The sequence below is a fragment of the Carica papaya genome, chromosome 1 (assembly GCF_054855325.1).
Source record: "Carica papaya isolate Zhongbai chromosome 1, ASM5485532v1, whole genome shotgun sequence".
Classification (NCBI taxonomy): domain Eukaryota; kingdom Viridiplantae; phylum Streptophyta; class Magnoliopsida; order Brassicales; family Caricaceae; genus Carica; species Carica papaya.
The window spans coordinates 19,114,306-19,236,446 of record NC_142309.1 but is presented as its reverse complement, the minus strand read 5'-3'; the positions used below and the strand labels follow the sequence as shown (position 1 = coordinate 19,236,446).

Genomic DNA, 122,141 nt, shown 5'->3' with positions numbered 1-122,141 from the left:
GTAGCTCAAAAGGCATATTGTTTCCGATAACTGATAAAGGAATTCTATTAATCAAGTACACAGCAGTGAGGATAAAATCACTTCAATACCTGTCATTAAGGCTACTATGGAACTTTAATGTTCTACCAATGTTCAATATATGGTGGTGTTTTTGCTTTATCATTCCATTATGTTAAGGAGTTTCAACGCAACTTCACTGGTGCACTATTCCTCTGTCATCATAAAATTTTTCCATTTCGAATTTTCTTCCATTGCTAGTTCTGATTACTTTCACGTATGTTGTAATCATTCACAATAGTCAAAAAAATCTATAACCATCATAAGAAATCTTAATATAAGGTCCCTAAACATTATAATGTATTAAATCAAAATAATTTTTAGTTTTACTACAACTGTCATAAAAGGGTAATATATGTAATTTTACTAAAGGAAATGCAACACAGTTTACAATATTCTAATTTTCTTACATTTATACCAATAATTTTTTTTGAACAAGAAGGATGCTCGAGGCTGTAGTGTCAAATATCAAAAAATTGCTTTTCTTTATTGGGTCCTAAGATGGTTGATCCCACAAAAATATACTGACATGAATTTTTTATGTCGTCAAAATTCTTGAGCTAGTATAATCCATTCCTAACTTCTCCCACTCCAAAAGTCTTCCAAGACATAAGGTTCTGAATAATGCAATGCTCTTGTGAAAGTATCAGACAACATTTTACATTTTGAGCTAATCTTCTTGCAGATACAATATTGAAATTAAATGAACGAACACATAATACATTGTTGAGCACTAGTCTATCATCTAACCTCACTGTTCTTATATGTGAAACTTTTACTTTGTCCCCATTTGGTAACACTACTTCAAATGTGGTGTTTGATGTTATCTTAATATATAAATGTGATGCATGAATGATATAGTCTGAAGCTCCTGTGTCTATAATCCAGGGAGTATGTATGGTTTCGTCATCATTAATTAAGGCTTTCACTTAAATAAATACGTTTATCGATGAATCTTGTTATTTTTGGATTCTTATAAGACTCATAGGTGGACTAAACCATGTTGACAATAAGTTTATTTTGCTGCACAAAAGACATTAATTGATTGTATTGCTATTTAGTCAGCAAGTGATGCTCATTATTTTCAGGCTGCTCCATTGGTTTAGTGGTGGACACCAAATTTATATATGTTTATTTGGTTTTAGTCAACGATTTTTGCCCCTTGGGATGCCTCTTTAACTTGTAACAGGTCTCAACAGTATATCCAGGTTTACAACAATTAGAGCACACAGGTATATTTGGGTTGACCTTATAACACATTTCTAATGAGTGTCTAGTTGTGGTGTGTGCAGAAATACCTTTCCCTGTTAGAACTACCTATCTTCCCTGATTTACCAATTTCCCGGATACTAAAGGCCATGGCTTTGTTGGTCGTGAACTCTATAAAAATCTCCTTTTGTTTTTTTCTTATTAAATGATAGAGAAAAACTCATTCATGCTAGGGAAATGCCTCATCATTAATATATGTCCTATCATTCCTTTATAGGAATCATCCAACCCCATGAAGAATTTTATTAGATAATCCCTCTCCTAATACTCCACTACAGTTTCTAGTATGCCACAGGTACAATTGGGCATTTGGTTCATAGTTTGCCCATTCATTAATCAAATTATTTAATTTGGAAAAATAAACCTTAATTGGATCTTGGCTTTGTAGGAGTCTAATAATGAATTGCTTAGCTTCAAATATTCTAGGGGCATTTTGTTGAGCATACCTTTGCTTAAGGTCTAACCACAGTTGATGAGCTGTGTCAACATAAAAAATACTAGTTTTAATTTATGCTAAAAGGATATTATGTATAGAAGTGATAACAATATCATTACGCTATATCCATTATTTTTTAAGCGGATCAATAGGATCCATCAGCTCAATTAGGGTTCCATCTATGAACTCGAGCTTGTTTTGAATTCTTAGGGCTCGTTTCATAGATTGAGTCCAAGTATAGTAGTTGTTCCCCTTAAGTGACTGGGGAACCAAAATAGTGGTAGAGTTTAGACAATTTTTCATGTAATATAAGCTATCAGGATTCATAGAATCTAAGTTTGTTTTATTTGATAAACTAGGGTTTCGATTTATAATGATTTGGTTTGAGTTTTTACTTTTTATTTTTAATCTGCTATGATACCATGCAATAAAACAAAGTTTTCACTGATTAATTTTCCTATTTCACTTTTCTATCTGCTTATCATACACATATATACAATATTTATGAAAGTGTAGCAGCCCGGAATATAAAAAGGAAATAAATTATAAATTGGATGCGGAAGCGAAATAATAAAGTCAGAATTTACATTCCTTACACAATAAATTAGAATACCCAATAGGGTTACGGAAGTGACCCTTCTAAAATAACAACGAAAAATCAAAGAAATAAATGAAAAGTAAATAACTGAACATTCTATTCGCAACCCTCTTGTAGATGGGGATTTGGATCTTGATCCTCTTGATCTAAAATGGTTAATGAAAGAATGATCTACATTAAACCAGTAAGAATATCACACTACTCACAGATACAGAAATGAAGGTTGGTAAAAATCATGAAAATAACTAATAGAGCTTTTAATTTAAATAAATTTATTTATCATAAATAAAATCATTTATTGCATACTTACCGTAGCGAGATTTTCAAAAGCAACCTATAGAGGCAATAACACAAACAATATAATAATATTATATTTAGTTAACCATAATAATAACTTTCTCTTTTTATCTGACTATTAGTATCTATGGGGGTCCATAGGGATGTCCTCACTACGCGTGAACTCTTATTCAACTTTGTCAACTAACTGGCCATCCCCATATCCCTTCTGGTATGAGCGCCAAAAATACCATCCATCAATACCCTGTCCGATATGAGGGTGAAACGAGTCGTCCCCATACTCCTTTCGGTATGAGCGCCAAAATATACAATCCCTCAATACCCTATCCGGTATGAGACAACGTTCATGATAGAGTTTCCTATGTACTCGGTCTGTCCACCATCTTCTAGGATATCTAGTAAGGCTACAATCCATTCATTCACTTAATAAGCAATTCGCATTTATATTTAATTTCCAGTTCACAAATTAACTATAAATCACGCGAAATAAATAACACATGCATCAAGAAAATACAACTGAATCATCTTACCAACTCCAGCGTATTATCATGCATTTAAAACTATAAAATCAGTCAATCAATTAAAACAACATAAATAATGCTAAGTAACCGGTTCCGACTCCATTAGTAATCTGTAATTAATTACCAAAGTTTTTTAAATTACGCAAAATACCATATTATTTATATTTAGACTTCAATTCCATAACAAAGAATAGGGTGAGAGATTCTTACTCGAATCGATATCCGAAATACTAAGATTTTAGCTACGCTTATTAGTAATCTTTGGGTTTTCTAAATTTTTCTTTGGAGACTAAAACAAGCTTCAAATACTTAGAAATACCCTAAAAAACTCAAAATCGGTGTTAAAAACTTTTTGTGGTCAATTTCAAAATTCTGGCACGGCGGCACCACTGTCCGCGGTGGTAGTTTATCTCGGACTGGCCGAAAAGCCAATTTTAGCTGATTTTATACTCATCCATGTGTGAAAACACGTTCAGGGGTCTTGATTGGCCGAAAAAAATCAAAAAATAGAAGTTTATCGGTGGTGGGGTCTTTCGGTGCAGCGGCGCTGCAGGCTCACCTTCGTGGTTGTTCATTTTTCTTCGATCAACCTTTGGAAAAGGTGAAGAAATTGCATGAAACGGAAATCTGGAAGGGCCTCATCAGAGGTGATTTTGATTTTTTTTTTACGGCGGCATCGCTGGGTTTTACCTACGGTTTTCAGCTCATCTGTTGGTCTTTTTACTCAGATTTAGTCATGAGGGTGTTCAAAATCAAATTTCAAGTGAATTAAATTCTTTTTACCTTTTTTGGCGGTCGGAGGTAGCTTCAGTATGGCAGTGGGCGGCGGTCGGCTCCCTTCTCCAGCGACTGATTCTTTTTTTCCGGCAGAGAGCTGACGACTAGGGTTAGGGTTTGGTGTGAAGTGATGTATTTATATCCGTCTCCCTTTAATCTGGACCGTCCGATCGCCTTTAAAGAGAAAATGAATATGGACCATTCATTGTAATTTGATATGGACCGTACGATCGCGTTTAAAAGAAAACAAATCTGTACCGTTCATCGCATTTAATCGCGACCGTCCGATCGCGCCTGAGGAGGGAACGGATCCGGATCGTTGACGCGTGCGGGAATAAATCAGGACCGTCCGATCACAGTCACACGGATTGCCAACGTGGCCTCCCGCGTGGCACCGCGTCAACGTGCCTTGCCACGCGGTGCGCCTTGCCACGCAACGCGCTCCGGTTCGTCGGAGCTGCTGACTGGGCAGTCTTACGTGACAAATTTTTTTTAAATTACGTTTTGACCCAAAGTTTCTAATTTTTCTTTCAAAAACACTCTAAAAATCCAAAATTTCACCCGTTTTTCTAAAATTATTTTCAATTTTATCATCCACCTATTTTTTACTAATTTTTGTATTAAATAAAAATTTATAAATTTAAAAAATTATATTTTATACATTAATTTTAATTTTTTTAAAAATTAATTCCTAACATTACAGAATGAAATGAGAAAAAAGTAGATTATATTCGACGTAGAGACAAAACCCTAACAGAACAGCGAAGGAGGAAACCTTATTAGGGTTTTGACCAAGAGAATACAAAATGATATCAGAAGCTGGAAGAGATCAATATATACCTGAGCTCACCAATTACACCTGCGCTTGTGCACACAAAAACATAGCACTTCCACTAAATGAAATGCTGTTTTCTGGGTTGGGAGAGAAAACAAACATGGCCTGACAATCCATCAAGGAAAAAGCCAATCCAACAATATAAATATTAGATATTTGAATATAATTTTTTTTTCTAAAAAAAAACTAATTAGAAGACGACTTATCTATAATTTTTTTTCTCGTGAGTTATAATTAATAAAAATTTGTAATTATATGAAACATAATTTGATTACTTACTATAAATAAATTATTTTCTGAAATAATTTTTTACTTAGAAATGTATGTAAATATTCTTATAGTATTTTAAATAGAAATGTATGTAAATATTATTATATTATTTTGAATTTGATGGAGGATAATTTGTTGATAACAAAAAAAGTTTGAGCATGGTTTTTTTTTTTTTGCTACTACCAACAAAGATAGTATAATTGGTAAAAAATATATTTTTTATATTAAATACATTATGATTTATTAAAATTAATTATTACAACCATATTAATAACTTAAAATTTTACACTATACTAAATTAAATATTATAAAATAATTATTGATAATAATAATTCTTCATAAAGTGATTGGATTATATACTCTTAATAAAATGTGAACGTATAACCTCGAAATAGATGTAATGATATCAACCACTGAAGTATCGATATGTGGTTGCTAATGAAAGACAAATAAAATTAATTAATTAAAATATCAATATATTTAAAAGAACCAATAGAATTGCATTGAAAATTATTATTCCTATTCGCTGCTATTGGTGTTCTTAATTAATAATCAATTTACTCTTAATATTTATATAAGATACCCAAATTAATAGAAGTAATGAAATTAAAACTTAGTTCTTGATTACAATAATAAAAAAAACTTTTTTTGAGTGAGGAAACTATTAATATAATTATGTAAATAACATAATATAATTATATTAGTGCATATAGACCGAGAAAAGTAATTAATAAAGAATAAAAAAAAAATTGATTAGGTTTCCATTATAACTTCCATTAGGTTGTCTCCCTGGATAATAACCTTTTTTATTTTTATATTTATATTATTATTTATTTCCTTTTAAAGTTTATACTAAAAATGAAAAGCATTTAGGTTTCCTTTTGTTAGAGCAGGCTTTAATTGTAGAGCATTATGTCAACAAGATACTTGTAAATTATAATATACACACACACACACACATATCAACGGTCAAGAATTACATGCAACATGCACTGGGTACTAATTAAATAAACAAATTAAACTATTAATTAACAGGAAGCACTGTCTGATCGATTTTAAGTTGATGATATTTTTAATTATCTAATACTTAAAATTTAATAACGAAGGCAGATTAGGGAAGAGAACAAATACGAAGAGGTAATTTTAACTATTTTTAAACCCCTTTAATTTTAGCAGTTAATTTTGATGGTTGTTACAGTCAATTTAATTTTCAGATAGCGATGTTATTGTAAGATAAATCCAAAGTGTTAATAAAAATTAGTCCATTTTGCATATGTACTTTTTATAATTTGCATCAATTTTAATTCATAAGTTATATCATTAGGTAGATGAAGTCACTATATATAAACTCAGTCCTATATTTTAAAAAAAAAATTATTTTTATTAACTTATAATTTTCTATAGATTTACAATTCATAACCTATGTGTAAAAAATTTATCCATTGATTCGAGATATTCATAATTCATTTAAAAAAATAAACCAAAACAACTAGATACTTTGTCTAGTTTAATACTTTTGGTGTGACTTTCAATTTGGACATAAGAAGAGACCAAAATTTTACAAGAAAAAGAAATGTACTTATTTATTTATTTATTTGTTTTTGTCTCAGCTTGAAACAAGTTCATGACGTGGGCCGCGGTCCACATACTTTAATTTTGGGCCCCAAAATAATTTCCAACCAACAAGATCCCCATTCTTCATTTAGCCCAGACAATACATAGAGACATCCTCTCAGAGCACGCGTGGGAGCGCACAGTTTTAAAAAGCGCGTGAAAAGGGCAGGTTACTTGATGCCTGTGGATTGTGGACTGATGATCGGGGACCTAAAAGTCATTCCACATAAAGTTTGTTTTCCCCAAGTAAATAAGTAAATCAATAAATCTCCTCGACAGTGTTCTCCTTTTTCTCTCTCTCTCTCTCTCTCTTAGTTTTATTTTTTAAAAAAATTCGCTGAAATTTATCGGGGCAAACAAAACTTAAAGAAGGAAAAACAGATCTCCAAAAATCTGAAGCCGATTTTCTCCTTCCGCTTTTACAGGTTCATTTTCGTTGTGTTGATCGTTAACTCTCTATATGTGTTTTTGTGATGATCTTTTTTCTGCTAATTACTTGTTTCAGTTTCATTGTCTCGAAGATTTTGGTCGAAGAACGAGGTCGTTTCGATCTTCTCTCTTGTCGCTATGGCAGTTGCTACCGATGATACCATGAGAATATGCAGCCACTGGTATTTATACCAATCTGCTGCAATCGAACTGATTTCTGATTGTTATACCATTTAATTTGCCAAAAAATCTGCACAATGATCCGTTAAGTCGTGTTTTCCCCTTGATCTCGCATACTGACCTGTTGCAGTTCTCATCTGATTTTCTTTTTGAGCTTGCTCACCTAAAATCTAACTATGACTTTACTTGGACTCTAGATTATATTGAGCTGAATTCTTTTATTTCATAACTTCCCTAATTGCTAGCTTTATTATTAATGTAAACATTTACTTGTTTAAATTTCTGAATGTTCAACTTATTAGGATATGGTTAATTTGTGTATGTTGATATACCAAAAAGAAAGTACTAAATTGAAGTGGAAAAGATAAATTTCTATTATTATTTATTGCTATTATTATTTTCTTCCGGAGATGGGGCTGAAGTTTCGTAGATTATGTTCTGCAGTGTCCTTGCGGAGACTCATTATGTTTATACATTATGGGCTTGGTTTTTAGTTGGTTTGCGTGAGGTTATGCATTGTGCTGATCGCGTTAATGGTAAATCTATATATGAAGTGAGATGATAATTTGTTGTTGTGGGTTTTTACATTAAAATTGCACCTTGCCTTAAGACTATTGGATTTTGAAATTGAAAATAAGTTCCAAACTAAAATATTGGAAGTGTACTCGATGAACAAAATTTCATTAACCAACATTTGTGAATCCCTGTTCTAGCTCCACAATTGTAAAGCAAATACTTTTACTAGCGCTAGTGGCGTAACCTAATGTTTATTAATGACAGAGGGGAATGTTGGCACATGCTGAGTGATAAGAACCAGAGATCACAGAGGATCCCCAAACCAAACCCATGATACATGGGATAACCGCAGATCAAGGACCGGCACTTTTGCACCTTTTGCACGTGTTTCACTTCAACACATTTTGCACATGCCATCACGAACTCCAACAGAAGCGGTCGCCCAGAATCTCAGCCAAGCTGCTCTCCACTTTCATATTCTAGTATTTCTTTGATTTTGTTGATTTGCTTCAATCTTTAGTTCTTATCTTGTAAATTCTACCTATTTAAAGGCAGCACCATTGATCAATAAGGCGGCTCAAAAAATTACTCAAAACCTTCTAGTATTTTTCTCTCCAAAAGCAAAAGAACCCTTATCCGTTCTTAAGCTTTGAGTGGGACATAACATTGGTATCAGAACTCAGTCGAAATGGCGTCCAACAAAGAACGCATCGAGAATCTGGAAACCGGTCTCGGCGCTCTGTAAGATCAGGTTAGCAGAATGGAGCTCAGCACGACCAACAAGCTCCATACGATCGAGGAGACTCTCCAGCGGTTGACGAAAGCCATTGTTTCCATACAGGAAAGCATCGGTAGCACCCGAGCACCACGCGTTAACCTGCCATGCCCTGCGTACGAGGAGGCCACCATTGACGACGTCGGCCGTGCACCTTTTTTTCCCAAATTAAGCACATTGGATTTTCCTACTTTTGTGGGAGGAGACCTGATCGAATGGTTAAGTTGAGTTAGCCAGTACTTCGACTTCCAAGGGATTGCCGCACCATATCGAGTAGCTCTGGCATCCTACCACTTGGAGGGAGAGGGAAATCAGTGGTGGTAGTGGGTGAATCGCACCTACAGAGTTGAAGGAAGGGAGGTTTCCTGGACCGGGTTCGTGGAGGAGTTGTGGGCCCGATTTGGGCCAATAGATTTTGAAGACCCGGATGAGGCCCTAGCCCGCATTAGAATTGCGCGACTACTAGAGTGAATTCGAGCGTCTGGGCAACAGAGTTCACGAGTGGACTCAACGGGCCTTAGTAGGGGTCTTCATGGGACAGCTCATGCTCGAAATAGCAAACAGGATCCACATGTTCCAGCCCAGAACGTTGAAAGATGCCATCGGGTTGTCCTGCGTACGAGAAGAGCAAGTGGGTTGGCAAAATAGGCTGACCCGATTGGGGCAGACCCAAATCGTCCAACCTGTCTCGTCCCTACCCAATCAAGCCTTGCGTGCCCTAGCTCCAACTTTAGCCGCCCCGAAGCGCCTCTCCTGGGAAGAAATGCAATGCCAGCGAGCCCAAAGGCTGTGTTTCAACTGCAATGAACTTCACAGCAGGTCACCGGTGCCGCAACCCGCAACTCTTCTTGCTTGATGGCAGATAGATCGAAGATGAAGGACTCAAACCCAACAAACCTGAAATTTTGCTGCATGCTCTCACTGGGTGGACTGTCGTGCGAATCATGAGAGTCACGATCACAATTCTTCAGCAAAAAGCTATCGTCCTCATCGATAGTGGGTCCACACATAACTTCATCAATAAAAAGTTAGCCAGTTGACTTCGGCTTCCCCTGGTACCCATTGATCCGTTCTCTGTAAAAGTGGCAAACGGGAGTTCGATGAAATGCCAAAGGCGGTTCGATAATGTGCCTCTGCAGATCCAAGGTATCTCCTTCTCCCTCACTCTTTTTTCCTTACCATTCATGGGTCTCGACGTGGTTCTAGGAGTGCAGTGGTTGGAGTCACTCGGTGCCGTAATCTGTGATTGGAAACACTTCACCATAGACTTCTGATGGCTCAACCAAAGACGGCAACTACGCGGCCTAGATGCGCCACCTATCCAAGCAGCTAAACCAGGAGAACTGGATTGGGAGGCCGCAAGCAAACACTCACTCTATGCTGTCTGCTTGTTGCCAGAAATCGGGAAGGCACCACCTCACAGCAGCCGGAAATGCAACAGCTTCTATTAGAATTCTCAGAGCTCTTCCACATTCTGGATTAGTTGCTGCCCACCCGAGATGTCGACCACCAAATTTGCCTCAAGGAAGGGACCGAGCTGGTAAATGTCCGTCCCTACAGGTATGCATACTTCCAAAAAGCTAAGATTGAAAAACAGGTGACGGAGATGCTCAATTTTGGTCTCATTCGGTCGAGCACTAGCCCTTTCTCATCACCAGTGTTACTAGTCAGAAAGTAGGATGGCACCTGGTGCTTTTGTACCGACTACCGAGCCCTCAATGTAGTCACCATCAAGTACCGTTTTCCCATTCCCACTGTAGATGACATGTTGGACGAGTTATATAGGGCAACTTATTTCACCAAACTAGACTTGACCGCAGGGTGCCGCTAGATCTGGGTACATCCTCCAGGTGTCCACGAAACAGTCTTTCGGACACATAACAACCATCATGAATATCTGGTAATACCTTTTAGTCCATACAATACACCTTTTACATTCCGAGCTGTTATGAACTCAATTTTCCGTCCTTATCTACTTAAGTTTGTACTAGTGTTTTTTGATGACATATTAGTTTACAGTCCAGATTGGCACTCTCACCTAACCCATATTCGACAAGTGTTTGAAATATTAAAGCAGCACAGGTTCTTTATCAAATGCAAAAAATGTGTAATTGGGCAACAAAAATTAGAATACCTCGGTCATATTATCACACCCCCAAGGACTTAAGATGGATTAAAATAAAATTCAGGCAATGACAAATTTGCCCAAGTCCAGCACCGTTATAAAACTAAGAGGGTTCGTAGAACTGACTGGCTATTACAGAAAGTTTGTACAGAATTATGGGGTGATAGCCCAACCCCAACCCTTGGCTCAACTACTTAAAAAGGGGAAGTTTGAATGGAGCACCACTGCCAATGAAGCTTTCACTAAGTTAAAGCAAGCAATGACCTCCACACAAACTCTAGCTCTTCTTAACTTTAATGAACCATTCACAATCGAGTCGGACGCCTTAGGAGATGGAATAGGCATAGTTCTCACTCAGCAAGGCAAACTAGTAGCCTACCTCAGTCGAGTCTTGGGAGTATCCAAACAGTCATGGTCAATTTATGCAAAAGAAATGCTAGCAGTTGTGATCGCCATCAAGACTTGGCGACCCTACCTTATGGGCCAAAAGTTCTTCATCCAAATAGATCAACACAACCTCAAGCATGTACTAGAGCAATACATCACTACACCAGAACAACAAAAATGAGTTTCCAAGTTGTTTGGGTATGATTATGAGGACACTTACAGACTCGGAAAAGAGAATGCCGTTGCAGATGCTCTATCCTGTCAGGTCACTGGACCCATAGACTCAGTTATGGGATGATATTAAGCAAGAAATGCAGAAACACCCCTATATGCAGGAAATAAGTGCCCTCGCCAACAAACAACCGAGACAGCCGTACACCTTGAAGAATTGATTGATCTATTACAAGCACTTAGTGGTTATTCCTCCCAAGTCCAACTTAGTTCAACAACTCTTACAAGCTTACCACGACTTCCCCCTGGGAGGCCATTCTGGGGTACTACGAACCTACAAAAGACTTGCACAACAATTCTACTAACCCTCAATAAGAAAAACAGTCTATGAGTACGTATCAACTTATGAAACATGTCAAAGAGTTAAGTCAGAAACCCTGTCTCCAGCTACTTTGTTACAACCCCTCCCTATTTTTTGTGAGGTATGGGATGACATAACCATGGACTTCATCGAGGGATTACCATCCTCCAACGGCAGAAACACAATACTAATAGCCGTCGACCGCTCAGGTAAGTATGCCCACTTCTTGGTCTTAGCACATCTGTTTACTTTACAGCAAAAACAGTAGCTGAGAGATTTGTCGAGGGGGTGGTCAAGTTACATGGTATGCCACGATCCATAGTCAATGATAGAGATCCCGTCTTTATAAGCAACTTCTGGAGTGAATTCTTTAAGATGTCAAGGACACGGTTAAAAATGAGCCCGACATACCATCCCCAAACAGACGAATAATTTGAGATCATCAATAGATTTGTCGAACAATATCTGCGATGTCTAGCTTACCAACGGCCGAATAAGTGATATTCTATATTTCCATGGGCAGAATTCTGGTACAATACTATTTATCACCTCTCTATTGGGATGATCCCGTTTAAGGCTTTGTATGGACGACGCCCGCCTAGCATTCCATACTACCAACAAGGTATGACAGCAGTAAATGAGGTTGACCAACAACTGACAAATAGAAATGAACTACTAGCACAACTTAAAGAGAACCTACAAGTGGCCAACCATCGCATGCAGTAAACCGCCAACACAAAAATACGACATATTGAGTTCCAAGAAGGAAATTGGGTCTTCCTCAAACTACAATCCTACTGCCAACAAACATTATTCCAACGGGCCCTCTAGAAACTAGCCTACCGCTTCAATGGACCATATATGATTGAACAAAAGATAAGCCCAGTAGCATATAAACTCAAACTGCCCACTGGATCACGCATCCATCCTATCTTCCACATCTCCCTACTTAAAAAGAAGATTGGTGATTCCACTTTTCCCATCAAAGAGCTGCCAGCCACTACAGAAGAAGGCAACATCATCCTTCAACCCGAAGCCATACTTGATACTTGTTGGATGAAAGGGGGGGCCGAATCATTGAAGAGTGCTTTGTCAAGTGGAAGCATCTACTAGCTGAAGAAGCAACATGGGAGATAATTGAGCACATGACTAACCAATTTCCTAACCTTGAGGACAAGGTTGCTAAAAAAAGGGGCGATGATGATAAGAACCGGAGATCGCAGAGGATCCCCAAACCAAACCCACGATACATGGGTTAACCGCAGATCAAGGACCGACCCTTTTGCACCTTTTGCACGTGTTTCACTTCAGCACATTTTGCACGTGTTTCACTTCAGCACATTTTGCACGTGCTGGCAACGAACTCCAACAGAAACGGTTGCCTAGAATCTCGGCCAAGCTGCTCTCCACTTTCAGATTTCCAGTATTTCTTTGATTTTGTTGATTTGCTTCAATCTTTAGTTCTTATCTTAAGTTGTAAATTCTGCCTATTTAAAGGCAGCACCATTCATTAATAAAGCAGCTCAAAAAATTACTCAAATCCTCCTGGTATTATTCTCATCAAAAGCAGAAAAACCCTTACCCGTTCTTAAGCTCTGGCTGGAACCTAACATTGGGTACAAAAGTGTGCTTTCCAAAATCAAAGGTGTATAAATTTCAACCATGGCTTCCTTTTAAAAAAAATTATGAGGTTAATTGAACTTGGTTCAGTTTGATTATGTTAAGTGTAAGTGACAGATGAAGTTCTTTGCTTATGTGCTTGCTCAAGGAGCAATATGCCTAACAGGTGGTTCAAATTTATGATGGAGTTCCATGTACTAAGCTCTTCGTTTAATGCTTGATATACCGAATCATTTTCTTTCTTTCTGTTTTTTTGAGGATTGTACTACTGTATTAGAATGAAGTGTGAATATGTTGAGTTTATTTTCGGGTCTTGCTCCAAAGCCTCCTTGCCCCTTATTTAAAGTTTTACAATTAGATTTCCTTCAGCCATTCTTACATGATTACTGTAGTCTAAAGCTCATTCTTAATCCCAAATGCTTAGTGAGACTAGTATTAACAATTCAATTTTGTGAAGGCTTATTATTACATTACCTAGTGTGTCATGATTAGATTTTTCTTGGACATTATTTATGTGACCCAATTCAAGCGGAATTTATGAGTTTTTATTTTTTCTAATTTCAACAGTGACAGAGCTATCCCTTCTTCAAATATTGATTTGCATTATGCACATTGCTCGCGTAATCTAGAAAAATGTAAAATATGTGGGGAAATGGTTCCCAAAAGACATGCTGAGGAACATTTCCTAAACATCCATGCTCCGGTATGTGATTTTCTTGTCTTGTTCTGTTCAAATAAATTAGTTCTTTTTTGCACTTTTAGATGCGAGCATCTCTTTTGTCTTGTTTATAATATCCTCTCTTTCTTCTTTTTTCTGTAGTGAAAAAATAGTTTTGTTATAAGCATTTGGTTAATTAATGAGCCTGAAGGAATTATTCTGTATGGCTGGTGCTTTAGCTCTGGTAATAAAAGGTGGACATGTATTAAGTTCAGATGTATATTAAAAAGAAAAATTAAGTGGATCTCTGCAAAAGACATAGTGGTGCCCTAACTTGGCATGTGTTTGTGACAAATCATTGGATGGGTTTGCAGAATGGAGTGGCCTAGTGTAGTGATAGAGGGTCCTGTGCATACTCATTTTGGTGTTTGCAAGGATGAAAAACAGATAAAGTAGGTTCTGTCTTTTGCATCTGTTATGCTATTTAGTTTATAATACTAAAAAATGAGACATGTACCAGGGGATAATCCTAATGGATGAACATCTCCTTTTGTTGAGTTCATTGCACTGATTCACAACAAACAGCAAACTCTTTTAGAGTTCTGTTGGGCTTTTACCTACAGGCATATATATGAAATTATTTGTGATTGTCAAACTCAAAACTGTACTTTTTCTTTTTCTTTAGCTCAAACTCAAAATCATGACTATTTTCGTCCTTATGTGATTGTCATATGCTATATCAGTACATCTATTGCTGACTGAAAGGCAAGAGTTAGGGATTTGGCAGAGAGCATGTTGTAGTCTGCTTTTATGTGGAAATTATTTCATTTTCTCAAACTCAGTTAGGTAAAAATAAGAATTATCATTTAGTTGAATTGCATTAATGATTGCATATTATGGACTTGCTTTGCTGTTTCTTAAGTTTTTGCTGAAGGAAAGAGAAAACTCAGAATAGCTTTTTAGTGGTTATTAAAAATGGTTTGGTATAACTAAACAAGTTTGTACGGACAAGAGTTCTGGATTTAGCTTTGACTTGAGAACTTTAAGTGCGTAAATGTGGTTGATCTGTAACTAATTTATATTGTATTTGAGCAGGTATCTTGTTCACTGTGTAGTGAGACCATGGAACGGGAAGTTTTAGCAATCCATAGAGGTGAAAATTGCCCCCAAAGGATTGTGACATGTGAGTTCTGTGAATTCCCATTGCCTGCTATTGATCTGGCTGAGCATCAGGTAATTGTTGTCAGTGGCATGCATTGTTGTACCTTGGCCACAATAGGTTTCTAATTCTCTGTTGTTTTCTCTAATTAAAAAAAAATCTCTATCTTGCTTTCTGGTTTTAGGAAGTCTGTGGGAACAGGACAGAACTTTGTCATCTGTGTAATAGATATATAAGACTGCGAGAAAGATATAACCATGAAAATAGGTGCACTGGTATTCCAGAGAACAGTGGGGATTCTTCCAGGTAGAAATGTTAACATCTTTCTGTTGTTATCTTTCAATAATTTTTACATGTACTTCCTTACTACTTGAACATACTGTGGATAGTTTCATGTTGTTTGGTATACATGTCATTTCCGTGCTTGTGGTCTGGACTTTATGTACCACTATGGTAATGTGTAGATTTAAGTTTATCATTTTGTGGGAGCTATATTGAAAATGCTTATAAATTTAAAATTGAAGTCAATAGCCATAGCTTATGATTGCAAGTTGTCCTTGCTATTCTTTGGTATAATGGTTGTTTGGCATTGGCATTTTTGTGCTTAGTATTTATTTCTTAATGATAATTTGGGTTGATAAGCTGTTGAAAATTATATAAAAAATGACTGTAACAGAAAGGTATGTCTTTTTCTTTTCAATTTTAATACTGATGCTTTGAAACAATTTTTAAAAACCTGGATAGGTTTCGGTTTTGATATTGCATGCTATTGCATTTTATTGTGCAATGGACAGATGTTTTTACTGTGGTTATCTTTTGGAATTGGCATTATCATCTTGAGATGGATATGTCTGCAACGGACATGAAATCTTAGGCATGTGGTTTGATAACATATAACCAATCTGTTCTCATTGTGTGCATGACATAGTCATGTCATACTGTTTTATCCTTTTTCTAGCATCTAAAATTCTTGTGATATGATTGTATATCTGCAGTGATATTCAATAATTGTGATATGATTTTCCTTAAATTCCTGGTCCCTTCAACTGGACATTATACATTTTTTAGGCGTTCTTTTTTTTTTCCTGGTTTAGTTGTATAACCTTCCACTGTTAGTTTCTAGTTAGATACTTGGTACTAGAGAATATACCAGAGTGCTTTGATAACATGAAATCTTAGGCATGTGGTTTGATAACATATAACCAATCTGTTCTCATTGTGTGCATGACATAGTCATGTCATACTGTTTATCCTTTTTCTAGTATCTAAAATTCTTGTTATATGATTGTATATCTGCAGTAATATTCAATAATTGTGATATGATTGTTCCTTAAATTCCTGGTCCCATCAACTGGACATTATACATTTTTTACACATTCTTTTTTTTTTTTTTTTTCTGGTTTAGTTGTATAACCTTCCACTGTTAGTTTCTAGTTAGATAACTGGTACTAGAGAATATCCCAGAGTGCTCATGTATACTGCATTACATTCCGAGATAGCTCCTGAATTATGTTTGTGTTTCTGCCAATAAAATTTTTGAAGTTTCTATTCTTGGAGGACGTTCTGGTTAGCTTGGAACCTATTGAAACTATAGAATTGATCAAAGCTTTAAGGTTGGAGTTTGGTTCATTTCTTATTCAATTTCTAATTTTAATTTTTATATTAGTCCATATATTTAGAATAGAATATAATTTGTTGTATTTGATTCAATATTACCCCACGTTGAATTCTTTGATGATGGAAATTCATCTACTACATTGAAACTCATGTTCCACTATCAAGAAAGTTAAAGCATAAATGTGGTAACTCAAACATGATAGATTATGTTTAATAGTATATGTGAATATTAAATAAACTGTAAAACTAAAAAAAATAATTAAGAATTTAATGGGCGATGAAGCAAATGCAGTATACTATTCTTCAATTTTCCTGCAAAAGATATCCTTTGCATTTCATATTTGTGATGGATGTAACTCATCTAGAATTTGCCTATGAAGGGATGTCGGAGTCGTTGGAACAGAACACCATACTCAGAGAAGACTGCCACATGATGCTCAGAGAAGACAGCCTCGCAATTTTTCACAGAGACGGCTTCTGTTTACCATTGCGATAACAGGCATCGCGGTTCTATTAGGATCACTTCTTTTTCAAAGGAAGACAGAGAGTAGCCAAGTGCATTCGTAGGGTACAGGACGCACATTTGGCATGTGTAAATCAGCATTAGAACTATATATTCCTTTTATCTATATTGAAATTTATAAGATCATTGTGCTGATAATGTTACTGTACGGAGCTCATTGGATTGTGGTAATACCTAGACAGGCTGTGCAATTCCTATCTTTTTTAATACTTAATTCTCACCTATAAATTTTTAATTATCTTTACCTCGAGGTTCAATTCCCATTTAATCTATTTAGTTCATAGTTAATTTTTAATTCTCATTTTTATTTTGATTATGTTAAAAATAAATCTAAAAATATTACAAACTCTTTTTATCAATTCACATCCAAGATAACAAAAATTGAATTTATTTTAAATTTAATCAGTAATTGGATGGATATATTTTAAATTTTATTAAATTTAATAAAATTTTGAATGCGTTATTTAATTCATGTGTGTTCGATTATTATAATTTATATAAGAGTGTCATTACTTAGTAATTAAAATAAATGCGAATTTGCAAATAAACTTGCATAAATTTTCTACGTTATTTTTTAATTTTCTTTTTGTTCCGTTTGTTGTCGTAATTGCTATCTAATATGTATTTAATTTTTTTATTTATTTAATACATAAAAATATTTTTATATTTTAAATAAACGTATATTTCATTTGTAAAATTAGATAAATCAATTAATAATAACATGGTAGTAAAAATTGATAATGAAATAAAAATTTTAAATATTATTTTTGTATTTTTTAAATTTCTTATATTTAATTATTTTAAAAATTATTATTTTTACATATTTTTATAGATAAATGTATAAATATATGTCTATTAATTGAAAAAGCAAAAAGAAAAAGAAAAAGAAAAACTTTCTTCTTATAGTAAACATTATTAATACATACAATTTTAAAATTTGTCTTTTTAACTATTTCAAAATTAACATATTTACTTTGTAGCCGAAGAAAAATATTACAGATTATATTAATTAAAACTGCCCATGGCAAAATTAACATTTTTTTTTAAAAAAAAATAATAATTCAAAATAAAAAAGAAACAGTAGGATGTGCGAGCCTTGTTTTTTCTTTTTCCTAAAAAAAATTTTAGAGAAATAAATTTACACTTCTTCCAAAACAGTTTAGCCTTGCCGCATCTTCGAGTCCAAAATCACCACCCACACCGAGTCACCGACAATTTATAACTGCCGTTAACAGTTAACACCACCATCTCTCTCTTCGTCTCCCATTATTTTATAATAAAAATTCACACAGACGATGGGGATCAATTGGTAAGCCAATGAGGAGGTCATTGCGGAGAATCATTGATTGTTTTAGTAACAGCGATGGCAATAGAACTGCGAGGAAACAAGGTATCATTTCTCACAATTTTATTGCTTGATTCTATGCTTAATTACAATTTAATTGATTAGATTAACGATCAGAACAAGCAAATCTTTATTTGATTCTCCAATTTCTGATAGCTTCCTTTGACACGACACAAACAGCAGGTTTTTCCTCTCTTTTTTTTTTTTTTTTGCGGGGGCAAGTTCATTGTTGTGAAATAGACTGATTAAAGCTGATTGAGCCTAAATTAGTTTGGTTTTGTAAATAACTTGTTCAGGGGGGATTTGCATTTAATACTTTAGTAAAATTAGATTATGTTTTTTGGGTGAAATGTTCTTTTTTGGAGGAAAATATTTTATGAAATTTGCGGTTAATAAATCACGACTTTAATAATGATTGCTTTGGCTAAAACCCAATTAAGAGAGTTTTTCGCCAAAAAACTGAAGTTCAAGAAGTCCATACAAGAGTTAGGATTTAATTTATTTTTTTGGTCTCTCTTTTATGATTTTTTAATAATACCATTGGCATGGTAATGCTCTTCACAATTTTTTCTCAGGCATAAAGAAGGCAGATCAAGATATTCATTGTGGACAACACGCTCCAAAAAATAACAATTGCCACAAGATGGCATTTCAAGGAGTTCGATTGCATATTCATGATCGTTATGTATGACATACTTATTCAACCCACTTTTGTGTTTCTTGAATGGGATATTGTAGAAGGATTGTGGAATGAATTTTTTGGTGTATTCAGATCATATTTAATTTCAAAGTATGTGCAGGTGGTGATGGACAATGGCATACTTCAAGTAACATTATCAAGACCAGGAGGTATTGTAACTGGAATCAGGTACGGTGGGATCGACAATTTACTGGAAGTTCGTAACAAGGAAACTAATAGAGGGTATGTAGTATCGGCTGTTTTAACTTTGTTCTTGTTATTTTTAGCACCGTGCCTACCATGCTGTTATTGATTGAAAAAATGATCATAATGTTGTTGTTTTAACCAATTCATGCTGAGACTTTAAAAAAAAAATCCTGTCATTCCAGCAGGAAACTGACACTACTTTTTCAAATTGATTATCTAGGTACTGGGACCTTCACTGGAATGAACCAGGAGGCAAAGGAATATTTGATGTGTATGCATGTTCCTTATCTGTTTCTTGACTAGTGAGCAATGATAAAATTTTACACTGATAGTGGTCTCAAAATGGAAAATTTCTTCTTATGCGGCTTTAGGGATGTTTAAGAACATATCGCTTGATATATATATCGCGGTTGTGTCAGTGTTTTTAATTTATTTCCCTTTCCTTTTAGAAAGAGGGAATGTCCAAAATGGATCTTGAATCACAGATCCTGCATTTCTTTTGATGAAGGTGAGATCATATAAAATGTCCAAAATTCATATTCTTGAAGATTTTCAGTAATTGCTGCACGTATTTCAGTTTTGAGATATTCTTCTTATACTTTAAAATAAAAGCGTACTAAAGATTCAGAATAGAATTTTTTCGCATTATTTTTTACCTTTAATATCTTTTTTAAATATGTGATGCTTTGTACAACACTTTCTTGGCTACTTTTTACCTTGTGTCAGTTCCTCAATAATAATTTTTCGTTTATATGCTCAAGTCTCCAGTTTCTCTTTTAGTTTCCCTAAATTTCTGAATAACAAGTTTTCTCAACAATTACACAAGATTAATGGTAGATATCATCATGTATCCTCTTTGCTAATAGGAAAATGAGTATGTAGCAAGTAATGGAGTTATTGCACAAATGCCAATATGTGAAGCAAGAACTGTTGGCTTGCAGGATTCATGGAACAAGTTTTAGGGTTATAATTGAAAATGAAGAACAAGTCGAGCTTTCCTTCTCAAGAATGTGGGATCCCTCCCTTGAGGGAAAGTTTGTTCCCTTGAGCATAGATAAGAGGTTCTCGCTTCGACTCCAAGATGTGTACTTTAGAACACAAATTTAACTATCATACTGGTGACAAAAGTTATTTTTATTATATTTCTTGCAGATTTATAATGCTTCGGGGTTCTTCAGGCTTCTACTCTTATGCCATTTATGAGCACCTGGAGGAGTGGCCTGGGTTTGAAATTGGAGAAACAAGGATTGCTTTCAAACTTAGAAAAGACAAGTAAACATCTTCGACAGATTAATTGTCAGTATCGCAATTAGTAGAAATCACTGATTGAAAAATGACTTGTTAACTGATGGTTTAATACTTTTTTTGGTCACTAATCCAATTGCATAAGAAACTTTTAAAACTGCAAATCTGTATTGGACAAAATCAGCAAAAATGAGTATTAGTTTTTTTGAGAGAATGAAAATGAGTATGCAGTGGCTTGAAATGTGTCAACCCTGTTTAAACACCAATTGCAACTGCATAAGTTTATGCAGGTTTCAAGTGATAAAAAAGTTGCCCCTTTTATTGACACAATCATATACAAAAAATTGTATGATGGCTGAAGGTTTATACTGATAATTTCTCGATTTTCAGAACATATTTACATCCATGGATCAATGAGATCATAGTTAATTTTGAGGTGAAAGTGTAACTTTATTTTTTCTTTCTTGTTAACATCACTTTTATTATCAATTTTATGTTCATGATGATAATCAAAGACAAAAATGAAGTTGGGGTCCGGTTCTCGTTGTTATCTGAAAGCAAGAAAGTCTCTAGCTCGAGCATAGTAGCTTCTCAGTTGTCCCCCTCATGGGATTGTCTTCAGGGGATATTCCCTGTTTCAAGCTCTACAAGGGCCAGGAAAAAAAGCAAGAAAGTCTGATATCACCAAAGATACAGTTGAGAAATTTTCTTCCAATCGTTAAACATTTAAGTGATTAAGTGTCTTTGAAATGTAGATTTCGCTACATGGCTATAGCAGATAATAGGCAAAGATACATGCCTCTTCCGGATGACCTTTCAAAGGAAAGATGCCAGACACTGGACTATCCAGAAGCTGCCCTACTTGTACATCCAACTGATCCACAGCTCCAGGGAGAGGTATCTCTTCTTTATTTATTCCTGTCTCTTATTTTTATAAGGAACTGTCCTCCAGTGTCATTAATAAGACTCCTTTCTTCCAACTTTTATCCTTGCGCATATTGACTCCATTGCACCAGGTCAAACAAGCACTAGAACTTCTCTACTCTAACTTATATCAAGCTACATTAATTCATTTGTTCCATGGACAAGAATACCCTTCTTATTTTGGTCAGAGTTCATCTTAAACAAAGTCTGCTTGTGCCCTTTAGTCATACTTTCTTGAATTAATTAAGTGGAGAGCAGATTCTTTCTCTTCTATATACAAGGAATTGAGTATGCAAGAAGTCATTTTCTTTTATGGTTTCTGGATTTCCAGGTGGATGATAAATACCAATATTCTTGTGAGAACAAAGATCTCCGGGTACATGGATGGATATGCTTTGACCCGCCGATAGGGTTCTGGCAGATTACACCCAGTGATGAATTTCGATCTGGTGGACCACTCAAGCAGAACCTGTCCTCACATGTGGGACCTACCACCCTTGCTGTAAGAGACCGATGTAGGAACATTTTATTTTAAGAATACTTGGGAAGCTGGTACCATTAACCTTATAAATTGCATTTGCAAGTGACAACTTCTGACTACATTGACTTCCAGTCTTATGGTATTGGCAGATGTTTCTTAGTGCTCATTATGCTGGAAAATATATGATGCCACATTTCAAGCATGGTGAACCATGGAAGAAAGTGTTTGGCCCGGTCTTCATTTACCTAAATTCTGCAGCTAATAGGAATGATCCATTTCTGCTTTGGGAGGATGCAAAAATGCAGGTTTTATTGAAGGAAATTGCATGTACTTTTTGTGTGCAACATAGGTTGTATAATTGACTATTACATTTTCTATGACAAATGATCATATGCACTGATCTACAGATGACGATTGAAGTGGAAAGCTGGCCATACAATTTTCCAGCATCTGAGGACTACCAAAAGTCAGAACAGCGGGGTAATCTCAGTGGTAGATTCCTAGTTTATGATAGGTATGTAAGATACATGCAACATATTTCTGGAGAAACAACATTTTTACTTACAAGAAAGCAATTTGCTAAAAGCACTGAAATGAACCTAAATACATGATGAGGAATTTTTATACCTGGATATGCAAGATTTATGCAAGGACTCAGACAAAATAGTGTTTCCTATGGTATAATTTCACTTGCTTTAATCATCTTAGGTACTCCAAATTTGTGTTCAGAGAGACAAGGATAATTCAATCTCACTACCATCTGGTTTTCCATCTAACAACTACACTCATATGCAAAGATTCCTTTTCTCACCAATTTTGCTTTCAGATACTACTACCATTAGCTTTCCTGTCGCTATCTTCATCATCTCAGGGCAGGCTTTCTTTGTTTAGTCTTTCTTAAGCTCATTTTGATGCATTGGCACGTCAGGCGCTTTATTGTTATTTTTTAAATTTTCTAATGTTTCTTTTTTCAGGTATTTTATTTGTATTTGGGGATTCTGGTCCTTGTTTGGATTAAGGCATTTTTATTAGTAGTATATTACCTGATGTTCTTTTTAAAGTAAAAATAAAAAGTAATATCTGCCGTCAAAGTCTAATGTGGAGATTTTCTTTGAGTAACTGTATAATTATCTTTGATGTCTAGATATCATCATCTGCCTGTTCTGTTTCATGCACGGTATAGGTGAATTTGATAAAAGTGTCTGTGGCTTCTATATGTAGGTATATTTGCAGTGAATATATATTAGGACAGGGTGCTTATGTGGGATTGGCACCCCCAGGAGATGTTGGGTCGTGGCAAATGGAAAGCAAGGTAACTTTTATGTGGCAAGCACAGGCTTGTTGGTGAAGTGAGGAGTCACGTTTTGGTTCTATTATGACTCAATAATCTTTTGTTAGCTGTTAATTCGGTACTAATAAACGATGTCCCCATATTTTTGGTTGCAAAAATTTTATTTACTTAAGAATTCTGTTTTCTATTTTAGAGAGGTTTCCTATCATTAAGCAGGAAGTATATATAATGTAGAAGTCCTGATTACTGAAAAACTGGAATATAATTTCAATCAATTATCCATCAAATTCTTCATCTCTGTTATCTGTTCTCTCTTTTTCTGTCTCTCTTATTTACTGTTCCCTCTGCTATCACTGCTCAAAATTCTCTCTTATTCACCTAGTAACCAACTAATAATCCTCTATACAATTTCATGACAAGGGTGACATGTTAGTCAGGACTAGGAACAAAGCCTTTGATTTAGTTTCTCTCTTCTTTTTCAATCTAGTAGTTGCATGTAGAAGCATCTGTCCTCTGAAAGTACTCAAGACCTAGCAGATGCAGAAAAGATAATTGAAATGTGAAAAAACTATAACAGATGCTTACTTACACTTCGGATGCTTCCGATATTTGTTTCTGCAAAGTCTTGATAGAAGTAATTTACTAATGTCTTTCTGATGAGGGTGCTACGTTAATGTTCTTGTGCAATGGTATATTTGAAAAGAAAACACTAAAATCTACTATGGAATTGCAACTGTCTAATCTAATCAAATTGCATATGAGGAAGGTGGATGGAAATAAGTATTGTTTAAGGCTCACTAATAATGGGAGTTAGGACTGAGAATGATGACTTTATTGTAGCTTTCTCTCTTGTTTGCTGAAGTTGGTAGTTGCATATTTTTCATATAGTGTATTTTTTTTTTTCGATAACTATGCAAGCACCCAGTCCTCTGAAAGTACTCAAAATCTAGCGGACCCAGAAAAGATATTTTAAATGTGAAAAGAAAGATCTACTCTTACTCTTGGCAAGCTTCCAACAAGATTTGTTTCCTAAATCTAGATAGAAGTAATCGTTTTTTTTTTTTTTATTTCTCTCGGTTATATATAGTCAATAAGTCGGTTATTATTCCCTTGTAGAACTACCAATTCTGGTCTAGAGCAGATGAGAATGGATTTTTCTGCATAAAAAATATACGAACTGGTGACTATAACCTTTATGCATGGATCCCTGGTTTTATTGGAGATTACTGCAATAATGTTATCATTACGATTACCTCAGGTATGTTTCCTTTAACTTGGACAGAGAATTTTACTTCTTTTTTTGGTGGCAAAAGTTTGATCTCTTTATGGAAATTACATGTAATGTAGGCTGTAACATTGAAATTGGTGATATCGTGTACGAGCCTCCAAGAGATGGGCCCACATTATGGGAAATAGGCTTCCCTGATCGTACTGCCGCAAAGTTTTATATTCCCGATCCTGATCCAATGCATGTAAATAAACTTTTCATCAATCATCCTGACAGGTAACCCTCTTCCCCGTTTGAGTTACTTTGCATAGTACCAAATATTAGGATGGTAACAACCACCTATCTTTTGTTCTTAGGAGAATTTTTTGGGTTGTAACGTGAAACCTAGTCTTAATCTATTTTGAGAGAAAAATATCTTGGACAAACCCTTATTCTATGGCGGGCCTTTCTTCATGTTATATATTTTCCTAGCGTTCACTTTGATTTGAGGCCCTGTGTAAATGCTTCCTCATGATTTTGAGGTTTGATCATTAGAGGATATTGGTGTTTTCCTTCTACTGGCAGGTTTAGGCAGTATGGATTGTGGAAAAGATATGCACAATTGTATCCTCATGAAGACTTGGTTTATACAGTTGGTGTTAGTGACTACAGAAAAGATTGGTTCTTTGCTCAGGTTGTCAGGTAAAGTTTCTCAGAGGATTGTTTAGTTTGTCCAAAGTGGTAAGTAATTATCCACCGTTTGAAAATAATTTACTGAATATTCACTTGATGAAAGTAAACATGCATTACTATCAATATTGTCATTGTTTCAGATACTAAAAACAGTGCAATGAGAATTAGTAGTACTCTGTGAGGATATGATGCTATTATTGCCCTACCAATTCATGGTTACATCGTGCAGTATACTATTCATCATTTTGATCTCATGCCAAACCAACTGCATTAGGTTTTTAGACTGAGGAGAACATATTCAATTGATTGCTAGTCTTTCATTCTTAACAACAAGTCTCATCACCTTGGTTAATGATTGATCAAATTAAAAGCTTAAGCATCGAATTGAAGCACGTCTTTCACATTGAAAAGATTTTTGGCATTTCAGGAAGAAAGAAGATGGTACATATCAAGGAACTACATGGCAAATTAAGTTCAAACTGGACAATGTAGACAAGAGAGCAACATACAAATTGAGAGTGGCAATTGCATCTGCTACTCTAGCCGAATTGCAGGTAAAAGAACTTCACATTTGATCAATTCGCTGTAAGTATATGACAAGAAAGGAAAGGCCAATATGTTCCTCGATGCATTACAGTTTTTGTTTCTTCCTTTTCTCTTTCAGGTTCGAGTTAACAACCCCAAATCAAGCCGTCCTCTATTTTCAACAGGATTGATAGGGAGGGACAATGCAATTGCAAGACATGGATGTCATGGGATCTACGTGTTATATTCTGTGAGCATACCTGGTATTCAGCTTGTTGTTGGAGAGAATACCATATTCCTAAAACAGCCAAGATGCACCAGCCCGTTTCAAGGAATTATGTATGACTATATCCGTTTAGAAGAACCCCCGGCTTCTGAGTACTCGAAGGAAGCTTCATGTTCTTCAGAGTAAATACTTTTACCATGCATAATTACCAGTATTTGAAATGTTAATTGTCAATTATAGGGATGTTAGTTGCCATTTATAAGACTGAATATATAAGTAGTAGCTGTATCCTTCAAATAAAAACTATCTGCGATTGTATGTATAGAAATAGATGGTCTATATACACATATATACAAGATGGCTGTAATAAAGAGTATAAAGCACGGGTGTGTCAATTCGCCCGTCAGAAACTCCTCAAAGTACTGTGGCCAGGTGATTGTCCAAATTGTACTCTCTAGCTCATTCATATGGTTTATAGCCTCCAAAATAGGAAACTAGTTTGTCACATGTGAAATCAATTAGAATTATATTGATTTTTGATTCAAATTTTAGATTTGGCGAATACCATAATAGATGTTTTTTTAATAATTTATTTTTTGTGAGATTTATTCAATTATATTATAAATATGTGTAAAGCAGATAAAAATCAATTCTAAAAAACCAGAAAAATTTCTTGGTGAGATTTTGCAAACAAATCTTTAAAAGTACGATAGCAGAAGATCGTTTACTTGTTCTGCCGCATCGGTACGAGATTTAAGATAGAAAACATGATCAAATAATTAAAAACAAATGTATGCGGACATCAGTATGAGATTTAAGAGAACATGGTCGTGAAGATCCTTCAATGATACAAGACAGTGTATAAAGTGTTTTGCATCTGAAAATAATCCTTTCATGGCGGAGATTAAATCCGAGGAAAAAGAAAAACAGAGAGATTTACAGGAATGATAAAATTAAAATAATTAATTTTCCTTTTCCACTGGCTGCTCCACGTGGCGGCTCTTGCGTACCTTTATCTAACGACACCAAACAGTATTAGCGACCAAGTAAAGACATTGCAAATTATATCTACTGATATATATATATATATGTATGTATGTATATATGCATACATAATGAAAAAATTAAAAAAAGAAAAAAAGAAGGAGAGAATGCTTTCTCTCCAGTTCAAGTAAACTAATAAGCCAAACAGGCTCTTCTTATATATGCCATTTTCATGATTTATTGCAGATGCATACACACAAAGTAATCGTCAATACAAGTTCTGCGGTTTAGGAAACCAGAGCCTCAACATGGCACCTCTTGGAGTGCTACTCTACGTTCAGGATAGCCATGTATGTAATTATTCAATATATAATTTATATGTATATTTACTCCGTTCATTTTAAACTTATTTTAGTATTTCTTGTGGGTAAGGTGACGATGGACAACGGTATGCTCCAAGTCACGTTATCAAAGCCGGAGGGGATCGTTACCGGAATACAATACAATGGTCTGGACAACTTGCTTGAAGTTCTTAACGATGAATCTAACAGAGGGTATTGCTATCATTATTTTTATATAATAATTAGTTTGAAAATTATGAGACCTGATTATGTTTCTTCTCCTATTAATCTTTCCCTTCTGTTTTATAAGCCTGATATTTGACTCGACATGCTGCTAAATTCTAAATTAAAAACATGAAAATAGTAATCAAATTCAAATGAAATTTTTTCTTAAAAAATTATGAGAAAATTTTAAGAAACATAATATTTAGTTACCCTGCATTACTATTTCCTTTTTTTTTTTTTTTTTTTTTAAAGATTGTTGATTCAAAGTAAATTTAGACAATGTAGATACTGGGACCTTGTTTGGAGTGCACCAGGAAGCACAGGAACAACTGGAATATTTGATGTGTAAGATCTGTTTTTCTAACCAACAATTTTTTTACCCTTCTTGATTTGTGCTTAAATTTTGGATTTTGGATGGAGTAATTTTACTTCAAGAAAGACAGAAATTTTTAGGAATAGATCCTTTGAATGATGAACAAATATAGATACGTTTGTTTGCATAAAATAGGGTGTATTGCTACTTACTGTAGGAAATGTGAATTAACATGAACTGATTATACAGGATTAAGGGAACAGAATTCAAGATTATTGTGGAAGATGAGGAACAAGTTGAAATTTCCTTCACAAGAACCTGGTATCCCTCCCTTGAAGGAAAAGCTGTTCCACTAAACATAGACAAAAGGTTCTTTAACAAAATGCTGATATGCAACATTTATACGCGTATTATACATATATATATAATTAATAAAATTTCGAATCGTAACTTTTTTTATAAGTGAAAATTTGATTAATATTTCTGATTATAAGTCTTTCTTGTAGGTTTATAATGCTTCGTGGTTCCTCCGGCTTCTACTCCTACGCCATTTACGAGCACTTGCAGGACTGGCCTGCTTTCAACCTTGCTGAAACCAGAATTGCCTTCAAACTTAGAAAAGAAAAGTACAATTTCTTCCATTTCTTTCTAGGCTAAACAATGATTAATTTGAATAAAATTTTCTAGCAATTAATAAGCCATTTATAACAACCACAATGCTTTTCAGTGAAGTAAAAATTAACAGAGAAGCAAGGTTTCTCTTATATTTCATTCCCAAAATTTTAAAACTTATTTAACAATAAGAAAAAAAATACAGTAAAAATGATGATGAATTTTTTAAAAAAAAAATTAAAATATTATTATTATCAGAGTCTTTCAAAAAATTATTTTGTGGGTTATGATTATTCTATAAATATGTAATTTCTAAATATTTTTAGGTAAATAAACATATATGAATTTACTGCTGACTTGTGTTTATGGTGAAAAGCTTTCACTATATGGCTGTAGCAGACAACAGACAGAGATTCATGCCCTTGCCTGAAGATAGATTACCAGGCAGAGGTCAAGCACTGGCTTACCCAGAAGCTGTCCTTCTAGTTAATCCTGTTGAGCCTGAGTTCGAAGGAGAGGTATATAATCTTTCAATTTTGATCAGTTTTTTACAAAGACAAAAAAATCTTCTTAATCAATATTAACTAATACAAAAAATTAGTTAATGGGTATTTCAAGAACATAACCAATATTAACTAATACAAAAATTTAATTAATGGGTATTTCAAGAATATAAGTTAATTTAGAAATCTTTATGGATATAAATGATATATTTGCAAATGAACCCCAGGTAGATGACAAGTACCAATATTCTTGTGAAAATAAAGATATTCTAGTTCATGGATGGATATCTACCGACCAGCAAATGGGGTTTTGGCTAATCACACCAAGCAATGAGTTTCGATCTGGAGGGCCAGTTAAACAAAATCTAACTTCTCATGTCGGTCCAACTGCTCTTGCCGTAAGTTGATATCGAATATATACACACACATATACACATATATATAGGTATGTAAGAGTAGTAGGCATTAACAATATATGATGTATGATCAGGTGTTTCTCAGTGCTCATTATTCAGGGGAGGAACTGGTGCCAAAATTTACTACTGGTGAAATGTGGAAGAAAGTTTTTGGTCCTGTCTTTATCTATCTCAATTCCGCTATGAATGGTGATGACCCTCTTACTTTATGGGAAGATGCCAAACAGCAGGTTTAATTTGTTTTCACTTAAAAAAAGATCATGTGAATTCTCAAACACAGATTTATATAACTATATGGAACAATCCATAATATACATATATATATATATATATATTATACTTCAAAAAACATAATGTAGATTGATTTTCAGATGATTGTTGAAGTTCAAAGTTGGCCTTATACTTTCCCAGCTTCTGAAGATTTCCTAAAGTCAGATCAGAGGGGCAATGTGAATGGCAGATTCCTCGTCCGTGACAGGTTTGTACATGTGAAAAATGAACTCTGATAATTCTAATTAATTTGGTTTCAAATTTGAATTTTATCTGGTTCGTGTCATTTTCTTAATCAGATTATGCTAAACCAAAATAAAATAAAACTTTGGTAATTGCAATTTTCAGGTATGTTAAAGATGATTATATACCAGCGAGTGGTGCTTATATTGGCTTGGCTCCACCAGGAGATGCCGGATCTTGGCAAAGAGAATGCAAGGTGATCGTTGTAACTTTAGTCCTTGTAATTTAACAATCTTTCGGGCTCAAAACCACTTTGTTTTACAAAAAAAAAAAAAAAAACTTTTTTATTTCATATGAAATTTAGTAAATTGTGTATATTTTGATATGGGACTGGAGTTTCACATATGTCTATAATTATTTTATGTTATTGATAATTTTAAATTATTAATCCAGCTTGTTAGCTTTTTGTTTTTTTTTTATTTGTAATATATTTTTCAGGACTATCAATTTTGGAGTAGAGCTGACGAAGATGGCTATTTTTCCATTAATAACATACGTCTTGGTGACTATAATCTTTATGCTTGGGTTCCTGGATTTGTTGGAGATTACAAATATGATGCTATCTTCAACGTAACTCCAAGTATTACGTCTTAAAATTATCTAAACCTAGTCCATATATATTGTCTACTGTAAAAATGTTTTGTTTTGCTAATACAAATTAAAATGTATAGGTTGTGATATTGACATGGGTGATCTTGTTTACGAGCCTCCGAGAAATGGACCAACTCTATGGGAAATAGGCGTTCCTGATCGTTCTGCGGCAGAGTTCTACATTCCTGATCCAAATACGAAATATATTAATAAACTTTTTGTTAACCATCCAGATAGGTTGGTTTTTTAAATTATTATTTGAACGGAGACGATACTATTAATTAAATTTTGTATTAATGCTGTAAAAAAGTAATTGTTAACTATGTTTGATGCATGCTGTATTGAATAATATAGATTTTACAGTGTAAAAAATAATTGATTTTTGTTTCTTCTGCTTGCAGGTTCAGGCAATATGGGTTATGGGAAAGATATGCAGAAGAATATCCAGATACAGATTTGGTCTACACGGTTGGCACTAGTGACTATACTAAAGATTGGTTCTTCGTACAGGTCAACAGGTGCTAATTTTTTTTTTTGTTTGTCTTTAAATTGTATTATACATTAACTGGCTGTAAATTAATATAAGACTTTGGGTTGTGATTGCAGGAAGATGGAGAACAACACATATCAAGGAACAACATGGCAAATTAGATTTAAACTTGATGTTGTGGATGAAAGCAGTGGGTATAAATTGAGAATCGCAATAGCATCCGCCACATTAGCGGAACTTCAAGTTAAGTTTTATTTATTTTTATTTTGTTTTAAAGTAACACTTAGAATTTGAGTTTGAATTTCATCGAATGATTTAAGGTACGCGTCAACGATCAAAGTGGAAAGCCAATATTTTCAAGCGGATTGATAGGGAGAGATAATTCAATTGCAAGACATGGAGTTCATGGTCTTTATTGGTTGTTCAATGTGGATGTAGCAGGTACTTGGCTTGTTAATGGTGATAATACAGTCTTCTTAACACAACCCAGAAATACAAGTCCTTTTCAAGGCATCATGTACGACTACATTCGATTTGAAGGTCCTTCCTCTTTTTATCTGAATAATTTAAGTAGCAATAAGGAGAGTTCGGTTCACTGATTATTTAGATATAACTAGTTTTTCTTAAATTATAGATTATGTAATTAATTTTTCTAAAAAAATTATTTATGTACTAATCAATTAATATAAATTAGATTTATGATAATCAGAATTTGTGTATTATACTTAAATTTCTATGAATAAAATTTCAGATAGGTGGTCTAGATTTTAAGATGAAACAGAACAGGAAGAAGTTCGGACTTTATAATATAATATATATAATTTTGTGGAAAAAAAAAAAAAAAAAAAAAAAAAAGAGAGGACAAATTTAAATTAATTTCGGTATATAATTTTTTTATTTTTAAATAATTTTAATTTAAAAAATTACAATCAAATATATTTTTAATTTATAATATAATTTTAAAGTATAAGTAAATTAAATATAATTATTTTATATTTTTCACTGTTATAATTTTTTAAAATAAATATATTTTATAAATTAATTATATTTACAAACTATTCAGTCATAACTTATTTTATGATGCAATTGGTGGAAAGATATTATAAGAACGAGTAATGCAAGATAGTATATTATTATAATAACTAAGTTTCTCTAGTTCAGATAACTAGGAGGGGGGGGGAATTAAAAATCTGATCTATATTTTTAATATAAAAAAATAGTTTACATATCTGCATTTAGTTCCAAGATCTTACACGATTAATTTATAGTTGTTTTTCTACCCGTAATTTTTCGCTTTTAAGAACGACGATTAACTTTTCTGTTTAAATTCCAATTTACGAATTTTAGCTTTTAATTTTATTATATTATTTCCTAAAAAATAATTAAAAAGCTACATTGGTCAAGTTGAATCTCAAAGTAAATTTAATTTTGTCATATTTAGTAGTATTTATATTTGGATTTACAAATTTAGAAAGTCGCAATTATACTTAAAAACAGAATTCTACGTAGCTGAATTTAATTTATTCATTTCAGTGGGTTCGTAATTAATTGTCTCCGAGTAAAACCCTAATAAATTTCCAAAAAAATCCGAAATAAAACGCTTTCAAGCAATTGAATTAATGGAGGATTCGAAATTTGAAATTGAGTGGAAATCAAATCTCTACATTTTAGTAATGGATTGAAATTGAGAAAAGAAATTCCTATTTAAACTGTATATACTTACTAATTTTCTAAAGAAGAAAATTCATTAAAACAGAAACTAACATGTCACAATATATTAACTGTTTAATTAATATAAAAAGTTTACAAAAACTAAAATTCTATTACAATATTATAAGTGTAATGTATTAATCAAGCCTTGTACTTTCTAATTTCTTTTTTTTAAAAAAAAAAAAGCAATAAAGTTAAAATCATTCAATAAAAAATATATTAAAATTAAAATTATTTCTAAAAGAGTTGTAGTAAGATTATAACAATAAGAAAACCAAATTTAGAAAAATTAATAAAACAAAAACAAGGCTTAGTTTCTAGCCCAAGAAAGGTAGGACTGAAAAATCTCCTTCGTCGTTGAACCTTTCCTTGGTCAAGATTATAAGGTAAGAAATAAACACAAGTCCTTCCCTGTCACCTTCTACTCTTTCCACTTTTTAATTTACCCTCTATAAATTCATAACTTTTTAATTCTGATCTCTCTCTCTCTCTCTCTCTACACATTGCAGGCCTCTGTAATGGAGACAGGCCGAGCTTCCTTTCACATCTTATCTTTTCCAAGTTCACGTGTTTATACCCGTTTACCCAGATTGTCATCAGGTAAAATAAAATTTTATTTTACCTTTTATAAAAAAAAAAGAAAAAAATTTACTCTCTTTTCTCCTTTTACTAAAATTATGTTTATATATATATATATATATTTTAGTTAATTAATCAATTTAGAATAATGTCATTCCCTTGTCAGGATGTTTTGGAAGGTTGGTTAAGTTTCTCTTGGCGCTAACTTTCTCCCTGGAGATAGCAATAGCCTTGCCAGCATCAACTCTTGAGACACAACTCCGTGATCTTGATCAAAATGTATCTGAATCACTCGAGTCTATTCAGTTTTCTTCTTCTGCTAATTCTCTTATACGTCCTCATATATATACACATATATATTGGTTATACGTATATAGATATATGCATGTACATACATTTATATATATATATATTCATGGAACTGAGATTGTTCTGTTCTGTTAAATTCAAAATATGCAATGTTAATTCAACTCGGAATGTAATGAATGCAGGTGGTTATGGATAACGGAATTCTCCAGGTTACGTTGTCAAAACCAGAAGGAAGTGTCATAGGAATTCGATATAACGGAATCGAAAATTTGCTTGCAGTTCAAAATAAGGAATTCGATCGAGGGTAACTCTCTTATTCTCTGTCAATGTAAAGAAACAATATTAAATAATTCTTTGTTTGCTTGAAGAATTCACAATTCCATTCATACAGGAATCATTCAATTTTCAGTTTTAGATGTAGTCATTATATATATATATATAATTAGTTTCATATATCGTAAGAGACGCTCCTCTCTTCTGTCTTCTTCTTGTTATTTATCATTAGTTTCATGTATACATATCATTAGTTCCACAGTGATTATAATCTATCACCCAATTTCAATTACTTCATATTAACTACGTAAGATTATACTCATTTTAAAAGTAACAAAAATGCCAATGGATGTACTCAACTCATTCTTTTCCGTGCTTTCTTAATTTGTATATTTAGTTACTGGGACCTGGTGTGGAATGCGGCAGGAACGAAAGGAACAAAAGGCAAATTGGACAGGTATATAATCATAACTACATATGCACACGTATATATATATATATATAATCCCAGCTCACTACTGTCCATAATTTATAAAGATTGAAATCATGTTATCAAGTATTATATCACGTTAATTGCTGCAAAGCAGAAAGACAAGAAAAACATGGGTAATTTATATGTTATTTGACTGTAATTATGCTTGAATTTTACAAATTATTAATCGAGAATTTTATGCAGGATTGAGGCAACAGAATTCCGGGTAGTAGTAGAAAATGAGGAACAGATAGAATTATCATTCACCAGGAAGTGGGATCCCTCTTTGGAGGGTAAAATTGTGCCTTTGAATATTGACAAAAGGTAGTTTGAGGATTTTTCTGCGTTAATTTCTCTAAAGTATTTTTCGATTTTAGTGTATCGAACAAAATGATGATTAAGGAGGATCTTTTTCTAGGTTTGTAATGCTTCGTGGTTCCTCAGGGTTCTACACCTATGCCATTTTTGAGCACCTAGAAGGATGGCCTGCTTTAGATATTGACAATATCAGGGTTGCGTTCAAGCTCAATAAGGAAAGGTAAAAAAAAGAAACATCTCGTTTTAAGTCGTTAATAATTTTGTGTTTGTAAGTTATAGATTAATGTACGTGACATCCATAAGAGAGAAAAAATGATACTATATATCTTTAAAAATTTCTACAAATGAGTTCATTATTTATCAGATTTGTAGGTAATACATAATACATAATAAAATCTAATTATAATTGGCAACTTGCAGGTTCCGGTACATGGCTATAGCTGATAACAGGCAAAGATCCATGCCCTTACCCGATGATCGCTCACCCAACAGAAGTCAAGTGTTGGACTACCCAGAAGCAGTTTTACTCGTAGACCCTGTGGAGCCTGAGTTTCGAGGAGAGGTACTTATATTATTTCATAATAATCTTTACTCTAAAAGAAATTAAAAATTTTTATTTCATAATTTTTTCAGTAATAAACACATGAATTTTTATGGTTTTTTCTAGTACAATTTACGTAATTATACAGATGAATGCGTGTGAATTTTTGGAATGTAACTTAATTTTTCCATCTTGGTTCTTTTTCATTTCTAGGTGGATGACAAGTACCAATATTCAAGTGAAAGCAAGGATGTTAAGGTTCATGGCTGGATTGGCACTAAACCCTCTGTGGGATTCTGGCAAATAACTCCTAGCAACGAGTTTCGATCAGCCGGACCCGTAAAACAGTTCCTCACCTCTCATGTTGGACCTACCAATCTCGGAGTAAGCTTAGTTTCTTCCTTTTTCCGTAGCTGGAATCCTTGAATAATACCCTTCAATGGTACTAATTTCAGGCAGTTCAAAATTTTCTTAACAGATATTTCACAGTGTCCATTATTCAGGAGAAGATCTAGTCATAAGATTTGCAGAAAATGAACCATGGAAAAAAGTTTTTGGCCCAGTTTTCATTTATCTGAATTCTTTGTCCGATGAAAATGATCCGCTTTTGCTCTGGAAGGATGCCAATGATCAGGTCTTAGATATTAATTTTTGGCCTTATTTTCATTTATTTGATTTCCATAAGCATAATTGATTAACTTTAAAGTCTTTTTTCATTAAAGAAATGAAACGAATTAGATTACATTTACGATCTTTTCAATTCAGCTGGTGATTGAAGAGGAAAACTGGCCTTATACTTTCCCAGCTTCAGAAGACTTTCCAAGGTCTGATCAACGTGGCAGCGTCAATGGAAGATTACTTGTCCAAGATTGGTATTTGCTTGTTTTTTAGCTTTTTGCATTTGTACCTCTAAATAATTTCCTTCTTAAATACTCGTTATAATACTAATTCTGAATTCATCAGATTCTACGAAATGTATTTTTCTTAAATATGACAAAAATCTTAAATAGTCCCTCTACCTGTCTATGTTTGTTAGCGATAAATGCATACCTACAAATGGTGCTTACGTGGGGTTGGCTCCCCCGGGAGAGATTGGATCGTGGCAAAAAGAATGCAAGGTACTTTCTATTCGTTACGGTTTATGTTCTAAGAAGTTCTAATGTATAATAAGTTCAAAACCTTGGCATTTGAGATTATCACCCTGGGGATATATATTATCGAATCTAAATTTAGCTGAAGTTATAAAATCACACAGAATGTGTCAAATTAATATATTAATCTTGTATACAGGGTTATCAATTTTGGACAACGACGGATAATGATGGTTATTTCAATATTTCAAACATAAGAACAGGAAGTTATAATCTTTATGCTTGGGTCCCTGGTTTTATTGGCGATTACCGCTACGACATCCTCGTTAACATAACAGCAGGTCTGGTTTCTTCCCCCCTGTTCGTGAACTTTTACTTACTTGAAGAAATTGACACCATAATTGTGTGCTATTATTATACAGGTTCTAATATTCATTTGGAAGAACTTATACATGAGCCCCCTCGAGATGGCCCAACATTATGGGAAATAGGTATTCCTGATCGTTCTGCTGCAGAGTTCTATGTTCCCGATCCTAATCCGATGTACTTGAACAAATTGTATATCAATCATCCGGACAGGTTACTTTTTCTTCTGACTTTTTTTTTATAAACTCAAGATTTTTTCTTCTTTGTCGCTTTCTCGGTGAATAGGAACATCCCATTTGGTCATTTATTGACTGTCTTTGAGCTTTCGGAACCTGGACCATCTTCTCATATTGGCAGGTTTAGACAATATGGACTATGGGAAAGATACTCAGAGATTTATCGCAACGAAGATTTGATTTACGATGTTGATGTCAATGACTATAGAAAGGATTGGTTTTTTGCACAAGTCACCAGGTTATATATGTACTTGTTAAGAATTGTTTTTAAAGGGCTAATAAAATGATGTTAATAAACTTCTAAGACAATTTTCTTCTGGATAATAGGAAGAAAGAGAACAACATATATGAAGGAACAACGTGGCAAATCAAGTTTAAACTTGACAGTGTTGATGAAAGTGGAATATATAAACTAAGATTGGCTCTAGCTACTGCTCAAGCTGCTGAATTACAGGTAAGGAACTTTGTGATTTTGGATTAAATTAAGAACAAAACTTAATCTGGCTTTATTTTGTTTTTCAAAGGTTCGGGTTAATGACGATGATTTAGAAAAATCTCCTCTATTTTCGAGTGGAAAAATCGGGAAGGACAATACGATTGCAAGACATGGAATTCATGGTTTGTACTGGGTGTATAACGTGAATGTACCTGGGAGTTTGCTTTTGAATGGCAACAATACAATTTTCCTTACACAACCGCTAAGTACCAGCCGTTTTCAAGGTATCATGTATGATTACATTCGTTTTGAAGAATCTTCTAATTCCAGTTTATTAAAAAATTCTACATGCTTGAGATTTTAAGGGAAGAAGCAATTCTATAATACTTGAAAAAAAATTAAATATCTTTCATTATTATGAAATACAGAGTTTATATATATATATATATTTTCTCTTCTCTACATTGTTTCTTGACTTGCAAGTTTCTCATTACCATGTTAACATTTTGTAATCCTCCGTCATTTTGCAACACAATGCATTAGTAAATATTTAGTTTCTTAAAAAGAGATAATTACTACGTATTGAAGGTATAATTTAATTTTTTAATTTATTTTTAAAAAATACCCCAAACAAATAGATGAGGAGATAAAAATAATATATTATAGTGCTTATTTCTAATATTATTTATACCAAATAAGATTGTAGTTAGTTAAAAATTAAATTTCATTTTTATATTTAGAAATTTTAAATAAATTATTATTATATATTTAAAAATATAATGGTATCAAATCTTTAAATATTTCTTAATTCACGGTCAAGTCGGATCCAATATCCATTGACATTACCAACAGAACAGGCCCTTGGATAAATTGGAGAGCAAATCCAAGGTCCAACTCTTTCTTCCTTAATTCATGCCGTCTCTCGTATATACATATATGTACATATATATATATTTCTAACGTTGGAGTAAATTTAACTCATACAATTTGGTAGAAAATATATATATATATATGGATTGTAATCAGCTTAACTGGATGAAATTATATAAATCATGTTGAAATTTCAATCTACATTTTGTTTATCACAACATAATTGAAATTAGTAATAGTATTTCAAATACACTTTTAAGATAATAAATTACGTCAGAATGTAAATAAATAATCAGCAGGTAAAAAAATTTACTTTTTTTTTTACTTTATATGAAAACCAAAACTTACATTTCTAATATAATAATAGTTGGAATTAAAACACATTAATTCATTGAAAATCACTCTTTAGGAACATCTCATTATGCGGCATCGCAGCTTATTCATTTTAAATTACACGTTAAAATAAAAAGGATCTTTCCAAGAATGACAATATTGAAAATAATCATCCATAAGGTCTAAATCCACCACCATACTTTGACCTAATTTTTTAAATAACATAATTCTTAATCTTCAAGGAGGGTGGATAAAATTTTCCACTTATATAGTCAAATTTACTAAATGAATCTAGTAAAAGTATCCAATTATTTATGTAACACACATATATATATATGAGGGATAATATTAAAAAATTATGTTTATTAGGATACTTAAATGCAGAAGCGAAATAAAAAATTAAAGTTTACATTCCTTACACGATAACTTAAAAATACTTAACAACATTACAGAATTAATTCTTTGAAAGAAATACGAAAACTAAGGAAACAAATAAAAAATAGAAAATATCTAGCATCTACTCGCACTCTTCTTGCAGATCGGGCTCTGAAACCTGATCCTCTTGATCTGAAATAGTTAAATAAAGGATGAGCTATACTAGTTCACTAAGGATATCACACTATATCACCAGCACATAAGCAAATGTTGGTATAAAATTAAAACAATTAATGAAACACTAAATTTAGCAAATTTGTTTATCAATAATAAAATCATTTACCGTTCACTTACCATAGTGGAATTTATGAAAACAACATATAGAGACAATAATACCATACAGATCATAATTTCACGAACAATCAGCAACATAGAACATATCATAAATTCATATCCTTTAACAATAAACTAAATCATAACTGTTTCTCATTTAACCAGTCAACTAGTATTTATGGGGGTTCTTAAGAGTGTATCCGCTACACGTGAACAATTTTCTTTAACAATCTCAATTACAGGGTCGTCTCCATGCCCTATCTCGTATAAGCGTCAAGACATTAAACCTCAATACCTCGTCCGCTATGAGGGTGAAGTGGGCCGTCCTCATACCCCGTCCGGTATGAGTGTCAAATTACCAAGTCACCATACCCCATCCGGTATGAGACAACGTTCACGGTAGGGTTCCCTATGTATCCAGTCCGTCCACCATCTCCCAATATATCCAGTAAGGCTGTCGTCTCATCTATTCATTTAAATCACACAATTTTCTTACCGTTTAACATTTCTCTTTTTCCGATTCAGCGGTAAACACATCAATTAAACATACATGCGTTCAATGCCATAAAATAAATCAGATATCATCATGCATATAAACTGCAAAATCAATTAACAAACAATAGTAGATAATTTCTGATTCTGTCTCCATTAACAATCAGTAATTATTTATGCACATTTATTTAATTCGTACAAAATACCGTACTATTATTTATTTAAACTTCAATTCTATGATAGGAAATAGAGTAAGGAATCCTTACTCGATTTGACGCCGAAAAGCTAAACGGTTTACTGTGCCTACAGGCGGTTCCTAGGTTCCCTAAATTTTTCTCTGGGAACTGAAACGTGCTTATAATACCTACAAATATTTCAAATAAACCCAAAATTAGTCCCAAGGCCCACTCGCCAATATTAAAAATCTGGCACAGCAGCTCCGCCGTGCTCCGGCGACGGCGCAACCGCCCGTGACGGCGGTTTGCCTTGGGTCTGCCGTTTTCGGCTGAATTCGATCGATTTTACATCGATTCCTACGAGTACACACGCTAAATGGCCTCGGTAGGCTAAAAAATATAAAAAATCGAAACTTACCGGTGGCAGGGCTCTCTGGTGCGGCAGCTCCTCCGGCTCACGTTACGATTGGGTGTTTCGTTTCGGTCAACCTGTAGAGAAAAAACGGTGATCATAATAGTGGAAAAATTATGTGAAACGAGAATCGAAAAGGGCCTTATCGGAGGCGGTTTGTGAAATTTTATGCGGCGCCGGCGTTGGACTTCGTCGGTATTTTTCGGCCAATTGGCCGGTCCTTTCACTCCGATTTGGCCATGAGTGAGCTTAAAATTGAATTTTGTATAAAAGAAAAAGTTTTTACTTTTTTTGGCGGTCGGAAATGGTTATCTATACCTATATATTTTTTATCTGGGTCGTCCATCGCGATTAAATAGGAAGTGTTACGTATAATTTACACCTAAATTTGTATGATCCAATGTGTTTGAATTTAATAAGGTATAATTCTTTTTTTAAAAAAATATGAATTCAGATCAAATAAATAGTTCAAATTAGCTTGAATAATCAAGTCGGACTCGGATTGAATAATCAAGCCATTTAAATATGTATTATATCTTAAATTTTTTATATTATTACTAATACATTTACATTTATATTTTATATTAATAATATAATTATATTTATATTAATATAATAAAATAATTATATAATTAAATAATCTACAAATATGATGTAGGAGAAAAAATAAAAAAAAGAAAAGAAATTTAAACCCGCTCAGATTCAAGTCAAGAAGGATTTAAATTTACTCTTCATATGAACATCCTATCAGTAAATAAATATATATGATTAAGACTGACATTTACTTTAACGTTCTGTACAAGTTGGTATATATATATATATATATATATATATATATATATATATATATGTATAAATGGGCTACAGTATTTATCTGCTATCAAACAAAAAATTTTGATGGTTTTTCACGGTTCCTACCTTGCATGAACACACCAGTGTAGTGTAATTAAACAACTTAAAATAACTCTTTACTTATTTACTCAGTCTTAATCCTTTTTTTTTTTTTTTTCTTATAATTTTATTTACTGAAATCCATTTGAATGTAGAGAAGAACAGCCACCAAGGAGGCTTGCATAATATATAGAGAGAGCTAATTTGTATTTTTAATTAATTAATCAATCAATTAAGAGAGCTAATTTGTATTTTTAATTAATTAATCAATCAATTAAGAATATCCTCCCCATGTTTACATATATTTATTAAATCTTATCTTAATCTGATTAACTAAAGATAACTTGTATATGCTAAAACTTGGGAATTTGAAATATTAATTAGCGTATAAATTTTTTTTTTTTTTAAAAAAAAAAAGTAGAGCTGAAAATGTTCAACCACCCAATAAGTATATATATATATATACACATATATATATATATATTCTCCACTGAGGACGTAAAGTTGAATTGGAGAAGATGGGTGGTTGATTCTTGTAACACCATCTTTAACAACCAATAACGTCCGTCAAAATTTTACTTTTTTATCTTTAGTTTAACATTTTCTAAACTTAATCAACTATAATATTATTTATTTTGACTTCATTTACTTATATATAAATTTATATAATTCAAAACCAAAAAATAATAATAATAAAGAAGTTAGATTTTTTTTTTCTTTAGCTTATGAGATATGTAATAAAGTGTGTTTTATTTTTATACACATACATATATATATATATATATTTTTTTTAATCAAAAATTACAAAATTCTTATTTTCTATTATTCTACCCAATCACGGCAAACATATTGTAAGGTAAAATATATATACAACACATAATATTTACTCTTAAGCTATTTAAAGAATTACATAATTTAAGCTGTAAAAAAGCTAAAACCACAGAAAAAAGAAAGTGTACTTTTACATTTAATTGAATTAATTTACATGTCCAAAATCTAGTCCTAACACAAGCGAGCGCAAAAAGAAAAAATTAAAAATCTTCAACATGCAATATATTGAATGAAAAATACATACACTCTATTTACTAGTTAACAAGTAAACAATAATTATAACATAAGTTTTTAATAAAAACACACAATTTAATTTGAACTCACAAACTAAATTTACAGAAAAATAAAACTATCTAAAAGTTAATTAATTAGATAATAAATTATCAAATTAATTCTTATAATTTGACATTTATTAAAAATTAGTTCGTAAAATTTCTTTAATTACAGTTTAGTTCATGATGTTATGTATTTATTTTAAATGTTTTGTTTCTTGTTATTAATTAATTTAATTGGTTAAATTCATTATTTTAATATATTTTAAAAGGGTTAAATATAGTCTTTTTTTTTTTTTTTGTAAGAAAACAAAAGAAATTTTAACATTTAAAATAAATAGAAAATATCAAAATTGTACAAGTATCAAATTTTAGAAAATAATTTAATAATATAATATATATATATATATATGTTAATTGGAGGGAAGAAAGAGGAAAAGGCGCGCAATGAGAGAGAGAGAGAGAGAGAAGAGATTCTCTGAAAGGGGCAATTCGGTCAAGGAAAAATAATAATAATAATAATAATAAAGAAAAAAATGAAGATTGCAGTAAATGGTGCGAATTTGCATCTGCAAAGCAGTTTAATTTAGCTAAAACGACAACGTCTTCTATTAGATTTTGGCAACCAGCAATTCCCACGTCATTTTCTTCCTCCGCACAACTGGACCCTCTCTCTCCCTCCACACCTTCATCTTTTTCTCTTTTACTTTTCTCTCACACTCTTGTACTCTCTCTCTCTCTCTCTAGTAGAGTCATAGTTAGATATTTATGTATATAGGTTATATTGAATATATATATGTCAAGTTGGACAAAGACAGAAGGAGCTATAAATAGGATACAAGTGATTTCATACAAGGCAATGTTTTTATAAGGGTTTTTTTTTTCTCTTTGGGATTCGATAATCTTTCCGAAAGCTGATCATCGACTTCCCGGAGTTACTCACCCACCTCAAAACGACGCAGGTCTGTCTGTTTTTCAAACCCTTTTTTTAAGAAATTTTTTTCTCTCAGTTTCTTCTTATAATAACACACACACACACACATATATATTTATATGTATATTTGAGCATATGAGAGAGAATTAGGGCATGGTTTCTGATCATCCAGTGTTAGATCTGTTTTCAGATAAAAGGATCTCTCGTGTTTTTATTTTTTCTAATTTTTTTTCCGGTTTTAATTTCTTTTACTGCTTTAACGATTGTCAGTACCCAATGTTAGAAAAATTTCTTGCTTCTTTCAATTTTTATTTTAATCTCTTTCTACTTAACTTAATTACTTATTAATCTTCTTTTTCCCCTTATGATTTCCCTGAAAAAGCTGGTTCCTTTTTTTTATGTATAATACATATATTCTCGTTCGCATTTTTTTGGGAGGGCGGTTTGGATTTGGAGAAAGTTTATTTATAATAGGTAGTCATAATTTATCTGAGATCATGATCTAGGTCAAAGTAAGAACTCAAAGCTAAAATATATACATATACATACGTATAATACGTTGCAGTCGATATATATATATGTATCTTATGTGGTGCAATGTCCTTTAACTAAGAAAGACGAAGAGGGATGGGTAGGGAGGGTAAAAATGGTTTTCATGCAGCTATTAATGGCGATACATATTATATACAGTACCTCTGAAACCTTATTCAACATTCTACCATTTTAGAGTTGTGAGTTTGAATTTTTTTGCAGACACTAGGTTATGGGATTTATTTATACATATTTAATATCTAATATTTAATTTTTAATAATTTTCTTTTAGTTTCACCTTCCATTCTGTATATCTGCTTTGTATCCATTAAAAGGATCAGTACTCAAACCACTCCTCTCTTCATTCACCCTCTCTACATCAAAACCTTTCTTACTTTTCTCTGTCTGCAGATTTATAAAGTCATTTAATTTTTATTATAGCTTTCAAGTGTATAAATATATGTATCTGTATATGCAAACCCGTAACAGATCTGTTCTTTCTCTCTTTTTCTATCTTGAAAGATGTTTAAGAACCTTTCTCCTCCGCAGAAATTATATCTTGTTTCTGGGTTTTTTTCTCTTCTTTCAAAAAATGTCACATAAAACAGATGATTTAGTAAAATTTTGCATAAAACAACGAAGTTGAACATTAAATTTCTCAAAACTAACTTACTATCATAATTAATTAACATTCAAGCAAGAAAGATATATAATGAAAGGTGATGGGTTTTCTTTACAGGTTGGTGCAGAAATATAAAGAGGATATATATATATATATATATATATATCGGTGCTTGGACCATATAAGAGAAAAATAAGATCAAATGGGTAGAGGAAAGATAGAAATCAAGCGGATAGAAAACACGACGAATCGCCAAGTCACCTTCTGCAAGAGAAGAAATGGATTGCTGAAGAAAGCTTATGAGCTGTCTGTTCTGTGCGACGCTGAAGTTGCTCTCATCGTCTTCTCAAGTCGTGGTCGGCTCTACGAGTACTCGAATAACAAGTAAAGATTCATTTTCCATTATTCTTTTCTTAAGATTTTTTATCTCTTCTAATTTCCATTTTAATGCTCAAATACATTTTTTCGTCCTTAATAATAATATTATCATGTAGTAAATTTAAATTTGATGTTTTGTGTTCTGATTTTTTTTAATTTGAGATCATGTGTTTTTATTTTAACAACTCATTATTTTTAAACGTTAGTTAAACCCACTATCTAACAGAGTGTTAAAAGATAATTTAACATACTAGTTAATTAATTTAACTCACATTTGAATTCTGAAATTATTAAAAAAAAAAATTATAAACTCTTTAGTTACAGAACTTCAAAACATAAGAAGTAAATTTTGAATTTATTATTATTATTATCTTTATTGAGAGTTTAACTGTAAGTAAAAGTTGCTAATTAGGTTGATGAATTATCTGGGGTTTGGTATTTCTAGAGGTAGAGGGCTGCAGCTTTTTCCATTTATGACAAGATACAACCTTGAATTCTTCTCGTTAAAACTGATATAAGAGAAGATTTAACAGGAAAACGAGGTTTTGGACGTATATATATATATATACACACACACATACATATATATCATCCAAAAGAAGAAAAATTATTAACAGAAAAAAAAAAAAGTAAGACAAGTTTTCTTCTGTGTTTTTGGTTTTAAGGTTAACTAGCCCGCCTCTAGTATGATTCAGTAGGACACTAATACACATGCTCTGAGAAAAAAAAAAAAAAAAAAAAAAAAGGCATAACTATTACATATGTATATATATGCATACACCTACACATTAGTTATTGTAGTACGGAACCAGTGTTCAATGTATATTGCTAGACGGATCACACACGTGTTTCTGTGTGTGTGTGTGTGTGTGTGCATATATATAGTCGCGTGTAAATCTAAAATCAAGGAGATAATTTATTAGAAAAAGTCAAGGTGATATTTGTCATATATACTTTTACATTAACATTTAATTAAATAGAATTAATTAACGTTATAAATCATATTTGCAGAGGATGAAAATCAAATATAATAGAGTTTACATATACAAAACCTATTTGCTGATCAGGATAAAAAATATAATTATACTTTTTACGTACATGGCAATAGAAACAAACAATCAGTAATAATCAAGAACTTGAGTAGTCAGGCTATATATACATAGATATTTATAGATATATAGATAAAGAGAGAGAGAGAGGGAGAGTTTCATGAAAATAGGTAAGACAACCAGTTACCAGTTCTTTCACAATTCAAATTCATATTTAAGACTCTTAATTTGAATACCATTTTTACATCAGTTTAGTGAAAAGAAGGGGCCACTTCACTTGAGTTGTTTCAGAGTTGCTGTTTGGAAATTCCCTCATATATATAAATAGGTGTATGCATGTGTGTATATATATATATATATATATGGGTGTTTAGAGATATATATGTATAGATGTGGGGCAATTTAAAAACAATAAACTGATTTTGTTTTTGAGGACGGAGTCTCTGATTCTTTCCTCTTTCATTGTTTATAACATCCCAGGCTTCATGCTCTTTCTATTTCTATTTTCAGCTTTCAGTGCTTCTTCTTGTCTTTTTCTGGTGACAAGAATTCTAATTTGAATATTCATTGTATTCCATTTTTAATTTTCTTTTTCGTTTAGGGTTTCTTTTTAGAAAGAAGTTACTGTACAAGTATTACTGTAACTGAGTAGGTGTTTTTGCCTCTCCAACGGTCAATTTACAGACACACACAAAACCTAATAAGTAGTTAAAAGTGTTTTGAAGATAAATTAATAAATTCCAAACTCATTTCAAGTTTTTCATTAAAACAAATATAAAGTGTACTACTGGATGGTTAAAAAATTGTGACTCACCAAACCAACTCAAATTCATTAAGTCCGTCGTGGTTCTAAAACAGAAAACAATTAATTACAAATTACCATGTTAATTTAAACCACTTATTATTGTTTTGTGTGTTTGTGTAGCATAAGATCAACAATAGACCGGTATAAAAAGGCATGTTCTGATAGCTCAGCTACAACTTCTGTTACAGAAATTAATGCTCAGGTAATTTTTTTTTTCTATATATATATATATATATCTTTATTACAAATTTCTAAGTCACTTTCTTTATTCATTTTATTTTTGTAGCTGAATTTTTTTATTTTTACATTAACATTCATTTGAAAAAAGAAAACAAAGTTAAAATCTTGTTAAGCTAGAAGCTAATGTTTATAAAAGTCTGCAAGCCTCATTAAGATAGTAAAAAGCTAGTCCAAAAGAAATTGAACATCACGTAGGCAAACCATAAGAGAGGTCTCAACTTTAAACTAGAAGACATAATAGATTTCGAGTTGATATAGTGTAGAATTAATAAAAAAAAAAAAAAAAAAGCATCAACTGCAAAAGTAAAAAAGAAACGATCAAAATATCATTTATCCTAAATCCTAAATATAAACTCTGAAATATTATTATAGATACTAAAAAATTCTAAACACATGAAAAATATCATAAACCCTCCAATTTTTCTAATATGATTGTCCTTCAATTCGATTAAATAAAAAAAAAAAAAAGAGACAAATGCATATACTATTAGTAAAGCATAATAGGTAGAGTGTGGAATAGTCCTCATTATTACCTTGTACCTTTCGTTGAATATTTTGCTAGTCTTAAGAGGTAAATAGTACCAAATAGAATTTGTTTGTGATATAAAAGTATTATACTCTCGATATAGATATAACTGTAACGAAAGAATAAAAATATAATTTAGATAGATAATATGATTGCATCTAACTTTGTCCTTGGTACTTAACACACTACCCAAAAAAAAAAATTCAAAGAAACAAGTAAGTGTGTGTATAATAAGCACTAAACAACTAGATTATGCAAACAAAAAAATGTTAGATGAATTCTTGTAAACCATGGCACTAAGTCAACGACCCTTCCTCATCTTTACTAATACATTAACCATGAAACTCATATCTTTATTGAAGTTACGAGAAGAAATGGTTCTTATCTTTTCAGCTTCATTTGCTATGGAGTTAAAAATATGGTTGTATTTTCAAGAAAACTTGCCTATTACAAATCAAAAAACAACTACATTAAGTTTTTTTTTTTTTTTTTATATTTAGATTTAGAAAACACGTAGAGTTAAGAAATGCCATTATAAATACTACTTGAAGGAAAGCTAATAATTTTAGTATATGAAGATATTGACAACCATATCTTTTGAAAAGCTATACATGATACTACTATTTTGCTCCCTTAATGCCCAAGAATACTTAAAAGACCAATTTTTTTTTAAAAAAATTGAATTTGATATATCTAACTAGAGATCGGATCCAAAAAAAAACGTAGAGAATTATCAATCTAGCAAACAAGTGCCAAGTTCCAAGAGGGAGATTACTAGTTCATTGATTGAATTGAGCACATGTTATACTCCAGCATGAGTAATTTAATTCACTAGACTAATTTTAATATGGTTTAAATCTTAAATTTTATCTATAAAAGTAAAATTTGACTTAAAAATCATTTCATTTCTTACTAATCACAAACACTAAATTACCGTATAAAAAAAATCACTTTATTATAAATAGGTGGTCTATATCTATAACATATGAAAATAAAGATTTTACTTATGATGAAGAGCATCATAAAATTCACTACCAAGAAAATATTTTACCCATATAAGTTAAGAATTCTTGCAAGAGAGGCAAAAATGATTAATAGTTCTATTGACTTCCTTGTCTGGAAGAACATACATTTGGGATCTATCTCATGCATTGACCGTGATGCAAGTAATTAAAATTAGCATTTTATCCATGAAAAGGTGTCAGCAAAAGAAATCTATTTCAATTAGTACAGAAGCATTCTGTACATTTGTGCATCAATGGAGGGTTCAATGTGGTATAAATTAGAGCCAATGACTATCCCTCCTTCATATCAATTTATTACCTATAAGTATGTGCAGGATAATCACCTCGAGAGCTTCCATGAGGGGTGACTATTAATCCACATCCCAAACAAAAAGCTCTTGTTCTTCAAATCTATGCAAATTCTTGCAAGACACATAGTCCCAAGAGTCTCATCTTGGTTCGTAGATAGATTTTAGGTAAGATTTTTAACATAAAGATAAACCACCCTAATTATACGTTTAAGCTTGTAAATATATACTAATTAAAAATATGTGTGCGACTTAACTTTCTATGAAAAAATAAAGCCCACAAGTTATACGAACTAAGTATCATTAACTTAGAAAGAAAAACTAAAACAAATAAAGCATACCCAGCCGTTGTCTTGTTCGCATCATGTTTTTCTCTCTTCAAATCCAGAAAATTTAATAGTCTATTCAATTCAAGTTAATTGATCATCATCTAACTTTTCTAAATGCAGTACTATCAGCAAGAATCAGCAAAGCTGCGGCAACAAATTCAAATGCTACAGAACTCTAATAGGTAAAATAGAAATGGAACGTTACATATATACTTAACAGTATTACAGTTTTGCTCTAAATATTTAATTAAATTGAAAAATAAAATTGTAGGCATTTGATGGGGGATTCGCTGAGTGCTTTAAGCGTGAAGGAGCTAAAACAACTGGAGAATAGGCTTGAACGCGGCATTACCCGGATCAGGTCTAAGAAGGTGAATCTGGAAAATTATATATATATATATATATATGCAACTCTTTCCTTTTTCTTTATTTAAATACTGATTTATTATTATTATTATTTAATTTTCTTTGTTTGTTTTGGTTTCTTTTGACTGCAACAGCATGAAATGTTGCTAGCTGAAATCGAATACTTACAGAAAAGGGTGTGCTTTCTTTTCTCAGTAGATTATTTCTTAATTAATTAACAAATTTAATTGCTATAATTAAATTTTCTGGTGTAGGAGATTGAGCTGGAAAATGAAAGCGTGTGTCTTCGGACTAAGGTATTGGGTTTATTTTTAAGTGAAATAGTTTAATATTCTCATTTTATATAAACCTTTTAAAACTATCTTTATGTATCTAAATTTCCTAACAAAAACAAATTTAAATTCACAACTACAAAAACAAAAGTCAAAATATTATAAGATAAAATTCATCCATATCTTTAATTCTAAAATTATAAATTTAATTTTTTTAAAAAAAAAAATTCAACATTGTAAAAGTAAATTACAAAAATATTTAATTTGAATTGTGCATGAGATTGACTTGAAATCATAATACTATTCTCATTCAATTGTTTCTATTCCATTTATAGGCTCATTTTTATTTATTGAAGTGACATTTTTATATTTAAAAATGGAAAAAAATCAACCCATATAATAAGATTAAATCACATAAAATAAAATTAAAATTGTAAGATGTTTCTAGTGCAGTATATATATATATATATATATATATATATATATAATAGAAATGAATATAAGTAGTGATGTAAATGTGGAGATTTAATTTTCAGATAGCAGAAGTGGAGAGATCACTCCAAGTAAACATGGTTACAGGGCCAGAGCTGAATGCAATCCAGGCATTAGCTTCTCGCAACTTCTTTATTGAGAACGAAACTACCTACTCACACGGCCCTGACAAGAAGATTCTCCATCTTGGGTGTGTATCTCATTACTATACAAACCCTATAAAATATATAATATGCATATACATTCCCTATACTTACATTCGTATAATTTCTTGTTAATTGCATTCTATTTTTTAATTGAGTTTCTTACTTTACACATGTTTTGAAGGGTAAATTATCATTTATAAATCTCAATATTAAGATTTTTTTTTTTTTTTTTTTTTTTTAAAATTTTTTGTAATTTAATGAATATTTTACTAAGAAAAATATTGGATGAACAATGTGAAATTTTAATCATATATCTTTGTGCAAAGGTCAATCTAGAAACATCGTCATCATGACCTATATACACGTTCTTTTATTGTTTTTTCAGAAAATTATATACACATATATGTATATATATAAATCACTTAGAAGATGATAGAAATATTTCTCAAGGAACAAGAGTATTCTTGACGTACGCTTTTATATATATATATATATATATATATATGTATTATATTCTTGGTATGCATGTGTATCTAGAATTTTATGATTTCTTAGCTAAACGATTTAAATTATATAAAAAAAAAAGGAACAGTATAAAATACTCGTGCGTATACATCTATATATATATATATACATGTATACTCGTGTCTTTCTTCTACACGGGATTAAGCATGATAAGCACTTACCAACTTCTCCTTCGTTTACTAATGGGTATGCTACGCAGGTAACTCGTTGGAGACGGACGAGTCTGCCGATTGCCCCTCAAGATATATATATATATATATATATAGACTAAATATCCATTTGATTTGATTTCGAGAACATGTATGATGTTGATGTTTTACGTTTATCAGCTGCCATCATAATTATTACTAGAAAAATGTTATACTCTTATTACATTATTATATTTTCCATTGGTTTTACTTTTATCAACTGAAATTATAATTTCTATTACTATTATTACAATTACTTTAAAAAATTTTACAGTCATCTCAATCTCACAATTAAATCAGTTTTTTCAAACACAAGGCATTATATATATATATATATATATATGCATGCATATTATATGGTTAAATAAATACATCATGTTTGAATGGTTGAAACTTAAATGTAGCATAAAATCACACGGGACAGGAATAAGGGAAGGAATAACGAGTCAAAAGGAGGCAAATGGTTCTTACATGACTTCACCCGTAACCCCATTAACAATACATGTCACAGAATAACACATTTGCCATGGAATTGTTCACGGAGCTCCTTCGTCTCCTTCTGAGATTTCTCAAGATCCCTCCTGAGCTTCTGAATTTCATCATCTGCTCTCAATCTTGCAGCTTGTTCCTCCCCCAGTTTTTGCTTGAGGTCAATAGCTGTTTCTTTGAGCTTTGATTCCAGCTACAGAACAAAAGTATTTTGAATTTGGAAACAAGCTCAAATGAATGTCCAAAAACTTTTCGCATTGTATAGTTTCTAAATCAAAATCACTTGCATGCTTAATTTTTATAGCAAAATTATTTATTAAGTTCAAGACATGAGAAAATACAATCTCGGAGGATAAGACAGTGACCTAAAGCCCAAGTCTTAAGGCTAAAACATCAAATCAGTCAGAACCCAAAAGTCAGTTATCTTTTTGCCCCTCATCTGCCCTCCACCCCAAAAAATCAAGGATCCAAATACAAAATCCCTCCCAAAACAACACGGGTTATCATCTCCCACTCTGAGGCGGGTAAGGGGGATAAATAAATCATGGAAACTGGAGACAGCCTGCTAGAGGCTTTTGCGAGCAGCGGAGTTTCTGGCAAAATCTCATACATTCTGTGACTACCATGAATATTTGTGGTCACCTTGTGCCACGGAGAATAAGATTCCTATGGATAATGCCAAAGTCATTTAACAAATAGGGATCCTAGGATACTAGATTTCATATGCCCAAGCCATCGTTCGTTCTAGAAATACAATGCATTTCCGACCTCACCAAGAGATCAGTAGAAACCTCTCTAGTAAAAACCCACGAGAACTTTCACACAATCCTCTCCAAAATTCTGATTACCCCCACGGTGATTTCAAGCAAAGATAAGTACTGCCAAAGAAATAACCTCCTTTCTAGCACTTAGGTCTTTTGAAAACTCTATTGACAACATCATCGCAAAATGGTACTGACCTAGAGGTTCCTCCAATGGAACACTTAAGTCAATAATTGGCAACGTGACCTAGTACAGCATATAACCTCTATTGCCAAAGAATATGTTTTTATTAATGTGACTCTACTGCCAATGAAAATAACCTCCTTTCTAGCACTAAAGTCTTTTAAAAACTCTATTGACAACCTCATCCCAAAATGGTACTGACCTAGAGGTTACCCTCCAAAGGAACACCTAAGTCAATAATTGGCAACGATAACCTAGTACACCATAACCTCTACCAAATCCTCGATAATATAATCCTCCACATTAATCCCCATGAAACCACCCTTAATTAGGTAGATAGAAAGGCTCAAAATGATAACAAAATTTTGAATAAGGGTGAATGCATTCTTAACCAACCTCTCACAATAAAAATTAATATAGAATGATTTGCAAACTGGAGGCGAGACACTTCCACAATATCCTTTCCTACAACAAGTCCCTTGACCAAACCTCTCTCTGACCTCCATAACAGTACCTGACTTAGTACATTGACCACCAAACTAAAGAGAAAAGAAGCATCATGACTTACCATTAACAATTACTGCAAAGGATACTGACAATAAGCATCCATAAATCCATCTTCTCCGTCTATTCCTAAACCATTTTCTAATCATCACTCTTGAAAAATTTCCAATTTATTCTATCATAAGCTTTCTTCAAACCTAATTTTAAAACTAACCTTCGCTTTGGATTTCTTAACATATTCCACCACTTCATTAGCGATAAGAAATTGCATCCAGGATTTGCCAGCTGCCCATAAAAGCATCTTAACTTAAAGAAATCATATGAACCCAAACCCTTGCATAATCCTGAAGATTGTACCTTAATAATGTGATCTTCTACACGCTAGTCATTCAACTTAAAGCAGAACAATCATATACCTTCTTAGATTTTCTTTTTTAGGCAGTAAGGTGATGAAAGTCAAATTTATGCTCTTACTAACATTCCCATTCAGATAGAATTCCTCAAAAACCTTCATCACAGCCACCCTAACAAAATCCAAGACATTTGGAAGAGCTACAGAAACTCAAATGCTAAATCTTTTTAATATTTACTGTTTCTTTGAGCTTCTACTCCATCCAAAGAACAAAAGCGTTTCTAATATGAAACTAAACTCCCAATAAATCTCCAAATATTTTCACATTTTATGAGTTCCAAATCAGAATCACTTGCACGCTCACATCTATTTATTCATCAAAATATCCTGTCAAACACCCTCCCACATGAAAAATGTATATAGCTCCAAAATGACAGGCCTAGACCTGTATTGTACGCTAACTTTTCAAGGAAAATAATTGTTAAGCAAAATGGCTAGTCTGGTGATGATCGTGATAATTGCAGAACAAACCAATGAAAACATTATCCAAGAAACTACAAAATTTCACGCATGACGCCAAAATTCATCAGATCCTGACATATATTTGCAATGCTCCAGATTAGCTGCCCAGAACTCAGGGAAACCCATGAGTAAGAACTCAAGAAAATGCATGAACCTAGTACAAGATACTAAAAAGGAGACACTAGCAGTTTCTTTAGTAAGTGCTATCAGACATAACAAAAGCTGGGCCCCTTCTTTTGCATCAACATTATTTAAGAATAAAATTTATCAAAACCTACTATAAAATTGTCTCAAATTTTACGCCTAAGGCACTATCACCGCCAGCACTTCTAATCTCGAGCACAAATGCAGGAAACTGAACATGCTTTGATACTAAACACTAACAAGGCCTCAAAGGTTCTAGTGCTTATGTGCCTGATGTAGATTTGCATTTGATAGAAACATAATTCGGACAAAATAAAATACAGATTTATGATGTCTAACACAAATGTAAAAATCAACACGTAGACAGATGTAAAACCAAAGTGGCATAAAATAGTACCATGTCCGTGATCCGCTTGAGCTGTTCTTCATATGATCTCTGCATCTGCTCCTTCAACTCAGATATTTTTTGCTCGGAATACCCCTTCAGAGAACCAACCTCCACTTGTTGATCATGTAGTTTCCTAGCCCCTTTCTATCAATAGTTAAATGTCAAAATGTAAGGATATGTTTAGAGTAAAAGATGCAGCAGAAGTCGTACCATATTGAGACTCACCTTCAATTCGACAAATAACTCATCATCATGTGTGTACGGTTGTCCATCATTCTGCGCTATGACCACATTAACCAGAGAAAGCAGTTGTTGAACCTGTTCCTCTCTCTTAGCTTCATCTTTAGTCTTGTTATCAAAAAGCACCAGACGATTTTTACACAGGACAAGGATTTCCTAAAAGTTGGTGTTAACTGAGAAAAATTAGTATCCTACATCTCTGCCATTAAAATATTTTATAAAGAAACTAGCAGTCTAAAGATTTAAGAATGTAATGCTGATGCATCCATCAAAACACAATGTTGTACTCTTAAGTCTTCCATTTCTAGATACCCAAGAAGTTAGCTGAAGAAAAAGTTAGCAACACCAATAAGACTAATAGGTTTTGAAGTTTCAAGTGCACCATTTAAGTCCACTAAACTGCTTTTATACAAACGACGTTATTACCATTTGAGGCACCTCAAAACCTAGACATTCCAGAAGGCAGAGCAGAAACTCCCACTGAAAATTCTTGCACAGTGATATTACTCCATTTCTTTGAGATAAAAAGTATGAAGTGTATATTAACAAGATATCAAAAACGGGGATACTGCCCATGTACAAAGATTTACAAAAGGGTTAAAATGTCAATGATATTTTCCAAATCTACCTCCCTAATAATGTCATGATCTAACAAAATGGTCCCAAAATAATGTATTCATCTATTTCTTAATCTACTTAACCCATTCTAGCATTTCTCTCTTTCCAAAGAACCCAAAAAACAGTCAATAGAATCAAATTAGCTATATTTCTTTTTGTGCTTAGGCCTTCCCACGCCCAAATTTCCTCACATACACTGACATTACTCCATGAGGAACAAATATTACAGTCTCATTTAAAACATATGCATAACAAATGGAAAAATAAATTGTTGGAGACAGATAGATGCAGGGAACTAACACACTGGAAAGGACATCATCATTTTCAAATGCATTATTCAAACTTTCCAGTCCAGTTACATAGATTGGACTTTAGAGATTTCTCTCATCCTAGAAAAAGCAAAATAATATCACATACAACAAAGTAAAAACTTTAACAAGAAAAAATTGCATTTTCTTCTTATGACTAAGTAACCAGACCAATGATTTGTAACAAACCATTATGGAAATTAACCTTTAAAGGCTCTGGGCATTTACGACCTAAGTAATCATCCAAAGTCTCCTCATTATCTTCAAGGTCATCGCCCCCAGTGAAGATAACAATCATGTAGTCAAAAATTTTTCTCCCAAACAAAGTCTCTAAGCTACGAAGTGCAGCTTCTTCTTCTTGTGAAAATCGGCTCCTCACTGAAAAAACTACCAGGACTGCATGGATGCCACCCTTGGCCAAAGCAATACATTTGATTATTTCTCCGCCAATAAATTCAGACTCCGCAGAAAAATCAAATAAACCTGTGATTCCTTGCACAATTAGTCTTTGATGCTGGCGAAGTTTTTTCTTAAGAATTAATACTGGCAAACTAAAAGTTAGGTACTGAAAGGAATTAGCTAATCATGCCAAACTTTTAAATGCAACATGTCAAGAAAACATGTAAAGAACACAAGTTTGCCTTGATGAACATACCAGGAGTGTCAATTACATTAATAACTTGACCATTCTTTAATTCAGTACTTTGCATTTCGCAAGTACCAGTAACACCAGAAGAGCTGGCTTTCGACTTGAAAACCCTTCCTCCAAGAATGCTATTGCCAGTTGCACTTTTCCCGTTGCCAGTACGTCCAACTAGAACCAGTGTCTTTACCCCATCATATGTGGATGGAAACTCCCAATCCTCATCCATTGCACTTCCACCCATTATGCAATATCAGAACCACCTGTACTAGGGCCAAATAAATATACAGATACTGTTAGATGATCATGGTCTTAGAAATTTAAGGTCTGTTTGGGAGAGAAAAGAGAAGAGGAACAGAGTAAGGGAAACAAAAGTTACTTCATGGTTCCACCAAAGCAATAATTATGACAAAATATATTGAATGGAAATGAATCAGTTGGAAAAAAATCAAATTGCTCATTTTCTTTCCTTCCTTGCTTCTTTTTCCCTTCAGATACATAGTACTATATTAAAAGAAAACTTAATGGCATCCACTATCATGATCATGCAGTTACCATCATCACCATCCTCATAGTAATGAGAAATCAACCGACAGGAAAATATATGAAGCAGCTTATATAATCATGTCAATACCCACCACCGGCATTATAAAATTGTCATCATCATCATCATAATAATCAAAACACAAAATCAAGGTATAGCCAAAGAAGTCAGTGCAATCATAAGAAATAAATTAACCAACAACTCGTGAAATATGTCAAGGAATTTGATCTTCAATCTACATGAAGTTGACGTTAAGAAGTCCCAACAGAGACTAAAAAAAGGAACTAAGCTAATAATACGAATTCACCAGGAGAAGGAGAACCGTCAGCGTCCTACTTTTTTCTCAGCGACTAAGCAGAGAGAGAGAGAGAGAGGCAAATAAAGCGACTAAATCAGATGCGTGAAGATAAATTCCCTAAACCAGAAGAGAAGAAAGCAAAAACAGAGAATACGGTGGCGAAAAGTGGATGAAGGAATACCTGAAGATTACTTACTTGAAACTAGAGAGTGAGAATACAAAGAGGAAGGGTCAAACTGATTGTTTCGATTGTTTTCCTAGTCTTGAAGGTGACGATCGAGTTATCTGGGCCCTTGATCTGGCGCACTAATATATCCGACGGTAAGAGTATTTGAAAGGTTTTTTTTTTTTTTTTTTTTTTTAAAGAGGCGAAAAATACCATTTAAAAAAATAAAAAAATAAAATTTATTAATTTATAACTAATCTAAATGAAGATAATTTAATCTTTATAATAATTTAATGTTAAATTAAATTTTTATAATAATTTAATAATATATTAATAAATTAAAATTTTAAATTTTTCCAATTAAATATTATAAACTAGTCATTATTAATTTATAATCTATTCATAAACTCACAACATTTACCTTATTAATGAAATTTAAATTTATAATATTAAAAAAAATATATATAAAAATTTTTAATTACCAAACCACTATCTTAATAATCACCTTCATTGTTGACCGATAAATTCAAATTATTTTATTGATTTGGAACATTAATTATACTTATATATGCTTATAAAATCTATTAGTAATTTTTCTTAAATCTACTAGTTAGTTTCTTAAATTATAGAAGCTGCACAGTAAATATTGAAACATTTAAACATTTTGAATATTAATAATAAATATTATGATTTGACAGAAAAAAATTAATAAAATAAATAATGAAAATTTAAATTATGTACTTTTTATTTAGTTTTAAAAAGTAAAATAATTATTTATATAATACGAATTAATTTATACAAAACGTAATCATATCAATTATAAAATCGTGCAAAAAACATTTGTTAATTAAAAAAGCTAGAGACAGAATCAACCCATCAATTAACAAATAAGCTTTCACCCCGTGTAAATGTAGTATTTTTCACAGAGCACGGATTAATATTATAATGCCTATTTGATTTTTCTAAGTATAATTTTAATGTAGCTTTTCGTGTTTCATTGGATAATCATTTGATGATTACTTTACATTAGTATAATTTTAATTTAACTATTAACGTTTGATTAGATAATTAGTGATGGTCACTTTCGAATTTGATAATTTACGTCAAATAAAATATATAAATTCAATAAAATTAATAAAAATTATTTTAATATTATGACCAAATTTTGAACTATTTATAAATTTATTTTAAATTATTTTAATTTTTTTATATTATTTTATTAACCGAGTTTAAATTTATAATGAATGCATCTTTTTTTTTAAAAAAAATAAAAAAAGTCTGTTAGTTTTTTGAGTCAGAAAAATATTTGTTAATTATAAAAAATAATTTGTACTAAAAAAATAAAACCAATTTACAATAAAAACAATTTAGTATTTATTTACAATTATTACCACTACAAAATATATTTTCTGCCTTTAACTATCAGAAAATTGATTTAATTGAGAAAATTTAGCCAAAAAATATATTTACTGATAAAATAAAAAAACATAATAGTCTAATACATGTTAAAAAACAGAGCACAAAGTTCAATTTCTTAATAAAAAATTTAGAATTTCAATAAAAAAAAAAAAAAAAAGAAAATCATTTTTCATGATCAAATTACATCATGAAACCAAATAGGCAACTAAGTTCCATCACAATAAAATTAAAGTCTTCAGCTTGAGAAGATTTCAGTAAAAATGTTCAATGGATACTTTCCTTAACAAGTTTCCTCTCTATATCAAAGTTTGCACTACACATATGGACCTACAGGATCTACATACAGTAATTAACAATCAAAGAGTAAACTATGAAGCATTTCAAGAAAAGAACTACATTTTCCTTTTTCCTTTTTTTTCTTTGTTCAATAACTCAAAAACAAATAAGTTAGGTATAAATATTAAAAAAATATATATATTTTTATAGTGTGAACTTTTACGGAATTTGAGCAATTTCCAATAATATCTTATGAAGCGACTGCGGCTTTGAAAAGAAAGGGCAATGGTCGCTCCCTTTGATCTTGAAGACTCCTTCAGGAGGATTCTCCCTCACTAGCTTTTCTTGGATGTCTGAGGAAAGAGCACGATCATCCAGCGTTTGAATGTAGAACCGCCTACCCGTTCCATACTTTTCTAACGACAATGAAAGCTTCTCCATGATAGGACCCAGTGGAGTCGGTCGCATGGAAACCACTGCCAAAGCAACATCCTGGAGTGAACCAATTCCATTGTGTTATAACTAGTCAAAGTCACACTGTCAAATAATTGGTTATTACTAGTTAATAAAAAAATTTACGCTGATGGCTATACATTAACATATTCCTTCAACTACGAGTCCCTCATGCTAAATAGAAGGATTAAGTAAATACCTTATGTCCCTTCTCTTAAAATTTAATCAATAAAATTGGTCAGTAGCAAAAATTTTGACTACTAAATCTTCGACTCTGATAATATACGGAATAATCGACTATAACTAGTTATATAAGAAACGTAGCCCGATAGAAAAGAAACTAATTCAACTTTCACAAGCTAGCATAATCCAGACAACAGCTTGTTCATGTGAAACAACAATGAGAAATGACAAAAGCGTTTGCTGAATGCGACAAATTTGCATCCAAAGACATGAATTAAACAAATACAAGTTAGTCATCATATAAAGATAAATTATTACGAGAACTTCACAGTGTATCTGGTCATCTTTCTTTTCTTTTCCTTGGAAAAAGTTGATGGGGGAATTTTTCTTCACATTATTAGGGATAAAGCATCGAGTGCACGCAGAGAATGTCTAAGAGTCAGTATAAGATACAGGAAATATGACCAAGCAATAAATATTTCACATTGTATCCACATACCTTTGTTGGTGATTGATTGAAATATAAAGCTTTAATTTGCTGTTTCTCAAACATGAATGCTGTTGCTGGTTTGTCTTTTCCGTTCCCATAAACTAAAAACTGAGATTCTTGCAGAAAACGCTCAGCAGAACCAAGCTGCATGAATAACCAAGTTCAGGCAAAAGAATCAGACAAAAGATCAAACATCATCCAGAAGAAAGAGATCCACTAGAAAATGAAACTACCAAAACGTTTTTGTTGGGAGCTTGAAATCGAATAATTTTCTCTATATCTTCAGGTCAAAATTCTAACTTCTATCTATGTTATAACTGAATCATTGAAATCAAATAATTTTTTCTTGACAATCAGATGGTAAACCTTGGTAACACACCTCTTCAGCAAAGACATCGAAAGGCCTCTGGCCATTGGACACCATTGTCGCACAAATGAAAATTGCTTTCGAAATCTTTTCCGGGAAATGCTCCAGTGCATAAGAAATGCATGCACCTCCAGTACTGTGACCAACCAAAATAACCTGCAAAAATATCCTTACAACATGATACTTTACTTGATATAGTTTATGCACATAATATGTCTCATATCTTATTCGCCACTTCGTTTGCTAAGGATAAAATGGAACATTGAATGAATTAGACTTATATTGAAATCTCCTCTGACCTTTTCATCCTCGGGAAGCTTTTCTAAGTAATCAATCAACGGTTTTGAATACTCTGCCAAAGTAGTAACTCCATTTGGGTCTGTCGGACTGATACCAGATCCTGTGAGGTCTAATGCAGTAGGAAGCATTCCAGCTTCCTCCAACAGAGCAATAGTTTTGTACCAACACCATGCTCCAAATCCTTCTCCGTGTAACAAAACAAACTTCTTCACTTTGATATTCTCCAAGAAATCCGGCACCTGGTAAGGTATCCATAATCAATTTATCGAAACACACTACTGGGTCACTCTATTCATGGCAAGAGAAGGAAAAAAGGAGTCTAAGAACAAAAATACTAACTTAAAAGAGATGGTACTAAAAATGAAAAATAAATTATTAAGGTAACATACTGCATATTCCAATCTACGGATCCAGGAGCAGCTTACAACACATGATAAGTCAAGGAAAAAATAAGAAGGATGTAAAGAGTTGGACGGATAAAAAGATGTCACAGTAAACCGTGACATGTACAGCGGAAAGATTTCAGAAGTTGCCATTGTCGAGGCCTTACAAACAGGTCTTTTGTCATGCTATGGAAGATGATGGCCTGTAAGCCAACAGAAGAAGAAGGTAAAGTAAGAATTGGACTAAGTCTCACTGGTCTCAAGAGAAGAGACAGCCTTCTTAATTGGTGCACAGCTCCCTAATTGACAGCATGAGTCTCCAAGACCTTTTTCAGGAAGTTATACCTTAAGACACTGTTCCAATACACGAGACGAAATAGACAAACAACTATGCTTTATGCAAAACTTGAAAAATTCCCTTCTTGAAACAATTTTAGTGCAAAAGAAGAGTTTGGCCTGAGTTACACATGCCACAAGATTACAATTCAAAACCTAGCAATCCTAATCGAGTTTTTTCTGACTGGTTTTCTCAGAGGCTGATGCCAACTATATTATATGCGTGATCAATAACACAAATATGCCTACACCCAAGTGAAAACAACCAGATGAACATGAAGTGATTCTTGAACCTAAAGGGTGATCATAGCATGTCATGTCTATCCAATTGTGAGTGCTTCTGGATGAAAGCTAGGTAGAATATGCAACTATGGAAACAGGGAATTTTTTTCTAGAGAAAAATTCTCCCATCTACAGCAACCGCAATCTCATGCTAGAAGAGCTAGTTAGCTGCCAATCACTTCTATCTTACAGGCTTAAAGCATACAACAAAATATATACTATATATATTCTTGATTCACCAGCATAAAATTTACTTTAAAGCATGTACTTGAATTAAAACATATACTTAAATCGAAAGCTCCATCCTCATCCAGATCCACTTTTGAGCTTGCAATGATAAATAATGGTAGTAGTGATAAAAGAATCCCCTTTTAAAATCTCTCCTTTTCCCAACATCAACTTTTTCGTAATTTGACTAATGATTACCGTTTTGCTTGAGTTCATAATTAAAAAATTGTTCACTTTTTGCTAATATCTTAGACTTAAAGACCTTAATTATCATAGCCCCAACTTTCCATCAAAGATCCAACGATCCAAAACGAGTAATCACAGCATGATTGCACGAAAAAGATAAAAAATAATTTAATAAATACTTAAATTACCAAACACCGGTCCCCCGGAAATCTGAATTGAAATTCCAACCTGTTTTCCATTCGAAAATGGATCAGACAAATTGCGTCTTCTCGAGCTGGTCGACCCGATTCGCCGAGACATGGATCCGTCGAACCTCTGGGACAATTGGTGCTGGTGAAGCGCCATTGACAGTGCTTGTCTGTGCAATAACTCTTCGTCTGCAAGCAACTTCCTCTGTGACCGACCCATCCTCTTGCTTCTCGATCCAGGTTCTTTGCTGTCTTTCTTCGTCATGCAAATAAAACGATTACCCATCACTCCAAATCTCTCCCCGGCGAAAACCCAGAAATCTTTTTGCTGAATAGGTGGGAAATTCGAGAGATTTTTTCCCCGGAAATTTTGTCTTCTCTCGAGAATTTAGAATGAGATTCGTTGAAAGAAAAAAGAAAGAAGGTAGATGACTTTTTGTATAAATCCAAACCTGACAAATAAAAAAAATCAAAACGAGTAAATTAATTAAACTCCTTTCTCAGCTGAACTACTGAACTGAACTTGCATTTATTGACTCTTCATTTCTTTCCTTCTCTCCCTTCAAGTTTCAACTCTAAACTACCTCCTCCAAGTCAAACTACCGTCCCATGCCATTTATAGCGTGGGCCCGTTAACCGTTGATGTGAAGCTACTGAAATACAGCCGTTGGATTTTACATTAGCGAAATCTTAACCAGTAACCTTCCCAGCCGGTAAACCGTAAACCATAAACCAGTCTAACTTGCTCATGTCCAAACACTGTTCTTGACCAGTAAACTTAACTAACCACCGTCTCTGCTCTATTTCCCGTTATTTATCATATAGTAATAATATGAATTTTTTCATTAATTATTTATTCATTTGATTTTTTTTTTTTTTTTGGTGTTTATTGGCATCACATGATTAGAGCCAACTAGTAGAAAATAAAAATGATTGAACAAATATTATAACGAATGTTAGTACATCGTAATCAACATGATATAATAATAATTTAATTAAATATTAGGACAAAAAATATTATAACTTTTAAAAATATATTTTTGAAATGTCATTACGAATTCATATTAATTATTATTGTATAATTATTTAATGACATCATGCTATAAAAAGATGAATGATTATTTTATAAATAAAAAATTATTGTATGTATTTTTTAAAATATATCTATTTTAAAATGTTATAATTTTGTCTTATTGCGCATCATATATTATTCTTTACGGAAATTCACATCATAATAAATGCATAAGGGCAAGAAATAAAATTAGCAACTATAAAAAAAAATTCATTATTTTTAAATCATGAATCAGGATTATAATTTTAACAAAATAATTATGGTTCAATCAACTTAATATTACAATAAATATTTATTATACAATAATTATTACATTACACATTACCCACATCGAATATCAAGAGTGTGATTAATTCATTCACATTACCATAAACCTCAACTTACCATCTGTTTATCTCATAATAAATAGTATAACTTTAATGTATGTTATTTTACGAACGTGAAAAATTGTGTTTATTTCAATTTTCAATGTTAACAAATAATATTTAACTGGTAAATTTTAGAATAAATTTTTAAACCACAAAATTGGTGGTATTTAACGGACATTCTATTTATTTATAGTCATATTCCTATCTAATTTAATTAATTCTATATGTGTCGTGACAATTAAAAATTTATTAAATTAATGTGATAATGTAAATAATAATTATTTATTTTATTAAATATAAACTTTTAATTTAATTATGTATAATAATTATTTATTTAAATATAAATATAATTATATTGATAAATATAATATATAAAAATAAATTAATAATTTAACTAAAAATACAATCTTACTATAATATAATTCTAATAAAAATATATAATTAATATATATTAATATACTATTATACAAGCATAAAAAAATTTTGTAATTATAATTATGTTGTCATTACCGGTCCAAACTTACCCATTCCCTCAATTTTCCGTGTTCGGCATAGAGAAAACCTGGCCCAGCCCGGTTTCAGTGTTATTTAAGGTTTCGTTTTGAAGCTGGAATGAATGTCTGGTCGATACACGCAGAGGAAAGGAGAGGTCTGTGGTTTTCTTCGTAATGGAAATTCTGGGAAGTTGAGAACGGAGCAGAAGAGACCAGATTGATGCTCGGATCGAGAGAGGAGCAGAGTAGCAGCGGGAGAGAGAGAGAACAAATTGGGGGGAGAAGCCTGAGATGGAGATTAACAGGTGAGATAGAAAAATTGAGGGAGCGTTGTACTCAAAACCGACAGAAGAGGGTTTTCTTTGGGTTGTAGAAGTGGATTAGGGCACGGATCAAAGAAGATAGAGAGCTGCGATTGAGGGCAAAGTAGAGAAATCAGAGGAGAAGATTTAGGTTTTGTAGGGTGTTGTTGGGTCCTAAACCCAGAATGGATAGAAATGGGGGAACCGAGGGTGATTCTTGGCAAGTCAGAAGAGCATGAGCTGGCATACAATTATTTTGGGTTCTTTAGAGAGGTGGACAGAGGATTAGCCGTGTGTCCTTCCTCATGACCGAGAAAGAGAGAACCGGAGAGTGTAACAGGGAGAAAGGAGCTAAAATCTGTCGTAATTGGTATCGATTATCCTGTCTCTTTCTGTTAGTCTCTCTCGTCTCGTCTTTCTTTGTTATTGACGATCTACTATTCAGTTGGACTAATCCTTGTTCAGGTCAGGAGTGGCCTTTGTTGCCGGAGCCGTATACGGCGCGAGGTCGTTTTCTTGCCCACGCATCTGAACGCATGTTGATATTCTAATTGACGGGTGAACTTCTCCTGCCACCAAAATTTGTAGAAAAATGCCGCCTTCTTGTGGTGAGTTCTGTATTCCTTTTGTTATCTTCCTTGTTCTCTCTCTCTCTCTCTCCCCCACTGTAAATATTTACTTTTCGTAGTTTTGATTATCTTTTTCGTTTTCTATGTGAAAATGGATATAGCACAACTGGGTGAATGGCTCGTGCACTTTGTGATTACAGACTTTCTTCTTTTCTTTTTCAATTCTAATAATTCCGTTCCATTCCATATTTGATTTGGTAGATGATGACGAAGAATATGAGGAGAGTGGTGGTAACCAGCTTTTGGGGTTTATGTTTGGGAATGTTGATAATTCTGGTGATTTGGATGTTGATTACCTCGATGAGGTAAAGTTCTTTCTGCTTTTATACTCTAATTGAACATATAAATAACAAATCTTGGCATTCGCAGCGTGAAAGTGCATTTCTTGACTTTGGTTGCAAGTTCTAGATCCCATCTCCGCATTGTTTTCCATATAAAAATAATGAAACTTAGATTGCATAATATGGCTGATAAAACATTCAGCATGTGTGGAAGTAAGTTGGTGTACAGTTATTGTATGAACATTTACAACAATAAAGAGAGAGTTCATGTCTCTTGGGTGTTAAAATTTGGTAACTTGGAGGATAGTTTTGATAATAGAACATGATTCTAGTTTGGTAACTCTCAATAATGGAGCATGATCCTAGATTTCTTCTTGTTGAGGAATTCACTAGAGTTTACTAAAACTGCATTATGTTTAGAGAAACAACATTTATTGCCTTGTATGTCAAGATTATACTTCTCTCCTCATATCGTGGTTGACAAAATAGAAGCTGGTAACAAAAAATTGAAACATCGAGTACATGTGTTTCCGTTTTCCTTCAATTTCTTTTGTGTTTTGATAGAAACATAAAACTAAAAATATGATAAGACTGTCTACCATGTCATGTTTTTCTTCACATTATTCTTGGGTCTTTCTATAATATTCTCTTGTACTCGTGTTTTAATTCTTTTTTTTGAAATAAAAAATGTAAAGTGTATCATTAGTTACATGCACCAAGGGGGTACAAAACCACGTACAGGAGAATATATGTATCAGTTAGCATGTCAAAAAGTTCTCATAGATTCTCCATTGAATACAGTTGTTGCTTTGTTATCAAAACACTGAGGATTTAGAACCATCTCTTTCTAATTTATCCAGACCTTTCTCCCCCCCCTCAAAAAAATTGCCGATGGAATGAGCCCCAAGTTCTTTTTCCAGCTCATAATATCTTTCTAAGCTCAAATATCCTTGTTGACAGTGCCATCCAGTGCTTGTGTTTTAATTCAGTTGACGTAAAGCTAGTGGAGTAATTTCTTCTCCAACTATAGTAAGAATTATTAGAAAAAGCTTGAATACTCAATATCCACCAAGAATTCAACATCAAGAGAAAATCCTTCCAAAACTTTAATGAACTTAAAAATCATTGTGCCATTGGCCTCTCTCTCATCTGTGTTTAGGCATACAAAATTTGGCTACCGCCACTATTCTGTACAAAGATTTTCTGATATAGAACTCTACAATGACTTGCTAGGACGTGTTAGGGGCCAAAATCCCATTTCCAAGCATTATATAATAAAATTTAAGTGAGGATTATCTTTTTCTTTTTTGTTTTGTGTTTTTTTTTCTAAAGGGTGAATGGTAATTTCCTTTTGAGTATAATATAATATAATAAATTGTCAAAACAGCACAACCATTAACATTGTTGTGAAAATAGAAGGAATCAAATGTAGTTATGGAAAATTGAATCTTAGTTCAAACTAGGGAAGCTACTGCTGTTGGTAATCTTCAGATCGTCATGATGAGATGCCTAGATTCCAGCCTTTGGGTTCAAAAGAAGCAGCGTTAAACATGTAGCTAATGTAATTGTTATTGCTTGGTTTAGTATTAGATGTTTCATGGTGGTGCATGAGGTCATTTAAATATTCGCTGTACTATTTCATATGAAAATAAGATAAGGGTTTGCTTGCTTTGAATTCATGAGTATTGAATTCCCATCTATAAGTGGACATTATTTTAAGTCTCTCTTCAGAGGTTCCAGCCAAGCCGCTAAGCTGTTATGTAGGATAGAGCCTCTTGATTTAGGACAAATAAGGATTGATTTGTTTGCTTGGGGATTTGAGGATAAAACTAGACATCACATTTAGAGCTTCATAGACATCATATCTAAGAAGGTTTAGTGTACCACCAAATGGTTTGATTGCGTCATATGACTAGAAAATTATGTTTAATAGCTCTCAAAGTATTTTGTTTTAGAAGTGATATTACCAAAATATTTATACTGCTTCCCAAGGTATTTGCGAATAGGATTGAATTAAAAAATATGAATACTAATATGATTAAGAAATACTACTACATATACAAATAGAAAATACAAAGAATAAAATCCTAAATTTACTAATGATAGACTCCTAAATAGTAATAGTTTTATATCTGCAAGAATTATAATTGCTAATATATTTTGGCAATTCCAGCCATTCTGCATCAGCCTGGCATTATGTTTGTTTTTTGTAAATATCAAGTGTGGACACGTTCTTCAATTTTCAGTATTTTTCACTAGTCTGTTCTCATTCTCCTGTAATTTTGCCTTTTTGCACATGAATGATTATTTTTCCAAATAAGTTATGTTGATCATCAGAATAACTTCCTTTTCCCAGGATGCGAAGGAGCATCTGTCTGCACTGGCAGACAAGCTGGGTGCATCACTTACAGATATAGATGTACGGTATCTATCTTTCTTTTTGTTGGACTTCTCAATGATTGTTCATCAGAATTAACGTAATAACTGGTGCATGTTTGTGATCTTTTGTCCCTTTGGTATTTAGAGGAACATTGGTAATATCATTCCTGATGTTTCATTTTTTTCTTGCTGTGCTAATTATGTTGTTGACCTTCCAGTTGTTGGAAAAATCATCTAATGTGCGAGCTGACAGTGCTGAACAAGGTGATCATCTTTGCCACTGATATACATAATGAAGTTTTAATATTCTTTTAGTATCTTTTTTTCTGTATCTAATTTTGGCCTTTTATTTATTTTAAATTTCTTATGCTTGAAAATTTAGAATCCTCATGATAAGCAGTTAGTTGAAAATAGTTTGTAGCAGACAATTATGTATGTTCAGAGGTAGAGGTTCTGTAAATGCATAATATGCTTTTACCCAGCAGTTATGAGTTTGAAGACAGTCTTTCAAATTTATATCCCCTGAAGCTTGACAACTCGGAATATATCCTTATTATTTTTAATCGAGAAAGTAGCTTGGCCTCCAGCAAACTGGTTTCTTCTAGTTTGTTTGCAAAGTTCTGGATGGATCTCCTTTCAAAGCTCACAACCTGAATCTTGAGCATTACGACTGTATTTTCCCATGCTTTGATATTTCAATTCTCTCTCTTTCCTTTTCTCTCTTTTTTTTGCATTTATTTCTCTTTATCTAAACTCTTATCAGATTGGTTTTGTAACTTGATTCCAAAACTTGATCATAGCCTTTAACGCTTAACAACAGGCTCCAGTTGGGTTAAAATAGTAAAGTTATATTTTTAAAAGGATCTTTCCAATTGTGCTCCTCTTCCTTTCTCTGTCTCTCCTCTCTTTTGTGCTGATTGGTCTCTTTGTATTTTCTGGTTTTTCCCTCTTCAAAAGCTGTTGACATTCTACTGTTATACTTGACTTGGATAAATCTCTTTCATACTTTTTAAATTTGATTTTGAAATATTAGCCAAATATCTATGATTTTCATACTACACATAAGGTTCACATGCTCAGGTGCAGTCTTTATCACGGATGTTGGTTAGTCAACAATTATGACATGAAAAACATGAGGAATGTTACAGGTAGATAACATGTTAATGTCCATATCCTATCAAGTAAACGCATAGAAGGGAAAACTCCCTGTTCTCTATCTTGGTTCATTTGTTAATATACGGAGTTACTAGAGTGGTGGTAAGTTTTTCTACCTACAACATGTAAGGGCCTAGGGAGGAGCAACATGGATCATGATGTTCATGATTTTGTTTTACAGTGTGGTAATTTATCAAGTTTTGAGTTCTAATTGCAGAGAACATGTGATTTGCTAGAAGAGTTGGTGGTTGAAGTATTGAAAGATCCTGTTTACTTTGATGCCTTTGGGGACCTATATTCTCCATTGATTTGCGTGAAGAAAAGAAAAATGTATTTCTTTTGGCTTAACTATAATTTGAGTGTCTTCAGTATATGATATTCCAATTTCTGAGCATGAAGTCTATAGATGTTATCTCTTGTTGCTGGAGAAAGGTATTAATTACTTCCTGTCTGGAGCATGATACATGTGGTTTTCCCTTGTTGGTCTTTTATTCTTCCAACAAATAAGAACTATATGCCTTCAGGTTTTGGTCTAAGAAATTCTTTGATATAACTTCAGTCTACCAAACAAGGACATGTGGTGCCTTTCTTTAACAATATCTTTTGATTGTCTTTAATAGATTATGATGCGAAGGCTGAAGATGCAGTCAACTATGAAGATATTGAGGAACAATATGAGGGGCCGGAGGTTCAAGCTACCAGTGAGGAGGACTATTTGCTTCCAAAAAAGGATTTTTTTTCTTCTGAAGTTTCTTTGGGTACTGCAGAACATACAAATTCTGTATTTGATGATGAAAATTACGATGAGGATGTGGAATGTGAAAACAATCAAGGTGCAGTGGAGAGACAAGATGAAACTACAGTTATAACTACAATTTCAGGTTTAGCTTTGATCCTCATAGCTGTTTGTTTCTTATATTTGTGTTTCTTCCCCAGTCATATGTGTTGTCTAAGCACCCACAGAACACACATATCAAAGTGAAAGCGATGGTAAAAGAAGGAACACAATGAATTTTAATGTGGTTCAGCTATGTGGCTATTCCAGGGAGCCACCTGTGAAATCTTTCACTGTATGGGCCACAGCTTAACAATATGTTCTTCATTTCTTTCAGGGCTATAAATGTTTACTTATAATTATGATTTCCATCCTTCTGCTTGAGAAAATTATGTGCTTTTTATCCAACATTTTTTTAAAAATAAAAGAGAAATATGTTATTATAGACAAAATTACCAAGGAGTTATATAAAATAATTACATATTAATCAAGTGATCAATAACCATCCCAATCTCTTTCAAATCTCTCATGTCATGACCCAACAAAATAGAATAAAAATGTTAATCCATCTATCTCTAGTTTTTACGAAGTTAGTTTCAATACCCTTAAAAGCTCTCGTATTTCTTTCCTTCCATACTACCCAAAAAATGGTAAGCAGAAATAAAAATAAATGTTTTTTCGTTTTACATATACCCAACCAAGCCTACATTTCCTTACTAACAGTGTCCGTGATAACCCTATTCATTCCCATAAGCCCATAACCCATTGTCCAAATATTGTAAACAGCTGGGCAATTGAGCGAAATATGATTGCATGTTTCCATATCAGCTTTACATAAATAGCATCTATTTACCAAAGTGTTGCCTCTCCTTTTCAGCATATCAGTAGTTAGGATACTTTCTCGAGCAGCTTCCCAAGCAAAAAAGGACATTCGAGGGGTAGCTTTTGATTTCCAGATCTGCTTGTAAGGTGCTGTCAGCTTCTCACTTCTCTCTCTTTTACATAAATAGTTGTAATAGGACTTCACTGAGGAGCCCTTTTGCTTGTCAGATTTCCAAATTCTGCCGTCTTTATTCTCCATCAGCTTGATATCAGCTAAACAGAGAAGCAAGTTGCAATATTCTTTAACTTCCCAATCCGTCAAATTTCTTTTAACCCAAACATTCCAACCTCTGCCCCCACCACCTTTCTCATACACTTTCTCCACCAAGATACCTCTCTCAAAAACAATGTTATAAATGTTCGGAAATCTATCCTTCAATTTAGCCTCACCCAACCATTCATCCTTCCAAAAATGAATTCCCCCCCCACCCTCCCCCCCCAATTCCCAACGTGCCACTCAACACACTCCAGAAACCTACTGCCACGCCTATTGATTTTCTTCCATAAACTCATCCCATGCGGTTTATACTTCCTCCTCCTGCTATCCCGTTTCCAATCCCGCCACCTTGTCTCCACCACCATTTTCCATAATTTTCGTTACTCGATGACAAACCTCCTCAGCCATTTACCTTGAACCGCACAATTTATCTCCACAATAGATCTTAGACCAAGACACCCCCACCCCTCTGCCCTTAACATACATAGACTTCTTTACATCTTCCCACGTCACTAGATGGTACTTCCTATTCCTCTCATCATCGTTCCGTGGGAATCTATATTGGATCCTCTCAAGTTTAGCCACAACACTAGCTGGAATAGTTAGAATAGACGTACCTTATTTCCTGACCTCCTCTTAAGCACTGTATTAAGAAGAGGTCTCCATTCCCTGGAGATAAAGAGAGACATTGACCTGGAAATTTCATTAATAATTATGGTCAAGGTTTATCTAATCTGTTCGTGCTTGCTGCTTCGAATTTTATTTGTGATGACTTTTGATCTGTTTATTTATATAAAGTTTCCATAGTTTCTGATTCATAAGTAGGAAGAATTTCATATGTGGTCTTGCTTCGTTTTTTGGGATTTTCTTAGCTAAGAATGAAACTTTTCTACTTAACTCAACTTCTCCATGGGATTTGAAATTGTGGCTTTGGAATATTATAAGCACATGATTTACATGCCATTTCAGCATTGCACAAAGTGAACTTATCATGGATTTCAGAATTCTACTTGCATTTTGAGTCCGTATCATGTGTATCTTTGTTATCTTATGAAGTTTTATGTGATGATGATAGATCTAGTTTACCCTATGTGCCAAGTTTTTTGGACTTTTAGTTCCGCATTTAATGGTGAGAACCCTGGTTGTGAGTATGAGAAATAGCAATATATAAGAGGCTCATGAAACTTACCCAGTTTGATTTTTGGCACTTCTCATTTTTCTTAACCAGTTTGGCAAACGTTTATTTCTGGTTTGTTAAGTTGCCTTTATGTAAGGAAAAATTATTTCTTTAAGTTTCCTGTCCTTGTACACAATAGCCATCATGCAGTTTATAGAGGTTTGACATATTTGGTTAGCCATGGCGTGTGTTGAAAAATGTATCAAGTGGTATGGTTGTCTCTCTGGTTTGTGAGGCATGGGCATATTTTTTAGTTGTTTGAAACCTCATAATAGGAAAACTTGGAGCATGATGGGCTCTCGTCCTAAAAAATTACCAAAAGTTTACTTCTAAAATCAATGTGTTTTTTGGAGAGCAAAATTGGCTCTCAGTGTTATTTATCAGCCTTGCTAAGTTGTTTGTTTGTTGCTTATTAAGCATGCTAATGCTACTTAATAATACAGGGCGATACTTTTCCTTTCTGAGTTATGAACATGTACAAAAATGATGATTAATTGGATTTATCAGTGTTCAGAGCATCTATGGCTTATGAAAGTTACTTACCCCTGGAATTTTGTTTTCTTTAAAGATGGTTTTCCCTTCTTGTAGAAGATTATGTAATTTCTTAACATGAAAGCTTCTCCTGCCTTCTCATTTTCACAGGTGATATTCTACTGACTTTAGTATCATACTTTCAGGTGAGTATCTTGTTGACATGTCAGAGGGAGAGAAATCTCCTGGACATGATAGGCAGCTGGGCTTACTGAATGCTGATAATCAGTTAGAAGTTGCAGAAGATCTTCAAGAGGTCCTTCTTTTCCCCATTATTCTGGTGAATCATCATTATATTTGGAACCAGCCACTCTTTGTAGTGTGGTTGGTTCCCTCCCTCACCATGAGGGAGTGGGTTGAGTATGCGTATATGCCAATGTAAAATGGGCTCGAAGGGAAAAAAAGAAAAAGAATCATTGTTAACTTTGGATATGTAAATATTTTATTATATAAAGGATGTCAACTACATACTTCAAAGTTACAAAATCAACTGCTAATCTTGCTGGTAAAATCCCTTCCTGGGAACAAACTTCTGAAGAAGTTGGATTATCAGTGGAAATTTCATCTCCCCCATAAGAAACATGGCAATTTCATTACTTCTGCATGCTCATAAATGGGAGCAAGACAGAAAAACCAGATTGGTTAGAGTAGAGCAGCTAATTTTCATTCTTTGTTTTGACAATTTGGTCTACGTCTTATTATCCTGTACAAAATTCAACAGGTGGTGGCTGATGTTCTTGAAGGCCCATTAGATGGTAAATCTTTGACTTCGTTGCCTGTTTTGTGCATAGAAGATGGGATGGTAATCTTACGCTTCTCTGAAATATTTGGTATTCACGAGCCCTTGAAGAAAGAGGAGAAAAGAGGCCATCGATATTTTACATATAGAGGTATGCCATTCTAATAGGCAGTGTCTTCCTTCCAACTTTATCTTGCAATTGTCAATCGGACTTTTACTGCCACAGTGCAATTTGCTTGTGCAAATAACTTTTGCACCCTGCTAAGTACAATTTGTTTACTTTTGATTCTTAGTGGGCTTGTTATATTGTGCTTCTCTTGATTTTTCCCCACCTTTATATGTATCCATCTACCAATTACCATGTTTAATTTGCACTTTCTTGTTGAAACATTTTCAGTTTTCCCTTTTGTTATTTCAGAGAAATACAAATGTATGGGTACTTCTGATCTTTTTGAAGAGGATGAAGAGGCATTTCTGAAAGGTGATCCTCAAGGGTTTTCAATTGTGAAAGAGGAAGAAGCAATTCAACATGATTTTATGAGTGATGATGGCTCAGACTTGGTAAAACTTGGTGCCATAGGAAATGTTTCAATCCCTTCGCAAGTTGATGAGCCAAGAAAGGACTCTTGTGTTAGTGGGGAACCAATGGAGGACTTAACATTTAGTTTCTCTACTGGATGGCAGTCACAATTGTGTGCGATTTTTCCTCTTGATCAGCAACAGTGGGAGGAGAGAATTCTATGGGATGATTCCCCTGCAATGAGTGATAATTCTCAGAGTTCCAAATTTTCTGGACCTGACCTTGAAGGTTGGCTCAGTAGAGAAAGAGATCCAGAGGCTGGGCCTCGAGAACATGTTCAGATGGATCTCATTGTGAAGCCGGATGGGAGGGATCATACTAGCCTTGTGCATAACTATCCTGTTCTGTTAGAGTCATTTGATTCAGATAAGCCTTCCGGAACTGTGGACCTGCCAGTTTTTGAAGGCTACTTTCATCCTCAACTCTTGAGACTAGAATCTCGGCTGGAAGTTGGTGCTTCTAATCGTGGAGATGATGGACATGATAATTTGGCTGTAGAGCTCCTTCAAAGCGATGTCTTAAGGCACTTTAACAAGCTTACCTTACAAAACAGAGACATGATGGAAGAGTCATGGTTAGATGATATCATATGGGAACCACATAAATCTATTTCAAAGCCTAAGCTAATTCTTGATCTTCAGGATGAGCAAATGCTTTTTGAAATCTTGGATAACAAGGATAGTGGACATCTAGAGCTTCATGCTGGGGCTATGATATTATCTCCATCTGTAAAGCTCAGCAATGGTGATTCTTTTGAATTACATGGTCGTAAATATCAGTCTGGTTGGCAGTTCAATATTTCTAATGACAAGTCCTATATAAATGGAAAAACCTTTCAGCAACTGCAATCAAATTCTAATAAGCGAATGGTTCACTGTTTTAAAATTCATCATTCAGCACCAGCACTTAAGCTTCAGACGATGAAACTGAAGTTAAGCAAGTAAGAAGAACTCCTATACCTTCTTAGTTGTTGTTAATATTGTTAAAGTCTTCATTGATATCTCTTTTCAGTTTTATCCCTTTTATCTCTGTTCAACATGTTCTGGTGTCCAGCCTTTTTTATTTATTTGGCACCCTCTTCAGATGCATTTAAGTGTAAATACAGTTTCCCTGAGTTCACAAGATGAACATAATGTATAATAATCACACTCAGTCAGGATTAGCAAATTATTTATCTAACTACTGAAGTGGAGTTGAGGGAGCTGCTTATGTTATTTGATTCCCTTAGATGGTATAAGGAAACAGGAAGAGTTGGTTATCATTCTTGTTTTGGCCGAGTTACTGCCCCTTTTGTTTAAGCTGAAGGAATTGATCCCTAGTAAAAGTCTCATCCACCATACATGGTGGAGAGGAGTCACCATTGGGTCCAAGGCTATTTAGTTTGGTTATCAAAGAATTAAATTAGTAAAAAAGAAAGAATGAGGTCCAATACTGGATTCTGCTGACAAGAAATTTTTTTTATCATTTGTGTTAGGTTTTGGACAGTGACGAAAATCTAGCAAATTTACACTCAGTTTTGTAATTGTTTTTTGTTTGAAAGAATGTCCATTATGACAGTTATTATCATACTAACAAAATCTATGTTTAGAAGATGTTCAACATTAAGAAAATTATGGATGGTTGTAGTTCCTAAAAAGGGTTTTATGATTAATTTCGGGTCATATAAATCATTTGTCATAGTATCATTTAAGTAACAAGGAAAATAGATCACTGAAAGAGGGGAAAAAGAGAGCATCTGGAATAGTATTTGATTTCTCATCTATAGCATATTTGATAGAAAATTCTTAGAATAAAAGCTTCCTAAGTTTTTCTTTTAGTTTCTAATCTCAATGTCCTTGATGTGGGCAATTGGGTTGAATCTCATTCTTCTAATCTTCAACGGATATATATCTATTGGAACTCGTATTTTGAGAGATAAACGTGTGATCTATTTACTCATATTTTCCTCATACTCATAAAGTCATTTTACAGGAGTTTGATATACTTGTTTGCTTCAGCTGCATGTGGGTGATTATTTTTATGTAATTCTTCATCTAAAGGTAAATGAACTTATACTTCAATCTAATTAGAGAGTATTTGAGATTTGCTTATTTGTTGCTTATAAGCAACTTTAACCACTCAGCTCTGACCTCCGTGTTTGGTAATAAAAAAAGATGTTCATTAAGTTCTTGAGAGTGACTTTAAGAGGTAGATAATATGTATATAATTTATGTATATATATCTTATAGAAAAAGAAATATTATAAGAAAGAAGAGAAAAAAGCACAACATTGGAAGACAAAAAATCATCCTCAGCATATTTCCAAAAAAAAGTTATTCCTAAGCTGGAAAAAAGGAAAGGAAAATAAGGGGAAGAAAACCATCAAAGGAGGAATGCATCCTTATTTTTTTGCAAAATAGTCAAAGAGCCATCCCTAAATATTAGGAGCCTTGGCTTAGGAAGCAACAAAAAAAACATTCTGTTCCATAGGAGAGACGCATGAAAATATCGATCCTCAAAGAGTCTAGCATTAGTTTTGCAACCATAACACCCCTAAACCAGCTGATATAGCTCCTCTACAAAGCACATTAGCTTCCTTTAAGGAATATAGAAAATGTATTCTGACTATTGACAAGTCGATGAGAAGGGGGAGAATCATGGTGAATGGATGTTATATTTTGCAAGAAAGCTGCAGAGTTTTGTAACTACATTCTATCATGCTGTCTGGTGGTATATAGTCTTTGGACATGGTTTATGGTTTGTTAGGGTAAATTGAGTTAGCGGAGTCAGTGAGGGAAGAGATTTGGACGTGGGAGGGGTTATGTAAAAAGTTGTAAATCTTATTCCATTAACTATTTTTTGGGTGGTGTGGAAAAAGAGGAATAGTAGGGCATGGGAGGGGTTTGTAAAAAGTTGTAAATCTTATTCCATTGACTCTTTTTTGGGCGGTGTGGAAAGAGGGGAATTGAAGGGGAGATATCTAAAATTAAAGATAGATGAGTTTATTATTTTGGTGCTTTGATTTTGGGACATTGACATATATAAGATGGATGATTGTCAGAATAGCCCGGAAACTAAAAGTGTTAAAAGAATGGATCAAGGAGTGAACGAAAGATGAGAGAAAGAGAGAAAGGGAGGAATTCGACAACATTTTGATGGAAATTAATGAGATTGATCAGAGGGAGGGGGAGGGAGACTTGGAAGCGACTGAATTAAGCAAAGGGACTGTTTGAAGATGAATCTGGCTAATCTGCTTAAGACAAGAAATTTCCTGGAAACAAAAGTCCAGGAGAGATGGCTGCAGGAAGGGGACAGGAATACAAAATATTTCCATGCTATGGCTAGTCATAGGAGGAGAAGCTACTGTATTACTGAACTTTGGTATGAAGGAAAGAAGGTGAATGGAAACCGGGAATTGAGAGATGCTGCCAGAAAGTATTTTACCAGGATGTATGAGGAAGAGTATGAGAAAAGACCCACTTTGGAGGGCCTTAATTTTAACAGGCTGTCCGAGGGTAGCAGAAACAGGTTGGAGGAAGATTTTTTGGAAGAGGAAATTAAAGAGTATTTGAATATGTGTAATGGAGACAAAGCTCCGGGGCCGGATGAATTCATTATGAAGTTTATAGAAAAATTTTGGTATGTGATCAAGGATGATGTTGTGGAGTTGTTTAAGGAGATGCATAAAACCGGTAAATTCGTGAAAGCCCTCAATACCACCTTTGTTGCCCTCATTCCCAAAAAGAAAGATGCCAAGGATTTTGGCGACTTTAGACCAATAAGTTTGGTGGGATGTATACATAAACATATTGCTAAAGTTTTGGTATGAAGGCTTTCTAGGGTTCTTGGGGAGATAATTGGGGAAAACCAACATGCTTTTGTGGAAGGACATCAAATCCTTGATGCTGTTATGGCGGCAAATGAAGTGGTGGATGATTTGGTGGCTGGTAAAAAAGAGGGTTTGATTTGCAAGCTTGACATGGAGAAAGCGTATGACCATGTAAGTTGGAGCTTTATGGATTACATGCTGGGAATGTTTGGTTTTGGTCAGAAATGGAGACTTTAGATGCATACATGTATGACTACAACTTTTTCGGTCCTTATTAATGGAGGACTGTCAGCTTTCTTCAAGGCATCAAGGGGGTTAAGACAAGGAGACCTCCTATCCCTGTTGCTGTTTATTTTATATATGGAAGCTCTGAATGAGCTGATGAATAAGGTAAAGGAGCTGCATCTCTTTAAAGGGGTGGGAGTGGGTAGGGTAGGGGAAATGTGACACTTAGGGTTTCTCACCTCTTTTTTGCTGATGATACCTTAATTTTCTGCCAACCATATGTGAGGAATCTTCTTCACTTAAGATGTGTTTTATTGTGTTTCCAAGGGGTCTCGGGTTTGAAGATAAATCTCCAACAATCGGAATTGGTAAGAGTAGGGGAAGATAGGGATGGAAGTCTGTACGCAGATGTGCCGGAATGTAAAGAGGTCTCATTACCAATTAAATACCTTGGTTTGCCACTGGGAGCCAAATACAAAAACAATGTTTCTTGGGAACTGGTGGTGGAAATCTATAAGAGAAGATTAGCTAGTTGGAAGAGGATTTCTTATCAAAAGGTGGGAGACTTATTCTAATCAAGAGTACAATGACCAACTTACCTATCTATTATTTATCCACTCTCACTGTGCCGGTGAACATTGCAAAGAAATTGGAAGCCATCCAAAGTAAATTTCTTTGGGCTGATGATGAGGAGAATTGAAAATTTCACTTGGTTAAATGGGAGGAAATCAAAAAGCCTCTCAAACAAGGTGGGCTTGGAATCAGATCTTTTGTTGATTTAAATGTGGGATTACAAGGTAAATGACTTTGGAGATTTCTGGTGGAGGATAACAGACTGTGGAGGAAGATTGTTTGGTTAGATGGGGTGATCTGAATTGGGATAAAGGTAAGGATAGGGTGACCACATGGTTCAAGCTTATGGAGGAAAATCTTGATGCTGTGGCCTTAATTTCAGAATAATCTGCAGTGGAAGTTTTTGCAGGGGTAACAAAATTAGATTTTGGAGGGATGTTTGGACTGATAATGATTGCTTGATGAGGAGATTCCCAAGAATTTTTGCAATTGCACAGTCACAAAATATGTTGGTGCAGGATGCACACAGAATCAATAATGGTAGTGTGGATTGGCTGATTAATGTCAGAAGAAATCTTCATGATCTGGAAGTCAGAGAATTTGAGAGCCTGTTACAGCTCCTGGCAGTACAACAAGTAAATTCTAGGGAGGATAAGGTGCTGTGGAAACTGGAAAAGAATGGTAGCTATTCTGTCAAATCCTGTTACATTTACTTAATGAGGAGGGACCATGATTGAATTCCAAATTTTCCGATGAGGCAGATATGGAAAGCAAAAGTGCCTGCAAGAGTAGCTTTTTTTTGCTAGGGAAGCTTGCAGGGAATGCAAATTGACTATTGATAAATTAAATCAAGTGGGCTGTTTATCCCCAACCGGTGCTATATGTGTTTGAAATATGAAGAATCTTGTAACCATGTATTGCTGTGGTGTCTTGTGACTTTTGGTCTTTGGAGTTTAATTTACAGCTTAATAGGTATTAGTTGGGTTATGTCGGGGTCTGTAAGGGAGGAACTATGGGCGTGGGAAGGTGTGCATTTAGATAGTAGATTGACTAAATTTATTTCATTGACCATTTTTCGTATTCTTTGAAAAGAGATAAATTTTAGAGCTTTAGAGGGTAAAAAGGTTGATTTGTATAGAATGAGAGATAGATAGATGCATTATTTTGAATTTATTTTATTAGGACATGACATTATTAGTGATGAAGATTTTAGGAATATCGTTGATGCTCTAACTACATTGTAAAGATTTTGTAAATGAGTGGTATTCCCTGTTTTCATGGTACCTTGTTAATATATATACTTCACACTTTTTATTTCAGAAAAAAAAATAGGATGGATGATTTTGGGAATGTAGTAGATTTTTGAAATAAAAAGTATAAATATAATAACAGAGCACCAAGGGGGTGCATCCGAGATTTTTTAAATAAGGTACGCCCAGTTTTCATGGTACCTTGTTAATATATATACTTCACACTTTTTATTTCAGAAAAAGAAGGATGGATGATTTTGGAAATGTAGTAGATTTTTGAAATGAGAAGTATATAATAACAAAGCACCAAGAGGGTGCAATCCATGTACAAAAGTATTACATATTGGTTAGGCAATCAATAAAATACCCAAAATCACCGCTCTATACACACCATGTCCCAAAATTAAAGACCCAAAAAGATATAACCATCTATCTCTAATTTTAGTAAAGTTATTTTCTATTCCTTTGCAAATCTTTTTATTCCTTTTCTTCCATACAATCCAAAAAACTGAGTGGAATAAGATTAACCAATTTCCTCCTTCCTCTACCCAGACCAGCTCACGCCCCCAATTCCTCTCCAACCGACCCAGCTGTCACCAAGTTCACCCTGGACAGTCTAAAGATTGAGCACCATAACTCGTACACAGCAGGACAATGAAGAAGAAGATGATTGCAGGTTTCAGCCTCACACTTGCACATACAACATCTGATCACCAGCACCATACCCTTTCTCAACCAAATTATCCACAGTTAAAATACAATTCCTGCTGGCCTCCCAAGCAAAAAGAGCAATCTTGAGGCTGAACTTTCCAAATCTGGTTGGCAGGAAAATTATTAAATCTGCAACTATTCCCTTTCATGATATACTGATAGTAAGATTTTACTGTAAATGTCTTATTTTTCTTGTGCTTCCAGACCAACCTGTCTCTATCACCAGTTAATTTAACATTGGACAGCACCCGAAGCATAGCCTTGTACTCCTCCACTTCCCAATCTTTAAGGTTTCTTGTCACCGCAATGTTCTATGCTCCCCCTACCCCCATCCTCATACCACATCTCCTCTGCATAGGCATTTTTATTCTGCGCTATTGCGAATATTCTAGGAAACCTATCCATAAAACAGCCCCCTTCTTCCCAAGTATCAGTCCAAAAACACACATTATTACCTTTCCCAATCTTCCATTTGACACACTCCCTCCAGCAACTGCTCTCATTAGCAATACCCTTCCGAAAACCAGTGCCATAACTCCTCCGGTTGTTCCCCCAAACACCTCTCCTGTTCCACAAACCCCACCTCGAATCCACCACCCTTTTCCACATCCTGCCCTTCTCATTCAAAGATCTCCACAGCCATTTGCCATGAAGGGCTCTATTCGTATGAACAAGTGATTTAATGCCCAGCCCACCATCTCTAACCGGATTCTTTACCTCCTTCCAATTCACAATGTGCATTCTCCTTCTCTCCTCATCATCGCCCCAAAGAAATCTACACTGAATTTTTTCTAGTTTTTTAGCAACATGAACCAGAACCTAAGGGCAGAGAAGTAGTAAATAGGAACATTAGAAAGAACGCTCTTCACCAATGTAAGATGGTGACCCTTGAACAAGAAATTGCACTTCCAAATAGCTAATCTCTTCTAAAAAATTTCAACCACCGGATCCCAAATGCTTTTCTCTTTGTATTTGCACTCAATGGTATGCCTAAATACTTAAGAGGCAGTATGGCAGATGAGTGGCATACTGATCTGTAGTAGATAGTTTAATAGATTTGTAAATATTCTGTAGATGAGTGGCACCCCCTTGGTGCCGTTGATTTAATATACTTCTTGCTCTTTTTATTTCAAAAGAAAAGAACATAGAGAGGAAACACTCAAGGGAACAGGTGACTAGAAAAAATCTTCCCGGCCACCTTACTGTGCAAAAACAGGTGACTACAGAATTTAGCGTCCTCAAGACATAACATAAATATTCGGATGAAAGACATGGTTAAATATGCGAATTTACAATAAATCCATTCTTATTTTTTAAGATTATTATTTTAAATCTAATCAACTTAATTTCCATCTTGGTGGTCTATTAGGGCCAACTATATACACACATACACTTACATATAAGTCATAAGATATTTGTAAAAGACATTTTCTTATTACTTTTTTACCAAATACAGTTGCTTATTTTTTGCAATAAACACTTTATCCAAAGATGTAGTTGCTTATTTTTTTACAATAAGTACTTTATCCAAGCACATAATTGCTTATTTTTCGAACAATAAATTTATTTCTTTTAAGTAACTTCAAGCACTGTCTTGCTTTAATAAGCACATTTCTTCAAGAATCTCAAATACCCTCTTATTATTGTTTCCCACCTTTCTTAAGAAAACAAATTCATTTTGTATTGTTTCATAGATAAACTTCTTTTCCTTCTTTTTTATTCCCTTTACCCTTCTGTTCCCCACATTCCTCCATGTGAGATGATAGTATTACATTCCTGGGAACCCTCAGTCAAGTCAGGCCAGCTTAGAATTGTTCTACTTACATTGATTTATTGCCTCTCATTCTTTATTAGTCATTTTTGATAGGCTGCACATTGTTGAAGGTGCATTCTGGAGTTACATTTATTATCTGCAATCTAATATTTAAATGAACCAAATAAGTTTAAAGAGTAGATTATATTGTTTTTTTTTTAATCTTAAAAAGTGTCTATCACAGTTGCTCGTAAAGTTAGGTGAATTACTACACTTTCCTATGACTACTTTGCTGTATTCTGGAAGCTTAATTATTGTTGTTGTCCTTGGCATGGAGATAAATGTTGCAGGAGTTGTTATGATTGTTTCTTTTCTTGATTGCATCACAACTAGAAAATTGAGAAAATTCTCGGAGGCATTTCATTAAATAACTGAGCTCGGTCTCAAAAAGTGAAATCACAGAGGTATTGTAAGTGATTGCAACTAACCTTTCCCAACTAGGATTACCTTAAGAAATATTGGTACTAATAAGAATAGGAAAGTTAATAACTAATATGAATAAAATCATAAGGTTACTGAAATTGTAATAATAAAATCATAGAGTAAGTAGTTTTATGTATAAAAATTTTAGTTTCTAATCTATTTAAGCAATCTATACCTAGGCCATTCTGCATCATTGACTGTAAATTGCATGCTGTGGTAATAATTTGTACTTCAACCAATTGAACTTTTTTATCAACTTTTTTTTTTCAGTAAAGATATAGCTTTTTTTCACCGGCCAAGAGCCATGTGGTATCCGCATGACAATGAGGTAGCTGTCAAAGAACAAGGAAAGCTACCAACTCAGGGACCCATGAAAATTATAGTAAAGAGCCTGGGAGGCAAGGGAACTAAGCTTAATGTAGATGCTGAAGAAACCATATCCTCTGTGAAGGCAAAGGCTTCGAAAAAGCTAGGTGGCTACTTTTCTTCTTTTTCTTGACCATTGTAAACTTTAGTTATTTATGAATATTCTTTTTTCTTAAAAATTTCCCAATTTTAAGTTTTTCTGTTCTAGTGTCATGAGGAAGTTGGATGCTTACTCAAATTGGTTCTTGTAGATTTTAAGCCCACAGAAACGGTTAAAATGTTTTATCTGGGAAAGGAACTTGAGGATGACAAAGCTCTTGCTTCCCAAAATGTTCAACCAAATTTGTTGGTTCATCTTGTACGTACAAGAGTACATTTATTGCCAAGGGCACAAAAGCTTCCGGGTGAGAATAAGTCCTTGCGACCTCCTGGGGCATTCAAGAAGAAATCTGATCTCTCTGTGAAAGATGGCCATGTTGTTCTCATGGAGTAAGCCGCAGCCTTTTATAAGTTGTCCCATATTAGTTTGTGTTAGAATTGGACTGTGTTGCATGCATAATGCATTGATTGATTTATACCTTAGTGAGCTCTAAATCTTGCATTTCATAAATAAATAGATTGGAATTTAATGAACCTAAAAGCTGGAAGAGAATTTCTTCCCCACCTTAAATACAAAGTCAAAATCTTTTTATCATTATATCAATGACTATGTGTTTATTTTATTTCTACCTCCTTGCCATTGTTAGTGGTTATCTAGCTGTAATCATGATAGTATCCATGATGCTTTATTTCTCCTTTAACATATGGACTTTTTTTTAATTAATTACATCATTAGTGGTTGTATGTGTTTATGTGTTGATTTTATTTTTTTGATAAGTAACTTATTTAAAAAAAAAAAGAAAGCCTTGCTAAGTAATCTTTTCAAAAGCACTTGACCTATTGGCTGAAATAGTGTGCTCCTTACTGGAGCTAATCAAGGTGGGTTGATCCCCCTCATTATCAATTACGGCCCTCCTGGCTAACTGAACAAAAATCACCTCCTGGTTTTAGGTATATAAAATTATGAATTGCACCTAATCGGTATTGCTGAATATATATAAAAGCTGGAATAGGTGAAGGTCTAGAAGCCTCATTGGCAAATTACGAAGGTAAAAACAATCATATTTGAATTTATTAACAAAAAAAAAATCATATTATTTCAAAAAAATTATTAAAAAAAATCATATTTGAGTTTATTAACAAAACCTATTTAGGTGCTGATGCAGTCCTCTCCAATTATCAATTATGTAGAAAGCTAGATAAAATTGAAGGGCTTTTTTAATAACATGGAAAAACAACCATGGGTTTTCTTTAGAAGTTTGGGGATGTGATGAAAGAAGACATTATTTGATTTTTAAGGAGTTTCCAGGTGTTTTGTTAGATATTTAAATTCTTACTTGCTAGTTTTTATGCCTAAGGTTGAGGAAACGACAATCATAAAAGAGTTTATACCTATCAGTTTAATAGGGTGTGTTTATAAGCTTATTGCGAAAGTATCAACTAGGAGAATGGCGAAGATGAAGAATAGAATGGTGGGAAGGTGTCAAATCGCTTTTATGGAAGACAAACATATTTTTAATGTGGCTCTTGTTGCTAATAAAATTCTAGATGTTTTGCTTAATTGGAGGATGTTCTATGCAAGCTAGATATGGAGAAAACCTATGGTAATGTAAATTGGGGCTTTCTTGATTATATGTCGAAGCGACTAAGCTTCTGGGACAAATGATGCAAATAGATTAGCTCATGTATCTCTACAACTTCTTTTGCAGTTGTTTTTTAATGCCTCCAATGGTCTTAGACAAGGTGATCCCTGGTTTAACTATAGATGCATTTTACTGACCTAGCTAAGTCTGAATTGGTGAGATTGAGTGTCGGGAGGGATGCTACCAAACTGGTGAGGATTTTGGGTGTAAAAGCATGGATTTGTCAATCAAATACTTGGGGATACTGTTAAGGCCTAAATATAGAGATGTGGCAACTTGGAATTCTGTCATGACGAGGTTTGGAAAGAGATTGGCCGGATAAAAGAAAAACCTTCTATCTAAAAGGGGGGAGACTCACTTATATAAGAAGCACGATGGCCATGTCTCTTTTGACAATCTCTACGAGTGTAGCCAAAAGACTGGAATCAATTCAATATAGATTCTTATGGGGTGATGCGGAGAACAGGAATAAATACCAGTTGGTGGGGTGGAATGAGGTTAAAAAGCCTATATATTATGGTAGGTTGGCTTGAAATATTTGGTGGAGGTGAATAGGCATTATAGGGAAACTTCTTTTTTGAAATTAAAAGTATGAAGGGAGTAACAATCTGTATACAAAATGACTTTAAAGATTCATGAATGAAAACGATAGTCTTTAGTGGAGGGTGATAGAGATGAATTTCGGGACTGTTGATAGAAGGTGGTACACCAGGCTCTTGTCTAGACCCCATGGGAAGGAGATGAGAAAAAAATAGCATTTGTAGGAATAAAGTCCAAGATTGTATTAGCTGGAGGATTGGTACTGGGGACATAATTAGCTTCTGGCATAATGTCTTGTTGGGGGGAGGGGGGGGGGACCACTCAGAGAACAGTTTTACCAGATCTATGCTATTACGTCTTACAAGAGTATTTTGATTCATGAGTCTTATAATGGCATTGGGGGGAATAGGAGTAAATATGAAAGTTATGAAAAACCCTCAGTGACTGGGAAGTGAAAGATTATGAGACTCCTCCATACACTTACTAAAGCTACAGTTAATGGAAGCATAATCAACCAATTTGGAGAGTCAATGCTGAAGAGTCCTTTTCAGTCAGGTCTTTCTACAAACATCTTATTGAAAATGACCCCACGAGCATCGATTTTCGTTGTCGGCAAATCTATAAGGTTATACTCCATCTAGAGTTGTTTCCTTTGCATGAAAGGCAGGTTGAGAGTGCTTTCTTACTCTTGACAAGCTGATCAAGAGGGGGAAAATATTCGTTACTGAGTGATTTTTATTCAAAAGGAAGTGGAGTCATGTAATCACTTCCTTCTATGATATTCGTTTGTGAATAAATTGTGGTCCAAAAATCGTGGATCATTGTGGACTACTGGGCATCTATTGGGTTATGTCTGGTTTGGTGAGAGAAGAAATTTGGGTGTGTAAGGGTACTAGCAGAATGAAAAAATACTTTAGTCTTATTCTCCTTGTTACTTTTTGGATGGTATGGAAAGAGAAAAATAAGGGAGCATTTAAGGGAGTGGAAGATGTCTTTGATATGGTTCTAGGTCTTGAGTTTTTTTTTTTAAATTATGGGTCATCATCTTTATTCATTGGAGGATCTTAGAGACTTAGTGACATATTGATTGATATAGATACTTTTGTACATGGGTTTGCACCCCTTGGTGCTTGTGAATGAATCTTTTCATACTATTTTTATTTAAAAAAGCATGGAAAATATCTTCAAGGGAATACGCCTTTTTGGTTGTCTCTATCCAATCTTTCTTTTCATTAATTCTGTGCGCATAAATAAGGATAAAAATCATGTTCTTGAACTTAGGTTTGCTAAGTTGGGTTAACATAAACTTATAGCGAAAGTCCTTGCAAGGAGAATGGTTAAAGTGTTGAATAAAGTGGTCGGGGAGAATCAACACGCATTTGTGGAAGAGTGACAATTATGGATGCAGTGTTGATTCCCAGTGAGGTTCTGGATGAACATTTGTATAAGAAGAGAGACAAAATGCTATGTAAATTGGATATGGAAAAGGCGTATAATCATGTGAATTTGGGCTTCGTCGATTACATGCTGGTAAGAATGGACTTTGGTAGTAGATGGAGGCAGTGGATCAAACCTTGTATCACAATTTCTTTCACAGCTATGGTGAATGGGGGTCTATTAGAATCTTTTAGAGCATCAAGAGGTATTAGACAAGGGGATCCACTTTCACTTTTATTGTCTATAATTGTCGTGAAAGCTCTTAACAAACTGTTGGTGAGAGCTAGGGAGGTGGTATGATTACTGGACTCAAGGTGGGTGGAGGAGAAGGGAAAAGGAGATTACACACTTATTCTTTCCCGATGATACTTTAGTTTTTATGCTAACCAGATGAGAGACAATTGTTAAGCCTTAGATGTATCTTGTTATGCTTTCAAGGTGTGTTTGGTCTTAATATAAATCTTGCGAAGTCCGAGATGGTTTGATTGAGAAGTGGAGACAATACTAGTACACTAGCAAGAATTGTGGATTGCAAAATTGTGAATCTCTCGATGAAGTATCTGGGTATGCAGTTGGGTGCTAAATTTAAGGATGTGAGGACTTGGGAGCTTGTTATTGTCATATTTGAGAGGAGACTTGCATGGTGGAAGAGAAGTTTACTTTCCAAAAGCGGGTGTCTAACTCTTATCAGACACACATTGGTCAATGTTCCTATTTATTACATGTCCCTTCTATCAATATCGAAGAGTGTAGCAAAAAAACGAGAATCAATATAGTGTAGATTTCTATGGGTGATTTGCAAGAGAAGAGGAGATATCATTTGGCAGCATTGGATAAAGTTAAAAGACTTTTGAATCAGGGAGGGCTAGGATTGAGATCAATCTATGGGATGAACCAAGCTCTGAACGGGAAGTGGTTATGATTTTTTTTTAAGGAAGGAGGCATTTTGTGGAGGAGAATTATTGAGGCGAAGTTTGGTACCATGGATAGAGGGAGATATCCTAGGGCATTGGCGAGATCGTATGGGACAGGGCTGTGGAAGAGGATTTGCACTGGGAGGGGGGAGAAATTTCAAGAGTGTCTTAAATGGAGAGTGGGTGATGGGGAAGTATGCTTCTGGTCCGAGATTTGGATTGATAATGAAACCTTGAGAGTGAGTTTCTGGTTGACATTTAGATTGATGATGAAACCTTGAGAATGAGGTTCCCACAGATTTTTGCTATAGTATGTGATGAAGACAGTTCCATTATGGAGGTGTTCAATGAGCGGGAGGGCAGGAGGGAATGGCAGATGGATGTGATGTGTAATCTTAATGATTGAGAGATTGAAGAATATGAATCATTGCTAAGTGTTTTATCTTCAATTTCACTCAGTGAGGATCAAGATTAACCTTTGTGGACTCTTAGCCCTACGGCTCAATTCACTGTGGGATCGTTCTACAAATATCTAACCAAGAGAGAGTTGATGAAGAAAATTTTCCATTTAGATAGATATGGGGACTAAATGCATCTCCAAGAATTGCCTTTTTCACTTGGGAAGCAGCTCGTGGAGGTATTTTGTCCATAGACAAGCTTATGAGATGTGGAAAGATAGTAAACTGGTGTTAGAATCTGATGTCTGTGTTTACATTCTTCTTCGATGTCCTGTTGCATACAGTTTATGGTTTATGACCTTTGGGATGCTGGGGTACAACTAGGTGTTGGCAGGCACTGTCAAGGATGCAATTTGGGCATGGAAAGGTATTGTGACTCAGAAGAAGTTTTTGGGGCTCATTCATCTAGTTTTTTTTGGGTTGTTTGGAAGGAGATGAATAGAAGAGTTTTTGAGGGAGTGAAAGAGGGTATTGATAGAATTAGAGAGAGATGGTTCCAATCCCTTGGTGTGTTGATAATGAAACAACATTTGTATTCGATAAAGAATTTCAGTGATTTAATTGATATACTAACTAAAATGTAAGTTCTTTTTGTAAATGGGTTTTGTATCACCTTGGTACTTGTAAGTAATACATATGGTACACTAGTTTTTTTTTTAAAAAATGTTCGGTTGCAACAATTTGGGTTTATTAGCTTCTTCACTTGTTATTGCGAACATGCATATGAATCAGAGTTAAAGTTGGGCCTCTTTGCCTGAACAGTGAAAGTCAAAGAGGTTTGCAAAAACAATTCACAAAATTTTTTCTACTTTCTTTTCTAAGATACATAGATACATATATATGTATGTGTGTATTTGTCAGAAAGATATAAATGCGTAAGGATGTAAGTTCAATTTTGAATTAGAAAGCTAAGATGTACCAGTTTTCATGTGTTGTACTTGATTACCCAGAAATTTGGCTATTATTTGCTCCTTTAGTAAGTGTAGTTTTTAGTTCTTGGTGACTGGACTTGTGAATTAGATGAAAGTAGAGGTGAATGGACTCTCTTTGGCATCTTTTAGTCTTGTAATGTTGCTTTATGGTGTGATAATTTGGTCATTCAACTGCAAATGTTTACTTCCATGCATGGAAATTTCTTGTCTTACTAAGCTCTCGAGAACATTTCATCTATGAGATTGGTAGTAGCGTGTAAGTATGATGTTTCTATAACATAATTTGCAATTATTCCATACTCTTCTATTAAGATCCTGATTGCAATATCTCTGCTCTAGGTGTTGTATTCTTTCAATTCATAATGCTTTTACCATTTTTGTCATGAAATCTAGGTGAATAATTCCTATAAAAAACTTTCTTTGCAGGTATTGTGAGGAAAGACCTTTATTGTTAAGCAATGCTGGAATGGGTGCTAACCTGTGCACTTATTATCGGAAGTCAGGCCCAGGTGATCAAGGTGGCAACTTGTTCAATGGAAACAACAGTTTGGGGAATATTTTGATTCTTGAACCTGGCGAGAAATCCCCTTTCCTAGGAGATATAAGGGCTGGTTGCAGCCAGTCATCTCTTGAAACAAACATGTACAAAGCACCCATATTTCCACATAAAGTGCCATCAACTGATTATTTGTTGGTTAGATCTGCAAAAGGAAAGCTTTCCATTAGACGTATTGACAAGATAGCCGTTGTTGGACAACAGGTGTGTCAAGTAGCTCTCTTTTCTTGTTTCCTTGTGCTTGATGTTGGCGGGCCTGTACTTGTGGATAATGCATTGGTGTAATGTCTTAATGCTATGCTGCATGCTAGAAGCCGAAATGCCCATACCATTCAAACAGAATTAGGTGTTATTATTTTGTGCATTTGTCCTTGGTCATATATCACCATTACTAGTCTCTTTGGCAGTTTTTAGGTAGGACTATCAGTTGTGGGTTCAGATTGAGCCAAGTTTGTTTCAATCTTGGTTTTGCTGCCTTAAAGCCAAAATTCGAGTCCACACATAAGTCGTTTATCTGAACAAGCCAAGTACGAGCCTGTAAACTGACAAACTTCTGAGGAGCTGCATTTTCTTTCTTATTCAGGAATTTGGTGATTACTGATTCTGTGGCTAACTTTTCATTACTTGGATAAGCTACATCTTTCTATGTGCAATCCTGATCCTGTCTACCAAAAATGCCAATACTGAGTCCCTGTTGAGAAATTCATATGGCAGCCATATCCTTGTCACTATCTGGAAATTGTGACTTCTTTCTCCCGTTTAAACTTAGAGCAGGTGGTTTCACCCTTTTCATATGTAATGAATGTGGTTTTTCTTTTATTTTTCTGTTTCTCTTTCTTGTGTGAAAAATTTCATGTGCAATGAATATATTTATCATCTCAGTCTCCACCTATCTCATTGCCCTCTCTTTTTCATCTATTGCATGTTGCAACCACAAAATATGGTCATGTTTTGAAGTTATTGTCCTTGGTTAGGAACCCCTGATGGAGGTAATGTCTCCTGCATCAAAGAATCTTCAAACGTATATGGTGAACAGGATGTTGGTCTATGTTTACCGTGAGTTTGCAAAGGGGGGCTTGCATCCATCAATTGGTGTAGATGAGTTGTCTTTGCAATTTAATAACCTTTCTGAAGCAATTATCAGGAAGAAGATGAAGGAGTGTGCATCTTTGCGGGTAAAAATTTAAGGATTCCTTGAGCATGTATTTTTCTATGTTGTAACTAGTTTGGTGCTCATTTTCTTCATTACTTCACATTCATATGCGAGGTGCAGAAGGACAGGTGGTACATGAAGTCTGATTTTACCATTCCATCAGAAAATGAATTGAGAAAGATGGTGACTCCAGAGCATGTAAGTTTTGATTCTCACTATGTACTTTGTGCATAGGGAATAACCCTTTAACCATTGGAGTCTTTTGATGTATCATGTTTTAGATACTAAGCATTATACCAGGTGGCTTAGGGATTTTATTCAGGTCAGAAACTCGCATGACTTGCCAAGAAATTTCCTTTTTTTTTTCCTTCCATTCCACTTTTCAAGAGAAAATAAAAACTTCATTACTGTCTTTTTACTATTGCTTTCTTGGTTACCAATTCTTGCATGGGGAGGAGGATATAGTTTCCTTTCACAGATATTTGGATATCATTATTAGTTCTATTATTATTTGCTTCTGAAGCCACTACTGAGATTAGGTAAGGATTTGGTTCTGTTCTGTTGTATTATCTTTGCAAGAGAACATGCTGTGCTTCTCCAGCAACTTGGTGTACCACTTGCATCAATCTAGCAGCCAACACTTCGGAAAAAAGAGTCTTATCCATCAAAATTAGAAGAATAATGTGTCTAAAATCCTTAACATAGCATCAACTACTCCATCAATTTTCGCCATTTGGACAAAAGAAGGTCAAGTTCAAGCTTGCTGCCAATTTTCCGGGCTAATGAAACTCAAACAGCGAAACAACATCAACTCAAATTTCTTTCCTTTTGTAAGGAAAGCCATCAAAAAGCTGTCAGGCTAGGAGCTTCTTATTCTGGAATCAAACTCCAGGACATTGCTTTCTAAAGCTTAGTCTATGTTCAGTAACCTCAATAGCCTCTGTACTTTTTATTATTATTATTTTTTTAAAAAAACTCAATAGTAATCTAGGACTTTGTCCTTGAAGCAATAAGTAATCCTCTGGTGGAGATTGGTCAGTTTGTGGAAGAACTTGGTACAATGGCCCTCCTTAATTTGCAATCCTAGCAGTCTCCTATCCACCTCTTCCATGAGTAACAAATTGGTTAAATCCAGTCCTGCAGATTCCTCTCCCTCTCCTGGGCAGATAAACCAGTCAAGAGCTAGCAGTTGATAGGAGTGGCTGCATCATGATGTTACTGACTGTCTTGATGAAATGGCCACAATGCTGATTTTGTCTTACAGAAAATTGTTAATTTAAATAATATATGGCCATTGGTTTTTGGTGACTATTCATGTCTCTCTCTCTCTATATATATATATATACACATATATATCTATTATTTGGCTATCCATGATAAGCTTTTCTGTTAATCATGGCCTTGAAATATGATCCATAGCTTAGCTAAGTAGCATGGTTGTTGGAGGCAATTTAGAATTGGGTATTGCAGTAATTAGCTTCTAGTTATTTAATTGCTTATCACATATATAGTGCTCTTGCTCTCTCTCTCTCTCTCAGATTGTTTGCTGATTACAGTAGCTTTTTTTGGTATAGGTGTGTGCCTATGAAAGTATGCAAGCTGGTCTTTACCGGCTCAAACATTTAGGAATTACACGGTTGACACTTCCTACAAGTATCTCATCTGCAATGACCCAAATTCCTGATGAAGCTATTGCTCTTGCTGCTGCATCTCATATCGAGAGGGAACTGCAGATAACCCCGTGGAACCTGAGCAGTAATTTTGTATCATGTATGAACCAGGTAAGAATCATCATTCTCTTACTAGGCAAAATTAGCTGAATGTAAACCAAATTTAGTGTTCACTGTATTTGAAAAAGTAACAAAAGCAACTATTTATCTGCATTTATTTTGACAATTGGCTAAGGTTTATCTGGTCATTACTCATGAAGCTGTCTTTGGTGCCCTAATGCGCAAATATCTTGCTTCAATTTAAGTTAAGATGATGGCTTTGTCTGCGACTCTGCGGATTGAGTTTGGCCTTTTCCAGAATTTGCTCTATGTGGATTGCTGTTGTTTCTTATTTCTACTCTCATAAGCTGTTTTTTTGTTTAGTTTATTTTTATTCCTTAATTTCTTTAATTAGTAAGCTGATACTTCTAGTTACCTGATTTACTTTGTTCCTTCTAATACACATAATGTGTGTGTGTGTGTATTATTTGTTTGACCTTCTTTTTTGCGCAGGACAGAGGAAATATTGAACGCTTGGAAATAACGGGTGTTGGTGATCCATCTGGTCGGGGTCTGGGATTTAGCTATGTCCGAGCTGCTCCAAAGGCGCCAATTCCTGGTGCACTCTCAAAGAAAAAAACAGCTCCTGGTCGTGGGGGCACCACGGTTACTGGAACAGATGCTGATCTTCGTAGGCTGAGCATGGAGGCTGCTAGGGAGGTGTGTCATTTTTTCCATAATTTTATTTGAATTCAATTCTTGCCATTTCAGCCAAAGAGAAGAAAAGGAAGTCCATTCTTGTTAAAGTTGGCCATATATTAAGGCCTCTCTTCAGAGGTTTATCTTCGTCATGAATATATGAATTCCTGGGTCATTTTAGTGTGTCTCTTTCATTGCTAAGGTATCACAGGGTCGGGTTTATGGTTATAATACTTTACCTCTTTTCTTTAAATAAAAGACATGTGCAACATAAGGATTTCCCATGAAGTCATAGTCTAGTATGATTTTGTTCATTATATAAAGCTGTATGCAAGCATGACCCTAAAGAAGAAGATGCATCGCAATTTGGACGATAGATATCAGAAATTAGTTGTAGATTTTCTAGGTATCCTAACATGCTTAGAAGATAAAGATATGCGTGGAGATTTTTAAGCACTTCAAAGGTGTGGATTTCCTTTGTTCTTACATAGCTTAAATTTGGTGCAGTGGTGGATATTGCTAAGCCTTTTTTTCCTCTTGTGTGTACCTTTCTTTTCAATTTTGTGATGATGTTCCCTTAAAATTTCTACTAAAGATTGTGTTGCTAGGAATCTTGACACAGTTAGTGTGTTTGCATGAAGTTGCTCATTATTAACATGTATTATGGAGCAGATATTGAGAACTATCATTTTGCTTTTTCAGAAAAGAAAATAGTGTTAATCTGTACATTTGCTTCAAGGGTGTAACGCTTTGGCTTGCTCCTCCTTTCTAGGTTCTTCTCAAGTTCAATGTTCCTGAGGAACTAATTGCGAAACAAACTAGGTGGCATCGAATAGCTATGATCCGCAAACTGTCAAGTGAGCAAGCGGCATCTGGTGTAAAGGTTGATCCAACAACTATAAGCAAGTATGCCCGTGGACAGAGAATGTCATTTCTGCAACTGCAGCAGCAGACCAGAGAAAAATGTGAGGAGATATGGGATCGGCAAGTTCAGTCCCTTTCAGCCGTTAATCGTGATGAAAATGAAAGTGACTCTGAGGCAAACAGTGACCTGGATTCCTTTGCTGGGGATCTAGAGAATTTGCTTGATGCAGAGGAATGTGAGGAAGGAGAAGAGGGTAACTACTCATCCAAGCATGACAAATTAGATGGTGTTAAGGGGCTTAAGATGCGGAGGCGTCCATCCCAAGTTCAGGTGGAAGAGGAAATCGAAGATGAAGCAGCTGAGGCAGCTGAATTGTGCAGGTTGCTCATTGATGGTATGAATTTTAAACTAGTTGTGAATTGTTTGGATAATCTGGTTGCAGAAGTTGGCGAGATATGGAGCATGTATTCTCATAGTGATATAGTCAGTAGTCAGTTTGCTTCATGGTTTGTAAACATATTGTTAGAATTATAAGATCTGAGTCAGGAATCCTACAATCTGATTGATTCACTTGTAAAGTAATTTGTTACGTGAAATCAAAACATATATAAAATGTGTCAATTGGTTGTAAATTGTACAGATCAAGTTGAATCATACAATTTTTAGGGTTCTAATACTACTGGGTCAAACCAAGGTCGTATCTGACTAATTAGATTCAAACTGACACTTATTTGAGGTACAAAAAGAGCTAGGGAATGATTGTTGTGTGAGATGGAGAAGGAGAAGAAACTGATTACTGGTCTTGGTTTTGTTAATATAATTGGATGATATGAATCTAGTAAATTAGCTAGATTGTTCATCTTTTTTTATCTTGAGCTTTGGATGGTATAAAGTTCTTGGCAGTTTGAAAAATAAAGCAGCCATGATTGTCAAAGGATTTCCACTTTGGAAGGTTCAAATACCACATATTAACATTTTAGCAATTTCTTCTTTTATAATATATGTACACTACTAAAATTTGGTTCAAGAACATTCCAACTCGGTTATAGTTTTGTCTTTGACAACTAATATTTTAGTTCATGATTAGGATATCAATTTGAGGACTATGTGCAGATAGCTAAAATTTGATTTCAGTTCATGATTCTGTTAGATTCCTTGCTTGGATCAGGTCATGGATCTCCTCAGGGGAGAAGTCCTCCAGCAAGCATGAAACTTACTTGTCAAGGACCCATGATCTTAGAGAGTTCTCAAAAATTAAGAATAATTGTCTTAGAGAATTCTCTAAAATGTTGGATGCTTTATCCATTAGCAGAGTAGGTACTTATAGGAAGTATTGCTGCCCCGAAAGTTTAGGAAATAATTAAATAACTACAATTTACAAGGAAATAATTTATTTAGTAACCCTAACCAACTTCCTAATTCTAGATAAAGTAAAACCTTATGCTAGGAGGAATCGTATTATGGATTTCCTTAGCATATCTGACTAGCCTAAATCCTAATCAGAAGCAGCTGAGAATCTTATCCAGAAGATAAACTTGGCGATTCTCCAGGTGCCTGCAGCTTACGTCTGATTAGGACTTTCTGTGGGCTCCCCTAGAGCATATCGCATCACTAAATTGGTTAGGGTGGTTAGAATTATGTGATACGAGCATATCAGATTCTATCTAAAGTTCTTGTGCTATAGACGCAATTGATTTTGTCAGCCAAGCTATTAGCACCTACTATAGTTATTTGCTTGGAAATGTGATGAAGGCCAATTGTTTATTGCCTGAATTGACTAATCCTAATGTGTTTTAGATATTACTTTTCATTCTATGCACCTGCTTCCATGAGAAAATATAAGATATATATAACTATTTTTTCCCTCAAATTTAAACTTGCTTACCTGTGTTGGATGTGGATGCATAAAATTTTTTTAGAAATATTGCGACTTTTTAATATCTTGGTTGACTCTTTTCTCAATCTCTTATAGGAAGTAGCACTTGTGCTTGCAAACCTTATATTTTAAAACAAAAACTGGTTTTATGTTTAATCCTATCCAGAAACATTTCAGTAAAAGAATTACTTTAAATCATTGTCATGAGTTTGAGCATCATTGTTTTCCAGATGATGACGAGCAGAGAAAAAAGAAGAAGAAAAAGGCTAAAACCCTGGCTGGAAAAGTGGGTTTTGCTTCTAGTTTGCGAACTAGTACAGGTCAAGATATGACAGACCGTATGAAGAGAACAAATGCAATAGCCAAAAAAATCATTAATACTGCTCCACCAGATGGATTCTGCACCCAAGATAAGAATACTGTTATGGACCCCATGGATGTAAGATTTTGTTGTATCTTTCAGATGTTTGCCTCCTATCCCCTTTTTGGCATAATTGATATCAAGGTCGCGCCTTACTTTTAGAGAATTATCCAGTAGGTGACCTAATGAGGATCTATATCATGTTTCGCTGGCAGGTGGAAAGCTCAATGCTTAAATGTAGCATGTCCGGAAAAGAGAAAGCAATAAAGAAGAATGGCATCTTAGCTATTGGACAACTCAAGAAAGTCAAAATACTTGGAGACAAGGTCAAGGTACAAAGAAGAGTGACATCTTTTTTATTTATATATTCTTTGTTGATGTATAGAAAAGCTGTTTGGTTTCTGTATGGAAGTTCTGTTCTGCAATGTGTATGAAAGTTTTTTTTTTTTTTTGGAAATAAAAAATATAAAAAGTAAATTAAAAAACAACGGCACCAAGCGAGTGCCTCTATTTACAGAATATTTACAAGTTTGTTAGCATATGATGCATATGAAAGTTATTTTGTCAAGTATCCTGTTTCATTCTTCTTTGTCAGAGGATCAAAGAAACGTTTAGGAACGAATCCTTACACTTATTGTGAGGAAATATAGTTTTTCAATGTCAATTGCGGAGCAGTTGAGCATGTTGACAATACCACATAAATTGGAATTGTATCTGCACATAAATAAACCTGTTCATCCACATTGTGTACATGCATGTGTTAAATAGAGGCTCTTAGAGAGGGAGGGGGGTGGGGGGGGGGGGGTGGGGGGAAGGTTTAAAGAAATGTTCAAGCAGTAGACATTCTAAATTATGTAAATCCCAAAAATTTTTAGGTTGAAAACGTCTCTAAGAGAAGCATCACTTATGTCCCATCAGTCTTTCAGTTTACTGCCTTTGCAGGAACCAGTAGTGCCACTCTGTTCTTATTTGATTGGATGCCATGCAAAAACGACAAGATTGCTCAATCTTTGACAAAATTATCATCTTCTACACCTCAAATCTTTTCTCTTATTTATTGTTCTAATGTTTTTGCCTTGATTTGTGATCTTAAGTCCCACCTGGCTTATACATTTAACCCATAGTTACCTAAAATGAGGTATGTTTTGATCATGGTTCAGGGTTTGGATAGAAATATTATAGATGCAAAATTTGGGTTCTGATGGGTTAGGCTTAGTTGGTACATTATTTTGGTTCAGAGTTCCACTGGAGAACTTATTAGGTTCATTATTTGGATCATAAGTAACAGTTTAGTAATACATTCTGCTCCATTGGTTCTTGTTCTTTTTATGTGAAAGAGATTTAAGATTCAAATCCTTTTCATAGCTACAACAAATATACTGATACTCAATGTTACAAATTCCGAAAGAGCTGAATATCATATTACAGGAATTATGGAAAAAAAATTGTTTAATGGACTCTTGTTCTTCGTTTGTACACCTATGTCTCCCACTGTAGTCATTAATAATTTCAATTTTGATATAAAGTTTGTTAGGATATAAATTTGTCATTCTCTCTTTCTGTATCTTTTTCCTCTCGATATCTTGGGAATCCTACTCTGGCAGCATGACTTATTCTTCTAAATTTATGGTCTCTAATTTTAGATATTTGGATCAATAAACAAAATGAACCCAAGCGAACCCATATCCCAAACCACTTAAAAATTTGGTTTGTAAATTACAGGAGTGTTGACTGATCTCGGTAACTATTATTTTGACCTTTACGGAAGAATTTCTCAGTTCCTAAATGTACAGCCTTGGTGCTGTTTGTTATGAGCATTGATATGCTTTTGCCTCCTTTCGTGCTTATATTACTTATTAATCTCCAATTCTTTTATGGAAACTAGAATACTGAGTTTGGTTCAAATTCTAATGTCATGAATAGGAATAAGAATACTACAATGCAAATGTAATGGAAGTTTGGAAAAAAATAGCATTCTAAATCCAAGTTAATTCCAGTCCAATTTAAGTATGGTATTTTTTGTTCTTCCTTTCTCAATAGGTGAGAATATAAATTTACGGTTGTTGAATTGAAGATATGAATGAAATCAATTAAAGTATGTGTCAAATATGTAAATTATGATTGATTTTTTCACATCAAATGGCTGAAATCTAAAAATTGGACCAGAACAAAATAGGGCAGAGATAAGAGTTTTAGAATATTTTGTTATTGTATATTGGTGGCGATTTTCCCTTGGGATATAGGTTTGTGGAGGTGACAAGAAGAGGCATTTCATTGATGCTTACTGTGCTGCTGTTCCACAAATTGCAATTGTTTCTTTGACCAACTTTGGAAATTATATTTAGGAACAATGAAAAAATTGTAATTCTAGCATTTATGTTACGAAAAACTTTTTTTTAGTGAAGCCAAAACCAAAAAATAAAAATTTGCCTAAGAAAATACGGACTTGAGGATGATAGTCTTTTAGCTTTTCTTCCACAGGCTACCAAAAACAAAATGTCAATTCAAGGCTTGTGTTTGGGGCTCTTAGGATCCAACATTTCCTTAAGGAGAGAATATGTGCTAGGTCCTTTTTACTCTGGTGCTGGAGGATACTCTAGTGAAGCGAAGTGCTGTCCTTGTTCTTCAATTAGACTGTACCTGTCTTAGCCAACGATTAGTTTCTTTCTGTCTATCAAGTGAAGAAGGTAAAATGTACATACAATTTACCTTGAAAGTCAAAAACGTTTGTGTTCAAGCATGTGGTATCCAAAATAGAAGTTCATCTTAGGTTTGCTTGTGAACTTACCACCTCACACCTGTCCCATGCGAAGTCCACCTGGTAGCTCTTTTATCTCTTCTTGTGATTAATGTTCTCCACGCAAGGCGCTAGTGGATCTTGGTTGAACAATTGTAACTTGGTTTTTAGTTTGCTGAGTACAGATATCTAAATTCCTTATGGGTTCTAGATTTACTATGGTTTTTGTGTTTGTCTGAGTACAGATATCTAAATTTCTTATAAATTCTAGATTTAACCACCATGAATGTTCCAAGTCATTTCAGCTATGATCTTACTTTTTTTACCTCCTGTGCAGAACTAACCTTAATTAATTATTGTCTTGAAACAGATGTTTAAGGTAAAGAAATCAGCAAGGGAGAGTTTTGTCTGTGGAGCCTGTGGTCAGGTGCGAAACTTAAAAACATTATGTGATGTTTCAAATATGAATGATAAACTGTAAATTGACCCTTGAATTGGTCAGCTTGGACATATGAGGACAAACAAGAACTGCCCGAAGTATGGAGAAGATACAGAAGCACAAGTGGACTCAACAGATTTGGAGAAGCCTTCTGCAAAGCCCAGTCCACTGGATCCATCAGCTCAATTGCAGTCAAAAGTAATGAAGAAGAAGCTTGTATCTAAAAGTGCTACAAAAATTGCTGTTGTTGAAGTTTCTGGGGCTGAAAATTCTAATTCAAAGGCAAAGGTGCTTCCACTGAAGTTCAGATGTGGGCCTGCTGACAAGCAATTTGATAAAGTTGCTCTCGGAGCGTCGCAAAGTTCTGACCAAACTGTCACACCTGATGTTGAAACTGGGAGTAAGTCTGTCGCCAAGGTCAGCAAAATCATAATTTCAAGCAGAGCAAAACCTGAAGAAGTGCAGGTCCAGTCTGATAGGTCATGGCCTCCGGTGGATACTGATAGAAGTCAAGTCGACTCTCATAAACTGCCTCTCTTGATTAGGCCTCTTGTAAACAGAGAGAGAGAGCAGGTTGAATCTCATAAACACTCTCTTGTGATACGTCCACCAATGAAAAAGGATAAGGACCAGCCTAAGAAGAAAATTATTATCAAAAGACCTAAAGAGGTTAACGATCACGATCATGATCAGAATAGTCAAGATGGAAGCCCTCAGCTTGAACACAGGAAAACTAAAAGAATAGTTGAGCTATCAGGTTTCCAGAGGCAGGGGAAGCTGGAGAACTTGAAATTTACGGAAGAATCATCAAAGCGGAAAGCTAGAGAGGAGAGAAGATGGTGGGAGGAGGAAGAGAAGAGGAGACATGCAGAGAGAGAGGAGAGGGAAAGGATGCTATATGAGGAGGAAATCAGGGTTTTAGAAGAGCGGGAAAGGTTTGCAGAAATCAAAAGATATGAAGATGCTATTAGGAAAGAGAGGGAGGAAGAGGAGCGGCAGAAAGCTAAGAAGAAGAAGAAGAAAAAGAAAAAAAAGCCTGAAATTGGAGACGACTACTTAAATGACTACCGGGCAAGAAGAAATGACAGAAGAATGCCAGAAAGAGACTGGAGTGTTAAAAGACGGCCTGTTGTTGAGGTGGGTCGGTATGGTGCAGAGTATGCCCCTCCAACAAAGCGGCGAAGAGGTGGAGAGGTACTCCTTTTTTTACTTTCTTCCATGTATGTTTTTGCTTTCCAAGATTTTTGTCTCCAAACAGCTGGTATTGTATGCATAAAATGATAGACACAACAATAAGATGGAAAAGGGTACATATCAGCCACTAGGGACAATTTGTTAAAAGAAACACAAAAGTAAAAGAATAGACTGGTAAGAAAATTGTCTTTTTTATTGTGTAGGGGAAAATATGATCCTTTGGGAGTAGAATAAATGTGTTGGGAATAAATATGTTGGCATAAAAGTATTTCCCACTCTTTTCATACATATATATGGATTTATTTATATATACATCTATGCGTGCCTGTATAGTTTATATCATGTATATGTTGATGTGCATGTATATATGTATGAGCATTAATACATGTGAGGAAAAAGAAAAATGATATTTTTGTTTCAAAATTAAAATTGCGAGATAAGTAAATGAAATAAAAGGAATTTTGTAAAGTTTGGTTTATTGTAATTGTGTAAATATACGTGCACAGGAGATTAGAGAGAGAAATTTTTTAATGTAACCACCGCAACTTAAAAGTTTCACCCCTTCCAAAAAAGCCGTTTCACTGCCAATAGCAAATGGAAATTGCAAGTTCAATCTGGATTGGAGAATAAGTTTTAGACAATCTTGAGCCTTGAACTTACAAAACTAGTTTCATCAAATAAATCACAATAGCTAAGCAGTTATTTCTATTAGATGAGCAAAAAGGTTCCTGTTTCTGCATGATGCTATCTATTCAAGATGAGCCCCTCATCATTTTCCTTGTGCTATGGACTCTTGCTGTTGTTCACAAAGCAATATCCAATTATTTCTGCAAGTGTCATTATCCAATTACCACATCAGCACAAATGTTTTCAAATTTGACCCCAGAGGTTTTTTACTTGGCCAGTTTCGGAACAAATGATTATGAAGCAAGATTCTAGGATGGTTTTCTCATTTCTATAATGTCTTTACTTCCTTTTTGTGGGAGAAACAAATGTCCTTACATTTTTCTGCAGGTTGGTTTGGCAAATATCTTGGAACGCATTGTAGAGACCCTAAGAGACAATACAGATGTCTCGCTTCTGTTTCTAAAACCTGTTACCAAGAAAGAGGCTCCAGACTACTTGGATGTGATAGAGCGCCCAATGGATCTGTCGACAATCAGAGACAAGGTGAGGAGGATGGAATACAAGAACCGGGATGAGTTCAGACATGACGTATGGCAGATTGCATACAATGCCCATACGTACAATGATAGGCGTAATCCTGGAATCCCTCCACTTGCAGATCAGCTTTTGGAGCTTTGTGACTATCTGTTGGATGAGAATCATGATAGTTTGTATGAAGCTGAAGCTGGTATAGAATCCAGGGGTTGAAAATGTTGCCAAATTGTTACTATTGTTGTTATATGGCTACAGCAGTAAGCGGCCTGTTTCTTTCTTGTATAGGACATGTGGAATCTGCATGATTTGTTCTAAAAATCAATTGGGGATGTGTGAAGGAATTAAAAAAAAAAAGAAAATTGGAAAAGAAAGAGAGAGAAGATTGTGGTTACATCCCTTTCGTTGTATATTTGTACTAATCAGATTGTAAATATTAATTCCATTAAAAAATAAATTAGCGTATTTTACAAGCTCATCGTGTTGACGAAATTTGGCCATGAAAATACCACTGAAAAAAAATGTTTGCGAGTCATGATAAGAATTTGGTCTTAAACCACGCGACGACAGAGAATAGCCATGACATTAAACTATACGACCATGGATGATTAATGCGGCAAAAGCTTAGATGTTCATATTTTTGTATCTGAAGTGTATGTTTAAGCAAATTGCTGAATCTTTTATGGTGTTTATTAGAACTAATTATCAAATGATTATGAAATTTTGAAAACTATTTCTTGAAGTAAAGGATTGTATTGACCATGTCATTCGCTTGAGAGATTGTTTAGAATTACTGATAAAAGATGTACTTATGTTACTACAATGTTCTAAATTATTTGAAGTAGGAAAAAAATTTGTTTGAAAAAATAAGTAGTTTGATTTTAGATGAAAGTTATTTATTTAAATGAGTAATTATTTTTATTAAAAAAATAAAAACTTATATATTTATTATAAGTTTTTATTTCTTATATTGATGTATACATCTATTATATATTGTAGTAAAATATAAAAAATTAATAATAATTAAGTAAATTAGTTAGACATAAAAAGTAGTAAACCTACAAAGTCTGGTATGATACTCACCTTCACAGTTTGTGAAATCAGGAGTTTCAGTCCGCTAAAAAATATAGAATTTTCTCAAAGAAAATTTAATAACAAGATTAATAATCCAATTCCAAACCACTTCAACAACCCTCAAATATATTGTAAGTAGGCATCTTGAATCATCAAAAAATTCATTAAGGCTATCTTTACAATAAGTATAACAAATCCATTTTAAATGATTTGTACTAAATTTGCAAATGTAACAATGTATTTCGAACAACATCTCACTTTAACTCGATCTAAAGATATATTTTGTAAATATATTTAACTAAAAATTTTAATTTGTTTCAAACAAAGCTTAAAAATGAATCCGCTTTCTTTTTAGGCCATATATTCTGGCAAAACCTCTAGAGATTGGTACAGAACACACTCCCAAAAGGTGCCAAAAGCAGGTATTTAATCATTCTCACTACCTTTCTTGTGCTTCAAAATGAATCAATTGACGAATTCTATCCCCGTCAAAGGAATCCCTCCATGAAGTTGGAGAGCAACGTCACCAACAACCTGTAATTATTCAGTTGACAGAAGAAGTGTTTATAACCTTTCAAAATAGGAAGGTAATGACCAAACTTTCCAAAAGTTTAGGCCGGAGAAATATTATCCAATTTATTATTTGTATTATATTCTCAACATATCTCTTATTTAAAAAAAAAAAAAAAATTCTCAACATACCTATGGTAAGTGGAACTTTTAAGTTTAACACGTAAACTGGAATTTAAATAAGACACAAAAACTACAAAAAAATAAAAAAAAAAAAAAAAGCAAAAAGAATACAAGCCAAGGAGAGATGAATATATTTTACACTATCCAGAGGCCCAATATTGGAGGAAATAATGAGTAAATAGGAGCGCTAAGGAGTTTTTCCCTAGAGAGACCTTAATAACTATATTAATGACAGCGCTGAACTGATTTTCCCCGAAAAAACTTAAAAGTCAATTGGAAGAACTCAATCTATCTATAAAAAAAAAAGGATATTAGTTCTTAATAAGTACCTTAGAACCTATTCCTCTCCCTTTTAGTTTTCAATCACTTATTCAAGCTTTTCCTAAAACAGCAAAGATATCTATGTTGGCAGAATATCTATGCAGATACTTCCTAACGCAGGTGATTTCCATCTACATGTCTAAGGTTGTTATAGAACCTATGAAGCAACTAAACCAATCAAAACCTTATCTATAATGAGCTTTTTTAGTAGAAAAAGAAGTATTATTAGAAGTAGAATGAAATGAATACAGTTGTGGAGAATAAGACATTTTCCTCGAAGCATCGAAAAAAGAATTATTATTAGGAATATATTGAGTTATTTTGAGTTATGAGTATCCAGCAAACTCGAGGTGAATACCTTAGCCATGGATCTGTAAGCATATTCAGTGACCCCTGCCACGTGAGGTGTTAATAGAACATTATATAATTTCAAAATAGGATCATCAGGATCAAATGGTTCTGTCCAGGCAACATCAGTAGCTAAACCTCCCAGGTGCCCAGACTCAAGATTATGAACAACTGCCTCATGGTCCAAGAGACCCCCTCGAGCAATATTTATCAAAAGGGCACCCTGAGAAAATCCAATGTGTTAGTTAAGCATAAAATATTAACCTCCTATTTCCAAAGGATGCAGATGAGAACTTGTAATATATTATAGGGCCTCTTGCAAAATGCAGTAATGCATGTAAAACAAACCTTTCTCATTGAAGATATAAATGTCTGGTTTACAATGCCAACCTGAAATTTGAAACACCCCATATCAGAAGAGAGAAAAGAAATCAGGCAGGGAATTCGCACAAACAATCAAATTTCAATCTAACTCTTTATCTAACCTTATTTCAGAAATACTATTAAAAACTCGGTATCTGAGAGTACAAGGGTTGAAAGAGAACATTTCAAATACATTCTATATGTTCTTAAAGCCTCAGGTTTTGAGCGGAAATCTCCAACTACAGTCTTATGTTCCAACTTCTAAGCTCTTTCATACACTATGTAGAAAATGAAGGGCATAAGTAGGAGAGCATGTTGCTATATGAAATTTCACAGAGGACCATAAGTTTGAAAGGAAATGAAGTTTGCCTTATTGTAAACTAGTGCATATGTATAAACAAAATAGAATCAGTAAATCATCTACTATCCTATTATTAAGTGGCTTGGGGACAAAAGGAGTTTCCGATGTGGAACAAATAGAGCTTGAGTATAACTGAGCACAATACTCTTCAGATACAGATACATTTCAGGCTGCCATAACAAATTTAGAAGAGTATTAAGATATGTATACTTTAGGATCTCCTTCTATATTCTAATTGGAATTAGAAAAGGTATCTTCTTGAGATTCATATGCATTTCAGGCTGCCCTAACAACTTTAGAAGGAACCACAGCGAACACTGTCATAATGCAAAAATCTCATTGTTTGATATTATGTGCTGCTAGAAATGAACATAGACTCTTCGGTACAGTAGTATGCATCATGCGGTGCTGGAAAAGTTCCTTCTGTTTTATTATCTAAAGGAGTTCTCATCCCCTATATCTCCTCTTTGCCTGAGTTTGCTGATTCTGTCTTTCTATTTCTCCCCTTTCTCTTTTTCCTTCGATTGTTTTTTTTCGTTTCCTTTTTTTTTTGCCGTAAAAGGTTCTTTTGCATTTTCCTCTAAATATTTGAATGTTTGTTATCTTCCTAAAACAGAAAGGGCAAAGGAGATACCTAGACCTTGAAAATGCTTATGCCAATGAAAAATGAGCAGGAAAGTAATCTTTCACAAGAGCAGATAGTTGAAAGTGAAGGCAAATTAGATCCTTACTGTTTCTTTTTCTAACCTCAAGCAACAAACAATTATATCAGCCTTGCTGGCGAACTCATAAATATCTTCATGATGACCCTTCTCATCAACCAAATCATCATTGGCTCCATTTTGAGTAATGTTTTCTGAGATTAGGAGGAAAGAACTAAATCATCAGTTTGCCCATTTTGAAAAGAATTTAGATGTAACCTTCATGAGTTTTGCTTTTTTATTGTTCTAATAATGAGTACCTACCATCTAGATGAAGAGAAACATGTGAATGAGATGCCCACCTCCTTTTTGTAGCAATGACTTTCACACCAAAGGGCTTCAAGCGCTTGGCCAATTCAATTCCAATATTTCCAAAGCCCATGATAAATACCTGAAGAAGCAAAGGAAAACCAACATGCATGAGATGAAAATGGATATAGAATAAACAGAAAAACAATTGAGCACACAAGTTTAGCACTCAATAACTGGTTCATCTTTTAAGAATAAATATTATTAGAAAAAGAGAAAACTATTACCAAAAAAAAATTGAGAGGACTAAACGGAAAGCACAAGAAGACAAAACAAAAACACAATTGCAATTATGTTTTGACAAATGGACAAAATGCAATCCAATCCCTTCTCAAAGTAGATAAAGGCAACCTTGGACAGAAACCCTGATTTTTACTAAATTACTCAATTGCAAAACATGTGGCAGCTAAAACAGTTGCCTGGCATTTCACTCCATTCAAAAATTAAGGATAGAGCAGTTTTAGTAACCATAACTTTGTCGGCCCTGGGATTCTTTTTTCTTTTGGGGGAGAAGGGATATTTCTTTGTCCATATTCAAAGGTGGACTGGGCTGCTTTATTATACTGATGTTGATTTTCTTTGTTTCTCTTTCTTAATATTTTCTTTGGCCATATTCAAAGGACAGGGCCTTGCATCTTTATATCTTCTATGAAAATATCTGCTTTATAATGAATCTTCCCTTTTATCAGAAAAACGAGAAAAAATCGAAATTTCCTATTCACATAATCTCATTACTTGAAGACTTACAACTTTTCCTTCAATGCTAGGATCATGCCATGCTCAAAGAAAGACTCACCTAAACCCTTAACAAAACCAAATATTCAGTATGATAAATTCAAGACTATTATACTTCGTACTTAATCGGGATAATTCTTGTAGTTTACTATCTTATTTTCAGTGAGGTATTTTCTTTATAAATGTATGCTGAAATTTCAACCAGCTATTAGCTGTGTTTCTTTCTACATATTCAGATGAACTCAGCTGCTTTATCATGCTGATCCCAATTTTTGTTGTTTCCTATCTTCATTCCTCCTTTTTTTTGTATTTTCTATGAGGACATCTTGTTCTCTTGCTTTGTATCGTTTATATTTCTAATGAATCTTTATTTTCACCAAAAAGGAGGAAAAAAACCCAAGTTTTCCCATTCACATATCTGATTACTTGAAGAATTATAACGTCTCCTTTTTATCTCAATAATAGAATCATCCAATGCTCAAAGCAACATGCAACCAAGCACTTAACAAAGACAAATTTTCAGTATGAAAAATTCTTGTACTTTATTCTCTTTTCCCCTGCTATATTTTCTTGATTAACTCATGCTGAAATTTTAATCAAAGCTATTAGTTGTGTTTGCCTGCAGTTCTCACCTAAACAAAATATCAAGCCAACAACACATCTAGATTGTATTATTCATAATTACAAAAATCAAATTTTCATTTGTTTCAGTGTACTAGAGGGCCTAGTGTATCATGATGTGTGATCTGATCGAAATTAGTATTTAACAGATTAGGAATGATAAACTATTATGTCGTTCATGAAATTGTAATGCATTTGATCTCACATGTCTCTGGAGAGGATTAACATGAAGTTCACAGCTATGGGTGTCTACAATATTCTCCAAGAAGGAGATTGGTCTATGGTCAATTCAATGAAAAATAAATAGGAATTCCTAGTTGTACCTTGTGAAAATATCTTCTTTCTTTTTGTGGAATTAATCATTCCTCTTTCTTTTAGGCATGCAATTTTTTTTAAGGTTCAACAAGGAAACAAATATGTCATGGTTGCAGGAGTCTGGTGCAACGAGGAAAAATACTAAATAATTGAATCACTGACATATGTGATAATTTTGACAGGCACAAAGAAGGGAAGAATAAAATGTCAAGCATTTAGAAACTTGGCACTCACTGTTTTACCCAGTAGTGTTTCTCCAATAGGTTCTCCAAGCTTTCTGGTTCTCACAGAAATTTGCATTTCATTCTGCAACAGCGTCACAAGCAACTCAGGTCAAATATTGCAGATGTGATGCAATTGATGGCAAAAGGAAAAGTTGAAGGTTTTAACAATCAAGATTCAGGATCCTACCAAGGACCAATTAAGCATTTTTCAAGATCTCATTGCCACATAACAAGAAAATTGAATAGGATATATCTTCTAGTAAATTTGAAAAATACAGAGAGAGAGAGAGAGAGAGAGAGTAAAGTTTACCAAACATCCAAAAGATATACCTATCAGAATTTGATGCAAAACACTTGCAAAGATATTAAGTGGGACAAAGAAATATTATCTATTGGCACTTCTAAACACTTCAAGTGCATATAGACATATAATCTGCCTCTAAGAGATGAACATGGTCCTCAAAAAACTTAGACCAGACATAATGCTATGTAAAACCCTATCAAGATACCAAAAGATCAAATATTCTTTCAAACTTCTGATGAAGAAAGTTTAAAAACTAGAGAACTAAACTTACAATCATTACTAAATAAAATAAACCAACCTGCTTTCGAAGAAGGCCCAACATTAAATATATAGCCATTTCAGCACATGATAGAGCATTTCCAGTCATGTCACCTGGAATTCGGGCGACTTTGATCCCACAATTTGTAGCAGCACCAACATCAACACCTTTATCCAACGGTTTAAAGCTATTGAGCAACATCAACCACAAAATTGAGGAAGGAGATAAAATTTCTAAGCGCAAGTTGCAGAGAATAGTATAGATGCCTAAGAGCATGAGAAATTATTATAACATAACAACAACCTTCCAGGCCTACGCCGAACTGCATAATAAGCTTCATCTGACTTGCACGAGAAATGACCTTTGAATCTAGCCGCATATCTTTCACTACACAGATATGGTAGTTCTCTATAACTTCAGGCACATTGCAGAGTGGGATGTCATCAACCTGAAAGAATTTTAAAAATGGAACAGCTGAATGCAATATAAAAGGAAATTTAGCCAGAAAGACATTAGAAAACAAGTAGATGAATAAATATAACATACAGGAGAATCATAATCACAGAAGTACTTTAAAAAATATACTAAACAGGAATCACAGGTGCCACATATATCATCCAAAAGGAAAATCAAGTAAAACCTTTACTCATTTGTCCAATATTGAAACTAGTGACATTTCACCATTCCAATTACTTGTACTTTTCTTAAAAAATTGTTAAAGGCTGCTATGTACGATGCATGTGATCAAATAAAACTCCCTACTATATCCTCATTATAGAGTACATAAGTATTTACGGATATTTACGAACGATACGTGGTGCACTTCAAAAATTACAGGTACCCACTCTCCAACCTCCAGCCTCATTACCAGCTGAGAGAAAATAACCTTTTCAATATGTCACTAAAATTTCTTGAACATAAACCAAAACAAAAAGCTCCAGCTTAGATAGATTATCTCTAAGGAGTCGAATCTGCTTACTACGAAAGGCCATGATATCGACTAATTCAACATGACATACATCAATGACTAGATAATCAGGAAAAGTCAACACCATTGCCTATAAACTAGTCTATCAAACGATCTAAAACAAAAGGAAAAGAAGATAAGTAGCCATCTTGCAATTCCTGAAATTTACTTACCATCAATTAAAGTTTTGCCAAAAAACCAAACAAACAAACAAATTTAATCCTTGGAATACAAATTATCCAACTGATACATTCTGCAACATTGCACTAAAGACCCTTAAGAAGTCTGCACTTTCCTCCTTATGACCTCTTTTGAACAAAACTTAAAATCAGAAGAGTCAGCAACTATACTTACTAAAAACATTGTGTCAAACAGTTATCAAGCAAAGTACCTGGACAAAAGGGTAGTTCTGCAGATATTCTCTAGTATAAATATGAGAGGCAGGAAAATTTGGTCCACAGAATAGCACTCTTGTTATGTGCTTGTCATTACCCCCGGCCATGCTTCCCACCTGAGTCATACCAGCACTGTATAACCAAAGAATTACAAGCCAAGGAGACGAGTACCATAAAACTTATTTACATGACAAACATTTTTTTTGTTTTTGTTTTTGTTTTGAAATAGATTAAATGACAGAATTTAGGAAAAATATGAACGGAGCAGAAGAAAGGAGAGGTCTGTGGTTCACGAAGGCATTGGCCAATCGCCCAAATCTTAGGAGAATTACGAAGTTAATCAGTTGATTGCTAAACCGTGATACAATCGTAACCACGACGTTCAAAAGAAGAAAAAAAAAAAAAACAAAAAAACAGTGAGAATACCTGAATTGGAGAGGCAGAGCTTTGTACTTGTTGATGACAGCCCTAGTTATGGCACTTACTAGTTTCATACTTTGATTTACAGTGCCATCGTACTGTTACTGAATTGTCATCTTGTGAATAATTTATGTTGCAGGTTTTTCGTTTCTCCTCAAGAAGAAACCTGTAGAAGTGAAAATTTACACCAATTCATCTGCTCCTTTTTATTACGCGTGGGCCTGAGTGAGTTGGCATCAACAAGTTTCACCCTCTTTTTTCTTTTGTCCAATATGTGCAAATTCTAAAAATTATATTACATATTATGTGATGAAATGATTGGATAGCCAAGTAACATATACTACTCACAATATAATATGCTTTCATAGTATTCAAATTATGATGATAGTTTAATAATTAAAATTTTATAAATATAAACTTTTCACAATTTTATAAGCATAATAATATTTAATTCGATAAAAATAAAAATTTAATTCATTATTATATTAATAATATTACGATAATTAAGTTAGAATAAATCGTAGAGAGTTTATTACGTTTCTGTATAAAAATAATATTTTATGTTAGTTAAATTTTATCAGTTAGCATAAATATAACGGAATAAAAATTTGAGTTAATTTTTAAATTAAAAAAATATATATGTATAATATTAGAATTATAATGTAAAATTGTAGATTGTAATATTACATATACAGTAAGTGTTTTAAAAGTTATATAAGATTGTTACAATAATTAATATAACATCAATTATCATTAAATATTACTTATATAATTGATGAATAATTTAAAAAATAAATAAATAACAAACTTGTTATATCACGTTCATATAAAACTTAATATTTTATCTATAATATTTTTATTTTTAAGTTATTTTATTTCATATATAAAAATAAACTATTTCTAAATTTATTAAAGCATTTTACTTGTAATTTATGTTTAAACACAATAATATTATTACATTATATACTGTTTGTGTTTAACAATAAATGTATATTAAGATTAATTTAATGTATCAAAATTAAATTTTAAGAAAGTACTTTCTAAGTTTATATTTATGTATTTGTTATTTTAATTTGAAAGTATTACTTACAAAAAGTTAGATTCTAATCATTAAGGTAACATGTACCATTTTACATTAACTATTGTGAGTACCATCATAAAATTTTAGATCATCAATTTAATCACGTGATTTTTTTGTCAATCAAATTTTGGACAATAAATGAATGCAGATATTATATACAAGTGTATATGGACATAAACGTACCGTATATGTATATACAATATATATATTATATATATGTTTTAGCTGTTTAATTTAACTGGAGACACGTAATAAAGTTTTTTTATATTAAAAAAAGAGACAGTTATAAGGTTTAATATAGAAAATTTCAAGCTCTTAATGTCACAAAATATTGACCAAATGATTTTTTTTACGTTAAAAAAAAAAAACATTATTGACCGATCGATAAATGTCAATTTCAAAATTGACTTCAATCAATTTGTTAAAATTTACAATTGGGAGTACCAACGAACATAGACTTCATAATTTAAAAAAAAAAAAACAAACACACAAACAGCATCATTATTGTTAAATAATTAAATTCAGAGCAGGTGTTATTTATGTAATTTTACAATGATTGGTGCCGTGATTGAAATTAAAAGTTGAATATGTATGTTTCCTTTTTTTTGAAAGGAAAGAAATGTATCAATTATTTATTTATTTATAAACACAACTGTATCTCGATAAGAGTTTAATTTTTATTATTAAAGAATTTAAAATGTTAATGGTAATAATTTAAATATAATAAATTAAAGTTAATAATAACTCGTGGATTAAATAAAAAAGTTAACGAAAGAATTTCAACGGTCAAGTTTGATCAATTCATTTTTATTTATTTATAATTCAATAATTAAATTTATGTTGAACCCAGATCATAGTTTAAAAAAATAATATTTAAAATAAGTCATACGCATCAAATGATAAAATGAAGTTTGAAATGAGCAAAGGAAAGGTCTTGCCAAATGGGACAATGAATACAATATATATTAATTCTTTAATATCAAGACCTTAATAATTGAAATTTATATAATATTTCAATCTGACTTTTTCCCTGAAAAGAAGACCATAACTATTCATAATTCATCTTCAAATGAATCGTAGCAAACTAAAACCCAACACTGTAGTTTGCAGGTTTTCTCCCACTCGGAATCGTAGCAAATGTAGGAGATAAGGAATCCTATTTACCAGCAAGTTACTTATTTTCTTCTTTTACAGTCTCAGTTACTTTGAAATTAAATTATCATTGATCTCGTAAGACTACCTCCATTTTCCAGCCAAAAAATTTACAGCAACCTTTCTGTACATGATTACAAAAAATTTTCCGCTTTTCCCAAGCTTTGAAATTGTGAATTTTTAGTCTTAAAATTTTTTTGTATAAAAATGGTGGCCAAGAATCTTGATAATCGATTCAAGATGATTACACAGATGAGCGAGTTGTGGCTCGGGAGAGCAAGGGAGATGGTGGCGGAGACATTGAACAAGCAGTTAATGCTTTTTCTAAGCTATTTACAATCTCAGTCATGGATGGTCGCTCCTTACCTTCTAGGGTAACACAGTCTGCTGCCAAGTATCCTACATAAGCCACTGCCTCAATTTCGTATGGTGTAGGTGGTGGTACTTTTGGGTCTAATACCCTATGAATCTCATCTTGCACAACATATGGTACAACAAAATCTACAACATTCCTTGCATCTCCATTTTCATTCTTGTGAATCGCCTTACACCCAGATAATAACTCTAATAAAACCACACCCAAACTATACACATCGCTCTTGTTGGTCAACTGTTGCAATCTGTAATACTCAGGGTCCATGTATCCGACGGTTCCGGCAGCACGAAGGGAGAGATGTGACTCGCCCTCGCCAGGACCCATCAAGGAGAGTCCGAAATCAGACACCTTGGCTGTCCACATGGCATCAAGTAAGATGTTTGATGACTTGATATCACGGTGGATCACATGAGGGATTGCGTACTCGTGCAGGTACTCAATTCCTCTTGCTGCGTCAAGTGCCATCTTTATTCGCTTGCTCCAGGACCTCAATGGTGAATTGGGAAGCTTGTGGAGATGGTCATGGAGAGTTCCATTCTCCATGTATTCATACACCAAAACAAGTTCATTTTTATCTTCGCAGAATCCCAGTAACCGAACTAGATTCTTGTGGTTAACTCGTGACAAGGATTCGAGTTCGTTAATGAAAGCTTTGTTTTTATCTTCTTGTCGTTTGGTGCTCCAAAAATGGGAAGAGGAGTTTGATGTCTCAGCACGTTTAACAGCAACTTCAAGCCCGTCTAATAACACTGCACGATAGACCGACCCAAAACTACCTGACCCGATCTTGCATTCCTCAGAGAAGTTTTTGGTAGCTTCAAGCAGTTCTTGCAAGGAAAATTCAACGAGTTGACCTGCATTTCCCATGCTAGCTAACTGGCTGAGCCGTTTCTCAAGAACAACTACAGGTGTGTTTTGTATTTGGGTTTGTGGGTTTTGTACCTGGTTCGAGCCATGGTTTGGTTGCGTGCCAATCTGGTCTAACCGGCCAGAGTCATGGATGCGGCAGCCTCTGGTTTTGCAACACCGGATGAGAAAGAAGACAAAGACCAACAGCATAAACAAGGACCCAATACACCCCAAAACCAAGAAAGCCACCATCTTTCTACTCCAAACCGTGGCTTTGTATTTCAGATGCGGCGGCGGCGGCGGCGGCGGCGTAATGGGGACCGCCGGTGGAATCTGAATCTGCCTCTCGCAAGGTCGGCAAATTAATCCGCTGCTGCAAAAGGAACCAGACCCAGGTAAAGGACCACAAGGACATTGACTTCTACACGGTCCTGGCATTACTCTGTCAAAAACCATGAAACTCGGCTCAAATCTCTTATCACCCCAACAGTACAGAGAGAAATTCTCCGCCGCAACTCCGCAAAAAACGCTGCGCTTTGCTTCAATCTTGCTGAAATGAATCGTTCGTAGACTCTCCGGCAAGCTGAAATTATTGCTGCCCCAGCAGACGACGGTTCCGTCAAGCCACGTCAACGCGCAGCTGCGGTCGTCTCCTAAGGCCAATGCCGTGAACTTGCCTTCTGGTTTAACGCCTGCCCCCCAACAGTCCAAATCATTCTCTAAACTAAGGGCGCAGACATGCCGGAATCCGGCGGTAATCGCACTGTAATTCCGGCGAAGCTCATTCTCTATAGATGTGCTATTAGCATCTCCCAAGCAGCTAACCTTTCCGGTTTCTAATAACCCACATACGAAATTCTCACCAACAGCGAGGTTCGAGAAGCTTGGAGCCATGGAGGAGTTGAATCCCAACCATTGCCAGCATTCTAGTCGACTTGTCCCATTAAAAAGGCCACAAATGTGGGAGTTTCCGGCTTCGAGTTCGTTTAATCGAGGACCCTGATGGATTCGCTTGTGGGTCATGTTAGTACCATTTGCAGAAAATCTCCAGCAATGAATAGATGAAGAAGCCGAGGAAGATGAATACGTGCAGACGAACCCATCTCCTGCGACGATCGCAGAAAATGACGCGTTGGGGTTGACGGGAATCTGTATTCCCTGTGGAAAACTGGAACAGACAAGTGATGTTTCCTGGTTTAACGCACAAACCAGTGTCTGGTTCGAAGTTTCGGAAATGGCTACAGTAGAGAGAGTAAAGCCTGACGGAACAGTAGAAACAGAGAAGAATAGAAGAAAGAGGAAACAGAAGAAAGTTTCAGAAGCCATAGAAACAGGTCAAGGTTTCTGGTATTCTCATGGCGGGATTAAGAAAGGAGAAGGTGGGTTTTTCTAGAGGTAATTTTTGCTTGATCTGGATGATTGTTGTGCAATCTTTAGCAAGTTTTTAAGGGTGTGTTAGGATGGATTTTGAGAAACGCGGTTTGATGAAATTGGATTTGAGGACCGACGACTTGGTCAGTTCTTTAGAACTTTTAAAGAGAAGCAGCGTATCTGGTCAAAACTCAAAAAGTTGAAACTCTCACTCACTCTATTTCACTGGTCTAATTTCAATGGAGAAGGCATTGCTCATTCAAACTCAATGAGTTATAACTTCTAACTCGACCGAGTTAACTTCAATATACAGTATACATATAACACGGACGTATATACTTCTTAAATCATTCAATAGAATATTTTAAATCTTCCACACACAGGTATAATATTCAATATATTTTAACTAATCTTATGAGTCAAAAAAGAAAATAAATTAATCTTTTAAATGCCAAAAGGTGGCTGTTAGATCAAGTCAATTTCCCTTAAAAAAAAAAAATTCAGATATTTGAATTTTCTTGTAATAACCCCAGGAAAATAAAGTCTTCAACAAATTTCCTTGTTTTCTCCAGAATTCTGTAACATCACAGAGTCTTCAACTTATCTACCCTAAACACAAGTGAAGGTTGATGCCCCATGTAAGTCCAGTTATATGACTAGAATAAATCCTTTTTCGAAATTTATTTATCATCGCTACAAGATTAAGTCATCACTGAATCGATTCTATATATATATAATTGCAGATGAGCAAGATAAATTGAGTTATTCACACATTAGATTCATTCTGATATTAAAAAAATATACACAAATACAGCCCAAACAAAACATTTTCTTGACACCCAAACAAAATGAAACTATTCAATCTGATCCTATATGCCTAAATCTTTTGATTGATTAATATATGTCGACTAAAACTGATATGTAAGCTGTCGCTTTGACTTGCTTCAAAGTTTCTCAAGAATCATATGATGAAGTAATAGCATAAGAAATTCTAGACAATGACCTTTGTATTTAAGTTCTCCGAAGACTTAGGATCGGAATCAATGAGCACCTTGACTACATCTCTCATGGTAGGGCGAAGGTTAGGAAGCTTGGATGTGCAAAGGACAGCAATCTTCAAAACTTTAATCATGTTGAGTTTGACAGATTCAGATGCCACTTCAATGTCCAGGATCTTTAAGACACTTTGACAATCATGAAGGTGAGTCGAAACCCAGTAGACAATATCTTTTCCTTCGCCAAACTCCTCTTCCACAGGTTTACGACCAGTGACAAGTTCCATTAGAACCACACCAAAACTATACACATCACTCTTTTCACTGACTTTAAGAGTATACGCCAGTTCTGCAAAACCAAAACAAAAATCATGAAAAGTAATAAGAATTTCTTTTTTTTTTTCGAAATAGTCGTAAGTGAAGTTATTTCACTAACCAGGAGCCATATAGCCAGGAGTGCCTGCAAAATAGCTAAAATTGAATCCTCTCTCAGACTTCTCCACCACCTTTGCGATCCCAAAATCTGCAATTTTCGGTTCATAATCCTCACCAAGTAAAATGTTGCTTGACTTAATATCTCTGTGAATGATTGGAGGAGAACAATCATGGTGCAGATAGGCAATTCCCTTTGAAGCTCCTAAAGCAATCTTATACCTCTTGTGCCAATTCAATTCTGGATTCCGGCCTTTGGTCCTTGAGTGAAGTGCTTGAAACAGATTACCATTTACCATGTACTCAAATACCAAATAACTCAATCCTCCTTTAACCAAACAGGCATAAAGCTTTAGTATGTTTCTATGCCTGATTTTCGCTAGAATCTCTATTTCCGAGGCCAAAGATTTCAACCCATCTCCTCCCCATAGCTGCTTTACAGCCACTATTCGTTGATGTTTCTTCAAATACAAGCGATATACTTTTCCTGTACTACCACTTCCGATTAGATTGCTTTCTTCCAGGTTACATATTTCTTCTGCTTCAAGATCCATTTGGTAGAAAGACGAGAGCTTGCATTTTGGATTTTCCCCTTCAAAATCACTTTCTATAATAGCTTGACTGAGCCTGAAGTTCGTATAACTAGCTAGGACTAATCCAGCTAGGACAATAACCAAAACACCCGCGATAACAAGGAACACAACTGGTTTATCTTGAAACAATCTTTTCTCACCATGCTTCCTGTTGCAGATACTTAAGACAGTGTTTATAGATTTTTCGTATTCATCAACACAGAGGTCCATGTTCCCGGCGAATGCTCTATCTCCACCCATTGTCAGAAGATCAGGCGAAATGCTTCCTGTCAATTGATTTTGGGATAAATCAATTGAGCTTAGCTTTAGTTTCTTCAGATTTTCTGGGATTAGACCTGTTAGTCTGTTTCTTGAAAGATTCAAAGAGTTCAAAGAGCTCATCACTGACAATGATTCTGGGATATTACCACTTAAATTATTGCCTGCAAGATTCAAATCCACCAGTTGATCACAATTCCCCAATTCAGCCGGGATTGATCCTGTCAAAGAATTTTCCTCCAGATGTAATGATGATAACTGCTTCAGATTGCCAATTGTTGCTGGAATCTCACCAGAAAAACTGTTGTTACTCAAAAGTATCCTCTCTAAGTTTGCCAATTTGCCAATCTGTGGAGGCAGCTGGCCGGAAAATTTATTGTTCTGCAAAACCAACTGATTCAACTTCACTGATAAGCCAATTTGAGGCGATATACCTCCGGTGAACTCATTGTCGCTGAAATCAATCATGGTGACGCGTGGGAGAGCCCAGAACTCATCAGGGATTTTCCCGGATAAGCGATTTTTGTTGATTCTGACCCTCTCTACAGATTTGCAGGCGGTGTAAGAATCCGGGAACTTGCCGGAAAAATTGTTGGAAAGAGCAAGAAATAATACAAGCTTTTTCCCTCCACATAAGAACTTCGGAAATGCACCGGAGAACTGATTCTCAGATATATCTATGCTTTCCAACGGTGCAAAACGACCAAAATTTGCCGGAAATTCACCGGAGAAATTGTTCTTGTAGACAGAGAATCCGATAAGGTGACGCATATCTCCAAACCCAGCAGGTAATTCACCGAAAAATTGATTGTTATAACACTGGAAAACCGTTAGGTTTTTCAGGTTTCCGAGTTCTTGAGGCAAATTTCCTGTTAACTGATTCGAGGAGATATCAATTTCCTGTAAATGGGTCAGGTTGCCGATCTCCGGGGGGATTTCTCCGGTTAAACTGTTTAAGAAAAACTCAATTTTAGTCAGGTTCTGCAACTTGGTAATCGATTTTGGGAAATCCCCAGAAATATTGTTCCTCGAAATGTCTAATGTTGTCAAACCTTTGAGCTCAAAAATGGATTCTGGAATCTCTCCGATCAAGTGGGACTTTGTCAGATAAAGCCATGTTAAGTTCTTCAAGTTTCCAATGCTTTCAGGAATTTCACTTTCTTCAAAGCTGTTAAACCCTAAACCGAGCTTCACCAGACGAGCTAAATTCCCTACCCAACTTGGGAAATTTCCAGTAAACAAGTTGCCTGATAAATCAAGAATCTCCAAGTTCTTCAATGGCGAAAGATCAGGGATGTCACCCGTCATTCTGTTGATGCTAAGATTCAATACTCTGATATTGCTGCAATGAAGAAGCTCTAATGGAACCTTCCCGGAAATGTGATTGATCGGCAGCCGAAGTGATTTCAGGCTCCTGAGATGAGAAACGGACGGCGAAATGACGCCGGAAAGCAATTTGTTCTGAAGAGATATTGCCGTTACCTCGCCGGAATTTGGATCGCAGGTGATTCCTGAGAACCCACATGGTGAATCTGATTCCCGCCAAGAATCTAGAACATTTAAAGGATCCTTGAGCTCGTTCTTGAACTTGAGCAGAGCTTCAACCTCAATGTTTAGAGAAAAACATGGCGGGAAAATGGAGAGCGAAATGAGGAACAGAGCGGGGAGAATTAGGAAGAAGTGAACTGGGTTCTGCGCCATTGAGAAGATGAATCAGGAGTAAAACAGCCATTCAACAAACTTTGAGCTCAACACAGAACCATTCGTCCGCCATTACTGTACTCTGTTTCAGAAAAAAAAAAAGAAGGTAAGCTTCCAGAATTTTTTTATAAAAAATATAACCTTTTCTTGATTTTTTTTAAAATAATAAAATTAGTTAATATTATTGAATAAAATTATTATAATAATCTATATTAGAGTATTAAATTTGAGGTTGATTACCAAATTAATGAGAAAGTACGTGACGTTAAAACGTCATTTTTGTCTTTAGTTGTGGATTATTACTTTATTATTATGTTGCCCTGTACCATGATTTGATAGAAGATTTTACTTTTTATCACCCGTAATCTTTTTGAAATTTAACAATTAATCAAGATGAAATCATGATTACCTGACCCATTTAAAATCACAGTAGAATTCACCTATTCTTGAATGGAAGAAAAACAGAGTGCGCTTCCAAGTCACTCATTACATCACTTGAGTAACTTTTAGATTATTGGACTTTGTTTGTTTAGCAAGAAAAGTCATGGGAATGATAAAAAAGTACAATTACATAACAGAAACCTCAATCATCTCATGAATCCAATCGGATTTATGCCTCCTTTCTTTTTCTTTGGCTATGGAGTAATGAGCAGATTATTAACGGCATCATAGTAGAAGAAAAACCCAAATCAACCATGAAGAAAAGAAGATATTATTTAAACAAAAAGAAAGGATTAGAGGGGATCTTGCACCTGCAAATGGAGAGAACTGTAAGATCTTCTGAAGCTAGAAATGTTATTGAATGATCTTCTCCCCTGGGTAACTCTGAAACTACAAGATTCAGAAGAAAAAAATCAGAAACAAAAAACAGGGGATGTACTGTAAATCTGTAAAGAGAGAAACAGCTGCTATGGTGCTATGCTTGTGATAATATCAAGTATACTTTCTGGGATATACGTATGTAAAGATAAATATAAACATTAGCAGAGGAAAGCTTCTGTTCAGAAATCACTTCATAAGATGTAACTTGGCAATTACGGAGAATTGCTAACATCAAGTGATTGAAAAAAAGAGCTTAGGGAATAAACGTATACCCACATAAATTTTCGTTGACTAAGAATCAGGAAAATAGCTGAAATTCTTGGAGAAGATCCGAGAAAGAAGAGGAGAGAGCTTAAGTAGTGTCTGGTACGAAGCAGCACGAGTTCTGGACTGTTACAGAGACCGAGAAGAAGAAGAATAATAATAAGGTAAATGAGGGTAGTGGTGTGAGAAAGAAGCCATAATTAATGAAGAGAGAAACAGAGAGAGGGACAGTTTGGAGAGGAAAGAATCTGGAGGAAGCAACAGAATGTTTGAAGTGTAAGTGGAGAAGAAGACGAAGAGACGAAAGAGGAATGGAAGAGAAATAAATTGGCATTTTCTTTTTCTTTTTCTTTTTTTTTTTAAGAAAATGACGGAAGGAAGTGACAAAGTTAGGCTCTTTTGTAGCTGAAAATATTTTTTAGAATTTTTATATTTATATATAGATTTATGTATAAAAATGTGTGTAATAATAATGAACAAAATTAATTTTTGAATTTAAGAATAATAATGTCAATTTTTTTTTTAAAATCAAATATATATACCAATATATATATATATATATACGGTAAAAATTAACAAATGACATATTAAATATGAATTCAATCAACTAAGTTAGTTCACTAACTCTGTAACACCCCAAATTATTATTATTTTTATTAATATTAATTTATTTTATTTAATTTTTTTTGTAATTTTTAGATAAAAATAATAATTTATTATGTAATAATATATGATTTTAATTTATTTTAATTTAATTAAATAAAAAAATAATAATAATAATAAAAGGGATAAAAATATTTTTAGAATTTAATTAAAAATAATTTTGAAAAAAAAGGGGTAAAAATTTGAGTTCTGGGGTGTTTTTGAAAAAAAATCGAAAACCAGGGGTAAAAACGCAATTTAAAAAACTTGCACTACGTTAGCAGTCCGGTCAGCAGCCCTGGCCAACCAAGACACGCCGCGTGGCAGAGACACTGACGCAGGAGGCCTCGCGGAAGGGAGCCACGTGGGCGATCCGCGTGCGCGCGATCAAACGGCTGAGATTCGTTCCCGCCCGCACGGACGGCCCAGATCAAAAGCGTGTACGGATGGCCCAGATTGCATACGTACGGACGACCCAGATTGAATCACGCACGGACGGCCCAGATTGCATCGCGATGAACGACCATATTCATTTCTTATTTAATCGCGATCGGACAGCCCAGATTAAATCGCGATGGATGGCTCAGATTAAAAGTGGAATGTTATAAATAATCTCATCCACACCAAAACCCTAACCTTAGCCTCCAAAGCCCTCGCCGGAGAAGACAGCCCAGCCACCGGAGAACCGACCGCCGTCACCCGCCGCCGCACCAGAGCACCTTCTCGCCGCCAAACGAGGTAAAAATTCTCCCATTGGCTCGAAATTCGATTCTAAACCCACCTGTGGCCAAATCGGAGCCAAAACATCGACCAATTGGCCGAAAAATACCGTCGAAGCCCAGTGGCGCCGCTACTGGTTTTTTCGATTTTTGCCTCCGATGAGGTCCTTTTCGATTCCCGTTTGATGTAATTTTTTCACAATTGTGACCACCGTTCCTTCCTCTACAGTTTGACCGGAGCAAAACACCAAATCGCGACTCGAGTCGGAGGAGCCGCTGCACCGGAGAGCTCTGCCGCCGGTAAGTTTCGGTTTTCGATATTTTTTCGGCCCACTGAGGGCCCTAGGGATGTTTTCTCACAGGAACCAATGCAAGTTTGGCTGAATTCGGCCGAAAACGGCCAACCCGAGGTGGATCACTGCCGTTTGCGGCGGCGGCGCCGTGCCAGAATTTTGAAATTGGCCGAATAGGCCTTGGGTCTGATTTTTGAGTTATTTGGGACATGTGTAAGTACTGTAAGCGCGTTTCAGTTCCAAAAAAAAAATTCAGGGAACCCAGGGACTGCCCGTAGCCGCAGTGAAAATCCTGTTTTCGGCTTCGAATCAAGTAAGGACCCCTCACCTTATTTCCTATCATGGGATTAAAGTTTAATAAATGATAAAACTGT

General features: G+C 34.1%; 11 protein-coding genes and 1 long non-coding RNA gene across 31 annotated transcripts; 6 read left to right on the top strand and 6 right to left on the bottom strand.

Annotated features, from left to right (window-relative positions):
* Positions 1–6,937: 6,937 nt before the first annotated feature.
* On the top strand, positions 6,938–17,439 carry LOC110807322 (TRAF-type zinc finger-like protein). Of its 2 annotated transcripts, none has more exons than XM_022032423.2 (6): positions 6,938–7,099; positions 7,180–7,285; positions 13,806–13,941; positions 14,992–15,129; positions 15,240–15,361; positions 17,053–17,439. In XM_022032423.2, exons 2-6 carry the CDS (start codon positions 7,242–7,244, stop codon positions 17,237–17,239), a joined length of 627 nt encoding a protein of 208 aa, XP_021888115.1. In that variant the 5' UTR covers positions 6,938–7,099; positions 7,180–7,241; the 3' UTR covers positions 17,240–17,439. The 2 variants fall into 2 exon arrangements, with proteins under 2 accessions (XP_021888115.1, XP_021888114.1); XM_022032422.2 differs by lacking the exon at positions 6,938–7,099 and adding an exon at positions 8,064–8,281 and having other exon boundaries at positions 7,174–7,285.
* An 883-nt stretch (positions 17,440–18,322) lies between these two features.
* On the top strand, positions 18,323–26,569 carry LOC110807303 (uncharacterized). Of its 8 annotated transcripts, none has more exons than XM_022032399.2 (16): positions 18,329–18,585; positions 19,116–19,225; positions 19,341–19,462; positions 19,647–19,697; positions 20,368–20,487; positions 20,579–20,698; positions 21,427–21,568; positions 21,927–22,110; positions 22,209–22,381; positions 22,484–22,590; positions 23,298–23,388; positions 24,484–24,625; positions 24,715–24,871; positions 25,160–25,276; positions 25,695–25,821; positions 25,932–26,569. In XM_022032399.2, exons 1-16 carry the CDS (start codon positions 18,513–18,515, stop codon positions 26,202–26,204), a joined length of 2,109 nt encoding a protein of 702 aa, XP_021888091.1. In that variant the 5' UTR covers positions 18,329–18,512; the 3' UTR covers positions 26,205–26,569. The 8 variants fall into 8 exon arrangements, with proteins under 8 accessions (XP_088077418.1, XP_088077414.1, XP_021888091.1 ...); XM_022032400.2 differs by having other exon boundaries at positions 18,330–18,585; positions 21,927–22,097; positions 22,226–22,381; XM_088221288.1 differs by lacking the exons at positions 25,695–25,821; positions 25,932–26,569 and having other exon boundaries at positions 18,328–18,585; positions 25,160–25,281.
* Positions 26,570–27,150: 581 nt separating this feature from the next.
* Positions 27,151–31,711, top strand: LOC110825606 (uncharacterized). The gene is made up of 15 exons (XM_088221287.1): positions 27,151–27,352; positions 27,435–27,556; positions 27,854–27,913; positions 28,131–28,250; positions 28,388–28,507; positions 28,870–29,011; positions 29,224–29,394; positions 29,487–29,642; positions 29,784–29,890; positions 30,031–30,121; positions 30,364–30,505; positions 30,597–30,753; positions 30,918–31,034; positions 31,123–31,249; positions 31,327–31,711. Exons 1-15 carry the CDS (start codon positions 27,311–27,313, stop codon positions 31,603–31,605), a joined length of 1,953 nt encoding a protein of 650 aa, XP_088077413.1. The 5' UTR covers positions 27,151–27,310; the 3' UTR covers positions 31,606–31,711.
* A 1,313-nt stretch (positions 31,712–33,024) lies between these two features.
* LOC110825605 (uncharacterized) lies at positions 33,025–37,761 on the top strand. 2 transcript variants are annotated; one of them, XM_088221286.1, is made up of 16 exons: positions 33,025–33,102; positions 33,226–33,316; positions 33,462–33,574; positions 33,787–33,908; positions 34,275–34,334; positions 34,554–34,673; positions 34,768–34,887; positions 35,088–35,229; positions 35,422–35,592; positions 35,687–35,842; positions 35,974–36,080; positions 36,245–36,326; positions 36,499–36,878; positions 37,023–37,139; positions 37,229–37,355; positions 37,426–37,761. In XM_088221286.1, the coding sequence occupies exons 2-16, from the start codon at positions 33,235–33,237 to the stop codon at positions 37,699–37,701; spliced, it is 2,175 nt and encodes a 724-aa protein (XP_088077412.1). In that variant the 5' UTR covers positions 33,025–33,102; positions 33,226–33,234; the 3' UTR covers positions 37,702–37,761. The 2 variants fall into 2 exon arrangements, with proteins under 2 accessions (XP_088077412.1, XP_021911764.2); XM_022056072.2 differs by lacking the exon at positions 33,025–33,102 and having other exon boundaries at positions 33,134–33,316; positions 36,499–36,640; positions 36,722–36,878.
* A 5,324-nt stretch (positions 37,762–43,085) lies between these two features.
* Positions 43,086–51,257, top strand: STK (K-box region and MADS-box transcription factor family protein). The gene is made up of 9 exons (XM_022052430.2): positions 43,086–43,284; positions 44,527–44,793; positions 46,762–46,843; positions 49,169–49,230; positions 49,320–49,419; positions 49,549–49,590; positions 49,669–49,710; positions 50,223–50,368; positions 51,049–51,257. Exons 2-9 carry the CDS (start codon positions 44,612–44,614, stop codon positions 51,050–51,052), a joined length of 660 nt encoding a protein of 219 aa, XP_021908122.1. The 5' UTR covers positions 43,086–43,284; positions 44,527–44,611; the 3' UTR covers positions 51,053–51,257.
* Positions 51,258–51,389: 132 nt separating this feature from the next.
* On the bottom strand, positions 51,390–57,359 carry LOC110822342 (immune-associated nucleotide-binding protein 9-like). 5 transcript variants are annotated; one of them, XM_022052460.2, is made up of 6 exons: positions 57,229–57,359; positions 56,203–56,453; positions 55,753–56,030; positions 54,607–54,777; positions 54,391–54,525; positions 51,390–51,719 (listed from the first exon to the last, which is right to left on the bottom strand). In XM_022052460.2, exons 2-6 carry the CDS (start codon positions 56,432–56,434, stop codon positions 51,543–51,545), a joined length of 993 nt encoding a protein of 330 aa, XP_021908152.1. In that variant the 5' UTR covers positions 56,435–56,453; positions 57,229–57,359; the 3' UTR covers positions 51,390–51,542. The 5 variants fall into 5 exon arrangements, with proteins under 5 accessions (XP_021908152.1, XP_021908135.1, XP_021908145.1 ...); XM_022052443.2 differs by having other exon boundaries at positions 57,214–57,333; XM_022052453.2 differs by lacking the exon at positions 57,229–57,359 and adding an exon at positions 57,071–57,207.
* A 1,507-nt stretch (positions 57,360–58,866) lies between these two features.
* LOC110822372 (putative methylesterase 14, chloroplastic) lies at positions 58,867–62,881 on the bottom strand. Its single transcript, XM_022052477.2, has 5 exons — positions 62,330–62,881; positions 60,686–60,925; positions 60,399–60,542; positions 60,029–60,163; positions 58,867–59,385 (listed from the first exon to the last, which is right to left on the bottom strand). The coding sequence occupies exons 1-5, from the start codon at positions 62,573–62,575 to the stop codon at positions 59,113–59,115; spliced, it is 1,038 nt and encodes a 345-aa protein (XP_021908169.1). The 5' UTR covers positions 62,576–62,881; the 3' UTR covers positions 58,867–59,112.
* A 1,448-nt stretch (positions 62,882–64,329) lies between these two features.
* On the top strand, positions 64,330–102,576 carry HAF01 (HAC13 protein (HAC13)). Of its 5 annotated transcripts, none has more exons than XM_088221284.1 (22): positions 64,330–64,895; positions 64,991–65,133; positions 65,356–65,459; positions 67,792–67,854; positions 68,033–68,078; positions 69,590–69,850; positions 72,698–72,807; positions 73,273–73,441; positions 73,709–74,810; positions 82,944–83,146; positions 83,291–83,528; positions 89,489–89,822; positions 90,593–90,793; positions 90,892–90,969; positions 92,346–92,552; positions 92,994–93,200; positions 93,952–94,438; positions 96,151–96,359; positions 96,497–96,613; positions 99,389–99,445; positions 99,521–100,651; positions 101,666–102,576. In XM_088221284.1, the coding sequence occupies exons 2-22, from the start codon at positions 65,118–65,120 to the stop codon at positions 102,023–102,025; spliced, it is 5,700 nt and encodes a 1,899-aa protein (XP_088077410.1). In that variant the 5' UTR covers positions 64,330–64,895; positions 64,991–65,117; the 3' UTR covers positions 102,026–102,576. The 5 variants fall into 5 exon arrangements, with proteins under 5 accessions (XP_088077410.1, XP_088077407.1, XP_088077409.1 ...); XM_088221281.1 differs by having other exon boundaries at positions 73,688–74,810; XM_088221283.1 differs by having other exon boundaries at positions 64,971–65,133; positions 73,688–74,810.
* Positions 98,713–99,382, bottom strand: LOC148270415 (uncharacterized). Its single transcript, XR_015819623.1, has 2 exons — positions 98,991–99,382; positions 98,713–98,921 (listed from the first exon to the last, which is right to left on the bottom strand). It is a non-coding gene; the product is annotated as an uncharacterized LOC148270415 (long non-coding RNA).
* Positions 102,577–102,992: 416 nt separating the features above from the next.
* On the bottom strand, positions 102,993–110,408 carry LOC110807320 (D-isomer specific 2-hydroxyacid dehydrogenase family protein). Of its 2 annotated transcripts, none has more exons than XM_088221279.1 (10): positions 110,226–110,408; positions 109,796–109,931; positions 108,741–108,885; positions 108,477–108,604; positions 107,885–107,956; positions 105,935–106,061; positions 105,701–105,825; positions 104,594–104,635; positions 104,256–104,468; positions 102,993–103,417 (listed from the first exon to the last, which is right to left on the bottom strand). In XM_088221279.1, exons 1-10 carry the CDS (start codon positions 110,291–110,293, stop codon positions 103,349–103,351), a joined length of 1,125 nt encoding a protein of 374 aa, XP_088077405.1. In that variant the 5' UTR covers positions 110,294–110,408; the 3' UTR covers positions 102,993–103,348. The 2 variants fall into 2 exon arrangements, with proteins under 2 accessions (XP_088077405.1, XP_088077406.1); XM_088221280.1 differs by having other exon boundaries at positions 109,796–109,915; positions 110,226–110,396.
* Positions 110,409–112,197: 1,789 nt separating this feature from the next.
* On the bottom strand, positions 112,198–115,219 carry CCR4 (CRINKLY4 related 4). The gene has a single exon (XM_022032418.2). The coding sequence runs from the start codon at positions 115,001–115,003 to the stop codon at positions 112,697–112,699; it is 2,307 nt and encodes a 768-aa protein (XP_021888110.1). The 5' UTR covers positions 115,004–115,219; the 3' UTR covers positions 112,198–112,696.
* A 586-nt stretch (positions 115,220–115,805) lies between these two features.
* Positions 115,806–120,436, bottom strand: LOC110807308 (Leucine-rich receptor-like protein kinase family protein). 2 transcript variants are annotated; one of them, XM_022032407.2, is made up of 4 exons: positions 120,122–120,436; positions 119,780–119,858; positions 116,480–119,109; positions 115,806–116,392 (listed from the first exon to the last, which is right to left on the bottom strand). In XM_022032407.2, exons 3-4 carry the CDS (start codon positions 119,025–119,027, stop codon positions 116,040–116,042), a joined length of 2,901 nt encoding a protein of 966 aa, XP_021888099.2. In that variant the 5' UTR covers positions 119,028–119,109; positions 119,780–119,858; positions 120,122–120,436; the 3' UTR covers positions 115,806–116,039. The 2 variants fall into 2 exon arrangements, with proteins under 2 accessions (XP_021888099.2, XP_021888098.2); XM_022032406.2 differs by having other exon boundaries at positions 120,126–120,436.
* Positions 120,437–122,141: the final 1,705 nt, after the last annotated feature.

What these genes read in the sequence shown, in the direction of transcription:
- LOC110807322 (XM_022032422.2), top strand. Translation starts at nt 8,130, where the DNA reads ATGATACATGGGATAACCGCAGATCAAGGACCGGCACTTTTGCACCTT. An exon ending in CTCTCCACTTTCATATTCTA is followed by an intron (nt 8,282 to 13,805) that starts GTATTTCTTTGA and finishes TAATTTCAACAG; the next exon opens with TGACAGAGCTATCCCTTCTT. An exon ending in TTGATCTGGCTGAGCATCAG is followed by an intron (nt 15,130 to 15,239) that starts GTAATTGTTGTC and finishes TTCTGGTTTTAG; the next exon opens with GAAGTCTGTGGGAACAGGAC.
- LOC110807303 (XM_022032399.2), top strand. Translation starts at nt 18,513, where the DNA reads ATGAGGAGGTCATTGCGGAGAATCATTGATTGTTTTAGTAACAGCGAT. An exon ending in TTCAAACTTAGAAAAGACAA is followed by an intron (nt 20,699 to 21,426) that starts GTAAACATCTTC and finishes TTTGAAATGTAG; the next exon opens with ATTTCGCTACATGGCTATAG. An exon ending in TATCATTACGATTACCTCAG is followed by an intron (nt 24,626 to 24,714) that starts GTATGTTTCCTT and finishes CATGTAATGTAG; the next exon opens with GCTGTAACATTGAAATTGGT.
- LOC110825606 (XM_088221287.1), top strand. Translation starts at nt 27,311, where the DNA reads ATGGCACCTCTTGGAGTGCTACTCTACGTTCAGGATAGCCAT. An exon ending in AGATTCCTCGTCCGTGACAG is followed by an intron (nt 29,891 to 30,030) that starts GTTTGTACATGT and finishes TGCAATTTTCAG; the next exon opens with GTATGTTAAAGATGATTATA. An exon ending in TATCTTCAACGTAACTCCAA is followed by an intron (nt 30,506 to 30,596) that starts GTATTACGTCTT and finishes TAAAATGTATAG; the next exon opens with GTTGTGATATTGACATGGGT.
- LOC110825605 (XM_088221286.1), top strand. Translation starts at nt 33,235, where the DNA reads ATGGAGACAGGCCGAGCTTCCTTTCACATCTTATCTTTTCCAAGTTCA. An exon ending in AATAAGGAATTCGATCGAGG is followed by an intron (nt 33,909 to 34,274) that starts GTAACTCTCTTA and finishes TTGTATATTTAG; the next exon opens with TTACTGGGACCTGGTGTGGA. An exon ending in CGTGGCAAAAAGAATGCAAG is followed by an intron (nt 36,327 to 36,498) that starts GTACTTTCTATT and finishes TCTTGTATACAG; the next exon opens with GGTTATCAATTTTGGACAAC.
- STK (XM_022052430.2), top strand. Translation starts at nt 44,612, where the DNA reads ATGGGTAGAGGAAAGATAGAAATCAAGCGGATAGAAAACACGACGAAT. An exon ending in ATGCTACAGAACTCTAATAG is followed by an intron (nt 49,231 to 49,319) that starts GTAAAATAGAAA and finishes ATAAAATTGTAG; the next exon opens with GCATTTGATGGGGGATTCGC. An exon ending in CCCGGATCAGGTCTAAGAAG is followed by an intron (nt 49,420 to 49,548) that starts GTGAATCTGGAA and finishes TGACTGCAACAG; the next exon opens with CATGAAATGTTGCTAGCTGA.
- LOC110822342 (XM_022052460.2), bottom strand. Translation starts at nt 56,434, where the DNA reads ATGGGTGGAAGTGCAATGGATGAGGATTGGGAGTTTCCATCCACATAT. An exon ending in TAATGTAATTGACACTCCTG is followed by an intron (nt 56,031 to 56,202) that starts GTATGTTCATCA and finishes AAGGAATCACAG; the next exon opens with GTTTATTTGATTTTTCTGCG. An exon ending in TCAAGCGGATCACGGACATG is followed by an intron (nt 51,720 to 54,390) that starts GTACTATTTTAT and finishes TTTGTTCTGTAG; the next exon opens with CTGGAATCAAAGCTCAAAGA.
- LOC110822372 (XM_022052477.2), bottom strand. Translation starts at nt 62,575, where the DNA reads ATGGGTAATCGTTTTATTTGCATGACGAAGAAAGACAGCAAAGAACCT. An exon ending in CATTTTCGAATGGAAAACAG is followed by an intron (nt 60,926 to 62,329) that starts GTTGGAATTTCA and finishes ATACCTTACCAG; the next exon opens with GTGCCGGATTTCTTGGAGAA. An exon ending in TCAATCAATCACCAACAAAG is followed by an intron (nt 59,386 to 60,028) that starts GTATGTGGATAC and finishes GGTTCACTCCAG; the next exon opens with GATGTTGCTTTGGCAGTGGT.
- HAF01 (XM_088221281.1), top strand. An exon ending in AGCTGACAGTGCTGAACAAG is followed by an intron (nt 68,079 to 69,589) that starts GTGATCATCTTT and finishes TGTCTTTAATAG; the next exon opens with ATTATGATGCGAAGGCTGAA. An exon ending in AGATGGTGACTCCAGAGCAT is followed by an intron (nt 90,970 to 92,345) that starts GTAAGTTTTGAT and finishes TTTTTGGTATAG; the next exon opens with GTGTGTGCCTATGAAAGTAT.
- LOC110807320 (XM_088221279.1), bottom strand. Translation starts at nt 110,293, where the DNA reads ATGAAACTAGTAAGTGCCATAACTAGGGCTGTCATCAACAAGTACAAA. An exon ending in TGTTTCTCTTCATCTAGATG is followed by an intron (nt 105,826 to 105,934) that starts GTAGGTACTCAT and finishes TCCTAATCTCAG; the next exon opens with AAAACATTACTCAAAATGGA. An exon ending in TGAGGTTAGAAAAAGAAACA is followed by an intron (nt 104,636 to 105,700) that starts GTAAGGATCTAA and finishes TTCAAATTTCAG; the next exon opens with GTTGGCATTGTAAACCAGAC.
- CCR4 (XM_022032418.2), bottom strand. Translation starts at nt 115,003, where the DNA reads ATGGCTTCTGAAACTTTCTTCTGTTTCCTCTTTCTTCTATTCTTCTCT.
- LOC110807308 (XM_022032407.2), bottom strand. Translation starts at nt 119,027, where the DNA reads ATGGCGCAGAACCCAGTTCACTTCTTCCTAATTCTCCCCGCTCTGTTC. An exon ending in TCCTGGCTATATGGCTCCTG is followed by an intron (nt 116,393 to 116,479) that starts GTTAGTGAAATA and finishes TTGGTTTTGCAG; the next exon opens with AACTGGCGTATACTCTTAAA.